At 38.4% G+C, this 144,179-nt stretch overlaps 1 protein-coding gene across 3 annotated transcripts; it reads right to left on the bottom strand.

The window, feature by feature from the left end:
- Window positions 1-56,882: 56,882 nt before the first annotated feature.
- EDA2R (ectodysplasin A2 receptor) lies at window positions 56,883-120,361 on the bottom strand. 3 transcript variants are annotated; one of them, XM_030934810.1, is made up of 6 exons: window positions 120,258-120,361; window positions 90,415-90,511; window positions 63,956-64,134; window positions 63,325-63,410; window positions 61,539-61,703; window positions 56,883-58,803 (listed from the first exon to the last, which is right to left on the bottom strand). In XM_030934810.1, the coding sequence occupies exons 2-6, from the start codon at window positions 90,499-90,501 to the stop codon at window positions 58,421-58,423; spliced, it is 900 nt and encodes a 299-aa protein (XP_030790670.1). In that variant the 5' UTR covers window positions 90,502-90,511; window positions 120,258-120,361; the 3' UTR covers window positions 56,883-58,420. The 3 variants fall into 3 exon arrangements, with proteins under 3 accessions (XP_030790670.1, XP_030790671.1, XP_030790669.1); XM_030934811.1 differs by having other exon boundaries at window positions 56,883-58,797; XM_030934809.1 differs by lacking the exon at window positions 120,258-120,361 and adding an exon at window positions 91,965-92,048 and having other exon boundaries at window positions 56,883-58,797.
- Window positions 120,362-144,179: the final 23,818 nt, after the last annotated feature.

Here is a 144,179-nt window from a genome sequence, read left to right as displayed (position 1 = left end):
TCCACCCTGTGAGGTGTGGGGTGTCAGACTGCCCCTAGTGGGGGATTTCTCCCAGCTAGGCTACTCAGGGGTCAGGGACACACCTGAGCAGGCAGTCTCTCCGTTCTCAGATCTCAACCTCCGCGTTGGGAGATCCACGGCTCTCCCCAAAGCTGTCAGACAGAGTCGTTCGCGTCTGCACCGGCTCCCGCTACTTCCCCTGTTGGTCTTCAGCTGTGCGCTGTCCCCAGAGGTGGAGACTACAGAGACAGGCAGGCTTCCTTGAGCTGCTGTGAGCTCCACCCAGTTCGAGCTTCCCAGCGGCTTTGTTTACCTACTTAAGCCTCAGCAATGGCGGGCGCCCCTCCCCCAGCCTCGCTGCTGCCTTGCGGATAGATCGCGGCAGACTGCTGTGTTAGCAGTGAGGGAGGCTTCGTGGGCGTGGGACCCTCCCGGCCAGGTGTGGGATATATTCTCCTGGAATGCCTGTATGCTTACAGCGCAGTATTGGGGTGGGAGTTACCCGATTTTCCAGGTGTTGTGTGTCTCAGTTCCCCTGGCTAGGAAAACGGATCCCCTTCCCCCTTGCGCTTCCAGGTGAGGCGATGCCTCGCCCTGCTTCAGCTCTCGCTGGTTAGGCTGCAGCAGCTGACCAGCACCGATTGTCCGGCACTCCCTAGTGAGATGACCCCAGTACCTCAGTTGAAAATGCAGAAATCACCGGTCTTCTGTGTCGCTCGCGCTGGGAGTTGGAGACTGGAGTTGTTCCTATTCGCGTATTCTTTTCTTTTCTATCTTCTGAATGAAATTGTGAAAAATTGGTGTTAATTATTATTTAAATGACAGGTAGATTTCTCTATGGAAACCATCTGGGCTTGAAGCTTTTCTCTTGAGGAATATCATAACTACAAATTCGATTTATCTAATAGATATGAGTATTCAGGTTTTCTATTTTACCTTAGTTGAGATTAAGTAGGTTGCAATTGTTGATAAATTGATCCATTTCTTCTATGTTGTCAGGCTTATTAACATAAAGTTACTTTTAGTATTTTCTTATTATTCCCTAAATGCCTGCAGAATCTGTACTGAAGATTATCCCCAGTTTTATTTCTCATAAAAGTGATTTATACTTTTTTGAGTTTTTGTTGTTGCAGTAGTTATTGTTGTTGGGGTTGTTTTTATTATTTATCATTCTAGGTACGACTTTATCAGTTTAGTGATATTTTTGAAGAATTAGGTTTTAGTTTTGCAAATTCCTACTATTGTTTTTCTGTTTACAATATTATTGACTCTGCTCTAATTAACTTTATTCTGCTTGTTTTGAGTTTATTTTATTCTTCCTTTTCAAGTTTTTTGAGGTAGAGTTCTGGATTTTTGATTTCAGATTTTTTCTAAAATAAGCATTAAGTGCTATAATTTTAATCATTTTAAAGAAAATACATTTATTTAAAGACATACAACAGTGGTCTACACACAGTATAGATTTGATACATATTAGCTATTATCATCATATAGGCACAGTCCATATTTTTGTTTGCTCATACTCTGCCTCTCTGTACACAGAGAAGAGAGTTGTACCGAATATGTTTTCCCTTCTTGTTAATTTTATAACTTCTATTGATATCCCACAACACAAAAATAAAGAATATAAGAGTAGTTAAAAAGAATTTTATGTATACACATTCAAGATTTTTTTTGCTTAAAACAATCTGCTTTAAAGCTTGGAGTTGAAGAATAAATTGTGCCTAGAAGAGTAAACCTCGGTTATTTCCTGTGTGTTCTGAATATCTTCTCTGTTATGGTTATTCGTTTTTAGATTGCATAGAAATATAGCTTGCATAGCAGCAAGCAGTAATCAGTACCTAGAGAAAGAGTGCAGGTCTCTTCTAAAGGGCTCCTTTTCTCTATTTTTTTTTTTAATTGTAACTTTTACTGTAAGTTCAAGGGTACATGTGCAGCTTTGCTATATAGGTAAATTGTGTGCCACAGGTGTTTGGAGTACAGATTATTTCATAAACCAGGTGATAAGCATAGTACTCAGTAGGTAGTTTTTTGATCGTTAACTTCCTCTCTCACTTTATCCTCAAGTAGGCCCCAGGGTCCAGGGTCTGTTGGTTTTTTTCTTGTGTCTATGTACTCAGTGTTTAGCTCCCACTTATAAGTGAGAACATGCAGTATTTGGTTTTCTATTCCTGTGTTCCTGTTCTTTGAAAACATCACTAAACTGATAAAGTCCTACCTAGATTGATAAAGCTGGAGGATAATGGCCTCCAGTTCCATCCATGTTGGTGCAAAGGATATGATCTCATTCTTTATTATGGTTGTGTATTATTCCACGGTGTAACTGTTCCACACTTTAGTCTACCATTGATGAGCATGTCTTTCCTATTGTGAATAGTGCTGCGATGAACATACTAGTGCATGTGTCTCTGTGGTAGAACAATTAATATTCCCTTTGGCATATACCTAATAATGGGATTGCTAAGTCGAATGGTCATTGTACTTGGATTTCCTAGAAAAATCACCAAATTGCTTTCCACAGTGGCTGAACTGTGTTATATTTCCATGGGCAGTGTAAAAGCATTCTCTTTTCTTGGCATCCTTACCAGCATCTGTTATTTTTCAACTTTTTAAGAGCAGTCATTCTGACTTGTGTGAGAGGGTATCTTATTGTGGTTTTGATTTGCATTCCTGTAATGATTAATGATGTTTAGCATTTTTTTCATATGCTTCTTGGCCATGTTTTTATCTTCCTTGGAAAATTGGTTGTTCGTGCCCTTTGCTCACTTTTTAATGGAGTTGTTTGTTTTTTGCTTACTGATTAGTTTAAGTTCCTTTTGAATTCTGGATATTAGGCCTTTGTTGGTTGCATAGTTCGCAAACATTTTATCTCATTCTACATATTGTCTGTTTTCTCTGTTGATAGTTCACTTTGCTGTGCAGATGCTTTTTATTTTAATTACATCTCATTTGTCAATACTTGTGGTTATTGCAAATGCTTTTGGCGGCTTCATGATGAAATCCTTACGATGTTCTGTGTCCAGAATGGTATTTCCTGGGTTCTCTTCCAGAGGTTTTCTAGTTTTAGGTTTTACATTTAAGTCTTCAATCCACCTTGAGTCGAATTCTGTATATGGTGTAAGGAAGGGGTCCAGTGTCAACCTTGTGCATATGGCTGTCCTAGCAGCATTTGTTGACTAGAGATTTTTTCCTCCATTGCTTTTGTTGTCTTTGTCAAAGATCAGATTTTTGTTGGTATGTTGCATTATTTCTGGCCTCTCTGTTCTGTTCCATTTGTCTATATGTCTGTTTTTGTACCAGTATCATGCAATTTTTGTTACTGTAACCTTGTACAGTTTGAAGTCATGTAAAGTGATTCTTCCAGTGTAGTTATTTTTGCTTAGTATTGTCTTTGTTATTCAGGCTATTTTTTGTTTCCATGAAAGTTTTAAAATATTTTTTTCTAAAAAAATGAGATTGTACTTTTTATTTGTCCCTCAACTTAGTTTTCTTTTTGAGGTATAGGAATGCTACTGATTTTTGTATATTCATTTTGTGTTCTGAAACTTTCCTGAAGTTGTTTATCAGATCAAAGAGATTTTGGGTGGAGACTATGGGGTTTTCTAAATATAGAATTATATTATCTACAGACAGAGATAGTTTTATTTTCTCTCTTTCTATTTGGATCTCTTTATTTCTTTCTTTTTCCTGATTGCACTGATCCAAATTTCCAGTATTATATTGAATAGTTGATTGAGATAGAGGGCATCCTGGCCTTGTTCCAGTTTTCAAGGGAAATGCTTCCAGGTTTTGCCAATTCAATACATTGTAGGCTTCAGGGTTTTCATAGACGGCTCTTATTATTTTGAAATATGTTCTTTCAATAACTAGTTTGTTAATGGTTTTCAACATGAAGGTCTCCGATGGAAATGGGGAGCTTGTTGGAAACTGGAGTAAACATCACTCTTGCTATGCAAAGAGACTGACAACATTTTCACCCTGCCCCAGAGATCTGTGGAACTTTGAACTTGAAAGAGATGATTTAGGGTATCTGGTGAAATAAATTTCTAAGGGGCAAAGCATTCAAGAGGAAGCAGAGTATAAAAGTTTGGAAAATTTGTAGCCTGATGATGTAGTAGAAAATAAAACCCTATTTTCTGGTAAGAAATCAAACCTGGCTGCAGAAATTTGCATAAGTTGTGAGGAGCCTAAAGGTAATCACCAAGGTAATGGGGAAAATGTCTCCAGGGCATGACAGAGACTTTCACAGCAGCCCCTCCCATCACAGGCCCAAAGTCCAAGGAGAGAAAAATAGTTTCCTGGGCAGGGTCCAGGGACCCCTGCTGTGTGCAGCATTGGGACTTGGTGCCCTGTGTTCCAGCCCTTATAGGCATGGCTAAAACAGGCCAACATACAGCTCAAGCCATTGGTTCAGAGGGTGCAAGCCCCAAGCCTTTACAGCTTCCATGTGGTGTTTGGCCCACAGGCATGAGGTTGGGAAACTTCCCGCCTAGATTTCAGATGATGCATGGAAAGGCCTGGATGTCTAGGCAGAAATTTATTGCCAGGGCAGAGCTACCATGGAGAACCTCTGCTAAGGCAGTGCAGAAGGGAAATGTGAGGTTGGAACCCTCACACAGAGTCCCCACTGGGGCACTGCCTCGTGGAGCTGTGAGAAGAGAGCTACCATCCTCCCAACCCCAGAATTGTAGATCCACTGAAAACTTGCACCATGCACCAGGAAAAGCTGCTGACACTGAATATCAGCCCTTCAAAGCAGCCAGGAGGGGAACTGTATCCTGCAAAGTCACAGGGGCAGAGTTGCCCAAGGCCATGGGAGCCCATCTCTTGCATCAGTGTGCCCTGGATGTGAGATGGAGTCAAAGGAGATCATTTTGAAATTTTAAGGTTTAATGTCTGTGCTATTGGATTTCTGACTTGCATAAGGCCTGTAGCCTCTTTGTTCCGGCCAATGTTTTTATTTGGAATGGGTGTGTTTACCCAATGCCTGTACCTACATTGTATCTAGTAAGTAACTAACTTGTTGTATTAGTTCATTCTCATGCTGCTGTGAAAAAATACCTGAGTCTGGGCAATTTATAAAGAAAAGAGGTTTAATTAACTCAGAGTTCTACAAGTCTAGGGAGGCCTCAGGAAACTGACAATTATGGCAGAAGGCACCTCTTTACAGGGTGACAGGAGAGAGAATGAGTGCCCAGTGAAGGAGGAAGCCCTTTATAAAACCATCAGATTTCATGAGAACTCACTCACTATCATGAGAACAGCATGAAGGTAACCACTGCCAAAAATCAATTACCTCCCACCAGGATCTTCCCATGACATGTGGGGATTATGGGAACTATCATTCAAGATGAGATTTGGGTGGGGATACAGCCAAATTATATCAAATGTTTAGCTGTTAATATGAGATCTTTATAATCTTTGATATGAGTATTTAGTTCTATAAACTTACCTCTTATCATTGCTTTAGGTGTGTCCAAAAGATTCTGATAAGTTTTAACTTTGTTCCATTTCGAATAAATTTCTGACTTCTATCTTAATTTTATTGTTTACTCAAAAGTCATTGAGGGACATGTTGTTTAATTTCCATGTAATTGTATGGTTTTGAAATAATTTTCTTAGGATTAATTTTTATTTTTATTGCACTGTGGCCTGAGATGATACTTGGTGTGATTTTGTTTTTTAAAAAAATTGCTGAGGATTGTTTTATGCTGATTGTGTGGTTGATTTTAGAGTATGTGCCATAAGCAGATGAGATAAAAAAAAATGTTTTGTTGTTTTTGGGTGGAAAATTCTGTAGATGTGGGATTTTTATTTTTTTATCTTTAATTTTTGTGGGTACATAGGGGGTTTATACATTTATGGGGCACATGAGATGTTTTAATAAAAGCATGCTATGTGAAATAAGAGCATCAAGAAGAATGAAATATCTGTCCTTTCAAGAATTTACTTGCTGAGTTGGAAAAAATCCAATTAAACTTTTTAAGTTATTTAAAAATGTACAGTTAAGTTATATTTGACCATGGTCACTCTGCTGTAGTATCAAATAATAGGTCTTATTTATTCTTTCTATTTTTGTTATATCCACTAACCACCCTACCTCTCTTCGAGCTCTCCACTATACTTCCAAGCCTATAGTGAGCATTCGTCTACTCTCTATGTCCATGAGTTCAATTGTTTTGATTGTTAGAGTCCACAAATAAGTGGAAACGTGATTTTTTTTTTTTTTTTTTTTTTTTTTTTTTTTTTTTTTTTTTTGGTGCCTGGCTTATTTTACTTAACACAATGATTTCCACTTTCATCCATGTTGTTGCAAATGACAAGATTTCATTGTTTTAATGGCTGAATAGTACTCCATTGTGTATCTCTCTCCCAGCTCTCCACTATACTTCCCAGCTTATAGTAAACATTCTTCCACTCTCTATGTCCATGAGTTTAATTGTTTTAATTGCTAGATTTCACAAACAAGTGGAAACGTGATATTTCTTTTTCTGTGCCTGGCTTATTTTACTTAACATTATGATCCCCAGTTTCATCCATGTTGTTGCAAATGACAGATCTCATTCTTTTAATGGCTGAATAGTACTCTATTGAGTATATGCACCACATTTTCTTTATTCATTCATCTGTTGATGGACACTTAGGTTACTTCGAAATCCTAGCTATTGTAAACAATGCTGCAACAAACATAGGAGTGCAGACATTTTTTGAAAATAGTGATTTTTTTTATGTTGAATATATTATTTGCAGTGGAATTGCTGGATCATGTGATAGCACAGTTTTTAGTTTTGTGAGGAACCTCCAAACTGTTCTACAAAGTGGTGAAATAATTTACATTCCCAACAACAGGGTACAAGGATTCCTTTCTCTCCATATTCTTATCAGAATTTGTTATTGCCTATCTTTTGGATATCAGTCATTTTCACTAAGGGGAGATGATATTTCATTGTAGTTTTGGTTTGCTTTATCTGATGATCAGTGATTTTGAACACATTTTCTTTTGCCTGTTTGCCATTTGTATGTCTTCTTTTGAGAAATGTCTATTCAAACCTTTTGCCCATTTTTTATTAGATTATTATACTTTTTCTATAGAGGTGTTTGAGTTCTTTACATAGTGTGGTTATGAATCCCTTGTCAGATGGGTAGTTTCCATATATTTTCTCCCACTTTGTGGGTTGTCTCTTCGCTTTGTTGGAATTCTTCTTTTCTGTGCGGAAGCTCTTCAATGTGATGTGATCACATTAGTCTACCTTTGCTTTGGTTGCCTGGGCTTGCAGGGTATTGCTTAAGAAATCTTTGCTTATACCAATGTTCTAGAGATTTTTCCTAATGTTATCATGTAGCAATTTCATAGTTTGAAGTCTTAGATTTAAGTTTTTAATCCATTTTGATTCAATTTTTTGTACATGGTGATAATGGAGGTCTAGTTTCATTCTTCTGCGTATGGATATCCAGTTTTCCCAGCACCATTTGTTGAAGAGACTGTCTTTTTCCCAGTGTATGTTCTTGGCACCTTTGTCAAAAACAAATTCACTGTAGGTGTGTGAATTTGATTATCGGTTCTGTATTATGTTCCATTGTCTTATATGTCTATTTTTATGCCAGTGGCATAATGCTTGGCTACTATAGCTCTATACTGCAATGTAAAATCTGGTAATGTGATTCCACCTGTTTTGTTCTTTTTGTTCAGGATAGCTTTGACCATTCAGGGTCTTTTGTGTTCCATACGAATTTTAGAATTGTATTTTCTATTTCTGGTGAAGAATGTCATTGGCATTTTGGTAGAGATTACATTGAATCTGTAGACTCCTTTGGGTAGTATGAACATTTTAACAATATTGATTTTTTCAGTCTCTGAACATAAAATATTTTTCTTTTTCTTTTTTTTTTTTTTATTATACTTTAAGTTCTAGGGTACATGTGCATAACGTGCAGGTTTGTTACATATGTATACTTATGCCATGTTGGTGTGCTGCACCCATCAACTCGTCAGCACCCATCAATTCATCATTTATATCATGTATAACTCCCCAATGCAATCCCTCCCTCCTCCCCCCTCCCCCCTCCCCATGATAGGCCCCAGTGCGTGATGTTCCCCTTCCCGAGTCCAAGTGATCTCATTGTTCAGTTCCCACCTATGAGTGAGAACATGCGGTGTTTGGTTTTCTCTTCTTGTGATAGTTTGCTAAGAATGATGGTTTCCAGCTGCATCCATGTCCCTACAAAGGACGCAAACTCATCCATTTTTATGGCTGCATAGTATTCCATGGTGTATATGTGCCACATTTTCTTAATCCAGTCTGTCACAGATGGACATTTGGGTTGATTCCAAGTCTTTGCTATTGTGAATAGTGCCACAATAAACATACGTGTACATGTGTCTTTGTAGTAGAATAATTTATAATCCTTTGGGTATATACCCAGTAGTGGGATGGCTGGGTCATATGGTACATCTAGTTCTAGATCCTTGAGGAATTGCCATACTGTTTTCCATAATGATTGAACTAGTTTGCAATCCCACCAACAGTGTAAAAGTGTTCCTATTTCTCCACATCCTCTCCAACACCTGTTGTTTCCTGACTTCTTAATGATTGCCATTCTAACTGGTGTGAGATGGTATCTCATTGTGGTTTTGATTTGCATTTCTCTGATGGCGAGTGATGATGAGCATTTTTTCATGTGTCTGTTGGCTGTATGAATACCTTCTTTTGAGAAATGTCTGTTCATATCCTTTCCCCACTTTTTGATGGGGTTGTTTGTTTTTTTCTTGTATATTTGTTTGAGTTTTTTGTAGATTCTGGATATTAGCCCTTTGTCAGATGAGTAGGTTGCAAAAATTTTCTCCCATTCTGTAGGTTGCCTGTTCACTCTGATGGTAGTTTCTTTTGCTATGCAAAAACTCTTTAGTTTAATTAGATCCCATTTGTCAATTTTGGCTTTTGCTGCCGTTGCTTTTGGTGTTTAAGACATGAAGTCCTTGCCCATGCCTATGTCCTGAATGGTACTACCTAGATTTTCTTCTAGGGTTTTTATGGTATTAGGTCTAACATTTAAGTCTCTAATCCATCTTGAATTAATCTTCGTATAAGGGGTAAGGAAAGGATCCAGTTTCAGCTTTCTACTTATGGCTAGCCAATTTTCCCAGCACCATTTATTAAATAGGGAATCCTTTCCCCATGTCTTGTTTCTCTCAGGTTTGTCAAAGATCAGATGGCTGTAGATGTGCGGTATTATTTCTGAGGACTCTGTTCTGTTCCATTGGTCTATATCTCTGTTTTGGTACCAGTACCATGCTGTTTTGGTTACTGTAGAATTGTAGTACAGTTTGAAGTCAGGTAGCGTGATGCCTCCAGCTTTGTCCTTTTGACTTAGGATTGTCTTGGCAATGCGGGCTCTTTTTTGGTTCCATATGAACTTTAAAGCAGTTTTTTCCAACTCTGTGAAGAAACTCATTGGTAGCTTGATGGGGATGGCATTGAATCTATAAATAACCTTGGGGAGTATGGCCATTTTCACGATATTGATTCTTCCTATCCATGAGCATGGTATGTTCTTCCATTTGTTTGTGTCCTCTTTGATTTCACTGAGCAGTGGTTTGTAGTTCTCCTTGAAGAGGTCCTTTACATCCCTTGTAAGCTGGATTCCTAGGTATTTTATTCTCTTTGAAGCAATTGTGAATGGAAGTTCATTCCTCATTTGGCTCTCTGCTTGTCTGTTACTGGTGTATAAGAATGCTTGTGATTTTTGCACATTAATTTTGTATCCTGAGACTTTGCTGAAGTTGCTTATCAGCTTAAGGAGATTTTGGGCTGAGACGATGGGGTTTTGTAAATATACAATCATGTCATCTGCAAACAGGGACAATTTGACTTCTTCTTTTCCTAACTGGATACCCTTCATTTCTTTCTCTTGCCTGATTGCCCTAGCCAGAACTTCCAACACTATGTTGAATACGAGTGGTGAGAGAGGGCATCCCTGTCTTGTGCCAGTTTTCAAAGGGAATTTTTCCAGTTTTTGCCCATTCACTATGATATTAGCTGTGGTTTTGTCATAAATAGCTCTTATTATTTTGAGGTACGTTCCATCAATACCGAATTTATTGAGCGTTTTTAGCATGAAGGGCTGTTGAATTTTGTCAAAAGCCTTTTCTGCATCTACTGAGACAATCATGTGGTTCTTGTCTTTGGTTCTGTTTATATGCTGGATTACGTTTATTGATTTGCTAATGTTGAACCAGCTTTGCATCCCAGGGATGAAGCCCACTTGATCATGGTGGATAAGCTTTTTGATGTGCTGCTGAATCCGGTTTGCCAGTATTTTATTGAGGATTTTTGCATCAATGTTCATCAGGGATATTGGTCTAAAATTCTCTTTTTTTGTTGTGTCTCTGCCAGGCTTTGGTATCAGGATGATGTTGGCCTCATAAAATGAGTTAGGGAGGATTCCCTCTTTTTCTATTGATTGGAATAGTTTCAGAAGGAATGGTACCAGCTCCTCCTTGTACCTCTGGTAGAATTCAGCTGTGAATCCATCTGGTCCTGGACTTTTTTTGGTGAATAGGCTATTAATTGTTGCCTCAATTTCAGAGCCCGCTATTGGTCTATTAAGGGATTCAACTTCTTCCTGGTTTAGCCTTGGGATAGTGTAAGTGTCCAGGAAATTATCCATTTCTTCTAGATTTTCTAGTTGATTTGTGTAGAGGCGTTTATAGTATTCTCTGATGGTAGTTTGTATTTCTGTGGGGTCGGTGGTGATATCCCCTTTATCATTTTTTATTGCATCTATTTGATTCCTCTCTCTTTTCTTCTTTATTAGCCTTGCTAGCGGTCTGTCAATTTTGTTGATCTTTTCAAAAAACCAACTCCTGGATTCATTGATTTTTTGGAGGGTTTTTTGTGTCTCTATCTCCTTCAGTTCTGCTCTGATCTTAGTTATTTCTTGCCTTCTGCTAGCTTTTGAATGTGTTTGCTCTTGCCTCTCTAGTTCTTTTAATTGTGATGTTAGAGTGTGAATTTTAGATCTTTCCAGCTTTCTCTTGTGGGCATTTAGTGCTATAAATTTCCCTCTACACACTGCTTTAAATGTGTCCCAGAGATTCTGGTATGTTGTATCTTTGTTCTTGTTGGTTTCAAAGAACATCTTTATTTCTGCCTTCATTTCGTTATGTACCCAGTAGTCATTCAGGAGCAGGTTGTTCAGTTTCCATGTAGTTGAGCGGTTTTGATTGAGTTTCTTAGTCCTGAGTTCTAGTTTGATTGCAGTGTGGTCTGAGAGACAGTTTGTTATAATTTCTGTTCCTTTACATTTGCTGAGGAGTGCTTTACTTCCAATTATGTGTTCAATTTTGGAATAAGTGCGATGTGGTGCTGAGAAGAATGTATATTCTGTTGATTTGGGGTGGAGAGTTCTATAGATGTCTATTAGGTCCGCTTGGTGCTGAGCTGAGTTCAATTCCTGGATGTCCTTGTTAACTTTCTGTCTCGTTGATCTGTCTAATGTTGACAGTGGAGTGTTGAAGTCTCCCATTATTATTGTATGGGAGTCTAAGTCTCTTTCTAAGTCTCTAAAGACTTGCTTTATGAATCTGGGTGCTCCTGTATTGGGTGCATATATATTTAGGAGAGTTAGCTCTTCCTGTTGAATTGATCCCTTTACCATTATGTAATGGCCTTCTTTGTCTCTTTTGATCTTTGATGGTTTAAAGTCTGTTTTATCAGAGACAAGGATTGCAACCCCTGCTTTTTTTTTGTTCTCCATTTGCTTGGTAGATCTTCCTCCATCCCTTTATTTTGAGCCTATGTATGTCTCTGCATGTGAGATGGGTCTCCTGAATACAGCAGACTGATGGGTCTTGACTCTTTATCCAGTTTGCCAGTCTGTGTCTTTAATTGGAGCATTTAGTCCATTAACATTTAAGGTTAATATTGTTACGTGTGAACTTGATCCTGCCATTATGATATTAACTGGTTATTTTGCTCGTTAGTTGATGCAGTTTCCTCCTAGCCTCGATGGTCTTTACATTTTGGCATGTTTTTGCGATGGCTGGTACCGGTTGTTCCTTTCCATGTTTAGGGCTTCCTTCAGGGTCTCTTGTGAGGCAGGCCTGGTGGTGACAAAATCTCTCAGCATTTGCTTATCTGTAAAGGATTTTATTTCTCCTTCAATTATGAAACTTAGTTTGACTGGATATGAAATTCTGGGTTTAAAATTCTTTTCTTTAAGAACGTTGAATATTGGCCCCCACTCTCTTCTGGCTTGTAGAGTTTCTGCCGAGAGATCTGCTGTTAGTCTGATGGGCTTCCCTTTGTGGGTAACCCGACCTTTCTCTCTGGCTGCCATTAAGATTTTTTCCTTAATTTCATCTTTGGTTAATCTGGCAATTATGTGTCTTGAAGTTGCTCTTCTGGAGGAGTATCTTTGTGGCGTTCTCTGTATTTCCTGAATTTGAATGTTGGCCTGCCCTACTAGGTTGGGGAAGTTCTCCTGGATGATATCCTGAAGAGTGTTTTCCAACTTGGTTCCATTTTCCCCCTCACTTTCAGGCACCCCAATCAGACGTAGATTTGGTCTTTTTACGTAATCCCATACTTCTTGCAGGCTTTGCTCATTTCTTTTTCTTCTTTTATCTTTTGGTTTCTCTTCTCGCTTCATTTCATTCATTTGATCTTCAATCGCTGATACTCTTTCTTCTAGTTGATCGAGTCGGTTACTGAAGCTTGTGCATTTGTCACGTATTTCTCGTGTCATGGTTTTCATCTCTGTCATTTCGTTTATGATCTTCTCTGCATTAATTAGTCTAGCTCTCAATTCTTCCACTCTTTTTTCAAGATTTTTAGTTTCTTTGCGCTGGGTACGTAATTCCTCCTTTAGCTCTGATAAGTTTGATGGACTGATGCCTTCTTCTCTCCTCTCGTCCAAGTCATTCTCTGACCAGCTTCGATCCGTTGCTGGCGATGGGCTGCGCTCCTTTGCATGGGGAGATGCGCTCTTATTTTTTGAATTTCCAGCTTTTCTGCCCTGCTTCTTCCCCATCTTTGTGATTTTATCTGTCTCTGGTCTTTGATTGTGGTGACGTACTGATGGGGTTTTGGTATAGGTGTCCTTCCTGTTTGATAGTTTTCCTTCTGACAGTCAGAAGGACTGTCTGTTGGTCTGTTGGAGATTGCTTGAGGTCCACTCCAGACCCTGTTTGCCTGGGTATCAGCAGCAGAGGTTGCCGAAGATAGAATATTGCTGAACAGCGAGTGTACCTGTCTGATTCTTCCTTTGGAAGTTTCCTCTCAGGGGTGTACTCCACCCTGTGAGGTGTGGGGTGTCAGACTGCCCCTAGTGGGGGATTTCTCCCAGCTAGGCTACTCAGGAGTCAGGGACACACCTGAGCAGGTAGTCTGTCCGTTCTCAGATCTCAACCTCCGCGTTGGGAGATCCACGGCTCTCCCCAAAGCTGTCAGACAGAGTCGTTCGCATCTGCACCGGCTCCCGCTACTTCCCCTGTTGGTCTTCAGCTGTGCGCTGTCCCCTGAGGTGGAGACTACAGAGACAGGCAGGCTTCCTTGAGCTGCTGTGAGCTCCACCCAGTTCGAGCTTCCCAGCGCCTTTGTTTACCTACTTAAGCCTCAGCAATGGCGGGCACCCCTCCCCCAGCCTCGCTGCTGCCTTGCGGATAGATCGCGCCAGTCTGTTGTGTTAGCAGTGAGGGAGGCTTCGTGGGCGTGGGACCCTCCCGGCCAGGTGTGGTATATATTCTCCTGGTGTGCCTGTATGCTTACAGCGCAGTATTGGGGTGGGAGTTACCCGATTTTCCAGGTGTTGTGTGTCTCAGTTCCCCTGGCTAGGAAAACGGATCCTCTTCCCCCTTGCGCTTCCAGGTGAGGCGATGCCTCGCCCTGCTTCAACTCTCGCTGGTCAGTCTGCAGCAGCTGACCAGCACCGATTGTCTGGCACTCCCTAGTGAGATGACCCCAGTACCTCAGTTGAAAATGCAGAAATCACCGGTCTTCTGTGTCGCTCGCGCTGGGAGTTGGAGACTGGAGCTGTTCCTATTTGGCCATGTTGCTCCGCCCCCTTTTTTTTTTTTTTTTTTTTTGTGATGGAGTCTCGCTCTGATGCCCAGGCTGGAGTGCAGTGGCGCGATCTCGGCTCACTGCAGGCTCCGCCTCCCAGGTTTACGCCATTCTCCTGCCTTAGCCTCCCGAGTAGCTGGGACTACAGGTGCCCGCCATCTCGCCCGGCTAGTTTTTTGTATTTTTTAGTAGAGACGGGGTTTCACCGTGTAGACCAGGATGGTCTCTATCTCCTGACCTCGTGATCCACCCCTTTCGGGCTCCCAAAGTGCTGGGATTACAGGCTTGAGCCCCGCACCCTGCCTTTTTTTTTCTATAAACTTTTCATTTTCTTATATCTGTGTTTAATAGTTTTTATTAAAAGATCTTTTACATTTTTGGTTAATTCTTTTGTATTTAATTTTATCTGTGTCTATTGTAAATGGAATTATATTTCTTATGTCTACTGCAGATTGTTCACTGTTGATGTATAGAAATGCTACTGATTTTTTGTATGTTGGTTTTGTATCCTGCAACTTTTCTGAATTTGTTAATCAGTTCTAACAGTGTTCTTGTGAAGTCCAGAAAACTTTTGAATTTTATATTTTTCAAATATAAAATTAAATCATCTTCCAACAAGGATAATTTTAATTATTCTATTTCAGTTTGGAAGCCTTTTATCTTTTATCTTGTCTAATTGCTCTAGCTTAGACTTGCAGTACTATACTGAGTAATAATAAACTAATAGTAAAAGTGGGCATCTTTGTTGTGTTTCAGATATTAGAGGAAAGAATTTCCGTTTTCCCCATTTAGTATGATACTAGCTGTGGGTTGGTCTTACACGGATTTTGCTATGTTGAGGTATGTTCTTTCTATACCTATGTTTTTAGGGTTTTTATCATGACTGGATGCAGAATTTTATCAAATGCTTTTGCAGCATCAATTGAAATGTTCACACAGTTTTAATCCTGCATTCTGTTCATATAGTATGTCACATTGATTGATTTGTGTATGTTGAACCACACTTGTCTCTTAGGGATAGATCCCACTTGGTAGTAATGAATGATTTTCTTTTTTTGTTGTTGTCATTATTTTTTTATTATTATACTTTAAGTTCTAGGGTACGAGTGCACAACGTGTAGGTTTGTTACATATGTATACACGTGCCAAGAGGGATAGCATTAGGAGATATACCTAATGAATGATTTTGTAATGTATTGTTGAACTTGGTTTTCTAGCATTTTGTTGAGAAAGTTTGCATCAATATTTGCCAGATATATTGGCCGGTAGTTTTCTTTTTTTGATGTATCTTTGTCTTCTTTTGGTATCAGCTTAATGCTGAAGCCTCTTAGAATGAGTTTGGAAGTATTCCATCCTCCTCTATTTTTCAGAATAGTTTGATTAGGATTGGTCCTGGTTCTTAAAATGTTTGATAGAATTCAGCAGTAAATACATCAGTTTTCACACTCTTTTTTACTGGTAGATATTTTATTATGACTTCAATCTTGTTACTTGTTATTGGGCTGTTCAGGTTGTGTATTTATTTCTTGTACAATCTTGATAGGTTTTATGTATCCAATAATTTGTCCATTTTTTCTAGGTTTTCAAATTTACTGACATAGAGTTGCTTATAGTCGGGGTAAAGTTTGTCAATTTTGTTTAACTTTTCAAACAACCAACTTTTGTTCAATTGATCTTTTATATGTTTTTAAATTTCAATTTTATTTATTTCTGCTCTGATTCTTATTATTTTATTATGTTTACCTATTTTGGGTTTGGTTTGCCCCACTTTTCTAGTTCTTTAATATTCAATGTTAATTTTTTTATTTGAAGTTGTTTCTTTTTTGATGTATTTTCTTATATTTGTAAACTCCCTCTTTGTACCGATTTTGCTATTTTTTTTAAAGGTTTTGGTATGTTGTGTTTTTACTATCATTTTTTTCAAGGAATTTTTAAATTTATTTCTAAATTTCTTTATTGACCTGCTGGTCATTCCGGATCACATTGTTTAATTTCCATTAATTTGTAGAGTTTCCACAATTCTACTTGTTATTACTTTCTACTTTTATTCCATTGTGGTCAGAGAAGATGCTTGATATAATTTCAATTTTTTAATGTTTTATGAAGTATTTTGTGACCTAATATATGGTCTATTCTTGAGAATAGCCTATCTGCTGAAGAAACAACAATGTGTATTCTTCAGCTGTTGGATAAAATGCTTTAAATATTTATTAGATCAATTTTATCTATAGTGCAGATTAATTCTGACATTTTTTGTTGATTTTCTGCCTGGAATATTTGTCCAAGGTAAAAAGTGGAGTGTTAAAGTCTCCAGGTATTATTGTATTGGGGCCTATCTCTCGTTTTAGGTGTAATAATATTTTCTTCATATGTCTGGGTGCTCCAGTATTGGATGCATATATATTTAAAATTGTTATATCATCTTGCTGAATACACCCCTTCATCATTACATAGTGGCCTTCATTGTCTCTTCTTATACTTTGTGTCTTGAAATCTGTTTTTTTCTGATATAAGTATTGTGACTTTTGTGATATTTTGGTTTCTACTGGCATGGAATATCTTTTTTATTCTTTTATTTTCAGTCTCTTTATGTCTTTATAGATGAAGTGGGTTTCTTGGTAGCTACAGATTAAGGGGTCTTTTTCTTTTTATCCATTGAGCTAGTCTGTGTCTTTTAATTTAAGAGTTTAGTCCATTGACATTCAATATTATTATTAATAAGTAAAGACTTACTCCTGTCACCTTATTGTTGTCTTGTTGCTTTGTGGTCTACTCTGCGTTCTTTTCTTTCAGTTTTCCTCTAGTCAAGGTCATTTTTTTCCTAGTGATATGATTTAGTTTCTTGCTTTTTATTTTTTGTGTGTCCATTGTATGTTTTTTGGTTTGAGGCTACCATGAAACTTGAAAATACTCTCTTATAACCCAGTGTTTTAACCTTATAACAACTTAAAACTATTTGCATGAACAAACAAAGAAAAATATATCTAATAAAATAATCAGCCTTAATTTTATTCCATCACTTTTTGACATTTTGTTGTTTCTATTTGCCGAGACCAGTTCGGTCAGGGAGACCCTAAACCAGTGGAGCTAGAGGAGTTAAAGACACACACAGAGAAATATAGAAGTGTGGAGTGGGAAATCAGAGGTCTCACAACCTTCAGAGCTGAGAGCTTCAAACAAAGATTTATCCACTTATTTATTAATAGCAAGCCAGTGATAAGCATTGTTTCTATATAGATTAACTAAAAGTATTCTTTATGGGAAACAAAGAGATGGGTGGAAATAAAGGGATGGGTTTGACTAGTTATCTGCAGCAGGAGCATGTCCTTAAGGCACAGATCACTCATGCTATTTGTTTGTGGTTTAAGAATGCCCTTAAGCGGTTTTCTGCCCTGGGTGGGCCAGGTGTTCCTCGCCCTCATTCAGGTAAACCCACAACCTTCCAGCACGGGCATCATGGCCATCATGAACATGTCACAGTGCTACAGACATTCTGTTTATGGCCAGTTTTGGAGCCAGTTTATGACCAGATTTGGGAGTGACTGTTCCCAACAGTATTTATGTCTTATTATACTGACTACAACTTGAAACATTGTTGTAGTTATTATTTTTGATTTTTTTAATCAGTCTTTTTAGAGTAAGAGTAGTTTACACACTACAGTAACAGTGTTATCATAGTCTGTGTTTTTCTGTGAACGTACTATTACCAGTAAGTTTTCAACTTTTGGGTGATTATTTTTTGCTCATTAATGTCCTTTTCTTTTTGATTGAAGTGCCCCCTTTAGCATTTTTTGTAGGACGGATCTGGTATTGATAAAATCCTTAGCTTTTGTTTGTCTGTGAAGGTCTTTATTTTCCCCTTCATGTTTGAGAAATATTTTCTCCAGATATAATAATATTCTAGGGGAGTTTTTTTTCTTTTCTTCAGTGCTTTATTATTTATTTATTTATTTACTTAATGAAATGGAGTCTTGCTCTGTCACCCAGGCTGGGGTGTAGTGGTGTGATCTCAGTTCACTGCAAACTATGCTTCCTGGGTTTAAGTGATTCTCAATTCTCATGTCTCAGCCTCCATAGTAGCTGGGATTACAGGTGCCTGCGACCACGTCTAGCTAATTTTTTTCTTTTTTTTTCTTTTCTTTTTTTTTTTTTTTTTTTTAGTGGAGACGGGGTTTTGCCATGTTGACCAGGTTGGTCTTGAACTCCTGACCTCAGGTGGTCCACCTGTGTCAGCCTCCCAAAGTACTGGAATTACAGGCCTGAGTCACCACACCCAGCCTCCTTCAGCACTTTAAATACATCATTATACTCTCCTAGTCTGTAAGGTTTCCACTAAAAAGGCTGTTGTCAACCTTACTGGAGCTCCATTATATGTTATTTGTTTCTTTTCTCTTGTTTCTTTTAGGATCTTTTCTTTATAATCGACATTTGGGAGTTCAATTATTTAATGCCTTGAGGTAGTGTTGCTTGGGTTAAATCTCCTTGGTGTTCTAAAACTTCCTTGGACTTGGACACTGATATTTCTCTCTAGGTTTAGGTATTGCTCTGTTATTATATATTTGAATTAATTTTCTACCCCTATATCTTTCTCTATCTCATTTTTAAGGCAAATAAGTTTTAAATTTGCCTTTTTGAGGTGATTTTCTATATCTTGTTTGTGCTTTGTTGTTTTTCTATTCTTTTTTTCTTTTGTCTTTGACTGTGTATTTGAAAATAACCTATTTTTTAGCTCACTAATTCTTTCTTCTGCCTGATCCAATTTGCTATTAAATAACTCTGATGTATTCTTCAGTATGTTAGTTGCACTGTTCAGCTCCAGAACTTCTGCTTGACTCTTTTTGATTATTTCAATCTTTTTCAATGAATCAGATATAATTCTGAATTCCTTCTCTCTGTTACCTTGAATTTATTTGAGTTTCCTCAAAACAACTATTTTGAATTATCTTTCTGAATGGTCACATATCTCTATCTCCCCAGGATTGGATTTTTTTGTTCCTTATTTAGTTTATTCGGTGAGGTCATGTTTTCCTGGATGGTGTTGATGTTCGTAGATGTTTTTCAGTGCCTGAGTATTGAAGATTTAGATACTTTTTGTAGGCTTTATTGTCTGGGTTTATTTGTGGCTGTCTTCCTTGGGAAGGCTTTTTTGATATTTAAAATGATTTCTGTTTTGTGATCTAAACCGTGTCTGCTTTAGGGGGCACCATAAGACTAGTAACACTGTGTTTCTTGCAGACCCATGGAGATACTCCTTTGATTGTCTTGGACAAAATCGGTGAGAATTCTCTGGATTATTAGGGAGAGACTCTTGTTCTCTTACTTTTTCCTAAACAAATGAAGTTTTTTTTTTTTTTTTTTTTTTTTTTTCTGTGCTGAGTCACCTAAAGGTGAGGGTAGAGTGACACAAGCATTTCTTTGGCGACCACTACTGTGAGTGTGCTGGGTCAGACCTGAAGCCAGTATGGTTCTGGGTCTTTACTTAGGACTACTCTAAGCACTCCCTGACTACTGCCTATGTTCACTTAAGTTGCTAGGGCTCTACAATCAACAAAAGACGATGCCAGCCAGGATTATGTTTTTCCTTTCAGGGTGACAAGGTCCACCAGGCCCTGGGTGGTTCCAGAAGTGCAATCAGGGAGTCAGTGACTACAGTGAAAAACCTTAGAATTCTGTCTGGTATCCTGTTGTACTGTGGCTAAGCTGGCACTCGAACCACAAAAGGCAGTTCTTCCAACTCTTTCATCTACTTTGCAAAATCAGAAGAGCCTCACCAAGTAGCCGCCACCACCACCCCCAGTCAATGAGGACTACTTCCAGACTACCACTGATGTTCCCTGAAGGCCAAATGTTTCTTAAGTCAGCTTGGGTGACTACTGCCTTGCCTGGGACTCATTCAGGGCAATGAGCAGCCCTCTAGCCCAGGGTACGTCCAGAAATGCCATCAAAAAGTCAAGTTCTGGAATGGGGGAATGCAAGTTTCCACTTTGTGTTCTACCCCTCTGTGACTGTGTTGCTACCTGAGGCCAGCAAGCCACAGAGGCTTACCAAGGCTGACGTTTTAGTACCTGGTTATTGCTGATGGTTATTCAGGGTCCAAAGGCTCTTCAGTTAGCAGGTGATGAATGATTCTAGGATAGGGGCATTCCCTTCAAGGCAGCAGGTTTATTTCTTGCCCAGAGTGTGACTAGCAATGTTGTCTGGGAACTAGGGCCTAGAATGGGGGCCTCATTATTCTCACCAGTGCCCTATACTGCTGTGACTGAACTGGTATCCTAGATGCAAGACAAAGTTCTCCCCACTCTTCCCTCTTCTCTCCTCAAGCATAAGGAAGGGGTCAATTTTGAAGTAGAAAAAGGGGTCTCTTTTGGAGCCCTGAGCTGTAAAGCTGGAGTTAGAGGAGGGGTAATGACAGTACTCTCTTGGCTGCCCCAGCTGGTGTCTCAGTATGTCAAGTGTTGTCCCCATTCCACTGTGTCTGGGCCAATTTCTGTCCTAGAACTTGCCTAATACATGCAGTAGTCCTTATAGCCTAGAATACCTTTCAAGTTTACTTAGTGACCAAGAGCACTTTGGCCCTCAGTGGTCAGTATGGCAGTCATTTATGTTCAGATAGCTTGGATTGGTGATTCCCCTCTTACTGGGGCTGATTTAAATGTTCTCTCTGTGGGCAGGCATTGGCTGAGTTTGGTCTGGCTTTTCTTTCTGCTCTAACAGAGCACCAGTGAGTTCAGTGCCTTACAGTTTCCAGGTTCTGCTTACCCCACTGCCCAGAGATGCTTCCCCAACAGGTCACCACTTCTGGGGGTGGGGAAGTTGTGGCATCCACAATTGAGCAGTTTTTTTTTTTTTTTTTTCCTATCTCTTCAGTGCCTCTTTCAGCAATATAAAGTTAAAACCAGGTACTATGAGTGTTCACCTGATTTTCTGTTCTTATGAAGTCTTGGGGCACGTGCCGGGGGTGGTGAATGAACAGACACAAGAGACAAAGACAGAGAACATGGCGGCCGCACCTAGAGCCTCCGCCTCACTTTATTTATACTCTATAAATCCCACGTCAGCAAAAATAACACAATGCAAAACAAACTTTCTGCACCCAGATATAACCTTCTGCTTAGTTCTTTGTCTCTAAGTTCTTTCTTATTTTGTCTGCCTTCTTGGCGCTTACTAGAGTTCATTAAAAGTTCAACTAGAGATAGTATCCTTGACTACTGGAGTTCATTAAAAGTGCAACTAGCTAGAGATACTGTCCTTGAGCCTTATCCGTTCTTAGCATATTGTTTTCAATGGCCCCTGCATTTACCCCTTTTTTGTTTTGCCTCAATCTAAGAAAGGTAGCCCATACTTGTTCCTGTTTTTTCCTTTGTTTTTGGATGCGATGGAGGGAGCATCAGATTACCAGGAGAAGTAGACTCAATCCAAGCGCCAAAAGCAATGTACTTCTAGAGATTGTAGAAATCCATGTTTTCATCTGGGTCCATGTATTAAGAGCAGCAACGCGTTGACCCAGCTCCTGCATAGTAGCTGCTCCGTACAATACATGTAATTGTTGTTGAAATGCTTCAGAAATGTTTCGAATGAGTTCTTGGATGTCCAAACTAATATTTTTATGGTCTATTAATAATCTTCGGATTTCAGTCCAATTCTGAGAAACATTAAAAGACACAGGTGTTACGCAAAATTGAGTGGAGTTCCAATCACATTGCAATGTTATTCGAGTACTGAGGACAGTGAGCTGATCTCCAAGCCACGTTAAGGCTTGCTCCACGTTGTCCAATCTTTCAGCGAGTTGAGAGTCAATGTTTCATTGTTGAAGCCACAACTGATGAGATTGCTCATGCCATTGCTGCACAAATTCAGCATTTTGTATGCTTTGATGTAGCGCGAGCCCTGCCACAGCTGCAGTGGAGGCAATGGCAACAAGGCTCATCACCAAGGCAATTATAAGTCCAAGGGCACGACGGGTCCGCTGAAGGGAAGTCCAAATATAAGTCTCAAGAGGTGATGCCCCCTATGGTCGCATAAGGTTGACAGGTAGCCAAATTTCCTTATGAGCCCTGAGGATATAAATATCCCCCGTAAAACTGCGCCACCAGGAATGATTGAGGCAAGACAAAAATGTACATGTATCTTTACAATTAACAATCCCCGTATCATTATCCCATGTTAAATTCCCCGCTAACAATAAATAAGGCTTTCGGACACAAGCAATAATATATCGGGAGATATTCCGATGTAATTGAATATGAAAGGGGTTATTCGGGTTAGAAAGATTAAGGGACATATTCCCCACAAAAGTACTAATGGCATCACCTGCAGCTAATAACTTCCAAAGATGACTTTGTACTTGTAAAGAGTATCTAAGATGAGGCATAGGTGGCGACAAGCCTCCTTCATGCCATACTAAAGTTTCATTACTGTCAGCAGCAATACTTTTATTTACCCGGTGCCATTTCAAAGGTATGTGACTAAATTTTGTTTGAAAATCACCGTGCACACTCCAATCAATTACTTGCAGCCCATTATATTCTAATAAAATCTGGGGCTTTGTTCCCCGACAATGTTGCCACTCTAATACCTCAATATTAGGGGAAACCTCTGGAATAGGACAAAAAGGTAAGGAACTAGGAATAGTCTCATTAATATATACAGTATGATTATAATGAAAACTTCTAGTTACAATAATAACAGTATTGGCAGCCACATGGCTATGATTATAGCGAACAGCCCAAGCTTCATGCGATTTCCGGAGACAATGAGGGACTATTTCCCATGCAAATTGGAAGTCCTTCCACTCCAAATTGGTATGTGCTGTTTATTATTCCCATTTCCCGTTCTATGTTGTCCTTGTCCATATAGGGGGATGGCATCCAAGTAGTGTCATTGGTGAAAACCTTAATTTCTGCCTACCCCCAGGCGACTCCCTGATACAAGGGTGGAAAGGGAATATAAATCCAATATTCATACAAAGCCTCACTAAGGGAAATAAGTCCCCCGCTGAGGCACATCCAACAAAGGAAGAGATGCATGCTGAGTCCAGTTTTCTTTTCAACAGGGTTTCAATCGCCTTGTAGGAAACCACTTAGGTCCGCTCCCTGTAAGGACAAGAGCATAGCCCCGTCCCTGTTTTAGAACTTGCCCCTGTGCATACTTACCTTCTTCATTAGGATACCAAACCTTTAAATTGTTGGCGGGGACTATCGTCGAGGGAGGTGAGGAAAGATGAGTTACGGCAGCGGAGTCCTGCAATTGTCTCCATTGATTCAAAAAATTTAAGGTAAACAAAACCTTTAAAATCTGATTTCTGGGGGACTCATTTCCCCCTTTTTGTTTTAGCAGTTGAGTTTTTAAGGTTAAATTTGAGCGCTCAATGATGGCTTGACCTTGACTGTTGCCCGGGATACCGCTGAGATGTTGAATATTGTATTGTTGTAAGAAAACTTGTAACTTACAAGAAACATAGGCAGGGGCATTATCAGTTTTAAGTATTAGAGGAATGCCCATGATGGCGAAACAAGCTAAGAGATGAGTAATAACAGAATCAGCTTTTTTAGATGGCAAAGGAGTTGTCCATTGAAAATGAGAGAAAGTATCAATGGTATGATGAACATACTTTAATCGTCTAAAAGAAGGGACGTGTGTGACGTCCATTTGCCAAATCTGATTAACTTGAGTATCTCGTGGATTAAATCTAGGATGGAAAGATGGAATGTTTAAAGGAGCACAAGAAGGACAAGCTCGAATAAGAGAACAAGCTTGTTTACGAGTTAAATGAAATCGTCGTTGAAGGCCAGAACTATTAGTGTGATGTAGAGCATGTTTTTGTTCTGCAGCCTGTAGGTGGCCGATTAAAAGCGAATCAATCTGAGCATTATCATGAACTAACGGTCTAGGAAGTTGAGAATGAGAACGAAGATGAGTGATGAATAAAGAAGCTCGACGTTGGCTCAAAGTAGAAGACAACAAAAGAGTTTTTGAAGAGAAGAAGTAGCACAAAGAGGTAGAGTGGCTTGAGAAATATAAGAAGTAACATACACGGCGTATTGAGAATCACTAACAATGTTACAACTGGTGGAAGGGAAATCAAGTAAGACCATGAGAATAGCAAACAATGTTCTCTGTTGCACCGAGGGATAAGAATAAATTGTAACTCAAGATTGATGAACACTCCAATATTTAGCTTTATTATTATTATTAGTATCAGTGAAAAAAGTAGGACCTTGAACAGGAAATATAGATATTGGTGAGAAGGGCAATATAGAATGTTGCCTAAAGAATGAAAAAATCGGAGACTTAGGATATTGGGTAGAAAATTGTCTGACAAATGAAGCGCAAGCAACTTGCCAAGAATTAGAAGTGGCAAGAAGATAAGTAATCTGACTATGAGTAAATTGAGAAATAATGAAGGAAGGATTTCTTCTCCAGAGTTGTCGACAGCGATGTCGTCTTTTAATGGTTAATTTAGCTAAATGATCAATATAAGTAGTTAAGCGTTTAGATGTTTTGTTGGACAAAAAGATCTATTCTAACGGCCGATTTTTTGATGAATCATTCTTGTGGGATAATGTAAATTATGAAATAAACAAAAGGAAAGGGGAACGTCGGGAAGGATATAATGTAAATGGGCTTTTTGAAGCTGCTCTTTTACTAGCTGGAGTTCTTGTAAAGCCAAAGGAGTTAAATGACGTGGGCTGTCTAAGTGACTGTTTCCTTTTAGAATAGAAAAAAGATGTTGTAATTGATATGTTGGTATTCCTAAAACAGGACGCATCTAATTAATGTCTCTTAAAAGCTTTTGAAAGTCATTTAATATTTTTAAATGATCACATTGAATTTGAATCTTTTGGGTCGAATATTTTGTGGTTCTAAGGCATAACTTAAATATTGAATAGGAAAATCTACTTGAATTTTTTGGGGGGTTATATTAAGTGAGTATAAAGAAAGCTGAGTTTGTAATGATGTGAAAGCATCTTGCTGCTTTTTTTTAGTAGGTGCAGCAAGAAGAATGTCATCCATATAATGATATAAAAGAACAGAAGGGTGACACTTTCAAACAGGATCCAGAGTCTGATGGACAAATTTTTGACACAAGGTAGGGCTGTTTAACATTCCTTGAGGTAAAACTTTTCACTGATATCGAGAAAGTGGCTGAGAATTATTATTATTATTATTATTATTATTATTATTATTATTATTATTGAGACGGAGTCTCGCTCTGTCGCCCAAGCTGGAGTGCAGTGGCCGGATCTCAGATCACTGCAAGCTCCGCCTCCTGGGTTCACGCCATTCTCCTGCCTCAGCCTCCCGAGTAGCTGGGACTACAGGCGCCCGCCACCTCGCCTGGCTAGTTTTTTGTACTTTTTAGTAGAGACGGGGTTTCACCGTGTTAGCCAGGATGGTCTTGATCTCCTGACCTCGTGATCCGCCCGCCTCGGCCTCCCAAAGTGCTGGGATTACAGGCTTGAGCCACCGCGCCCGGCTGAGAATTATTAAAAACAGGGACAGAGAAGGCAAAACGCTTACAATCTTTTTGATTCAAAGGAATAGAGAAAAAACAATTCTTTAATAACCATGAGCAACCAATCTTGAGGAATTATAAAAGGGTTAGGAAGGCCAGATTGTAAGGATTTCATGGGTTGAATACATGTATTAATAGCATGAAGATCTGTTAATACTGTTAATAGTTTCTATTTACTTTTTGTTTTGTTTTGTTTTGTTTTGTTTACTTACACGAAGACAGGGGAATTCCATGGAGAAGTACTAGGCTCTATATGGCCTAAGGATAATTGTTTCTGAACCAAGTTTTCCAAGGCCTTAAGCTTTTTACGTGTTAAAGACCACTGTTTAATCCATATAGGAACATTAGTTTTCCAAGTCAAAGGAAGGGCTTGAGGCTGCTGAACAGTGGCTACATGTTTAAAGATTTTTCAAGGGGATTGTGGCCCATGCAGAACATTATATTTTTGGCAGAATTAGAGACATGAGGAATAGAAACAAAAGCTCCAAATTGTTGCAATAAATCTCGGCCCCATAAATTTAGGGCAATAGGAACAATATAAAACTGAACTTGGGCTATTTGACCATTCGGCCCTCAACAATTTAAGGATTGAGAACTTTGATACACCTCAGAGACGGAACCTAATCCTGTAAGAGAAACAGCAACAGGCTGTTTAGGCCACTGCAAAGGCCATTGATCAGAGGCAATAATGGAAACGTCAGCTCCAGTGTCAACCAAGCCCTGAAAAATTTGTCCCTCTACTTCGAGGGGAAATAAGGGTTTTTGTTGAGTTACTAAGGTTTCCCAAAAAATATGTTTACCTGTGTTTCCAAAACCTCCGGTTCTTTCTTGCCTCCGTGAAGGAAACTGAAAATAGGGTAGTACAAGGAGTTGTGCAATTCGCTGCCCCTCTTTCAGGGATATAGGTTTATGAGCCTGAGCCATAATTTGAATTTCTCCTTTATAATCAGAATCTATAACACCCAAATGAACTTGTAAACCCTGTAAAATGCTACTACTGCGTCCTATAAGCAATCTAACAGTATGTGGAGGTAATGGCCCAAAAACACCTGTAGCCAATTTAACAATCCCCATTTTTGGGGTGAGTTCGATGGCCTGCAAAGTCACAACATCAGCAGCAGCGCTACCAGAAGTAGCAGAAAAAAAGCTGAGCTACTAAAAATTGGGAGTTAACATTGATTGAATGGCTTGCTGATGCTGGACCCCCGAGCTGACTGGAAATTGCAAATGAAGAGAGCTTGTATTGGTGTTGCCCCAAGCTGAAGGACCCCTTTGCAAGTTTCCTGATTCGGAGGTTAAAAGATTACCATCTTTGTCCACCTTAGTGTGACATTCATTAGTCCAGTGTCGCCCTTTGCCGCAACGATGACAGGGCTCAGTAGGAAGCTTTTTAAATTCTACTTTGGAGGAGTCACTCCTATTAGATGACTTACGGCACTCTTTTTTAAAATGACCGGTCTTTCCACATTGGAAGCAAACTCCCTTTTTTCCCATGAATGCCTTAGATAAAGCTCCAGCAAACAACTGAGCATTGTAGGCAGCCCCTGCCATTCCTGCACAGGCTCTAATAAAATCTTCTATTTGTAAGTTTCCAGCAGCTTTTAGAGGACACAACAACCTCTGACATTCCTGATTAGCATTCTCAAAAGCTAGTGTGGTTATCAGGATTTTGCCTGCTGTCCCGTTACCCACAGTCTTTATTACAGCATCTTGGAGTCGAGCAACAAAATTAAGATGAAGTTTATTGGCACTCTGCAAAACCTTAACAAAAGACAAGGCAGCTTTTCCTGATGATTCTACTTTACACCAACCCTTTAAAAAGTCCTTTAACTTGTGATAATGCCATATCATCGAGTCCAGATTGAGCCGCTATGGTAGCAAACTGACCAGTATCTGTTAATTGCTCCTCTGTTGGCCCTGGAGGATTTTTAGCAGCAATACAGCGGGCCTGTTTTTTAGCATCTTCCAGCCACCAACTGCGTAGCTGAAGCCACTGAGAGCTGTCTAAAACAGCCTTCCCCAAAGTCTCCCAATCAAGAGGCAAAAACAAATTCTCAGAGGAGAAAGAATCTAGAAGCCACATGGCAAAAGGAGATTGAGGGCCATAATTAGCAACAGCTGCCTTCATTTCTTTAAGAAATTTAAATTGAAGAACATTATATTGCACATTTATATCCCTTGAGGAAATTGGTCATTAGGACCAAAAGGTTGCCTAATAATGGGGAACAATTGTAGAGGATCCTCATCCTCCTGAGAATCCAATACCTTAATTACAGCTTTAGCAGTAGAAGTGGGAACAGCAAAAACCGTGCATGAACGAGGCAGCATTTCCACCGGTGGTGGTGAGGGGGGGGGAACTGTCTTCCTCCTCTGCCTTAGGTACTGATGGGGGTGGATGAACCACGGGAAAAGTAAAAACAGGAGTGGGTGGAGGAGAAGGTTGAGGGGGAGATAACTGCAATTGTAAAATTTGTTGTAACAATTGAACAACCGGCTGAAGCTCCTTTTGAATTTCTGATTCCTTTTCATGAGACACATTATCACACAAAGGACCTTCTCCTTCAGTTACAGAATTATCTAAAGGAGGGGAAACGGCTATCGGAGACTTCAAAGACTCCTCATCCCCGCCTTCCCCCTTTTCAGAGTCTGTCTCTAAGAGCTCCAAAGCCTGAGTAATAGAGGCACAAAGGGCCCACAAAGGTGCTGACATTACATCGCCACACTGATGCACTTGACGAAGGGTCTTAACAACCTTTTGCCACTCTCGCTTATTTAATTGTACTTCAGTTTGATATTGAAACCAAGAGCAATGTTGTTCCACATGAGCAAACAATTTCCGCAAAGTTCTCTCTTTTGCATCAACCCCAATCGAAAGTAAAAGCCCTTGTAATAATCTTAAATATTCTGAGGCCAAGGAACTGGAATTCCCCATAATGAAAGCTTAAGAAGGTTCCCCTTAACAATTCCCGGGTTTTACCCGCTCCTAGGGGGTTCCCCTTCTTGTTCCCCACTACTCACCCTGTGCACCCTGCTCGCTGCGCCACTTCTTGGGGCCCATGCCGGGGGTGGTGGAGAATGAACAGACACAAGAGACAAAGACAAACAGAGAACATGGCGGCCGCACCTAGAGCCTCCGCCTCACTTTATTTATACTCTATAAATCTCCTGTCAGCAAAAATAACACAATGCAAAACAAACTTTCTGCACCCAGATATAACCTTCTGCTTAGTTCTTTGTCTCTAAGTTCTTTCTTATTTTGTCTGCCTTCTTGGCGCTTACTAGAGTTCATTAAAAGTTCAACTAGAGATAGTATCCTTGACTACTGGAGTTCATTAAAAGTGCAACTAGCTGGAGATACTGTCCTTGAGCCTTATCCATTCTTAGCATATTGTTTTCAATGGCCCCTGCATGAAGTTTCTTTTCTTTCTTTTTTTTTTTTTTTTTTCTGCATAGATAGTTGTTAACTTGGTGTCTTTGCAGGGGACCAGTTGGTGGAGTTTTCTATTTTGCCATCCTGCTCTTCCTCCTGTAGATGTCTATTGGTTGCATTTGGTCACGTGTCACATTCAAGTCCCAAATATATTTGTTTGTTTCCTGCTTCAATGATCTAATAGTGTCAGTAGGGTGTTGAAGTTTCCCACTATAATTTTTGGACATTTCAGTTTATTCCCAGGTATCTAAGAACTTCCATTCTGAATCTGAGTGCTCCTATGTTGGATGCGTGCATATTTAAGAGAAGTCTTATTGTTGAATTAACCCTTATAACATTATGTAATGCTCTTCTCTTTATTGCTTTTGTTGGTTTATCATCTGCTTTGTCTGAAATTAGAATAACAACCTCTGTCTTTTCCTGTTTTCCACTTGTTTGGTAAATTGATCTCCATTTCTTCACTTTAAGCCTATGTGTGTTGTTGCATATGAGATGAGTCTTACGAAGAAAGCGTAACTTTGGATTTTGCTTCTCTATACAATTTACCACTCTGTGCATTTTAATTCGTGCATTTAACCCATTGACATTCAATGTTACTATCGATATGTGCAGGTGTGATCCCGTCATTGTATCTTTAGCCAGTTTCGTTTTACATACATAATTGTGTTTTTGTAGTGTCAGGTAATGATATTTTCATATATGGAACTCCTTTAGGGGCCTTTTAGAGGGCAGTTTTGCTGGTAACAAATTCCCTGAGCCCTTCCTGATCTGAAAAGACTGATCTCTTCTTCACTTATGAAGCTTAGTTTAGCTGGATATAAAATTCTTGGTTGTAATTTTTGTTGTTATTAATGCTGAATATAGACCCCCGATCTTTTCTGGCTTGTAAGATTTCTACTGAAAAGTCCACTGTTAGTCTGATGGGTTTTCTTTTGTAGGTAACCTGACCCTTCTCTCTAGCTGCCTTTAACATTTTTTCTTTCATTTCCACCTTGGGGAATCTGATGACTATTTGTCTTGGGGATATTCTTCTTATGTAGTATTTCACTAGGGAGATCTGCTTTTTTCTAAATTTAAATGTTGGCCTGTCTAGTGAGGGTAGTAAAATTCCCATGGTTGATATTCTCAAGTTGCTTGATTTCTCTCCCTGTTTTTTAGGAATGCCAATTTTCATAGATTTGGTCTCTTTACATAATTCCATATTTCTCAGAGGTTTTGTTCATTTTTGTTTGTTGTTTTTCTTCACTTTTGCCTAAGTTTTTTCAGAAAACCTGTCTTGGAAATCTGAGATTCTTTCTTCAGATTTGTTGATTCTGCTATTAGGACTTGGGTTATGTTCTAAAATTCTTGAGGTGAGTTTTTCAAATCTATCAGTTCAATTTTTATCTTCTTTTACTTTTTAAAAAATTTTGTTATTTAAAAATGGACACATAACAATTGTAAGTATTTATGTCATACAGTGTGACTTTATTTTATTTTATTTTACTGTAAGTTCTGGGATTCATGTGCAGAATGTGTAGGTTTGTTACATAGGTATACATATGCCATGGTGGTTTGCCACACGTATCAACCTGTCATCTAGGTTTTAAGCCCTACATGCATTAGACATTTGTCCTAATGCTCTCCCTCCCCTTTCCCCCCACACCCCCGACAGGTCTCTGTGTGTGATGTTCCCCTCCCTGTGTCCATGTGTTCTCATTGTTCAGCTCCTACTTATGAGTGAGAATATGTGGTGTTTGGTTTTCTGTCCCTGTGTTAGTTTGCTGAGAATGATGGCTTTTAGCTTCATCCATGTCCCTGCAAAAGACATGAACTCATTTTTTATGGCTGCATAGTATTCCATGGTGTTTATATACCACATTTTCTTTATCCAGTCTATCATTGGTGGGCATTTGGGTTGTTTACAAGTCTTCCCTATTGTAAACAGTGCTGCAATGAAAATACCTGTACATGTGTCTTTATACTAGAATGATTTATAATCCTTTGGGTATATAAGCAGTAGTGAGATTGCTGGGTCAAATGGTATTTCCAGTTCTAGATCCTTGAGGAATTTCCACACTGGCTTCCACAATGGTTGAACTAATTTACATTCCCACCAACAGTGTAAAAGCATTCCTAATTCTCCACATACTTGCCAGCATCTGTCGTTTCCTGACTTTTTAATGATCACCATTCTTATTGGCATGGGATGATATCTCATTGTGGTTTTCATTTGCATTTCTGTAGTGACCAATGATGATGAGCCTTTTTCATGACAGATTGCAAAATTTTTCTCCCATTCTGTAGGTTATCTGTTCACTCTGATGCTAGTTTCTTTTGTTGAGCAGAAGGCCTTTAAGTTTAATTAGATTCCATTTGTTAATTTTGGCTTTAGTTGCAATTGCTTTTGGTGTTTTAGTCATGAAGTCTTTGCCTATCCCTCTGTCTTGAATGGTATTGCTCAGGTTTTCTTCTTGGGTTTTTATGGTTTGGGGTTTTATGTGTAAGTCTTTAATTCATCTTGAGTTAATTTTTGTTTAAGGTGTAAGGAAGGGATTCAGTTTGTGTTTTCTACATACGGCTAGCTTGTTTTCCCAACACCATTTATTAAATAGGGAATCCTTTCTCCGTTGCTTGCTTTTGGCCTGCCCTACAAGGAGGGGAAGAACTCCTGAAGGAAGCACTAAAAATGAAAAGGAAAAACTGGTACCAGGCACTGCAAAAACACACCAAAACATAAACACTAATGACACTAGGAAGAAACTGCTTCAACTAATGTGCAAAATAACCATCTAGCATCACAATGACAGGATCAAATACACACATCACTATATTAATCTTAAATGTAAATGGGCTAAATGTCCCAATTAAAAGACACAGCCTGGCAAATTGAATACAGTCAGGACCAATTGGTATGTTGTATTCAGGAGACCCATCTCTCATGCAAAGACCAACATAGGCTCAAATTAAAGGAATGGAAGAATATTTACCAAACAAATGGAAAGCAAACAACAACAACAAAAGGCAGAGGTTGCAATCCTAGTCTCTGATAAAACAGACTTTAAACCAACAAATATCCAAAAAGACAAAGAAGGGCATTACATAATGGTAAAGGGATCAACACAGCAAGAAGGGTTAACAATCCTAAAAATATATGCAGCCAATACAGGAGTATCCAGGTTCATAAAGCAAATTCTTTGAGACCCACAAAGAGACTTAGACTCCCACAAAATAATCATGGGAGACTTTAACATCCCAATGTCAGAATGAGACGGAAATTTAACAAGGATATTTAGGTCTTGAACTCAGCTCTGGACCAAGCAGACCTAATAGACATCTATAGAACTCTCCACCCCAAATCAGTAGAATATACATCTTCGCATTTATTCTAAAATTGACCACATAATTGGAAGTAAAACACTCCTCAGCAAATGCAAAAGAACAGAAATCATAATAAACAGTCTCTCAGATGACAGTGCAATCAAATTAGAACTCAGGAGTAAGAAACTCACTCAAAACAGCACAACTACATGGAAATTGAACCTGGTTCTCAATGACTAGTGGGTAAATAACAAAATTAAGGAAGAAATAAAAAAGTTCTTTAAAACCAGTGAGAACAAAGGGACAATGTACCTGAATTTTTTGGACACTGCTGAAGCAGAGTTAAGAGGGAAATTTATAGCACTAAAATGCCTGCAACAGAAAGCTGGGAAGATCTACAATTGACACCCTAACATCACAATTAAAAGCACTAGAAAAGCAAGAGCAAACAAATTCAAATGCTAGCAGAAGACAAGGAATAACTAGCATCAGAGAAGAACTAAAGGAGACACAGACATGAAAAATCCTTCAAATAAATCAATGATTCCAGGATGTGAATTTTTGAAAAGATTAACAAATTAGATGGACCACTAGGTAGACTAACAAGAAAAGAGAGAAGAATAAAAAAGACTCAATAAAAAACAATAAAGGGAATATCACCACTAATCCCATAGAAATACAAACTACCATCAGAGAATACTATAAACACCTCTATGCAAATAAACTAGACAATCTAGAAGAAATGGATACATTCCTGGACACATATACTCTCCCAACACTAAACCAGGAAGAAGCCGAATCCCTGAATAGATTAATAACAAGTTCTGAAATTGAGGCAGTAATTAATAGCCTATCAACCAAAAAGAGCCCTGGGCCAGACGGATTCACAGCCGAATTCTACCAGAGGTACAAACAGGAGCTGGTGCCATTGATAGTTTCATATGGATTGCATTGAATCTGTAGATGACTTTGGGTAGTGTGAGCATTTTAACATTGTTTATTTTTCCAACCCATGAACATGAACTATTTTTCTATGTCTCGTGTGTTCAATTTCTTTCATTAGTGTTTCATCAGTGTTTCATAGTTCTCATTTTAGAGAACTCACTTTAGTTAATTTGTAGGTATTTAGTTTTATTTGTGGCTATTTCAAATGGGATTACTACTTTTTTTTTTTCAGAGTGCTCATTGTTCACATATAGAAATGCTACTGATTTTTTGCATGCTGATTTTGCATCCTGCAACTTTACTGAATTTGTTTATCAGTTCTAACAGTGTTTTGGTGAAGTCTTTAAGTTTGTCCAAACGTACGACCACATCATATGCAAACAAGGATTATTTGAGTTCTTTCTTTCTAATTTGGATGTCCTTTATTTCTTTCTCTTGTCCCAGTGATCTAGCTAAGACTTCCAATAATATGTTGAATAATAGGGTGAAAGTTTGCATCCTTGATGTGTTTCAGCTCTTGTAGGAAAGGCTTTCAATTTTTTTTTCTATTTGGTATAATACCAGAGATTGGCCTGTCATATACAGCTTTTATGTGTTGAGGTATATTCTTTTTAAACCCAGTTTTTTTTTTTTTTTTTTTTTTTTTTTTTTTTTTTTTTTTTTTTTTTTTTCTTTTTTTAGGGTTTTTATCATGAAGGTATGCCAAATTTTATCAAATGTTTTTCAGCATCAGTGGGAATGGTCATATGGTTTTGTCCTTAAATCTGCTGATATGATTTATCACATTGATAGATTTACATATATTGAGCCATCCTTGAGTCCCAGAGATAAATCACACTTGGTCATGATGAATGATCTTTCTAATGTATCGTAGACACTAGTTTGCTATTATTTTGTTGAGAATTTTGGCATCAATATTCATCAGAAATATTGGCATATAGCTTTCCTTTTTGATGTGTCTTTTTTTTTGGTTTTGATATCACAGTAATACTAGGCTTGCTGAATAAGTTTGGAAATATATCCTTCTCATCTATTTTTCAGAATAGTTTCATTCCTCTTTAAATATTTGTGGAATTCAGCAGTGAAGTCATTGGGTCCTGGGCTTTTCTTTACTGGGAGACTTTATTATGTCTTCAATCTTGTTTTTATTATTGGTCTGCTCAGGTTTTGAATTTCTTCATGGTTCAGTCCATTGTATGTGTCTAGGAATTTATTCATTTTTCTCTAGATTTTCCAATTTATTGGCATATAGTTTCTCATAGTAGTCTCTAATCATCCTTTAAATGTTTGTGGTATCAGTTGTAATGTCTCTGTTTTCACCTCTGGCTTTATTTACTTGAGTCTACCCCTTTTTAAGTAGTTAATCTGACTAGAGGTTTGTCTATTTTCAAAAGTCTTTTCAAAAAACCAACTTTTCATTTTCTTGATATTTCTATTTTTTTATTGAATTTTATTTGCTTATGCCTGATCTTTTAAATTTATTTTTCTTGTATTAATTATAGGTTTGGTTTTCTATTGATTTTCTACTTCCTTAAGGCACATTAATAGGTTGTTTGTTTGAAGTTTTACTTTTTTTGATATACGTTTTTATAGTTAAAAATTTCGCTCTTAGTACTGGTTTCACTGTATCCCATAGGGTTTGGTATGTTGAGTTTTTATTATTTATTTAAATAATTTAAAAAATTTCTTTCTTAATTTATTCATCGATCCATTGTACATTCAGGAGCATACTGTTTAATTTTCTTGTGTTTATAGAGCTTCCAAAATGTCTCCTGTTATTGATATGTAGTGTTATTCCATTGTGATCAGAGGAGGAACTTTATATTAAAAAAAAAAAATTCAGTGTTTTAAGACTTGTTTTTTCATATGGTCTACCATTGAGATAGATCCATGTACTGAGGTGTAGAATGTGTATTCTGCAGTTGCTGGATAAAATGTTCTGTACATATCTAGTAAGTGTATTTGTTCTGAAGTATAGATTAAGTCCAATATTTATTTATATATTTTCTGTCTAGAAGATCTGTCAAATGCTGAAAGTGGCATGCTTAAGTCTCTAGTTATTATTGTATTGAGATTTATCTTTCTCTATATGTCTAATAATATTTCCTTCAAATATCTGAGTGTTCCAGCATTGGATAATATATATTTACAATTGTTATATCCTTTTGCTGAATTGACACTTTTATCACTATATAATGACCTGTCTCTTATTACGGTATTTGTTTTGAAATGTATTTTCTCTGATACAGTACAGCTACTTCTGCTCTTTTTTGGTTTTCAATAGTATGGAATATATTTTTCCATCTCTTTATTTTCAGTTTAGATGTATCTTTATAGGCGAAGTGTGTTTACTGTTTACTAGAAATTATTTGGTCTTTTTTCTAAATTCATTCAGACATTTTATCTCTTGATTGATTATTTTAGTCCTTTTACATTAAATGTTATTATTAATAACTAAGAATTTTCTCCTGCCAATTTGTTTTTTGTTTTCTGGTTGTTTTGTACTTTTTTTCTTCCTTCCTGTCTTCCTTTTATTAAAAATGATTTCCTTTGATGATGTGACTTGATTTCTTGTTTTTATTTTTTGTGTATATGTTGTATATTTTGATTTGAGGTTGCCATGAGGCTTGCAGATACTATCTTATAACTCATTGTTATGAACTGATGAAAACTTAACACTGCATAAGCAAAAAAGCAAAAAGAAACCTAATAAATACTCTATATTTTAGCCCCATTTCCAAGCTTTTTAACTTTTTGCTATTTCTCTTTATGTTTTATTATACTGTGTATATGTGTTGAAAAGTTGTTGTTATACACTACAATTACAGTGTTACAGCATTCTGTGTTTTTCTCTGTGCTCTTACAAGTGAGATTTGTACTGTCTGATGATTTCGTCTTGTTCATTAACATTCTTTACTTTCAGATTCAAGAACTCCTTTTAGCATGTCTTAATAGGACCGGTCTGGTGTTGATAAAATCCCTTAGCTTTTGCTTGCATGGCAAAGTCTTTATTTTTCCTTCACGCTTGAAGGATATTTTCACCATATACATAAACTTCTTATATTTGCATGTTGATATATTTTTGTAGGTTTGGGAAATTCTCTGATATTATTTCTTTGAATTAAATTTCTACCCCTATCTTTTTCTCTACTTCCTCTTTAAGACCAAAAACTTAGATTTGCCCTTTTGATACTATTTTCTAGATCTTGTAGCCTTGCTTTTTTTTTTTTTTTTTTTCTTAATGCCTTTTTCTTTTGTCTCCACTGACTGCGTATTTTCAAATAGCCTGTGTTTAAGCTCACTAATTCTTTGTTCTGCTTGATCAGTTCTGCTACAAACAGACTCTGGAAAACGGGGCCAACATGGTTGATTAGTAGCAGCTGTGGTTCGTGGCACTCATGGTGGGGAATGAAAGGGAAGAGTCAATACAGCACCTCCAACTGAAATACCTAGGTTCTCAGATTGGGAATAATTAAGGAAACAATTTGACACACGGCAAAGGAATAAGAACAGAGTGGGACGATGGCCCACCTGGGAGAAACACGGAGCCAAGGGAACCCACACCTCCAGCCAAAGGAAGTGGTATGGGAGAAATTGAGGCAACTAGGGTCTGGAGTGGATCTCCAGCAAACCGAAGCAGTCCTACAGAAGAGTGGCCAGACTGTTAAAAAGAAAAACAAGTCAACAGAAAACAACAAAAACAATCACAAAAAAACCCCATCAAAAATCAGCAACCTTGAAGATCAAAGGTATATAAGCCCATAAATATGAGAAAGAACCAATGCAAAAACACTGAAAACTAAAAAAGCCAGAGTGCCTCTTTTCCTCCAAATCACCACAATACCTCTCTGGCAAGGGCTCAGAACCAGGCTGAGGCTGAGATGGCTGAAATGACAGAAGTAGGTTTCAGAAAGTGGGTAATACTGAACTTTCCCAAGCTAAAGGAACATGTAGTAACCCAATGCAAAGAAGCTAAGGATTATGATAAAACAATACAGGAGCTGAAAGCCAAAATAACCAGTTTAGAAAGGGCAATAACTGACCTGTTAGAGCTGAAAAACACACTACAAGAATTCCACAATACAATCACAAGTATTAATGACAGAATAGACCAATTAGAGGAAAGATTTTCTGAGATTGAAGCCTATCTATCTTTCTGCAATAAGACAAGCAGACAAGAGTAAAGAAAAAAGAATGAAAAATAATAAAGAAAATGTCCAAGAAATATGAGATTATGTAAAGAGACTTAATGTAAGACTGAGTGGGGTGCCTGAAATAGATGGGGAGAATGGAACCAAGTTGGAAACATACTTCAAGATATCATGCAGGAGAATTTCCCCCATTTATCAAGACAGGACAGTGGTCACATTCAGAAAATGCAGAGAACCCCAGGAAGATACTCCATGAGAAAATAATTCCCAAAACTCATAATCATCAGATTCACAAAGGTCTAAATGAAATAAAAATATATTAAGGACAACCAAAGAGAAAGGCCAGAACTCCTACAAAGTGAAGCCCATCAGACTAACAGTGGACATCTGAGTGAAAACTCTTCAAGCTAGAAGAGATTAATATTTAATATTCTTAAAGAAAAGAATTTTCAACACATAATTTTACACCCAGGGAAACTAACCTTCATAAGTGAAGGAGAAACAAGGTCCTTTTCAGACAAGGAAATGCTGAGGGAATTCGTGACCACCAGACCTGCCTTCCAAATCTCCTGAAGGAAGCAGTAAATATGGAAAGAAAAACCTATTACCAGCCACTTCAAAAACACACTGAAGTACACAGATCAGTGGCACTATGAAGCAACCACATAAACAAGTTTGAAAAATAACCTGCTAGCATCATGATGACAGGATCACCTCTACACATAACAATACTAATCTTAAATATAAATTAACTAAATGCCCCAATTGAAAGACACAGAGTGGCAAGAAGGACATTACATAATGGGAAAGGGTTCAATTCAATAAGAAGAATTAGCTATCCTAAGTGCATATGCACCCAACGCAGGAGCACCCAGATAGTAAAGCAAGTTCTTAGAGACCTTTAAAGAGACTTAGACTTCCACACAATAAAAGTGAGACTTTAATACCCCATAGACAATATTAGACTGATTACCAAGACAGAAAATCAACAAAGACATACGAGGCTTCAACTCAGCTTGGAATGAAGTGGACCTAAAAAATATATACAAAACTCTCTACCACAAAACAGCAGAATATATGTTCTTCTCATCACCACACAACACTTACTCTGAAATTGATCACATAATTGGAAGCAAAAGATTCCTCAGCAAATGCAACAGAACTAAAATTATGAAAAACAGTCCCTCAGACCACAGCACAAATTAGAAATCAAGATTTAAAAATGTACTAAAAACCACACAATTACATGGAAACTGAACAACCTACTCCTGAATGACTCCTGGGCAAATAATAAAATTAAGGCGGAAATCAAGAAGTTCTTTGAAAGTAATGAGAACAAGCAGACAATGCACCAAAATCTCTGGGATGCAGTTAAAGCAGTGTTAAGAAGGACATTTGTAGCACTAAATGCCCATAACAAAAAACTAGAAAGATCTCAAGTTAACAAGCTAACATTACAACTAAAAGAACTAGAGAAACAAGAGCAAACAAACCCCAAAGCTAGGAAAAAAAAGACTTAACCAAGATTAGAGCTGAACTGAAAATGATAGAGACACAAAAAACACTTCAGAAAATTAATGAATCCAAGAGCTGTTTTTCTGAAAAAAAAAAAAAAAAACTAATAAAACAGATTGGCCACTAGCTAGACTAATAAAGAAGAAAAGGAGGGTGAAGCCATTGCCCCACCCTGCTTTTGTTTCTTATCCATGTGTCAAGTTGTTTCCCTAATCATTTCCAATGTAATATTCTACATATTTCAGTTGAAAGTGCTGTATTCACTCTCCCCTTTCATTCCTGTCCATGAGAAGATTCAAATAAACACAATTAGGAATGATAAAGGTGATATCACCACTGAACCCACAGAAATACAAACAGCCATCAGAGAATACTGTCAACACTTGTATTTACATAAACTGGAAAGTCTAGAAGAAATGAGTAAGTTCCTGGACACATACACCCTCTCAAGTTTGAACAAGAATGAAACTGAATTTCTGAATACACCAGTAACTAGTTCTGAAATTGAGGCAGTAACAAATAACCTACCAGCCAAAAAAAAAAAAAAAACAACCCAGGGCCAGATGGATTCACAGATGAATTCCACCAGAGGTACAAAGAGGAGCTGGTACCATGTCTACTGAAACTATTTCAAAATAATGAAAAGGAGGGACTCCTCCCTAACTCATTCATTGAGGCCAGTATCACTCTGATACCAAAACCTGGCAGAGATATGACAAACACAAAAACTTCAGGGCAATATCATTGATGAACACTGATGCAATAGTCCTCAACAAAATACTGGCAAACCAGATCCAGCAGGACATCAGAAAGCTTATCTACTACAATGAAGTAGGCTTCATCCCGGGGATGCCAGGTGTGTTAAATATATGCAAATCAATAAAGGTGATTCATCACATAAATAGAGGTAAAGACAAAAACCACATGATTATTTCAAAAGATGCAGAAAAGGCCTTTATTTATTTATTTATTTCCCATTTCCATAGTTACTGGGTCACTGGCAGTGTTTAGTTACATAAGTAAGTTCTTTAGTTTTGATTTATGAGATTTTGGTACACGCATCACCCGGGCAGTATATACTGCACTTAATTTGTAGTCTTTTATCCCTCACCCCATTCCCACTCTTTCCACCAGAGTCCCTAAAGTCCATTTTGACATTTTTATGCCATTGCATTATCATAGCTTATCTCCGACATACCAGTGAGAACATATGATGTTTGGTTTTCCATTCCAGATTTACTTCACTAAGAATAATAGTCTCCAATCTCATCCAGGTCACTGTGAATGGCAGTAATTTATTCCTTTTCAAGGTTGAGTAGTATTCCATAGTATAAATATATACCACAGTTTCTTTATCCAATAATTGATTGATATCCATTTGGGTTGGTTCCATGGTTTTGCAATTCCAAATTGTGCTGCTTTAACATGTGTGTGCAAGTATCTTTTTTTCTTAAGGGGGATACCATTGCTTAATTTTAATTATCATTGAATATAAGGCACTACTCTAAGAAGTGAAAAGAAATTCAATAGTTCCTCATGTCACTATGAAATAGGTATTATTGGCCTCATCTTCATTTTACAGAGCAGAAAATGGGAAAAGGAGATAAATTGATTTTTTGTAAGGTCAAAAGATAATTATATGAGCTTGAATTTGAAGCCAGGTAGTCTACCTGAGTACATTTCCTTAGCCCATGCTATAATCCCTCTGCTATAGTGTGCTGCTTAACTGGCCCACTCATCTCTAAAAAATTTTCAGATCAATCTTGGAATAAAATTCAGTTTTAGATAACAGATCAAGTAAAACCCATCAAACATTATTTTACCCTGTACTGTAAAGTTGAAGCACTTATTCTCCAATTTCTCTTTCTGCTTATCAAAAAAATCACTGGATAAACATTGAACAAAATCAAAACTGGTGAATAAAATTATTATTATTTTAAACAAATAACTTTTTTATTATTATACTTTAAGTTCTGGGACACATACAGAGAACGTGCAGGTTTGTTACATAGGTATACCTGTGCCAAGGTGATTTGCTGCACCCATCAACCTGTCATCTATAGTAGGTATTTCTCCTAATACTATCTCTCCTCTAGCCTCCCCACCCCCTGACAGGCCCTGGTGTGTGATGCCCCCACCCCTGTATCCATGTGCTCTCATTGTTCAACTTCCACTTATGAGTGAGAACATGGGGTTATTGGATTTCTGTTCCTGTGTTAGTTTGCTGGGAATAATGATTCCCAGCTTCATCCATGTCCCTGCAAAGAACATGAACTCATGTTTTTTATGGCTGCATAGCATGCCATGGTGTATATGTTGCCATAGTTTCTTTATCCAGTCTATCCTTGATAGGCATTTGGATTGGCTTCAAGTCTTTGCTAATGTGAACAGTGCTGAAATAAACATATGTGTGCATGTATCTTTATAGTAGAATAGTTTATAATCCTTTGGGTATATACCCAGTAATGGGATTGCTGGGTCAAATAGTATTTCTGGTTCTAGATCCTTGAGGAATTGCCACACTGTCTTCTACAATGGTTGAACTAATTTACACTCCCACCAACAGTGTAAGAGTTCCTATTTTTCCACATCCTCACCAGCATCTGTTGTTTCCTGACTTTTTAATGATCGCTATTCTAACCGATGTGAGATGGTATCTCACTGTGGTTTTGCATTTCTCTGATGACCAGTGATGATGAGCTTTTTTGTGTGTGTTTGTTGACTGCATAAATATCTTCTTTTGAGAAGTGTCTGTTCATATCCTTTGTCCAGTTTTTGATTTTTTTTTCTTGTAAATGTGTTGAAGTTCTTTGTAAATTCTGGATATTAGCCATTGTCAGATGGATAGATTGTAAAATTTTTTTCCCATTCTATAGGTTGCCTGTTCACTGTGATGATAGTTTCTTTTGCTGTGCAGAAGCTCTTTAGTTAAATTAGATCCCAGTTATCAATTTTGGCTTTCGTTGCCATTGCTTTTGGCGTTTTAGTCATGAAGTCTTTGCCCATGCCTATGTCCTGAAAGGTATTACCTAGATTTTCTTCTAGGGTTTTTATGGTTTTAGGTCTTGCATTTAAGTCCTTAATCCATCTTTTTGTATAAGGTATATACAGTTAATTTTTTGTGTAATGTGTAAGGGAGGGGTTCAGTTTCAGTTTTTGCCTTTGGCCAGTCAGTTATTTCAACACCATTTATTAAATAGGGATTCCTTTCCCCGTTGCTTGTTTTTGTCAGGTTTGTCATAGATCAGATGGCTGTAGATGTGTGGCATTATTTCTGAGGCTTCTATTATGTTCCATTGGTCTATATATATGTTTTGGTACCAGTACCATGCTGTTTTGGTTACTGTAGCCTCATAGTGTAGTATGAAGTCAGGTAGTGTGATGCCTCCAGCTTTGTTATTTGTGCTTAGGATTGTCTTGGCTATACATGCCCTTTTTTGGTTCCATATGAAATTTAAAGTATTTTTTTTCTATTTCTGTGAAGAGAGTCAGTGGTAGCTTGATGGAGATAGACTTGAATCTATAAATTACTTTGGGTAGTATGGCTATTTTCATGATATTGATTCTTCCTATCCATGAGCATGGGATATTTTTCCACTATTTTTTGTCCTCTCTTATTTCCTTGAGCAGTGGCTCATAGTTCTCCTTAAAGAGGTCATTCACATACATTTTATGTTGTATTCATAGGTATTTTATTCTCTTTGTGGTAATTGTGAATGGGAGTTCACTCATGATTTGACTTTCTGTTTGTCTATTATTAGTGTATAGAAATGCTGGTGATTTTTACACGTTGATTTTGTATCCTGAGGCTTTGCTGAGGTTGCTTATCAGCTTAAGATTTTGGACTCAGACTATGGGGTTTTTAAAATACACATTCATGTCATCTGCAAACAGAGACAATTTGACTTCCTTTCTTCCTATTTGAATGCCTTTTATTTCTTTCTGTTGCCTGATTTCCCTGGCCAGAACTTCCAAAACTGTGTTGAATAGGAATGGTGAGAGAGGACATCCTTCTCTTGTGCCAGTTTTCAAAGGGAATGCTTCCAGCTTTTGCCCATTCAGTATGATATTGGTTGTGGTTTTTTTATAAATACTTTTATTATTTGAAATATGTTCCATCAATACTTAGTTTATTGAGAGTCTTTAGCATGAAAGGGTGTTGAATTGTATCAAAGGCCTTTTATGCCTCTATTGAGATAGTCGTGTGGTTTTTGTCATTGGTTCTGTAATGTGATGAATTATGTTTATTGATTTGCATATGTTGGACCAGCCTTGCATCCCAGGGATGAAGCTGATTTGATCGTGGTGCATAAGCTTCTTCATGTGCTGCTGGATTTGGTTAGCCAGTATTTTATTGATGATTTTTTCATTGATGTTCATCAGGGATATTGGCCTGAAATTTTCTTAGTTGTGTCTCTGCCAGGTTTTGGTATCAGTATGATGCTGGCCTCATAAAATGAGTTAGGAAGGATTCTTTTTTTTTTTTTTTTTTTCCTGTGGTTTGGAATACTTTCAGAAGGATTGTTACCAGCTCCTATTTGTACCTCTGGTAGAATTTGACTGTGAATCGTCTGGTCCTGGGCTTTATTTTGGTTGGTAGGCTACTAATTATTGCCTCAATTTCAGAACTTGTTACTGGTCTATTCAGGGATTCAACTTCTTCCTGGTTTAGACTTCAGAGAGTGTATGTTTCTATATATTTATCCATTTCTTCTAGATTTTCTAGTTTATTTGCAGAGAGGTGTTTACAGTATTCTCTGATGGTAGTTTGTATTTCTGTGGGATAAGTGGTGATATCACCTTTATCATTTTTTATTGTATCTGTTTGATTCTTCTCTCTTTTCTTATTTATTAAACTGGCTAGAGGTCTATCTATTTTGTAATCTTTTTTTTTTTTTTAAAAAAAAAACAACTCCTGGATTCACTGATTTTTTGAAGGGTTTTTTCATGTTTCTGTCTCCTTCAGTTCTGCTCTTAGTTGTTTCTTGTCTTTTTCTAGCTTTTGAATTTGTTTGCTCTTCCTTCTATAGTTCTTTCAATTTTGATATTAGTGTGTCAATTTTAGATCTTTCCCGCTTTCTCTTGTGAGTATTTAGTGCTATAAATTTCCCTCTTAACACTGCTTTAGGTGTTCCAGGGTTTCTGGTATGTGTATCTTTGTTCTCATTGGTTTCAAAGAACTTTTTTATTTCTGCCTTAATTTTATTATTTACCCAGTAGTCATTCAGGAGAAGGTTCTTCAGTTTCCATGTAGTTGTACAATTTTCAGCGAGTTTCTTCATCCTGAGTTCTAATTTGATTGCTTTGTGGTTCGTTATGACTTCCATTCTTTTGCATTTGCTGAGGAGTGTTTTTCTTCCAACTATGTGGTCAATTTTAAAATAAGTGCAGTGTGGTGGTGAGAAGAATGTATATTCTATTGATTTGGGGTGGAGAGTTCTGGGGAACTCTATTAGGTCCACTAGGTCCAGAGCTGAGTTCAAGTCCTGAATATACTTGTTAATTTTCTGTCTTATTGATTTGTCTGGTATTGACATGTGTTGTTAAAATCTCCCACTGTTACTGTGTGGGTGCCTAAGTCTCTTTCAAGGTCTCTAAGGACTTGCTTTGTAAATCTGGGTGCTCCTGCATTGGGTACATATATGTTTAGGATAGTTAGCTCTTCTTGTTGCATTAATCCTTTTACCATTATGCAATGCCTTTTTGTGTGTGTTTTCTGACCTTTGTCGGTTTAATGCCTGTTTTATCAGAGACCAGGATTACAACCACCACTTTGTTTTGGTTTCCATTTGCCTGGTAAATATTCCTCCATTTCTTTATTTTGAGCCTATGTGTGTCTTTGCTTGTGAGATGGATCTCCTGAATACAGCCCATCAGTGGGTCTCGACTCTTTATCCAATTTGCCAGTGTGTGTCTTTTACTTGTGGCATTTAGCCCATTTACATTTAAGGTTAATATTGTGTGAATTTGTTCCTGTACTTATGATGGTAGCTGGTTATTTTACCTGTTAGTTTATGCAGTGTCTTCATGGTGTCGATGGTCTTTAACATTTTGAATGCATTTGCAGTGGCCCATACTGGTTTTCCCTTTCCATATTTAGTGCTCCTTTCAGGAGCTCTTGTAAGGCAGGCCTGTTGGTGACAGGATCTCTCAGCATTTGCTTGTCTGTAAAATACTTTATTTCTCCTTTTCTTGTGAAGCTTAGCTTGGCTGGATATTAAATTCTGGGTTGAAAATTCTTTTCTTTAAGAATATTTAGTATTGGTCCCCACTCTCTTCTGGCTTGTTAGGCTTCTGCAGAGAGATCCGCTGTTAATCTGATGGGCTTCCCTTTGTGGATAACCCGACCTTTCTCTTTGGCTGCCTTTAACATTTTTTCCTTCATTTCAACCTTGGTGAATTTGATGATTATGTGCCTCAGGGTTGCTCTTCTCGAAGAGTATCTCTGTGGTGTTCTCTGTATTTCCTGAATTTGAATGTTGGCCTGCCTTGCTCTGTTGGGGAAGTTCTCCTGAATAATATCCTGAAGAGTGTTTTCCAACTTGGTTCCATTCTCCCTGTCACTTTCAGGTATACCAGTCAAACATAGGTTTGGTCTATTCACATAGTCCCATATTCCTTGGAGGCTTTGTTTGTACCTTTTTATTCTTTTTTTCCTAATCTTGTCTTAATGCTTGATTTCATTAAGTTGATCTTCAATCTCTGATATCCTTTCTTCTGCTTGATAAATTTGGCTTTTCATTCTTGTATATGTTTCACGAAGTTCTTGTGCTGTGTTTTCCAGCTCCATCAGGTCATTTATGTTCTCCTCTGAACTTGTTATTCTAGTTAGCAATTTGTCTAACCTTTTTTCAAGGTTCTTAGATTCCTTGCATTGGGTTAGAACATGCTCCTTTAGCTAGAAGGAGTTTGTTATTACCCGCCATTTGAAGCCTACTTCTGTCAATTCATCAAACTTGTTCTCTGTCCAGTTTTGTTCCCTTGCTTGTGAGGAGTTGTGATCCATTGGAGGAGAAGAGGTGTTCTGGTTTTTTTTTTTTTTTTTTTTTTTTTTTTTTTTTTTTTTTTTTTGGAATTTTCAGCCATTTTGTGCTGTTTATTCCTCATCTTTGAGGATTTATCTACCTTTGGTCTTTGACGTTGGTGATCTACAAATATGTTTTTTATGTGGATGTCTTTTTTTGTTGATATTGATGCTATTCCTTTCTGTTTGTTAGTTTTTCTTCTGACATTCAGGCACCTCTGATGCAGGTCTGCTGGTATTTGCTGGAGATCCTCTCGAAATCTTGTTTTCTTGTGTGTCACCAGCAGAGACTGCAGAACAGCAAAGATTGCTGCCTGTTTTTTTTTTCTTTTTTTTTACGCTTTCTTTATTTTTTATTTTTTATTTTTTATTTTTTATTTTTTTATTATACTTTAAGTTCTAGGGTACATGTGCATAACGTGCAGGTTTGTTACATATATATACTTATGCCATGTTGGTGTGCTGCACCCATCAACTCGTCAGCACCCATCAATTCATCATTTATATCATGTATAACTCCCCAATGCAATCCCTCCCCCCTCCCCCCTCCCCATGATAGGCCCCAGTGTGTGATGTTCCCCTTCCCGAGTCCAAGTGATCTTATTGTTCAGTTCCCACCTATGAGTGAGAACATGCGGTGTTTGGTTTTCTCTTCTTGTGATAGTTTGCTAAGAATGATGGTTTCCAGCTGCATCCATGTCCCTAGAAAGGACACAAACTCATCCTTTTTTATGGCTGCATAGTATTCCATGGTGTATATGTGCCGTACCGGCCAGACGCTAGCTGGAGCTCTCCTTTATGAGGTGTCTGTCGACCTCTGCTGGGAAGTGTCTCCCAGTCAGGAGGCATGGGGATCAGGGACCCACATGAGGAGGCAGTCTGTCCCTTAGAAGAGCTGAAGCACTGTGCTGTGAGATCCACTGCTCTCTTCAGCGCTGGTAGGTAGTAAAGTTTAAGTCTGCTGAAGTCGCACCTGCAGCCGCCCCTTCATCCAAGTGCTCTGTCCCACGGAGATGAGGGTTTTATCTTTAAGCCCCTGACTGGGGCTGCTGCCTTTCTTTCAGAGACGCCTTGCCCAGAGAAGAAGAATTTAGAGGGGCAGAATGGCTATAGCAACTTTGCCGTACTGTGGTGGGCTTTACAAGTATCTTTTTTTATAATGACTTATTTTCCTCTGGGTCGATACTGAGTAGTGGAATTGCTGGATTAAATGATAGTTCTACTTTTGTTCTTTAAGGAATCTCCACACTGTTTTTCATAGTGATTGTACTAGCTTAGATTTTCACCAGAAGTGTAGAAGTGTTCCCTACTCACTGCATCCACGCCAACATCTCATTTTTGAATTTTTGGTTGTGGACTTGTATGAGTAAGTTGGTATCACATTGTGGTTTTGATTTGCATTTTCCTGATCATCAGTCATGTTTAGCTTTTTTATGTTTTTTTTTTGGACAATAGTATATCTTCTTTTAAGAATTGTCTGTTCATGTTCTTAACACACTTTCTGATGGGATTGTTTCTTTCTGGATGATTTGTTTGAATTCCTTGTAGATTCTGGATATCGGTCCTTTGTTAGATGTATAGATTGTGAAGATTTTCTGCCACTCTGCTCACTGTTTCTTTTGCCATGCACAACTTTTTAGTTTAATTAAATTCCAACTATTTATCTTTGCTTTTTATTTTTTGTTTTGTTTCTTTGTTTTTGCTTTTGGGTGTTTGGTCATAAAATCCTTGCCTAAGCCAATGTTTAGAGGGGTTTTTCCAGGGTTATCTTCTAAATGTTTTACAGTTTCAAGTGTTAAATTTAAGTCCTTAATTCATCTTGAGTTGATTTTTATATAACGTGAGAAGTGGTGATCCAGTTTCACTCTCTTACATGGGGCTTGCCTGTTATCCCAGCACATTTGTTGAAAAGGGTGTCCTTTCCCCAGATTGAGTTTTTGTTTGCTTTGTCAAAGTTCAGTTGGCTGTAAGTACTTGGGCTTATTTCTGATTTCTCTATTCTATTCTATTGGTCTGTGTGCCTATTTTTATACCAGTACCATGGTGTTTTGTTGACTATAGCCTTATTGTATAGTTTAAAATCAGGGAATGTAATGCCTCCAGATTTGTTATTTTTGCTTAGTCTTGCTTTGGCTATGTCATCTCTTTTTTGGTTCCATATGAGTTTTGGAAATTTTTTCGAATTCTGTGAAGAATGATGGTTGTATTTTGATGAGAATTGCATTGAATTTGAAGGTTACTTTTGGCAGTATGGTCATTTTCACAATATCGTGTCTACCCATCCATGAGAAAGGGATGTTTCTATTTGTTTGTGTCCTCTCTAATTTATTTCAGCAGTGTTGTGTAGTTTTTCTTGTAGAGGTATTTTGTCTTCATGGTTATGTATACTCCTAAGTATTTAAAATTTTTTTTGCAGCTATTGTAAAAAGGGTTGAGTTCTTGATTTGATTCTCAGCCTGGTTGCTGTTGGTGTATAGAAGAGCTACTGATTTGTGTACCTTCGTTTCATATTGGGAAACTTTGATGTATTATTTTATCTGTTCTAGGAGCATTCTGGAGGAATCTTTAGAATTTTAAAAGTAAAGAATCATATTATCAGCAAACATTGACAGTGTTACTTTCCTTTTACTGGTTTGCATGCCCTTTATTTCTTTTGGTTTTCTGATTTTTCTGGCCGGGAGTTCCAGTGCTATGTTGAAGAGGAGTGGTGAGAGTAAGCATCCTTGTTTTGTTCCGGTTCTCAGAGGGAAGGCTTTCAACTTTTCCCCATTCAGTATTATGTTGACTGTGGGTTTGTCATAGATGGCTTTTATTACCTTGAGGTATGCTCCTTGTAAGCCAATTTTGATGAGAGTTTTAATCATAAAGGGAAGCTGGACTTTGTCAAATCCTTTTTCTGCATCTGTTGAGATGTTCATGTGATTTTTGTTTTTAATTCTGTTTATGTGATATATCACATTTATTGACTTGTGTATGTTAAACCATCCCTACATCCTTGGTATGAAACCCACTTGATCAAGGTTGATTATCTTTTTGATTTGTTGTTGGATTTAGTTAGCTAGTATTTTGTTAAGGATTTTAGCATCTGTGTTTTTCAGGGATATTGGTCTGCAGTTTTCTTTTTTGATTGTGTCCTTTCCTTGGTTTGATATTAGGGAGATGCTAGTTTCATAGAATGATTTCAAGAGGGTTCCCTCTTTCTCTATATTGTGGAATACTGTCAGTAGGATTGGTACCAATTATTCTTCAAATGTCTGGTAAAATTCTACTGTGAGTCTGTCTGGTCCTGGGCTTTTTTTGTTGATAATTTTTAAATTGCCATTTCAATCTTGCATCTAGTTAGTGGTCTGTTAAGGGTATCCAATTCTTCCTGATTTAAGCTAGGAGAGTTTTATCTTTCCAGGAATTTATCTATCCCTTCTAGGTTTTCTATTTACATGTGCATAAGGTGTTCATAGTAGCCTTGAATGATAGTTTGTATTTCTGAGATGTCAGTTGTATTGTCTCCCATTTTATTTCTTATTGAACTTATTTGGATTTTCTTTCATTTCTTGGATAATCTTACTAAAGATCTATCAATTTTATCTTTTCCAAATACCAGCTTTTTGTTTCATTTTTCTTGTGTATTTTTTGTTTGTTTATTTGTTTTAATTTTATTTAGTTCTGATCTTATCTTGGATATATTTTTTCTTCTGCTGGATTTGGATTTGGTTTGTTCTTGTTTCTGTACTTTCTTGAGGTCTGACCTTAGATTTTCTGTTTGTGCTGTCTCAGACTTTTTGATGTAAGTCTGTAGGGCTATAAATTTTCCTCTTAGCACCACCTTTGCCATATCTCAGAGGTTTTGATAGGTTGTGTCACTATTGTAGTTAATTTAGAAAATTTTCTAGTTTCCATCTTAATTTTATTCTTGACCCAATGCTCACTCAGGAACAGGTTATTTAATTTCCATGTATTTGCATGTTTTTGAAGGTTCCTTTTGGAGTTGATTTCCAGGATTATTTTACTGTGGTCTTAGAGAGTGCTTGACATGATTTCAATTTTCTTTAATTTATTGAGGCTTATTTTATGGCCTATCACATGGTCTATCTTGGAGAAAGTTCCTTGCATTGTTTAATAGAATATGTGTTCTGTGGTTGTTGGATGAAATATTCTGTATATATTTGTTAATTCCATTTGTTGCATGATGTAGTTTAAATTCATTGTTTCTTTGTTGACTTACTGTCTTGATGACCTGTCTAGTGCTGTCAGTGGAGTATTAAAGTCGCCCACTATTATTGTGTTGTTGTCTGTCTCATTTCTTATGTCTACTAGCAATTGTTTTATAAATTTGGGATCTCCAGTGTTATTTGCATATATGTTTAGAATTGTGATATTTTCCTGTTTAATGAGGAATTTTATCATTTTATAATGTTCCTCGGTGTCGTTTTAAACTGCTTTTGCTCTAAAGTTTGTTTTGTATGATATAAGAATAGCTACTCCTGCTTGCTTTTGCAGTAGATAGTTGGTTAGTTAATTCTTATCCATTCTGCAATTCTGTATCTTTTTAGTGGAGCATTTAGGCTATTTACATTCAATGTTAGTATTGAGATATGAGGTACCATTCTATTCATCAGGCTATTTGTTGCCTCTATATGTTGGTTTTTTGTTTGTTTGCTTTGGTTCTTTAAATTGTATTTTTGTTTTATATGTCCTGTTAAATTTATGCTTTAAAAAAGTTATGTTTTGATGTGTTTCCAGGATTTGCTTCAATATTTACAGCTGTTTTTTTAGCAGTTCTTGTAGTGCTAGCTTGGTAGTGGCAAATTCTCTCAGCATTTATTTGTTTGAAACAGTCTGTATCTGTCCTTCATTTATGAATTTTATTTTCACAGGATACAAAATTATTAGCTGATAATTGTTTTGTTTTAGGAGGGCCATAATCCTTTCTAGCCAGTAGGGTTTCTGCTGAGAAATATACTGTTAATCTGGTAACTTTTCCTTTATAGGTTACCTGGTGCTTTTGTCTCACACCTCTTAAGATTCTTACCTCCTTCTTAACTTTAGATAACCTGATGACAATGTGCCTAGTTGATGATCTATTGGTGATGAATTTTCCAGGTGTTCTTTGTGCTTCTTGTATTTGGATGTCTAGGTCTCTAGCAAAGCTGAGGAAGTTTTCCTCAATTATTCCTCCAAATAAGCTTTTCAAACTTTTAGATTTCTCTTCTTCCTCAGAAATGCCAATTGTTCTTAGGCTTAGTCATTTCACATAATCCCAGACTTCTTAGAGGCTTTGCTCATATTTTCTTATATATATATATATATATATATATATATATTTGTCTTTGTTGGATTGGGTTAATTCAAAGACCTTGTCTTGGAGCTATGAATTTCTTTCTTCTACTTGTTTGATTCTATTGCTCATACTTTCCAGAGCATTTTGCATTTTTATAAGTTCAATAACTGATTTTATATAACTGATTTTTAATAACTGATGATATTTTGACACTAGTATGTGGTTCTTGGAAACTCTTAGGGAGACTGTCTGATGTAGTTTTCCAAGTTGAACACTATGAGGGACTCAATGGGATAAACATCCTCTTTTTTGAGGCCTGTCTTAAGGAGGCAGCTATGGTATAGTGGACAGTGCTGGGCCTCAGAGTCAAACAGTCTTGGGCTGAAATTCAGCATATCACTTACGACTGTATATTCACAGAAAAATTATTAAACCTTTGTGAACTTTAGTTTCTTCTTTTGTTAAATAAAGATTATAAAGGATGCCTACCACCTAGGAATATCATGAGTATTAAATAAGACAAGGTATGGAAGTAAAAAAGCACATGAGCAATAATCACTAAATATTGGTTTTTCATCCACCTCCTCTTTCACTGCACTACTCCTTAGAAAGGCGCTCTTAAGGAAGGTAATTCGCTCCCACTAGAAACCACAAGGAAGCTTTTCCTTTATAGGTTACCTAGTGCTTTTGTCTCACACCTCTTAAGATTCTTACCTTCTTCTTAACTTTAGATAACCTGATCACAATGTGCCTAGTTGATGATCTATTGGTGATGAATTTTCCAGGTGTTCTTTGTGCTTCTTGTATTTGGAAGGAAGAAAGCCTTTGTAGAAGATAACTTTTTATGGACATTTGATATAGATGGAATCATACAATATATGGTCTCTTGTATCTGACTTATTTTACTTGACATGATTTGAGGTTCATCTACAATGTATCGTGTGTCAAAAGTTCAATATTTTTTTACTGCTGAATAGTATTCTATTATATGTATATACCACAACTTTTTATCTATTCATCAGTTGATGGACACTTGGGTTGTTTCTACTTTTGGAATCCATTTTGTGGAGATCCATTTTGTCCATACAGGCAGGATGTGAACTCCTAACACTCATGTGTACACAATTTCTGAGGACTTAGAAGACTAACTGCTGGGTATACAGAAACTTGCCAATCACACTGAGAACATAAAATGCAGTAGCATCATACCAGCCCAGAAATATGAAAGTGTTTTTAGTCCCCAGTGAAAAGGTTATTAACAATCACCTAAGAATCTTGTTTGACAGTTTGATGACTTGTCTGCTGCTTTGGTCTATTTATTCACAGAGATCTGGTTCCCCATGTCCTTCTGGGATATAGAGTGGGGACTCACTACTTTTTGACAGGCACAGGTACACACTGAAATGAACTCCAAAACAGACAAGGGTTGCCTAAATGCTAACCCTTCCTATGCCTTTATTGTCATTTATAAATCAGAGGATTCAGTTTCTCCTACTGTACCACCATTCATAATTTTATCAAGTGAGAATGCAAGGCCCAGTTAGGATTTTAAAAACGCCTTTCCTCAGAGGCATGATAAATACACAAGCCCTGACTTCTTACCTCCTGGTAATTCCAGTCACTTCTCCCCCATTCTGTAGTGGTTCCCTCAACAAACCCTTCTACGACCTGTGATAGTATTTCCCAATATATTTTTTCCTATACACACCCCTAAGCCTTAGTGGTTTCCTCTGTCCTTTCTCCTTTGGTTTGAGTGATACCTCCTAAGTCTTCCTCCTCCAAGTACTGCCTAGATGCTTTCTCTCCCTCTTTTCTCTAGGCTATGTAAGGTGTAGAGAGACTAAAAAGAAGAGAACTGAATAGGACTCAAGTTGTGTCTCTTTCTTTTGCACTGAATTGAGCAATTAAGTGGTGTGTGTGTGTGCACGTGTGTGTGTGAGAGAGAGAGAAAGAGAGAGACAAAGAGAGAGCAAGAGATTGATTATGGAATCAATCCTGGTAATGAACGTTTTTTAGAAAGTAAATTAGTAAAGCAACAGCAGTCTACTCAGAGATCAGTAGTCATAGAATATTTTTTTAAAACAGCTTTATTGAGGAATATTCTACATATTATAAAATTCATTCATAATTTCATGTATACAAGTCAATGATTTTTATTCACTTTATTGAGTGGGGCAGACATCACCATAACTAAATTACAGAACATTTTTATCCTTTAAGTAAGATCCATCATGCCTACTAACATTTAAATTTTTCTCTCATAGCCATTCCAAGGCAACCATTAATCTACATTCTGTCTTGATTAGCATGTTTTTTATGGACATTTGATATAGATGAAATCATACAATATATGGTCTCTTGTATCTGACTTATTTTACTTGACATGATTTGAGGTTCATCTACAATGTATCGTGTGTCAAAAGTTCAATATTTTTTACTGCTGAATAGTATTCTATTATATGTATATACCACAACTTTTTATGTATTCATCAGTTGATGGACACTTGGGTTGTTTCCACTTTTTGGATATTATAAATAATGTTTCTATATTTGTATACAAGTATAGTGTGTACATATGTTTTTAATTATATTGAGTATATATCTAGGAGTGATATTACTGGATCATACTCTAGCTTTAGCTTTTAGAGAAACTGCCAGACTGTTTTCAAAAGTGGCTATGTCATTTTATAATTCTACCAGCAATATATGAGGTTTCACATTTCTCCATATCCTTGCCAGCATGTGTTGTTGTCAAGATTATAGAATATTAAAAATGGAAGGAAACTTGATTTTCCTACCTCTTAAATTATAGTAAAGTATAGCATTCAAAATTAAATAGTGTCTCTTTAGGTGGTCTCTTTCATTTGGTAAGATTATCAACACAAATACAGACCCTGAAAGGGTAAGGCAGTACTCTTAACAAGTCTAGCTAGAATATGCTTGTATTTTAAGAAACTACAATCAGAATGAAAACACACACACACACGCACACACAATCAAATTCCTAAAGATTTTGCAGACCTCAGAAGACGTGCACTGTTCCCTTAGGACCATGGAACCCTATTTGATAAGTATTAGTTTAGAACAGATCCTTATCTCAGAGAAGAATATAAATGGCATAAACAATTTCAGAAAAAGAAAGAGAGCTTGTACTATAACCCAGATCTCCTGTGTGACAAGTTAGTGAATTCCATCACTACTAATGTCACGTCCAATGATCAGAAACACATTTTTTGCTGTGCTCACTGAGAAAAGACACATGAGCAAAATGATTCACCAGGTTCTCTGAAAGTAGAGGAATAAACAAGGTGTTTGGATATATTTATGTTTATTGGCCAATATGAAATGTTTGCAGAGCATCATAAAGAAACATAGCCCTGTCACTATCTACACATGCGTATAGCTCAAGATTTAACAAAATCTCTATAAATAACCCATTTATGAGAAAAAAAAAATTAAAATGTACCAATATTCAATGTAAAACACCGAAGACCTAGCTAGTAAGGCGGGGTTGGTAGGCAGGGGGGAGACAGGAGGGATTATGATCTCAATGTGACAGGGCTGTATGTTGTGGAGGGGTATGTTGTAGTGCTGAATCCTTTCCTAGCCTGGATCTGAGAATCTTGGAGGAAAAAATTGTTTTCCTGGACTCCCTCCTGTCAAAGTCCAAGTCAAAGTATATGGAGAGAAAAACAGTAATCCAAAAACAACAACAACAACAACAACAGCAAAAAAATCATTCTCAGCAAATACCTCCCCTTCCTTACAAACAAAAACTACATTTTTTTTTTTTTTTTTTTTTTTTTGCTAGTTCATTTAGAGACAACTTAACTACTGTTTAGGCTCAAGGGTATGTTGAATATGTTTTTATCAAGTCTACTTTGTGTCCACTAATAACCCCTTTGTAGAAAGACACATAAAAGCACAGTGCTCAAAGAAATAAGTCTCAGCATTGAAAACGAAATCTGTAAAAAGAACTCTCCTGAAGCAAATACTCAACCATGACGTTTGCCCTGGCCAAACAGAAATTATAAAGAAAAACATCCTTCAACTCACCTTTACCCAAAATACCTTAAAATGCAAAGCCAATTGCCGCCTCCAATTGCTGAACCTCAAAAAGTTGGCATTAAGGTGATGCTGGGTATGGCTTGGGCTGTTCACATAACATTCATGCCATGAGCAAGCACACTGAAGAAGGTTTACTTTGTCACTTTATCACATTTTTGTTATTATTATTATCATTACTGTGTTACAATCATTATCTTTCCTCCAGAGTGGCAGTGTTAAATATGAGCTTGAACCACTGCCAGCCACATGGCAACCTTTGAACACCTGCAGTCTGCTCAAACCCAATAATCCTCTGGATACTACTTCTTCTACCAGAAGGTATAAACACGATCAGTGTAAGTCAGTGAGATAAGAATAACCTGTTGCTGTTGCAGGGAAAAAAAAAAAAAAAAAAAAAAAAAAAAAAAAAAAAAAACAGCAAACCTAAAGGCCAAGGCCTAAAACCTTGGTTACCACATATTTGCTAATACCTGTGTGGGGCCAGACTGCTTGCTTGGTACCGTCTTGTATTTCAATTGCTTCTAATCCTCAGTCCAGTACAATGGGACCTTTTTGTTTTTTCCCAAATGCTTTTAGTAATCTGATCAATTGGTTGCACCAGGGGCCCTTAATCAGTGTTTGTAGATGGACTAACCCAAAAGATGTATTTAATAAAATTCTGAAAGCAAAAATCTTGCTGCAGAGAACACTCTTTGGCCAGAGCTAGAACCTGGTGATGAAGTGCACATTCTGTCTGATGTACTTAATAAACCACCTAATACTTGTGGGACAGGAACTAGCTGTACAAGTTTCAGACAGATTCTCAGGTAATAAAGAATACCACCTCCAAGGAACTTGTTTTTCTCTGAGCATGAGATGTATAGGTGGGAGCTAAAGGCAAAAAGACAATTGAGAAAGAATCAAAGGGGAACAGTGGTGAGAGAGCTGGGATTGAATTGACATTTCAATAGAAAGATGAATACTCAGATGTCCTTAAATGGATTGAGGGCTGTCTCTGAGGGACTGCTTGGGTGTAGTTTGGGGAACCCAGGCCCCAGAAGGAAGATTATTTTGACTCAGAAATGTTCTGTAAGGTTCCAAAATGGCAAACTTCAACCCTTCTCCCTGCTGAGGGTGGTGAGCACCTCAAATACAGGGTGAGGCCCCGGGAATCTAAAGGGAAAATGTTTGCCCTGCCTCATGCTGCAACGCAGCAGTCTGAGATGTGAGCTTGGGCATTATGGCACCAGGCCTCCCCCAAGATAGATATTAATACGTGTGTGTGTGTATGTATATGTGTGTGTGAGTGTGTGTGTGTGTGTGTGTGTGTATGTTGAGGAAGGAGGCTGTGTGGAGGAGCTAAAAGGGGAGAAGGGCTTGATCTTGTCCCTAAAGTGCTAGGTAGATGTGCTGACACAATTTTGAGAGGTTTACCTGACCAAAAATGCAGGCATGGAAACCCTACCTCATTCACTGTCCTCTCTCCTCTTCTCTATATTCAAGTTGAGCTAGGAACATGTTTGGTAGTCCCATGAATGTAGAATCTGGCTCCCCAGACTACAACAGGGAAGCAAGAAATGCTCCAGATCAGTCCCGGTGAAATGGAGAATCAATTCTCTGGTGGGATGGGACAGGATATGCCACATCTGTAGAGTATTAGCTCTTGCAGACACCACATTTCAGGCCCCTGCTGCTGTTGTGGTATAGCAACAAGGAAGCAGAGTCCAGAGAGAACAACTGGCTGCCAGGAGCCCAAGAGACTTAGGGAGGGAGCAGATCAAGTTAGAAACATGTAGGTAAATGTCACTAGTACCCTTCTCTCTCTACCCCTCCAAATATCACAGGTTAAGCTGATGGTTGAGGATGTAATAGCAGAAACACATTACTTAGATAGGGATATGACAATTCTACCCTATTCTACATTGGTGAAACCATTTATCCTGAAGATGGGTTTAGTTCTAAGCTCCACATACTTTAGAAGAACCTAAAGTGGTATTCTCCAGAGAGGCGATGTTGTCTTCAAGCCTCTGCAGGGCTATCTTAAAGCACAGGAAACTGATGAGGTCTGCCTGGCACAAGGAACAGAGCCAGGATGGATAGGCGGGTACTATAGGAAAAGCTCTTTCTTACATTGAGCTAAAATTCACCAGTCACAATTGTATATATTATAATACACATTGAGTAGTAGTCAGCCCTCTGCCACCTCAAGTATGTGAGCAAGGACTACACAAACTCTTAGTGGGGATATTATAAAATGAACCCAAGCCTTGGAAGAAGAACTGGACTAGATAACCTTGAAGGTACCTAAGTTGACTGATTTGATATCAGTTATAACTTTCAAATTTGATATTAGTTATGACTTTCAAATGTGCATTTGTTCACATTTTCTTAGGTTGGATGCAGGGAGCAGGGAAGACATTGGGAGAAGTGAAAATGTATTAACTGAAGAAATACAGAATTGGACAGTGCAAGATATTTGGTTAGTTGAAAACTGGGAATCTACCTACTCTTCTACCTCATGCTACGTAAGCCTTTGAGAAACCAACATTGGCTATCAAATGGTTGCAATGGTGGAGTTGGACCAACTCTAAAATGTAGTTCTTGCCCAGTTCTAGCCCACTAATTTGCTCTGTGACTTTGAGAAACTAACTTTCCCTCTCTGTGTCTCAGTTCCTGCCTCTGTAAAACGTAAAATGAAGGGATATATGCACAAAGTTTGTATAGTTATTAGGGAATGGAGGTTGATTTGAAATGTAGGGTTTCCAGATGACAAGGCTTGTATATTTTTTTTTCTACTGTGCTATGCTGCTTGTACACACAAAGGGAGATACCTGAATATGACCATTAGATAGTGGCGCCCTGAGACAGCTTGAAAAAGGCCAGAATGGAGAGACTGGTGTCATGACAACCTTGCCAGTTCCCTGACAATTGCAGACCCAGAAGTGTGATATCTATCTGGCTTAAAAGTATAGCAACACCACTGTTGCCCCTCCACCCACAAGTGTTCCTATCTTGCTGTTGTTCCTCCACTCCTAGTGAACAATAATATTCCAGAGGGGAATTCCTTGAGGGTAGTCCTTAATTTCTGTTTTATTTTCTGTTGTTGTTTTTGTTTTTTTTCTGATCCACCTTTCCAGCTCACCTCATTAGAGTTAAGGGCTGGGAACTTCAAAGGGCACATTGAGCTCCAGTCCGTCTCCAGTGCTTTCGGTTGTGTTTCCCCTCAAGGTCTCAGCTCCGGTATAGGAGGAAGAGCTGGAAAACTTTTGCAGGTCCAGCTCTGTGCATTCGATGGGGTTGTGGACCCAGTGGGAGTGGCTCTCTGAGGCGCAGGAGGCCGTGGTAAAGGACTCCTGTGTGGGGAAGCCACTAGTCGAGCTGCAGTCATCCTCAAGGATAGGGTTAAGTGGCTGGGTCTGAAAGATGCTCTCACTCATTTGGGGCTCAGGACTGGTCTCCTTGCTGGGTGGCATGGAGAAGAGAGATTCCTCCTCTGCTGTGTTATCAGCCTCAAACTTCAGCGAACCTCCTGCAACTCGAAGCAGAAAGCCACTGGGTTACCCCAAAGCAGGGGCTCTTCTCAACTAGGCACTCGGTACTGAGCACAAGATAGGGAAAGGTCTGGGAGCTGATTCTTCCCTTCCTCTCCCTGGGGACTAGAGCACGTAGCACCAGGCTGAGGTGACACAGTTGAGAGACATACTTACATTCGGGTATCAGATTGAGGCTACCTGGTACTGGATCAGGGAAAATAATCAATTTCTCTAGAGAAAAGGACACCTTTGGGGGAAACAGGATTTTGATACCGTCTCCCTTGCCATTTGGTCTGGTCTTATGTCTATGTACATTAAGTTATATGGCAAACTAGACTCTGCAGATGGAATTAAGGTTATGGATCTCAAAATAGGGAGAGAATCCTGGATTATTCTATGGATCCAATGTAATCCTGTGTCCCTAAAAGCAGAAGAGGAAGGCAGAGGAGATAGAGAGTATCAGAGAGATGTGGCATGAGAAGAACTCACCATTGCTAGTTTTGAAAATAGAAGGGGGCCATGAGTCAAAGAATGTACGTGGCCCTAGAGGCTTACAGCCGGCAAGGAAATGGGACCTAAGTCCTTTAACTGCATAGACCTGAATTCTGCCACCCTTGTGCATGATCAAGCAAATAGATTCTCTCCCAGAGACTCCAGAAAGAAACACAGCCCTGCCAATATCTTAATTTTGGCATTGTTTGAGACTGTAAGCAGAGACCAAATTGAGCTTACTGAACGTCTGAGCTATGGAAACTGTGAGATAATAAGCTACTAATTGTGTGGTAATTTGTTATGGCCATGATAGAAAAGTAATACCCCCTTTATGCATGGGTCCAATTCAACATCAGGTCACAAACTGAGAAACTATGGGATGTGTGTTTGGCCTCTTTGCTTTGGTTGTGATTTTGTTCTTTATTCAAATTCATTGACTATGCTTAACACAATTTCAGTAAAAAATTCCAGATTTCTGAATTCTCTTGAAAATGTAGAAGATCTTGCAACACTAAATTTTTCCACGTGGTTACAAAGAGCTGGAGCCAAGTAGTGGGATTCTCCTTTTGATAAGGGATGTGCTCTCTAGTTTGCCACAGTTGCTACTTTTCTCTCTTGCAATCTTACATTGGATCTAATTCACACATACCTCTCACTCCTGTATGTGTGTAAGTCAGTGACTCCTGAAAAACAGTTTTCCAAAGTGAGGAAGTGTCTAGCCTTCCTACCCCTTATAAAAACAGCGAGGAAACTGCCTGCCTTCATATTCCAAGCAGGTTACCATATTATTATCTTCAGGATAGAAGGAGAGCAGAAAAGGGTTATCCATCTCTCCTCTCCGGAGGCAGCTCTCTGATATTCTCTCCTTTTCATTTTCTGGACCCTGGAGTCCAAACGCTTCATTGTTCATATTTCATGTCCACGCATCCAGGGCCTAAGCAACAACTCTTATCTGGGACGCTGGCCTCCAAAGTCAGAAACAGGAATGTCTACCCTGAGTCACAATGTCCCAGGAACTAGCAAGAAGTAGACTTTGAGAAAAATCATAAAGGGACAACAGTGTTTCCCGTGTATCCTGCAGCCCACGAAATGCTATATTCATCTCCAATTAAACCAGGGCACAGCCAAATATACCTCTTGGGCTTTTCAAGATCAACTGCTAGGCCCCAGAGCCAAACTGACTAAGGCAAATTTACGTTAGCAGGATCTTCCCACACAAATACTGCTGCTTTGGACACAAAGATGAAAAGGAGTCCTTAGCACTCTTTTATCTAGTGAACTTTATCCTCCCTCTTATAAATCAACTTCATTCTCTGATCTGAGTTCCTGTTTCAGTGTACTGCCTAACTCTCAGTTCCCTTAATGGCACTGAAGCTGCACTGAACCTTGGTACTCTTGGCTGGAGTTCTAACTCTTTGTCTGGTCCTGACCAGCCACCTTCCCAACTCCTCCATCTTTTCCCTCAGTGAGCTGGATTTTCTGTCCCCCATTCTTGTCTAGTAGCTGAAGTTGTGCTTAATAGAGATCACAATGTTATTGTAACTTTAAATATGATTTTCCATCTGGAATTTTGCATGGCCATCTGATACGGACTGGGCCAGACCTCTTGGACATCAGTATTATCTGAGGGAAAAAGTCTAGGTTTGCCGACTCCTCTGGACATAGGGCTTTCAGTTATCCCCATTTGTGAAGTTATTATACTGATAGCAGTTGCCTTAGACCTCAACCACTTTTATTACAGTCATATCTCAGATATAGCCAAGCCTTCCTCAATTCATGACATGCTTTATAATTTATACCTACTAGTATAGATATAAAGAATTGGAAAAAATCTTAGAAATCAACAAATCCAATCCTGTCTCTTATCTTAAAGATTAAGAAGAAAGAGGTCTGAAGAGGCTAGATGACTTGTCTAAGGTTTCATGGTGATTTAGAGGTAGATGTAGAACCTAGGTCTCCAAATTCCTTTCCTGAGGGGTTTCCCACCATACCACGTTCCTTAAAAAAACCCTGAAATGTGATGAACCAGGTTTTCTAAACTCTCAGGGTTGGCTTCAGTAATCTCTGAAGTCCCATGCTTTCTATTGCAGCCCCAGATAGTTCCCCAGGCCAACAGAAGACTATTCATGGGGTTTTCAAGCAGAGTAGAAAAGGCCCATTATCTCTCAACCCCAGAACATTCCTCTATTCTGCCAATAAGAGCCTTGTTTCTGATTCATGTGAAACATGAAACAGCCACCCTTACCACGCTGGCAATGTCTGTTGAAGAACTGCTTGCAGTAGAGGAAGAAGAGCCCCAGGAAGGCCAGGGTAAACACCACTAGCAGGCTGCTCACCAGTGCAACAAGTGCGGCCTCCTGAGGGGGCACTGTGGGTGCATCTGCCTCCACTAAGCTCAACTGGAAGGCACCTGTGAGACAGAAAAATGGGGGAGGTCAGTTAGTGTGGGCAGTAAACAATCACACTGACCCTGGGCCTGGACTTCCTCAGACTGTCACCCTTCTCCCTAGGGCCTTCCCCAATTAGGGTGGCTATGCTCATTTTGCTTCTTTCTAGAGCAGGCAAAATCATGAAGGACAAGGCAAAAGAATTTGTATATACTGCTGGCATGTACAAATTAGTTCAATTAATCGAAGATGCACGTATCCTATGATCTTTCTATGTCACATCTAATTATACAATCCAGATCAATGGAAACAAGCTAAAACATTCCTCAGTAGAGCACAAGATAAACAAATCATGATATAATCCTAAAATCTTACATTATTATACAGCGCTTAAAGACCTTTATGGATCAGTATAAATAATATAGAGGGGAAAAAGAAATTTGGAGAAACAGAACATATAGCTTGATATCACTTCTACAAAACATTATAAAATACATAATAATAGCATATATTGGTTATGAATATGCACATATATCACAAAAGAACCCAAGTATTAAAACATTAGTGGACAGTATGGCAGAGGCATGGTGCTCACCAATTATCCACATACTCCCATGTGTTCCCCTTATGTCCTTGCAGTAAGGCCATAAGAGTACTTCTAGCCAATGAACTGTGAGTTGAAATGACATGTGTCACTTCCACACTGAGGCAGTTAAGAACCAATATGTCTCCTCCATCTCTTCCCCTGTATCATCAACCTGGAAGACATATGGTCTAGAGTGCACAGTCAAATGATGTAGGAAGGCCTTTGCATAGTAAAAAGAATAAACTTTTATTGTATAAATTCACTGAAATTTTTCAGTTTGTTTGTTACTGTAGCATAGCCTACCAACAGAATACATACAATTTCAGGATAGTGGTTGTATCTGAGGAAGTAGGGAGGTAACAGGACTCTGAGAGAATCTAAAAGAGAATTCCATTATCTCTGTGGAATCTTCATTCTTTTAAAAAATCTGAAGCAAATATGCAAAATGCTATGATTTATTAACTTTGGATAGATGCTGGGTAATTGCATTTTAATTTTACATTTTTCTGCACTTAAAAAAATATTTCTACGTTTGAAATTTTTCATGATTTAAAAAATATATCAATAATTTAAAAATAGTAAGTAAGCAAATAGATGGTAGACAAAAAAGATAGACAGCCAGATAAATGGATAGTGATATAGGCATAGGTTAGACCCTGATTCTTCATTCAGCCTCTTACAAGTCCTCAGCTCTAAGGGTTCCTATGTACTTTGTATAATAGTAATACCTCATAAGTGTACAAATACTATAATTTGTAAAGTGCTTCCTAATATCCATTTTATCATTAGACCTAGACACCCACCACACAAAGTATGCAGAAAAATGATTATCATGACTCACCCTTTTTTCAGAGGTGGGAAATGAGGTTCAATGAGATTGAATGATTTGCACAGAGTTGCAAAAATAATACGTTGTAAAACGAGAATTCTAATCTGATTGCCTTGCTACTCTACTCTGCATGAAAAGGTATGAGGGGATAGGGAAAGTATTTACTACCCTATCTTGTTGCCACCCCATGGAATGTGAAGAAAAGGGAAGAAGAGAACTGGGTACACACATTGAACTTCAGAGGTGGGAGTCTGCTTCGTGCACGGGATGCACTCTTGCTCCTGCAGGCCTCCAATGCGTGTCTTTCGGTAGAACCTGTGTTCAGAGCAATTAAGAATGGCAGGGTGATCAAACAAGCAATGCACGTGGACCAGTTCATCCTGGGAAAGCAGCTCCTAAGAATCTTGCCAACCTGAAAGTAAGTGCCCACCCCTCATTCTGAGTTATCTGCCTCTGTGTCTTATTCTGACTCAGAGACCCGGACAGACGCTCTACTTCTTCCCCCATTCATCACACCTTGTAGCCAAAAGGAGACCTAATTCCACAAGAGAGTGGTGCACTGCTTTGCTACCAAGTACATCATAACTTCTTTTAAGTCTACAATGAGATTTACCTTGAACTTTGGTCTTCGGCTGAGAGTGATGATGAAAAAGCTGTCAAGTACTCATCTGTGACTGACAATGTGCTAAGCAATTTATAGAGGGCTCTTGGGAAGACACCACTTCTCTCTTCTTGGAGCTTAAACTGAATATTATGTTGACAGGTAGAATACTTCAACTAGGTTCTGAGAGTTGAGGATGGGAGATACCTCCAACAGCTAGAAAAGTCCAGACAAGCTTGGTCTCACAAAGTAGGCTCACCTGGGCAGACAGTCCCCACAAACAGCATTAGAGGTAGCTGTGCAGTTGACCTTCTGAACACGATTGATGACAGCACAGGTGATGCAACTCTGACATCTGTGGTGGCCCCAACTGCTTTTGTACCTGCGAGGAGGGCAGGCTGTGCAGTAGGCATCTCCACCCTCTCCATAACCACAATCCTGTAAAGAGATGGGAGGTGTTAATATTGCTTTATAGGAGCTTGGAGATGGGATCACCTGTGGGACAAGTGGACATGCACAGAGTAGTATTTTTCAACTTGCAACCCCATTACTAAATCATAAAACCAATTCACTAGATTCCAGCCAGCACTGAAAGACAAAATAGAACAAAATAGAATAATAATATCAACTATAAGAGTATACAGAATGAAGTAAAGCTAAGTATTTGTATCAGTCAGCACAGGCTATGCTGTAGTAAGGCAAAAATCAAACCCTAAATCTCAGTGTCTTAAAAGAATAAAAGCTGGGGCAGAGCAAGATGGCGGAATAGGAACAGCTCCAGTCTCCAACTCCTAGTGTGAGCGACACAGAAGACCGGTGATTTCTGCATCTTCAACTGAGGTACTGGGGTCATCTCACTAGGGAGTGCCGGACAATCGGTGCTGGTCAGCTGCTGCAGTCCGACCAGCGAGAGCTGAAGCAGGGCGAGGCATCGCCTCACCTGGGAAGCGCAAGGTGGAAGGGAATCCCTTTTCCTAGCCAGGGGAACTGAGACACACAACACCTGGAAAATCGGGTGACTCCCACCCCAATACTGCGCTTTAAGCAAACGGGCACACCAGGAGAATATATCCCACACCTGGCCGGGAGCGCCCCACGCACACGGAGCCTCCCTCATTCCTAACACAGCAGTCTGCCATCTAACCACAAGGCAGCAGCGAGGCTGGGCGAGGAGCGCCCGCCATTGCTGAGGCTTAAGTAGGTAAACAAAGCCGCTGGGAAGCTCGAACTGGGTGGAGCTCACAGCAGCTGAAGGAAACCTGCCTGTCTCTGTAGACTCCACCTCTGGGGACAGGGCACAGTTAACAACAACAACAACAAAAGCAGCAGGAACCTCTGCAGACGCAAATGACTCTGTCTGACAGCGTTGAAGAGAGCACTGGATCTCCCAAAACGGAGGGTGAGATCTGAGAAGGGACAGACTGCCTGCTCAAGTGGGTCCCTGACCAGTGAGTAGCCTAACTGGGAGACATCCCCTACTAGGGGCAGTCTGAAACCCCACACCTCACAGGGTGGAGTACACCCCGAGAGGAAGCTTCCAAAGAAAGAATCAGACAGGTACACTCGCTGTTCAGCAATATTCTATCTTCTGCAACCTCTGCTGCTGAAACCCAGGCAAAAAGGGTCTGGAGTGGACCTCAAGCAATCTCCAACAGACCTATAGCTGAGGGTCCTGACTGTCAGAAGGAAAACTATCAACCAGGAAGGACACCTATACCAAATCCCCATCAGTACGTCACCATCATTAAAGACCAGAGACAGATAAAACCACAAAGATGGGGAAAAAGCAGGGCAGAAAAGCTGGAAATTCAAAAAATAAGAGCGCATCTCCCCCTGCAAAGGAGCGCAGCCCATCGCCAGCAACGGATCAAAGCTGTTCAGAGAATGACTTTGACGAGATGAGAGAAGAAGGCTTCAGTCCATCAAACTTCTCAGAGCTAAAGGAGGAATTACATACCCAGTGCAAAGAAACTAAAAATCTTGAAAAAAGAGTGGAAGAATTGATAGCTAGACTAATTAATGCAGAGAAGGTCATAAACGACATGACAGAGATGAAAACCATGACACGAGAAATACGTGACAAATGCACAAGCTTCAGTAGCCGACTCGATCAACTGGAAGAAAGAGTATCAGCGATTGAGGATCAAATGAATGAAATGAAGCGAGAAGACAAACCAAAAGAAAAAAGAAGAAAAAGAAATGAACAAAGCCTGCAAGAAGTATGGGATTATGTAAAAAGACCAAATCTACGTCTGATTGGGGTGCCTGAAAGTGAGGGGGATAATGGAACCAAGTTGGAAAACACTCTTCAGGATATCATCCAGGAGAACTTCCCCAATCTAGTAGGGCAGGCCAACATTCAAATTCAGGAAATACAGAGAATGCCACAAAGATACTCCTCGAGAAGAGCATCTCCAAGACACATAATTGCCAGATTCACCAAAGTTGAAATGAAGGAAACAATCTTAAGGGCAGCCAGAGAGAAAGGTCGGGTTACCCACAAAGGGAAGCCCATCAGACTAACAGCAGACCTCTCAGCAGAAACTCCACAAGCCAGAAGGGAGTGGGGGCCAATATTCAACGTTCTTAAAGAAAAGAATTTTAAACCCAGAATTTCATATCCAGCCAAACGAAGTTTCATAAGTGAAGGAGAAATACAATCCTTTACAGATAGGCAAATGCTTAGAGACTTTGTCACCACAAGGCCTGCCTTACAAGAGACCCTGAAGGAAGCCCTAAACATGGAAAGGAACAACCGGTAGCAGCCATTGCAAAAACATGCCAAAATGTAAAGACCATCGAGGCTAGGAAGAAACTACATCAACTAACGAGCAAAATAACCAGTTAATATCATAATGGCAGGATTAAGTTCACACAGAACAATATTAACCTTAAATGTAAATGGACTAAATGCTCCAATTAAAAGACACAGACTGGCAAACTGGATAAAGAGTCAAGACCCATCAGTCTGCTGTATTCAGGAGACCCATCTCACATGCAGAGACACACATAGGCTCAAAATAAAGGGATGGAGGAAGATCTACCAAGCAAATGGAGAACAAAAAAAAGCAGGGGTTGCAATCCTAGTCTCTGATGAAACAGACTTTAAACCATCAAAAATCAAAAGAGACAAAGAAGGCCATTACATAATGGTAAAGGGATCAATTCAACAGGAAGAGCTAACTATCCTAAATATATATGCACCCAATACAGGAGCACCCAGATTCATAAAGCAAGTCCTTAGAGACTTACAAAGAGACTTAGACTCCCATACAATAATAATGGGAGACTTCAAAACTCCACTGTGAACATTAGACAGATCAACGAGACAGAAAGTTAACAAGGATATCCAGGAATTGAACTCATCTCTGCACCAAGCGGACCTAATAGACATCTATACAACTCTCCACCCCAAATCAACAGAATATACATTCTTCTCAGCACCACATCGCACTTATTCCAAAATTGACCACATAATTGGAAGTAAAGCACTCCTCAGCAAATGTACAAGAACAGAAATTATGAGAAACTATCTCTCAGTCCACAGTGCAATGAAACTAGAACTCAGGACTAAGAAACTCAATCAAAACCGCTCAACTACATGGAAACTGAACAACCTGCTTCTGAATAACTACTGGGTACATAATGAAATGAAGGCAGAAATAAAGATGTTCTTTGAAACCAAAGAGAACAAAGATACAACATACCAGAATCTCTGGGACACATTTAAAGCAGTGTGTAGAGGGAAATTTATAGCACTAAATGCCCACAAGAGAAAGCAGGAAAGATCTAAAATTGACACTCTAACATCACAATTAAAAGAACTAGAGAGGCAAGAACAAACACATTCAAAAGCTAGCAGAAGGCAAGAAATAACTAAGATCAGAGCCGAACTGAAGGAGATAGAGACACAAAAAACCCTCCAAAAAATCAATGAATCCAGGAGTTGGTTTTTTGAAAAGATCAACAAAATTGATGGACCGCTAACAAGACTAATAAAGAAGAAAAGAGAGAGGAATCAAATAGATGTAATAAAAAATGATAAAGGGGATATCACCACCGACCCCACAGAAATACAAACTACCATCAGAGAATACTATAAACACCTCTACGCAAATCAACTGGAAAATCTAGAAGAAATGGATAATTTCCTGGACACTTACACTCTCCCAAGACTAAACCAGGAAGAAGTTGAATCTCTGAATAGACCAATAGCAGGCTCTGAAATTGAGGCAACAATTAATAGCCTACCCACCAAAAAAAAGTCCAGGACCAGATGGATTCACAGCTGAATTCTACCAGAGGTACAAGGAGGAGCTGGTACCATTCCTTCTGAAACTATTCCAATCAGTAGAAAAAGAGGGAACCCTCCCTAACTCATTTTATGAGGCCAACATCATCCTGATACCAAAGCCTGGCAGAGACACAACAGAAAAAGAGAATTTTAGACCAATATCCCTGATGAACATCGATGCAAAAATCTTCAATAAAATACTGGCAAACCGGATTCAGCAGCACATCAAAAAGCTTATCCACCATGATCAAGTGGGCTTCATCCCTGGGATGAAAGGCTGGTTTAACATTCGCAAATCAATAAACATAATCCAGCATATAAACAGAACGAAAGTCAAGAACCACATGATTATCGCAATAGATGCAGAAAAGCCTTTTGACAAAATTCAACAGCCCTTCATGCTAAAAACGCTCAATAAATTCGGTATTGATGGAACGTACCTGAAAATAATAAGAGCTATTTATGACAAACCCACAGCTAATATCATACTGAATGGGCAAAAAATGGAAAAATTCCCTTTGAAAACTGGCACAAGACAGGGATGCCCTCTCTCACCACTCCTATTCCACATAGTGTTGGAAGTTCTGGCTAGGGCAATCAGGCAAGAGAAAGAAATAAAGGGTATTCAGTTAGGAAAAGAAGTCAAATTGTCCCTGTTTGCAGATGACATGATTGTATATTTAGAAAACCCCATCGTCTCAGCCCAAAATCTCCTTAAGCTGATAAGCAACTTCAGCAAAGTCCAAGGATACAAAATTAATGTGCAAAAATCATAAGCATTTTTATACACCAGTAACAGACAAGCAGAGAGCCAAGTCAGGAATGAACATCCATTCACAATTGCTTCAAAGAGAATAAAATACCTAGGATTCCAACTTACAAGGGATGTAAAGGACCTCTTCAAGGAGAACTACAAACCACTGCTCAGTGAAATCAAAGAGGACACAAACAAATGGAAGAACATACCATGCTCATGGATAGGAAGAATCAATATTGTGAAAATGGCCATACTGCCCAAGGTTATTTATAGATTCAATGCCATCCCCATCAAGCTACGAGTGAGGTTCTTCACAGAATTGGAAAAAACTGCTTTAAAGTTCATATGGAACCAAAAAAGAGCCCGCAGTGCCAAGACAATCCTAAGTCAAACTGACAAAGCCGGAGGCGTCACGCGACCTGACTTCAAACTATACTACAAGGCTACAGTAACCAAAACAGCATGGTACTGGTACCAAAACAGAGCTGTAGACCAATGGATCAGAACAGAGTCCTCAGAAATAATACCACACATCTACAGCCATCTGATCTTTGACAAACCTGAGAGAAACAAGAAATGGGGAAAGGATTCCCTATTTAAGAAATGGTGCTGGGAAAACTGGCTAGCCATGAGTAGAAAGCTGAAAATGGATCCTTTCCTTACTCCTTATAGGAAGATTAATTCAAGATGGATTAGAGACTTAAATGTTAGACCTAATACCATAAAAACCCTAGAAGAAAATCTAGGTAGTACCATTTAGGACATAGGCACGGGTAAGGACTTCATGTCTAAAACACCAAAAGCAACGGCAGCAAAAGCCAAAATTGACAAATGGGATCTAATTAAACTAAAAAGCTTCTGCACAGCAAAAGAAACTACCATCAGAGTGAACAGGCAACCTACAGAATAGGAGAAAATTTTTGCAATCTACTCATCTGACAAAGGGCTAATATCCAGAATCTACAAAGAACTCAAACAAATATACAAGAAAAAAAAAAACAACCCCATCAAAAAGTGGGCAAAGGATATGAACAGACATTTCTCAAAAGAAGATATTCATACAGCCAACAGACACATGAAAAACTGCTCATCATCACTTGCCATCAGAGAAATGCAAATCAAAACCACAATGAGATACCATCTCACACCAGCTGGAATGGCAATCATTAAAAAGTCAGGAAACAACAGTTGTTGGAGAGGATGTGGAGAAATAGGAACACTTTTACACTGTTGGTGGGATTGTAAACTAGTTCAACCATTACGGAAAACAGTATGGCAATTCCTCAAGGATCTAGAACTAGATGTACCATATGACCCAGCCATCCCACTACTGGGTATATACCCAAAGGATTATAAATTATTCTACTACAAAGACACATGCACACGTATGTTTATTGCAGCACTATTCACAATAGCAAAGACTTGGAATCAACCCAAATGTCCATCTGTGACAGACTGGACTAAGAAAATGGGGCACATATACACCATGGAATACTATGTAGCCATTAAAAAGGATGATTTTGCATCCTTTGTAGTGACATGGATGCAGCTGGAAACCATCATTCTTAGCAAACTATCACAAGAAGAGAAAACCAAACACCGCATGTTCTCACTCATAGGTGGGAACTGAACAATGAGATCACTTGGACTCAGGAAGGGGAACATCACACACCGGGGCCTATCATGGGGAGGGGGGAGGGTTGAGGGATTGCATTGGGGAGTTATACATGATATAAATGATGAATTGATGGGTGCTGACGATTTGATGGGTGCAGCACACCAAAATGGCACAAATATACATATGTAACAAACCTGCACTTTATGCACAGGTACCCTAGAACTTAAAGTAAAAAAAAAAAAAAAAAAAAAAAAAAAAAGAATAAAAGTTTATTTCTCATTCATCATATTTGCCTACCAGGGGCTTCCTGAGGACTCTGCTGTACATCATCCTCAATGGGGTACCCAGGGTTACAGAACCTTTATTTTTGTGCTTTTATGATTGAAACATTCTGAACTGTGTACAAGCTGTTAAAGTTTTCCCCAAAAAATGACCCATATTGCTTTACTCACATGTCCTTGGCCGTACATATCACATCATCATTAATAACTAAAAAGGGTACAAGAAAATGCAATTCTACAGTGTGATAGAATGTGGGGAGCTGAAATATTTGACAAATAGTCATAAGCACTACCCACATCAGTACTGTTTTATAAGAGTTTTCTAGATAAAATGCCTGAAAGCGTACATTGAGTTGTGACAAAAAGTTATTTCTTAGTCTAGATCATGGTAAAGAAATGTTTGAATGCCAATGGTATAGATGAGAGGTAAACACTCTAGTTGGCTCTTATCTCAGCTCTGGTACTACGTTTGGCCATACTCCTTCCTCCCTGACCCCCAATTTCTGGGCATCAGAAGTCCCAACACTGAGTAAATTGGAATAAATCTTCTCTAAAGATTACTAAAGCTGACAGCCTAACCCCAACAGGAACAAGATTCCTGCCTGATACCAGTCACAGCTCTTTCTCAAAGAAACAACTCTAGTTGTAGAAGGATATTAACTGTATGCTAGTTGTAGCAGAAGCTGGCTGGTTGTTCACTCAACCTATTCTTTATTTCTCCTGGGAATACCACTAGCCTATATTCCTTAACCCCACTGCAATGAAGTGGGGGCATGTGCATCATTTTTAGCCAATGAAATACAGATACTAATATTGTTTGCCATTCCCAGGCCTGACTCAAAAACATGTCCTGTGTGATACTTAAATTTTCTTCATACATTCATTTTCCAGTGCCTGCTGACACCCCTGGAAACCTTGGAATAAATATGTGGTGGGATTGTAAACTAGTTCAACCATTATGGAAAACAGTATGGCAATTCCTCAAGGATCTAGGACTAGATGTACCATATGACCCAGCCATCCCACTACTGGGTATATACCCAAAGGATTATACATTATTCTACTATGAAGACACATGCACACATATGTTTATTGCAGCACTATTCACAATAGCAAAGACTTGGAATCAACCCAAATGTCCATCTGTGACAGACTGGATTAAGAAAATGTGGCACATATACACCATGGAATACTATGCAGCCATAAAAAAGGATGATTTTGCGTCCTTTGTAGTCACATGGATGCAGCTGGAAACCATCATTCTTAGCAAACTATCACAAGAAGAGAAAACCAAACACTGCATGTTCTCACTCATAGGTGGGAACTGAACAATGAGATCACTTGGACTCGGGAAGGGGAACATCACACACTGGGGCCTAGCATGGGGAGGGGGGAGGGGGTAGGGATTGCATTGGGGAGTTATACATGATATAAATGATGAATTAATGGGTGCTGATGAGTTGATGGGTGCAGCACACCAACATGGCATAAGTATATATATGTAACAAACCTGCACGTTATGCACATGTACCCTAGAACTTAAAGTCTAATAAAAAAAAAAAAGATTTTATGCAAAAAAAAAAAAAAAAAAAAAGAATGATAGAGGAAACCAGATAAAATGGAGGAGTGGGCAGCTTCAAGCTCTTATGCCCCCACAGAAACACAGAAAAACAAGCAGGAACTGTCATAATAAATGTTGTCAGAACTCTGGAAAACATTCAAAGGCTTACATGAATCATGTAAATGTTAAATTCAAGAAAAAGCCATTTGAAAATAATAGGAAAGTAGTTTTCCGCTATTTTTACTTGTATTTGTTACATCCCTCACCGCAGAGCAGTGGCAATCCTAAAGTAGTGTAAGTCTTAAAGTAGCCTCAGCCTGTATTCCTAGTGTGAGACCTCAGTACCTGATTCCAGAATGAGCTAAGCAAAACTTATTGACAAATTACTGTGTATATCTGTCCTAACCTCTTTGAGGGCTATTTGAAGGTCTGATATAAGGTATTTATGTATGTTCCACTCGATTCAGAATGCAGATTGGAAAAGTGATGGGCACTGTTTCAAAATCCTGCAAGACAAACTAACAAACCACAATGCCTAAGGCAATGATTATGGATTAAGAAATAAAACAGACTGTCTGAATCTGGAAGCAAAAGCTGGACGGGGGTTCCTTTAGAAATAAGGACATTCAAAAGTATCCACGTGGAAGAATTTAGAAAGGTGTGTGCATACAAGACACATGCTCATAAAATACTAGTGGAGACCTAAAGCTTACATGTCAGGCTGATCCTTAAGTTAAGTGCACATCTGGCTAACTGTTTAAGGAGTGCCTCAGCACAGAGCCAATCTAAAAATGTGATAGAAGTGTGTGACTATTTTTTCTTTTGGTTGTTGTTTTCATTTTTTAACTTTTAACATTCAATGAAATTGCTGTCCAAACATTAGCTGAACATGAGCTAAATTAACATAGGTTTCAATGACGATGCATGACAAAAAATAGTCTCTACAAAAATAGTTTGGAAAAACACCTAAACAAATGGAGTGCTAGCATAGGCAACATGGCAAAGCCCTGTCTCTACCAAAAATACAAAAATTAGTTGGGCATGGTGGCATGCACCTGTGGTCCCAGCTACTCAGGTGGCTAAGTTGGGAGAATCGCTAAAGCCCAGGAAGTGGAGGCTGCAGTCAGCAATAACCATGACACCACACTCCAGTCGGGGTGACAGAGCAACACCCAGTCTCAAACAAAATAATAATAATAATAATAATAATAATAATAATAATAATAATAATATAACAACAACAGAAGGCCACTATCACCTTCAACAACACAAATCTAGAAAAAAAAATAAATAAAATAAACAAAAATAAAACAGATAAATGTGAGGAAAAGGGGGAATCTAACTTCCAGAGTTACTTCATTACAATGCAAAACTGCCCAGTTTTTAACAACAAAAAGTAAATCACACAGTGTAAAAAGAAACAGGCAACTGTGGCCCATTCAAAGGAACAAGAAAAAGAAAGAACTGAGACTATTCTTGAGGAAGCCCAGACATTGCACTTAGTAGACGAAGACTAAAAGAACCATCTTAAATTTGCTCAAAGACAAACATGGACAAAGAATTAAAAGAAATCAGGAAACAAATGTATAAACAAAGTGACAATATTGGTAAAGAAAAATTGTAGAAAGGAACCAAACATAAATGCTGGAGCGAAAAAGTAAGATAAATGACATGAAAACTTCACTAGAGAATTTGAGTAGGTAAAAGAAAAAAATGAGCAAACCTGAATGTAGGACAATTTCAATTATCAAGTCTGAGGAGAAGAAAGTAAACAGAACATAAGGAACTTGTGGAACATCATGCAGGTGACCCATATATGCGTTACAGGATTCTCACAAAAAATAGGGAGATGAGGAACGAGAATGACTATTTGAAGATATAATGGCTTAAAACTTCTCAATTTTGATGAAAGACATAAATTTACCCATCCAAGAGGCTCAAGAAACTCCAAGCAGAGTAAACATAAAGAGACCCGTGCTGAGATACACTATCAACAAAATGTTTATAGCTGAAAACAAAAAGAAAATATTGAAAATGAAGAGTGAAATTATTTGTCAAGTAAAGGTATTCTCAGTAAGATTCAAAGTATATTTCTCATCACAAAGTGCAGAGACTTAAAGTCACTGAGATGACATATATAAGTGCCTAAACAAATAAACTGTTAACCAAGAACTCTATATACAGCAAAAAAGTTCTTCAAAAATAAAGGAATAATTAAAACATCCCTAGATAAACAACAGCTGATTGATATCACTAGACCTGACTAAAAGAAGGGAATCCTTCAGGCTGAAATGAACAGAAAATGGACAGTAACCCAAAGCCATAAAAAGAGTAAATATCTCTGGTAAAGGTAATTGCAGGAAAAAATATGATTCCACTTATATGAAATATCTAGAATAGGAAAATTTGTGGAGATAGAGAGTAGAGGCTATCAGGTACTTTGGGAAGGGAGAAATTGGGAGTTATTGCTTAATGCATACAGAGATTGTATTGGGGTAATAAAAAGTCTTAGAAATAAAGGGGTGATGGTTGCATAACATTGTGAATATGATTAATGCTACTGAATTATACACTTACAATGGCTAATACAGCAAATTTGAGATTATATATTTTACCACAACCTTAAAAATCATAATGCAGTATACCAAAAACCATGAATTGTAAACTTACATGGGTGAATTGCCTGGTAGGTGAACTGTAGTTTAATAAGGCTGTTTAAAAAATACAGAGCTCCCATAAGCCTGCCTTCCTCAATGGCTGAGGAGAGACTTCCTACTCCCCAACATGGATTGGAGTTACATTCAGGAATAAACCCCTTAACCTGTTATGTCACCAGACTTTAGTATTTGTTACAGCAGTTAGTATTACCTGAACTAATATTTAAGTTATACTTTCCCAGGAGTTGGAAAAAGTGAGCATCAGGCAGGCTCTAAATACTCCTGCCATTCTGTCCCTGTGTTTACCCACTCAGGCTTTACTCAATGCCTTGCAGCCTCACTCACAATGATCCCATCTGCCAATGGGATCTGATATGAGCACTAGCCATTTTACTCTAAGTTTCTTGAAAAGGCAAAGGGTTTCTTATACTCTCTACTACCTTATGTGCACCACCGGAATGGTGATAGCTTCCATATCTGCTTAAAACAGTGAGCTGAGGGTCAAACTATTAGGAAATATAATGTAGTGATGAAAATCCCTGATCCATGGTAATGAAGACCTATCTGTAACTCCCACTTCTATCACTGACCAGCGATGTGACCTTGGGCAAGTCATTGGACCTGAATTTTCTCGTCAATCCAATTGTAAATAATGCTATCTAACTTATAGGTTTGTTAAGATTACATGAGGTGACCAAATGAACAAAGGGTATATCTCAAAGCAATGGAGAATAGCTGGCTTTTTAAATAGGTTATGTTGTATAACTGAATGACAATATGAAAAATGATAAAATTAGATACATTACTCACACTATACACCAGAGTAAATTCAAAATAGATCAGAAATTTATAGATAAAAATTAAAACCAAAAAGTACCAAAACAAAATATAAATAAATTTCTCTTTAATCTGGGAGTGGAGAAATTTTCTCTAACTGCAATTCAAAGTCCAGAAGCAATAAAGGAAAGATAGATAGATCTAATTACATAAAAATTTTAAAAAGTTTCAGGGTAAAAGATTCATAAGCAAAATTAGAAGATAAATAATGAACTAGTAAACAGATGTACACCATATCACAGACTAAAGATTTATATTCCTAAAATACAGAGCTACTATAAATTAACAACAACCTTATAAGAAACTAAACGTATATTCACAGAAAAAGAAACACAAACAGCTCTTATTTAGATAAAGGATGTCTCTTAATCAGATACACACACACACACACATACACAGAGATACATATATAGCTCTGTGTGTGGGTTGTGTGTAGTGCTTGTCACCATGTCTAGAACATAATAATCCTTCAATGAACAGATGAACTTTAGGTATTGTTCTTCTGGAAAGCAAGTTTTTATTCTGTCTATAGCAATGGAATCAGAAGACCTATGCCTGACTCCTGACTTACTCACTTGCTAGAGAAGGGAATGACAAAAGCAAGCAAGCATTTATTGAAAGTTAACCAATAAGTTGAGTGGCTGATTGATTGATTAATTGCTTAGCACTCCCTTTTATTTTATTGGTTAACTCAGAAAACATTTTTGAAGCCACTACAATGTGTGAGAATGCTATTCTGAATATTGTGACTAAATAATTGAATCAATCAGACAAAACTCCACACACTCATGAATTTATATACTTGTTTATTCATAAAGTCTTATAAGGGTGCATTATAATCCATGTTTCACAAATAAGCAAAATTGAGGCACAAATTGTTTGCCTGAGAAGCCTCTTCCCCATGGGCCTGAGATTCCCCACCCACAACTAGAGACAATAGGCTGCAGCGGGCACCAGAGATTCCATCATAAGTACCCAGCTCAAATACTTCTTTGTCCTGTGGGTCTGAGATTCTTTTCCCCCATATAGGAATAGGTGGCGGGGGTACACTGGCAAGTGGTATCCTACTAATAACAAGTAGTACATTATGGGAAATGTTCTTTGACTCCACAATTCAGACACTTCTTTATGCTGACCTAGATGGACCAGTGACCTGGCCCAGGAAATTTTCTATACGTGAGGCAGCAAAGATAAACCCCACAGATCACAAATAACACTACAAAGGTCCTGTAAATTAAATAGTCTTTAGAACTGCAGCTCACAAACATAGGCCAGAACTTGTATGCTAAACCTAAACAAATGGCTGCCTGATAAAGTAAAAGATTTAAATAGGACCCTGAGTCTCCTGATATAATTGACAAAATGTCCAGAACTCAATGAAAAAACACCCATGAAAATAAGAATAAGGAAAAACACAACATGAATGAGAAAAATCAATTAACTGGCAGCAACTCTTAGATAAAGCAGATGTTGGAATGATTGAACAAGGATTCTAAAGCACCTATAATAACAATGTTTTTTTTTTATTTTTTTATTTTTATTTTTTTATTTTCTATTTTTTATTATACTTTAAGTTCTAGGGTACATGTGCATAACGTGCAGGTTTGTTACATATGTATACTTGTGCCATGTTGGTGTGCTGCACCCATTAACTCGTCAGCACCCATCAATTCATCATTTATATCAGGTATAACTCCCAATGCAATCCCTCCCCCCTGCCCCCTTCCCCCTCCCCATGATAGGCCCCGATGTGTGATGTTCCCCTTCCCGTGTCCAAGTGGTGTCATTGTTCAGTTCCCACCTATGAGTGAGAACATGCGGTGTTTGGTTTTCTGTTCTTGTGATCGTTTGCTAAGAATGATGGTTTCCAGCTGCATCCATGTCCCTACAAAGGACGCAAACTCATCCTTTTTTATGGCTGCATAATATTCCATGGTGTATATGTGCCACATTTTCTTAATCCAATCTGTCACAGATAGACATTTGGGTTGATTCCAAGTCTTTGCTATTGTGAATAGTGCCGCGATAAACATACGTGTGCAAGTGTCTTTATAGCAGCATGATTTATAATCCTTTGGGTATATACCGAGTAGTGGGATGGCTCTTATTCAACATAGTGTGGAAGTTCTGGCTAGGGCAATCAGGCAAGAGAAAGAAATAAAGGGTATCCAGTTAGGAAAAGAAGAAGTCAAATTGTCCCTGTTTGCAGATGACATGATTGTGTATTTAGAAAACCCCACAAGGTGGTACACAAGGAGGTCAGAGAGAAAAGTATGGACCAGACCAGATAGCGACTTGAGGTCTATGAGAAATTTTCATTTTTCTCTAAGTGCACTAGGAGCTCTTTGGAGGGTTTTGGGTTGGGCAGTTACAGGAACCTGTGGCTGGAAAACAACATAGTAATTATCTAGCACACTTTATTCCTACCTTTGTATTTTTAAAAATGAAGAGAATAAGGCACAGGGATATCAAGGGATACAAGCACTAATTTTAAGTTTTTACACATGGCATTATGTCCCACAGTGGGGTACCCACATGATTGATAAAGTACAAAGGAAAGATCGCCAGAGGTTAGGTCATGTTGGACATTAAAAGAGATATTAAAGCTTATATATATGTAATATATATACACATGGGCATGAGTCTCATCTTTGCTCTGGGCAAATTATTTCACCTCAGAGTCAATTAAGATGTAGTAACTTGAAAGTAACATACAATTTAACCGTGACATGAACCATAAGTATATTTATTTACGTAATGAAGTCTGGAGACAGGCAGCCTTTTTGCTTGTTGGGTAGATCAGCAATGTTATCAAGGACTCAGCCTCTTTTCATCCTTCATTTTGGACCTCTTGCTGTTTTGTTCTCATTATTGTGGCCTCATGATTGCAAAACTCAAAGCATCACATCTTCATACAATAGTCAAAGTCAGGAATCAGGGGCAAAGTCAAAATAGCTTGCCTTTTTTTTGGGAAAAAGTCCTTTCACAGAAGCTGTCCAACAGATTTTTCCTTGTATCTTATGGTCCAGAACTGGGTGATGTAGCTATCTCTAACTGGAATAGAGTTTGGGAAATAATTATCTAGCCAATGAGAATGGGATTGTATGATTAAGACCAATCAAGAATCCGTTGTGGAGGCTGGTCATCATGCTACCTAGAATGAAATCAGTGTTTTTATAGTAAGAAGGAAGAGGGGCAATTGTTCGAATAAGCAGCTAGAAGCATCTAACAGCCCTTTTTAAAGTTACTTTTATTTACTTTTAAATTTTATTCATGAATTATAAACATCACCATAAATAAATCATTGCAGAAAATTAACACCATTTCCTCAGGACATTTTCTTGACATGTAATTGCCGAGCTAAACAATGCATGCAATTTTAAGACTCTTGAAATATATCAGCAGATAACACTTCTGAATTTTGTTTATGATAATTTCCACTACCATTACATTTATTTTCAACAGTGCATAGAATTTCTGTTGCAACCCTCCGTTCGGGGTCCCTGGCTTCCCGCAACAAATCCCCATGTCCCAGAAGACTAACTGCAAATGAATAATACATATTTCAATCATCTATTAATTTTATGTCTTCCTTTTAATATTAATTACTAATTTATGAGGACTTTATGAGAATTTTGGTTTTACTTTTTTTCTATTTGATAGGGGAAATGTACCAACTTTATTGTGTTTATTTGCCCATTTGCCTTTCCAATTTTGTGATCTGCTTCTGATTGTTTCTCTTTCTATTCTTTCTATTTATTATTTATTGTTCTTTGTCTACTCACACAAGGAACGTAAGTAGACAGACATATAGTAGACAACAGAGTATTTTAAAAATCATTTGTATAAGAGACTTAGACTCCCATACGATAATAATGGGAGACTTCAATACCCCACTGTCAACATTAGACAGATCAACGAGACAGAAAGTTAACAAGGATATCCAGGAATTGAACTCATCTCTGCACCAAGCGGACCTAATAGACATCTACAGAACTCTCCACCCGAAAGCAACAGAATATACATTCTTCTCAGCACCACATCACACTTATTCCAAAATTGAACACATAATTGGAAGTAAGGCACTCCTCAGCAAATGTAAAAGAACAGAAATTATAACAAACTGTCTCTCAGACCACAGTGCAATCAAACTAGAACTCAGGACTAAGAAACTCAATCAAAACCACTCAACCACTTGGAAACTGAACAACTTGCTCGTGAATGACTACTGGGTACATAACGAAATGAAGGCAGAAATAAAGATGTTCTTTGAAACCATTGAGAACAAAGATACAACATACCAGAATCTCTGGAACACATTTAAAGCAGTGTGGAGAGGGAAATTTGTAGCACTAAATGCCCACAAGAGAAAGCTGGAAAGATCTAAAATTGACACCCTAACATCACAATTAAAAGAACTAGAGAAGCAAGAACAAACACATTCAAAAGCTAGCAGAAGGCAAGAAATAACTAAGATCAGAGCAGAACTGAAGGAGATAGAGACACAAAAAACCCTCCAAAAAATCAATGAATCCAGGAGCTGGTTTTTTGAAAACATCAACAACATTGACAGACCACAAGCAAGACTAATAAAGAAGAAAAGGAGAAGAATCAAATAGACGCAATAAAAAATGAGAAAGGGGATATCACCACTGACCCCACAGAAATACAAACTACCATCAGAGAATGCTATCAACACCTCTACACAAATAACTAGAAAATCTAGAAGAAATGGAAAATTTCCTGGAACTTACACTCTGCCAAGACAAAACCAGGAAGAAGTTGAATCCCTGAATGGATCAATAGCAGGCTCTGAAATTGAGGCAAGAATTAATAGCCTACCAACCAAAAAAAGTCCAGGACAAGATGGATTCACAGCTGAATTCTACCAGAGGTACAAGGAGGAGCTGGTACCATTCCTCCTGAAACTATGCCAATCAATAGAAAAAGACGGAATCCTCCCTAACTCATTTTATGAGGCCAACATCATCCTGATACGAAAGCCTGGCAGAGACACACAAAAAAAGAGAATTTTAGACCAATATCCCTGATGAACATCAATGCAAAAATCCTCAATAAAATACTGGCAAACCGGATTCAGCAGCACATCCAAAAGCTTATCCACCATGATCAAGTGGGCTTCATCCCTGGGATGCAAGGCTGGTTCAACATTCGCAAATCAATAAACGTAATCCAGCATATAAACAGAACCAAAGACAAAAACCACATGATTATCTCAATAGATGCAGAAAAGGCCTTTGACAAAATTTAATAGCCCTTCATGCTAAAAACTCTCAATAAACTCGGTATTGATTGAACGTATCTCAAAATAATAAGAGCTATCTATGACAAACCCACAGCCAATATCATACTGAATGGGCAAAAACTGGAAGCATTTCCTTTGAAAACTATGACAAGACCGGGATGCCCTCTCTCACCACTCCTATTCAACGTAGTGTTGGAAGTTCTGGCTAGGGCAATCAGGCAAGAGAAAGAAATAAAGGGTATTCAGTTAGGAAAAGAAGAAGTCAAATTGTCCCTATTTGCAAATGACATGATTGCATATTTAGAAAACCCCATCGTCCCAGCCCAAAATCTCCTTAAGCTGATAAGCAACTTCAGCAAAGTCTCAGGATACTAAATTAATGTGCAAAAATCACAAGCATCCTTATACACGAGTAACAGACAAACAGAGAGCCAAATCAGGAATGAACTTCCATTCACAATTGCTTCAAAGAGAATCAAATACCTAGGAATCCAACTTACAAGGGATGTAAAGGACCTCTTCAAGGAGAACTACAAACCACTGCTCAGTGAAATCAAAGAGGACACAAACAAATGGAAGAACATACCATGCTCATGGATAGGAAGAATCAATATCGTGAAAATGGCCATACTGCCCAAGGTAATTTATAGATTCAATGCCATCCCCATCAAGCTACCAATGAGTTTCTTCACAGAATTGGAAACAACGGCTTTAAAGTTCATATGGAACCAAAAAAGAGCCCGCATAGCCAAGACAATCCTATGTCATAAGAACAAAGCTGGAGGCATTACGCTACCTGACTTCAAACTATACTACAAGGCTACAGTAATCAAAACAGAGATATAAAACAATGGAACAGAACAGAGTCCTCAGAAGTAATCCCACACATCTGCAGTCATCTGATCTTTGACAAACCTGAGAAAAACAAGAAATGGGAAAAAGATTCGCTATTTAATAAATGGTGCTGGGAAAATTGGCTAGCCATAAGTAGAAAGCTGAAACTGGATCCTTTCCTTACTCCTTATATGAAAATTAATTGAAGATGGATTAGAGACTTAAATGTTAGACCTAATACCATAAAAACCATAGAAGAAAACCTAGGTAATACCATTCAGGACATAGGCATGGGCAAGGACTTCATGTCTAACACACCAAAAGTAACGGCAACAAAAGCCAAAACTGACAAATGGGATCTAATTAAACTAAGGAGCTTTTGCACAGCAAAAGAAACTACCATCAGAGTGAACAGGCAACCTACACAATGGGAGAAAATTTTTGCAATCTACTCATCTGACAAAGGGCTCATATCTAGAACCTACAAAGAACTCAAACAAATTTACAAGTAAAAAACAACAACTCCATCAAGAAGTGGGCAAAGGATATGAATAGACATTTCTCAAAAGAAGACATGCATACAGCCAACAGACACATGAAAAAATGCTTTCTCTGTTTCTGTGTTTGTTTTCTCTGTTTTGTGTCCCTCTATTTGTCTTTTCTTGCCTTCCTTGTGGGTTACATGAACATTTTATTGAGGATTTCTTCATGATTTATTTGTAGTTTTTTTGAGTGTATCTCTTTGTATCATCTTATTAGAGGTGGTTCTGAGTATTACAGGAAAAACTAACACGTTACTTTTTCAGTGTCAGCTGGTATCAACACTTTGCCATTTCAAGTGAAGTTTTGAAATATCTGTTCCATTTAGATTCCTTTACTTTCCCCACTTTTAAATATCATTGTCACAAATATCAGATATATTTTTTGTTAAATTTGCTTTAATCACCAACTATGATTTATAAAATGCATGAAGAGACAGTGCATTTTATAGACCCATATTTTTCTCTCCCAGTGTTCCTTCCTTCTTAATGCTCCAAGATTTCTTCTTTTATCACTTCCACTCTTTTTTAAATCATTTCATTTCTGTTCATGAACTCCCTTTAGCATTATTTAAGGGTAGGCCTACTAGGAACTCATTATGTTAGTTTTCCTTTGCCTGAGAATGTTTTTATGTACCTTCATTTCTGAGGATACTTTCACTGGATATAAATTTGCAGTTGGTAGTTTTTTTATTTCAGTACTTGAAAAATGTAGTTCTTCTTCCTGGCCTCCATGGCTTCTGATAGAAACACACTGTCATATCATTTGAATGGATGTTTTTCTATAGATGATGTCATTTCTTCTTGGCTATTTTCAATGTTTTTTTTATTTTCTTTAGTTTTCAGAAGTTTTATTATGATGTGTGTCAGTGTGCGTTTCTTTGGATTTATTCTATTTGGGGTCTGTTAATCCTCTTTAACTTGTAGATCTTTTACCAAATTTGTGAAGTTTTCTACCAATTTGTTTGAAAATATTTTTAGATAAACATTTTTAAAATTGTTATTTTCATGAGATTCTGAGAATATGATTGTTTTATATTTTGTTATAGTCTCATAGGTTCTTGAGGCTTTGTTCATTTTGTTTTATTTTGCCGTTTTCTCCCTGTTGTTCATATTGCATAAATTCTATCGTTCTATTCTGAAGTTAACTGTTTCTATCATCTGTCTCTTCTCTACTACTGAGCCCATCCAGTGAGTTTTAAAAATTCTGTCATTTTATTTTTAATAATTATCATCTGCTTATTTAAAAAATACTTCTGCTTCTTTGATGAGGTTTTCTAGTTTTAAGAGAATTTTAAAATGTTTTTTAAAACATTGTTATTCTAGTTCTAGATCCTTGAGGAATTGCCATACTGTTTTCCATAATGGTTGAACTAGTTTACAATCCCACAAACAGTGTAAAAGTGTTCCTATTTCTCCACATCCTCTCCAGCACCTGTTGTTTCCTGACTTTTTAATGATTGCCATTCTAACTGGTGTGAGATGGTATCTCATTATGGTTTTGATTTGCATTTCTCTGATGGCGAGTGATGATGAGCATTTTTCCATGTGTCTGTTGGCTGCATGAATGTCTTCTTTTGAGAAAAGTCTGTTCATATCCTTTGTCCACTTTTTGATGGGGTTGTTTGTTTTTCTCTTGTAAATTTGTTTGAGTTCTTTGTAGATTCTGGATATTAGCCCTTTGTCAGATGAGTAGATTGCAAAAATTTTCTCCCATTCTGTAGGTTGCCTGTTCACTCTGATGGTAGCTTCTTTTGCTGTGCAGAAGCTCTTTAGTTTAATTAGATCCCATTTGTCAATTTTGGCTTTTGCTGCCATTGCTTTTGGTGTTTTAGACATGAAGTCCTTGCCCATGCCTATGTCCTGAATGGTAATACCTAGGTTTTCTTCTAGGGTTTTTATGGTATTAGGTCTAATATTTAAGTCTCTAATCCATCTTCAATTAATTTTCGTATAAGGAGTAAGGAAAATATCCAGTTTCAGCTTTCTACTTATGGCTAGCCAATTTTCCCAGCACAATTTCTTAAATAGGGAATCCTTTCCCCATTTCTTGTTTCTCTCAGGTTTGTCAAAGATCAGACGGCTGTAGATGTGTGGGATTATTTCTGAGGACTCTGTTCTGTTCCACTGGTCTATATCTCTGTTTTGGTACCAGTACCATGCTGTTTTGGCTACTGTAGCCTTGTAGTATAGTTTGAAGTCAGGTAGCGTGATGCCTCCAGCTTTGTTCTTTTGAATTAGGATTGTCTTGGCAATGCGGGCTCTTTTTTGGTTCCATATGAACTTTAAAGCCGTTGTTTCCAATTCTGTGAAGAAACTCATTGGTAGCTTGATGGGGATGGCATTGAATCTATAAATTACCTTGGGCAGTATGGCCATTTTCACGATATTGATTCTTCCTATCCATGAGCATGGTATGTTCTTCCATTTGTTTGTGTCCTCTTTGATTTCACTGAGCAGTGGTTTGTAGTTCTCCTTGAAGAGGTCCTTTACATCCCTTGTAAGTTGGATTCCTAGGTATTTGATTCTCTTTGAAGCAATTGTGAATGGAAGTTCATTCCTGATTTGGCTCTCTGTTTGTCTGTTACTCGTGTATAAGGATGCTTGTGATTTTTGCACATTAATTTAGTATCCTGAGACTTTGCTGAAGTTGCTTATCAGCTTAAGGAGATTTTGGGCTGGGACGATGGGGTTTTCTAAATATGCAATCATGTCATTTGCAAACAGGGACAATTTGACTTCTTCTTTTCCTAACTGAATACCCTTTATTTCTTTCTCTTGCCTGATTGCCCTAGCCAGAACTTCCAACACTACGTTGAATAGGAGTGGTGAGAGAGGGCATCCCGGTCTTGTCATAGTTTTCAAAGGAAATGCTTCCAGTTTTTGCCCATTCAGTATGATATTGGCTGTGGGTTTGTCATAGATAGCTCTTATTATTTTGAGATACGTTCAATCAATACCGAGTTTATTGAGAGTTTTTAGCATGAAGGGCTATTAAATTTTGTCAAAGGCCTTTTCTGCATCTATTGAGATAATCATGTGGTTTTTGTCTTTGGTTCTGTTTATATGCTGGATTACGTTTATTGATTTGCGAATGTTGAACCAGCCTTGCATCCCAGGGATGAAGCCCACTTGATCATGGTGGATAAGCTTTTGGATGTGCTGCTGAATCCGGTTTGCCAGTATTTTATTGAGGATTTTTGCATTGATGTTCATCAGGGATATTGGTCTAAAATTCTCTTTTTTTGTGTGTCTCTGCCAGGCTTTCGTATCAGGATGATGTTGGCCTCATAAAATGAGTTAGGGAGGATTCCGTCTTTTTCTATTGATTGGCATAGTTTCAGGAGGAATGGTACCAGCTCCTCCTTGTACCTCTGGTAGAATTCAGCTGTGAATCCATCTTGTCCTGGACTTTTTTTGGTTGGTAGGCTATTAATTCTTGCCTCAATTTCAGAGCCTGCTATTGATCCATTCAGGGATTCAACTTCTTCCTGGTTTTGTCTTGGCAGAGTGTAAGTTCCAGGAAATTTTCCATTTCTTCTAGATTTTCTAGTTATTTGTGTAGAGGTGTTGATAGCATTCTCTGATGGTAGTTTGTATTTCTGTGGGGTCAGTGGTGATATCCCCTTTCTCATTTTTTATTGCGTCTATTTGATTCTTCTCCTTTTCTTCTTTATTAGTCTTGCTTGTGGTCTGTCAATGTTGTTGATGTTTTCAAAAAACCAGCTCCTGGATTCATTGATTTTTTGGAGGGTTTTTTGTGTCTCTATCTCCTTCAGTTCTGCTCTGATCTTAGTTATTTCTTGCCTTCTGCTAGCTTTTGAATGTGTTTGTTCTTGCTTCTCTAGTTCTTTTAATTGTGATGTTAGGGTGTCAATTTTAGATCTTTCCAGCTTTCTCTTGTGGGCATTTAGTGCTACAAATTTCCCTCTCCACACTGCTTTAAATGTGTTCCAGAGATTCTGGTATGTTGTATCTTTGTTCTCAATGGTTTCAAAGAACATCTTTATTTCTGCCTTCATTTCGTTATGTACCCAGTAGTCATTCACGAGCAAGTTGTTCAGTTTCCAAGTGGTTGAGTGGTTTTGATTGAGTTTCTTAGTCCTGAGTTCTAGTTTGATTGCACTGTGGTCTGAGAGACAGTTTGTTATAATTTCTGTTCTTTTACATTTGCTGAGGAGTGCCTTACTTCCAATTATGTGTTCAATTTTGGAATAAGTGTGATGTGGTGCTGAGAAGAATGTATATTCTGTTGCTTTCGGGTGGAGAGTTCTGTAGATGTCTATTAGGTCCGCTTGGTGCAGAGATGAGTTCAATTCCTGGATATCCTTGTTAACTTTCTGTCTCGTTGATCTGTCTAATGTTGACAGTGGGGTATTGAAGTCTCCCATTATTATCGTATGGGAGTCTAAGTCTCTTATACAAATGATTTTTAAAATACTCTGTTGTCTACTATATGTCTGTCTACTTACGTTCCTTGTGTGAGTAGACAAAGAACAATAAATAATAAATAGAAAGAATAGAAAGAGAAACAATCAGAAGCAGATCACAAAATTGGAAAGGCAAATGGGCAAATAAACACAATAAAGTTGGTACATTTCCCCTATCAAATAGAAAAAAAGTAAAACCAAAATTCTCATAAAGTCCTCATAAATTAGTAATTAATATTAAAAGGAAGACATAAAATTAATAGATGATTGAAATATGTATTATTCATTTGCAGTTAGTCTTCTGGGACATGGGGATTTGTTGCGGGAAGCCAGGGACCCCGAACGGAGGGTTGCAACAGAAATTCTATGCACTGTTGAAAATAAATGTAATGGTAGTGGAAATTATCATAAACAAAATTCAGAAGTGTTATCTGCTGATATATTTCAAGAGTCTTAAAATTGCATGCATTGTTTAGCTCGGCAATTACATGTCAAGAAAATGTCCTGAGGAAATGGTGTTAATTTTCTGCAATGATTTATTTATGGTGATGTTTATAATTCATGAATAAAATTTAAAAGTAAATAAAAGTAACTTTAAAAAGGGCTGTTAGATGCTTCTAGCTGCTTATTCGAACAATTGCCCCTCTTCCTTCTTACTATAAAAACACTGATTTCATTCTAGGTAGCATGATGACCAGCCTCCACAACGGATTCTTGATTGGTCTTAATCATACAATCCCATTCTCATTGGCTAGATAATTATTTCCCAAACTCTATTCCAGTTAGAGATAGCTACATCACCCAGTTCTGGACCATAAGATACAAGGAAAAATCTGTTGGACAGCTTCTGTGAAAGGACTTTTTCCCAAAAAAAAGGCAAGCTATTTTGACTTTGCCCCTGATTCCTGACTTTGACTATTGTATGAAGATGTGATGCTTTGAGTTTTGCAATCATGAGGCCACAATAATGAGAACAAAACAGCAAGAGGTCCAAAATGAAGGATGAAAAGAGGCTGAGTCCTTGATAACATTGCTGATCTACCCAACAAGCAAAAAGGCTGCCTGTCTCCAGACTTCATTACGTAAATAAATATACTTATGGTTCATGTCACGGTTAAATTGTATGTTACTTTCAAGTTACTACATCTTAATTGACTCTGAGGTGAAATAATTTGCCCAGAGCAAAGATGAGACTCATGCCCATGTGTATATATATTACATATATATAAGCTTTAATATCTCTTTTAATGTCCAACATGACCTAACCTCTGGCGATCTTTCCTTTGTACTTTATCAATCATGTGGGTACCCCACTGTGGGACATAATGCCATGTGTAAAAACTTAAAATTAGTGCTTGTATCCCTTGATATCCCTGTGCCTTATTCTCTTCATTTTTAAAAATACAAAGGTAGGAATAAAGTGTGCTAGATAATTACTATGTTGTTTTCCAGCCACAGGTTCCTGTAACTGCCCAACCCAAAACCCTCCAAAGAGCTCCTAGTGCACTTAGAGAAAAATGAAAATTTCTCATAGACCTCAAGTCGCTATCTGGTCTGGTCCATACTTTTCTCTCTGACCTCCTTGTGTACCACCTTCCCTCTCATTCACCATACACTCATTGCACTAACCTTCCTCCTTTTCCTTCAAAATGCCTAGTTCATTTTCACCTTGGGACTCTGCACTAGTATCCTCTCCCCAGAGGGTGTCTCCTTAGGGAGACCTTTCCTTGTTTCATAATCTGAAGTAGCCACCCAGTCACCCTAATTTTATTCTTCTCATATCTTCACATCTAGATTCTTCATTTATCTTTGTATGTGTCTCAATTATTATTTTTTCACTAATAGTAGAAGGTAAGGTCCATGAGGGCAATTAATTTTGTCCGTTTTGCCATATCCATGGTGTCTACAACCATGCCTGCCACTTTGTGTTTAGTAAGCAACTGCTGAAACAACAAAAATTACATAAAATAGGGTGTGAGTATGCAGAAACCATCTGCTAGCTGCTTGCTTCTGGCCTCTGTAGCCCCAGCTGCAGCCAAAATTTAATACCACCCCCAGGTTCAGGGACCAACAAGGGACCTGAGGAAAGAACAATTAAGCAGATCCAGACTTGAAACCAAGTAAGTTACATAAAGTCTCTGCCTTGCTGGTCATTTTGTTCTGATCTTTACCTTTAATTGGGATTTTTTTTAAAAACATTTTATTTGGCTAATATAGGCATAGCATCTGAAAATTATTTGAAAAGTCAGTGCGATGCCACTCTTTTTTTTTTTTTTTTTTTTTTTTTTTTTGTATTGAGCTTACAGATTATTCTTTTCATAGAACAGGACTTCTGAAGACAAGGGAAAAAAATTCCCTTCACAGTGAAAGTGAATATGTGAAGCTGAATATGTATTGTGTACTTTAGTGCAAATAAATATAAATTCCATTTGGATTACCTATGCTTTCTATAATTAAAAAATATTTTGTTACTCTATTATAAACTATGTTGCCTACTATTGATATATACTTACCTACATTGACATGTGACAATCATTGACCATAAAATCCATTGGCAAACTATTTTGTTTGAATCCATTTAAGTTCTAAAGAGGCATACTTTGTAAGAAAAATATGATGAGAATGTGCATGATAATAAATGTTTTATTTATATTTTACTAGATATTTATCTCTCAGAGTTTAGTAACCCAAAATAATATTATTAGTAATATACTGATTATTGTTAGAATAATAAAATTATTTTGGATCACAAATACATAGGATAAATCTATTTGAGTGTGAATAATATATTTATTAAAATGCTACTTGATAATTATATTTTGGAAACTCTTTTGGATTTCTAAACTTAGGAGGTAGACATATTCTCTAAGTAGTAGAGAACAGTATCACCAGTGTTTCTATCCTCTAAATCTTTCTTTACTGCTTAGAATTTGTAACAATAAGTGTAATGACGTCTAATCTTTAACAATTTTCATGACTTTTTTCATCCATGAAGGTCATACTTCTCTAAGCAGGCATATGAGAGAGGGGTCACTTGAAACTCTAGAAGTCCAAGGAGAAACTGGTGGTGACTTACCAGAAAAACTGCCTTCATTGTAATGGCTTATATTGTGGATAAAAATACCAGCTTGCCCTGCTCATTTATGGACTGTTTCTCAGTTCTAAATTTTATAAATAATTAGAAAAGTTTATCTGGATATTTGGACCCTCCCTGGTTCCCTATCCCTAAATTCTCCATTGCACAGCTTCCTCAGTAGCGCAGACCCTCTAGAACAGAGGCCTTCTTGATTCTTCTCTTTCTCCTTTCTAAGACCTGATGTCTGGCTCTTGAACACCATGTGGTTGGGCCTTGCTTTAGTTGACAGATTTCCCTAATGCTGAACAGTCCTCATGGGTCTCTGCATTACACATCTCTTCTTGAAATACTCTGTTATCTCATGGAAACTTCCCTTGATCCTGATCCTGCTAGGCTGACTTCATGCTGGAATCATGACTGCTCTTGCATACCCTGTGGATCCCAGGTTTTACCTGCTGTACTGGATTAGTTATAAGTAGGGCTGACTCCCCTAATCTTGGCCTCTTTCAGTTGCCGGGTTGGTTCCTAAGATGCAACAAAAATAAGTGTACTGAATAGGAGAACTTACCTTGGATAGCTCCTGTCCAGGACCACACCGTTGGCAGGTGACACACTGTCCCCATTGGTCCCAGTACTCATTTTCTTGGCAATCCATGGTGGGAAGGCTGTGGGTACAGAACACAAGAACTAGCAAGCTAGTGGGAAGGGACTATAAGTAGTGATTTCCATGTCACTTGCTTCTGGGTCCGCTTAATCTAGTATCTATATCTCAGATAGTAGGACCGAGGAAGCCAACACAAAAGAGTTAATGCTTATATAGCTCTGACCATGTGACATGAGCTCTTGTAAATGCTTTGCATGTAGTAACTCATTCAATTCTCAAGACAATCATATTAAGAATTATTGTTAGCTACATTTTACAGATGAAGAAACTGAGGCAAAGAGACCAAGCAATTTGCTCAAATTCACAGTCAGTGGCTATACCAGGAGCTGAATTTGTAAAGAGAATAATAAGACAAGGAGTTGGCTTCTGCCCAGGGGGTAAAGAATAATCACAATCCGTCATGTGCAAACAGATCATAACAATTTAGAAAGTACTTTCACATTCATTATTATTTGGTCTACACAACATCAGTGTGAGGTAAGCAGTATAGGGATTATCATCTTTATTTTATAATTGAGAAAGCTGAAACACGGTTTCTCTTTGCCAACAGTGGCCTCAGTCCCTCTGAGAACCAATAGCTGCTGTAGCTTCTGTCTTAGGCAGAATGGGAGGGGAGAATGACCCAGCATGTAGACATATTTTGGTGCACAAAGGTGCACAGAAAGGGAAACATTACTCAGATAATAGTTCTTGGAATACAGATGCATATAGCAGTAGAGCTAGCCTTGGACTGAGAATTAGGATGTATAGATTCTAATCCTGGCTATAGGATAGCAAATAATCCTGTTGCTCAGGAGGAAGGGGTTTCCTAGTACATGGAACTTTCAGTGCTAAAATTGGAATAGTTCTGGGCAAAGTGGGATGGTTGTTCACCACACCTGGCTCTTACCCTTTCAACCTACAATCTGGGATGGATCACTTTATCTTTTCTGGCCTCAGTTACTTAATCTAAGCAAAAAGGATAGTATGTTCTTCACCTACCATGCATAGCTCTTGGGAGGGTTAAAGGAGCTAAGGTCCATCAAGCCATTCTAAAGAGCTATACAAAATAAGACAGAGTTAAGTATGCAGAAAGGTTATCTTTTACAAAGAGGAATTTTAATGAAGGGGCTCAAGTAATTCATACAATGGGCTTATCCTACTCAAAGAGAAATGTAGCATGAGGTTCTTTTACTTACTCATGACTTCATACTAGAGTGAATTTCAAGTGGTTTCCAAAGGTGCCAAAATCCTAAATGTGTACTCTTAGTCAGAAGAGAGGAGAGTGTATATGTGTACCTTGAGAGACCACCACTCCTCCACTCAAAGGTCCCCCAAAGGCTATAGGTTAAGTAATTCCAGCTGGCATTCCATAAGTGCACATTTTTTCCATCATCAACTGGGCCATTCTTTCCCATTCCTTCATTCCAAAGAAAGTGGGCTACAAGATCCATATTTGCATAAGATAAACATACTGTCTTCTGTGCTGATTTGATCGCTGGCCCATGGTGTTGGCCTCAGTAGGCATGCTTCCCTCCCCTTGCTATGCACTCTTCTCACTGAGAACAAAAAACATCAGTATTCTCATAGCTTTCATGACCAGGAAGTTAAATACCACAGTAACAGGGCCAGTATACTGTTCTGGACAACTTTCTCATGTCCCTTTTTGCCCACAAAACAGAAAAACATTGGTAGGAACCAAGAAGTAGCCCTCGTCTTGAGCTAGGTTCCCAACACAGGCATTTAAAATCTCCAGCTGCTGCTAGCATTTGAGGGTCTGAGACATCCTATTTCATTTGGTTTCTAGAGCTCCACCCACCTAGTAAACATCATGTGTCCTAAACTCTGACATGTCTCTCTAACCAAGGCTTTGAAACCTCTGTGTAGGCAAGGCAGACTTGGTGCCAAAACCCCATATCAAGACTTAGGAAATGAACAGAGGGCCTTTCCCTCTGTCTTTCTCTCTTTCTTTCTTTCCTTCCTTCCTTCCTTCCTTCCTTCCTTCCTTCCTTCCTTCCTTCCTTCCTTCCTTTCTTTCCTTCTTTCTTTCTTTCTTTCTCTTTCCTTCCGTCTTTCTTTCTTTATTCTTTCATTCTTTCTTTTCCTTCCTTCCTTCCTTCCTTCCTTCCTTCCTTCCTTCCTTCCTTCCTTCCTTCCTTCCTTCTTTTCTTCTTTCTTTCTTTCTTTTTTTGATGGAGTTTCGCTCTTGTCACAGTGCAATGGTACAGTCTTGGCTCACTGCAACCTCTGCCTCCTGGGTTCAAGTGATTTTCCTATCTCAGCCTCCCCAGTAGCTGGGATTACATGTGCATGCCACCATGCCCAGCAAATTTTTGTATTTTTAGAGACAGGGTTTCATCATATTGGTCAGGCTGCTCTTGCACTCCTGACCTCAGGTGATCTGCCCACCTTGGCCTCCCAAAGTGCTGGGATTAAAGGCGTGAGCCACTGTGCCTAGCCTTCCCTCTTTTATTCTCATACTGTTTATTCAAAGCGTACAAATTAAATTATCTTTCATTAGAAATTTAACAAATTGACTTTGTTAAAGAGAACAAAATCATAGATTCTGGACTCTTTTGAAGAGGTCGGGGAGTATGTGTAAAACTACCTAATAAGGGTTAAATGTCATTACCTAGGGACAAAGTCAGACCTTATATGAATTTTTCCCTGTAATCAGCAATTTCCTGTAGTATATGTAACTGCTTTTAAAGTGAAAAAGTTAAGAGAGAGTAATTATGTTTTCAGAAAATTAGAGTTACTCTGCGGTATTCCATACTGCAGCTAGACACTCTTCCAAAGTATCACAAAGGATGTGGCTGAATCCTCTAAACTTCTGGCTAAGTTGGCAATATATACAGACCTATACAATTCCCAAAAGTAGAGACCGCTGCATGTCCAGTGCCTAGCCCTGCACCTGGCACAGAGTGTGTACCTCAACAGTGCTTACTAATTGTTAGCTTGTCAACATGCCACATTCCCTGGACTATGGTTAACTATGCATATGAATCTAGCAACATAGATCATTTCTCTTTCAGATAATGACTTTCCAAACAATAGTAGTAATCTCATATCAAAAAAAGAGCAAAGCTCTTAGTTAGGGACATGTCAACTTGGGTTTGAATCCTAATTCTGCATCCTCAAACAAATTGTTTTACCTTTTTTAGCATCAGTTTCTTCATCTGCAAAATGGAGGTTTAAATAATATACTGCACAGTAATTTATAAAATTAAATGCAATAATACATGTTAAAGGACCAAGTATAGGGCTTGATACATATGAGACATTTGGTAATTAGCAGGTTCCCTTTCTTCTTTCCTCTTCAGAAGAGTGAGATTTATAGTAAAAGGAGTGCACATTTGTCATTCTTGGGATGTGTGGGGAAGAAAAGGGACAGGCACCCAGGTTTCTTCATTGACCTCTTCAGCTGGAGCATGAAGGCGATGTTTAAGATGGGTGCCACTATAGCAGTTTCCTCCTTATTAATCGCAACCACCAGTTACTTGATGCTTATGGAAAAGATTCCTCATGATACCCTCAGTACCTAAGCCACCTTGGCTAAAATAAACATTGTTCTAAGTGTTTGCTGGATTTTTTTCATCAACACATTTCTGTATAGATTAACTCGGTCGACAAACGTTTGGAAACTTTTCTGAGATGACTGCCTTTGAAATGGAAGTGCAAAAGAAATAAAATCAGATTTGCAAATAAGTGAGGATGTTATTATGGACTTTATGAAATAGCACATCATGTTCCACAGAACAGTCCCTCACCTCCACAACCTAAGGTTGTGGCTGCTCAAGAAAAATTTTTTCACCCCAACTCTGACATGGGGTTGTATTCTCTTTACATTACTGAGGGGTGGGGAGAGGAAGGGAAGTGGCAGATGCCTCTTGTCTCAATCCCATGGAGTACACATGATGAGGTTCTGATTCTGCTAAAATCCATCACCCACTCAGTTGTACTGTTTGTCAGCTACACCCTGAAAAATTTTCTCCAACTTCCCAACTTTCCCAGAGAATATCTGATCTGTGTAACTCAGAAGTTACACAGATGAGGTAATGTGGAAGTGCTCTAAAAATTCATGTGAGTAACATGCCGGGATTTTTTGTCTGTCTGTTTCAGATTGCAGTACAACATATACATAGTAAGGAGCACAAAGATTAAGTAAACTAATAAATTTTTACATATGTACATGCCCATGTAAACACCACCCAGATAAATACACAGAACCTTTCTATTACCCCAGCAGGCTCCCTCATGCCCCTTCCTAGTCAATATCGCCTCCTCCTCAGGTAATTACAACACTGGCTTCTATCATTACAATTAGTTATACCTGTCCTTGAAATTCACATAAATTTGAATCATAAAAGATGTGCTCTTCTGTTTCTGATTTCTGTTGCTAAATATAATGTCTGTGAGAGTTATCCATTATGTTTTGTGTAGAACATTTGTTAATTGCTATAGTTGTGTAGTATCCTATTGTATGGATGGATATACCACAATTTATATATATATATTTTGCAAACATTGGGCTACTTTTAATTTGACCATTATATATTGAGTTGCTATACTATGGCTGATGGATTTTTAAAGAGTGCCAAGAAAATTCAATGAGAAAAAAAGTCTTTTCACAAAAGGGTGTTGGGGAAACTGGATATCCACATGAAAAAGAATCAAATTGCTGCAAGATGGCCAAATAAAAACAGCTCCAGTCTCCAACTCCCAGCGCGAGCGACACAGAAGACCGGTGATTTCTGCATTTTCAACTGAGGTACTGGGGTCATCTCACTGGGGAGTGCTGGACAATTGGTGCTGGTCAGCTGCTGCAGCCCGACCAGCAAGAACTGAAGCAGGGCGAGGCATTGCCTCACCTGGGAAGCACAAGGGGGAAGGGAATCCCTTTTCCTAGCCAGGGGAACTGAGACACACAACACCTGAAAAATCAGGTAATTCCCACCCCAATACTGCACTTTAAGCAAACGGGCACACCAGGAGATTATACCCACACCTGGCAGGGAGGGTCCCACGCCCACGGAGCCTCCCTCATTGCTAGCACAGCAGTCTGCGATCTAACCGCAAGGCGGCAGCGAGGCTGGGGGAGGGGCGCCCGCCATTGCTGAGGCTTAAGTAGGTAAACAAAGCCACTGGGAAGCTTGAACTGGGTGGAGCTCACAGCAGCTCAAGGAAACCTGCCTGTCTCTGTAGACTCCACCTCTGGGGACAGGGCACAGCTAAACAACAAAAGGGGAAGCAGCAGAGGCCTGTGCAGATCCGAACGACTCTGTCTGACAGCTTTGAAGAGAGCAGTGGATCTCCCAACACGGAGGTTGAGATCTGAGAACGGACAGACTGCCTGCTCAAGTGGGTCCCTGATCCCTGAGTAGCCTAACTGGGAGACATCCCCCACTAGGGGCAGTCTGACACCCCACACCTCACAGGGTGGAGTACACCCCTGAGAGGAAGCTTCCAAAGTAAGAATGATACAGGTACACTCACTGTTCAGCAATATTCTATTTTCTGCAACCTCTGCTGCTGATACCCAGGTAAATAGGGTCTGGAGTGGACCTCAAGCAATCTCCAACAGACGTACAGCTGAGGGTCCTGTCTGTTAGAAGGAAAACTATCAAACAGGACGAACAACTATACCAAAACCCCATCAGTACGTCACCATCATCAAAGACCAGAGGAAGATAAAACCACGTAGATGGGGAAGAAGCAGGGCAGAAAAGCTGGAAATTCAAGAAATAAGAGGGCATCTCCCCCTGCAAAGGAGTGCAGCTCATCGCCAGCAACGGATCAAAGCTGGTCAGAGAATGACTTTGACGAAATGAAAGAAGAAGGCTTCAGTCCAACAAACTTCTTAGAGCTAAAGGAGGAATTAAGTACCCAGGGCAAAGAAACTAAAAATCTTGAAAAAAGAGTGGTAGAATTGATAGCTAGACTAATTATTGCAGAGAAGGTCATAAATGAAATGACAGAGATGAAAACCATGACACGAGAAATACGTGACAAATGCACAAGCTTCAGTAACCGACTCGATCAACTGGAAGAAAGAGTATCAAAAAAAGCCTGCAAGAAGTATGGGATTATGGAAAAAGACCGAATCTACGTCTGATTGGGGTGCCTGAAAGTGAGGGGGAAAATGGAACCAAGTTGGAAAACACTCTTCAGGATATCATCCAGGAGAACCTCCCCAATCTAGTAGGGCAGGCCAACATTCAAATTCAGGAAATACAGAGAACGCCACAAAGATACTCCTCCAGAAGAGCAACTCCAAGACACATAATTGCCAGATTCACCAAAGTTGAAATGAAGGAAAAAATCTTAAGGGCAGCCAGAGAGAAAGGTCGGGTTACCCACAAAGGGAAGCCCATCAGACTAACAGCAGATCTCTCGGCAGAAACTCTACAAGCCAGAAGAGAGTGGGGGCCAATATTCAACGTTCTTAAAGAAAAGAATTTTAAACCCAGAATTTCATATCCAGCCAAACTAAGTTTCATAAGTGAAGGAGAAATAAAATCCTTTACAGATAAGCAAATGCTTAGAGATTTTGTCACCACCAGGCCTGCCTTACAAGAGACCCTGAAGGAAGCCCTAAACATGGAAAGGAACAACCGGTACCAGCCATTGCAAAAACATGCCAAAATGTAACGGCCATCGAGGCTATGAAGAAACTGCATCAACTAACGAGCAAAATAACCAGTTAATATCATAATGTCAGGATCAAGTTCACACAGAACAATATTAACCTTAAATGTAAATGGACTAAATGCTCCAATTAAAAGACACAGACTGGCAAACTGGATAAAGAGTCAAGACCCATCAGTCTGCTGTATTCAGGAGATGCATCTCACATGCAGAGACATACATGGGCTCAAAATAAAGGGATGGAGGAAGATCTACCAAGCAAATGGAGAACAAAAAAAAGCAGGGATTGCAATCATAGTCTCTGATAAAACAGACTTTAAAACATCAAAGATCAAAAGAGACAAAGAAGGCCATTACATAATGGTAAAGGGATCAATTCAACAGGAAGAGCTAACTATCCTAAATATATATGTACCCAATACAGGAGCACCCAGATTCATAAATCAAGTCCTTGGAGACTTACAAAGAGACTTAGACTCCCATACAATAATAATGGGAGACTTCAGCACTCCACTGTCAACATTAGACAGATCAACGAGACAGAAAGTTAACAAGAATATCCAGGAATTGAACTCATCTCTGCACCAAGCGGACCTAATAGACATCTATAGAACTCTCCACCCCAAATCAACAGAATATACATTTTTCTCAGCACCACGTCGCACTTATTCCAAAACTGACCACATAATTGGAAGTAAAGCACTCCTCAGCAAATGTAAAAGAACAGAAATTATAACAAACTGTCTCTCAGACCACAGTGCAATCAAACTAGAACTCAGGACTAAGAAACTCAATCAAAACCGCTCAACTACATGGAAACTGAACAACCTGCTCCTGAATGACTACTGGGTACATAACAAAATGAAGGCAGAAATAAAGATGTTCTTTGAAACCAAACAGAACAAAGATACAACATACCAGAATCTCTGGGACACTTTTAAAGCAGTGTGTAGAGGGAAATTTATAGTACTAAATGCCCACAAGAGAAAGCTGGAAAGATCTAAAATTGACACTCTAACATCACAATTAAAAGAACTGGAGAAGCAAGGGCAAACACATTCAAAAGCTAGCGGAAGGCAAGAAATAACTAAGATCAGAGCAGAACTGAAGGAGATAGAGACACACAAAAACCCTCCAAAAAATCAATGAATCCAGGAGTTGGTTTTTTCAAAAGATCAACAAAATTGACAGACCGCTAGCAAGACTAATAAAGAAGAAAAGAGAGAAGAATCAAATATCACCACTGACCCCACAGAAGTACAAACTACCATCAGAGAATAGTATAAACACCTCTACGCAAATCAACTAGAAAATCTAGAAGAAATGGATAATTTCCTGGACACTTACACTCTCCCAAGACTAAACCAGGAAGAAGTTGAATCCCTAAATAGAACCATAGCAGGCTCTGAAATTGAGGCAAGAATTAATAGCCTACCAACCAAAAAAAGTCCAGGACCAGATGGATTCACAGCTGAATTCTACCAGATGTACAAGGAGGAGCTGGTACCATTCCTTCTGAAACTATTCCAATCAATAGAAAAAGAGGGAATCCTCCCTAACTCATTTTATGAGGCCAACATCATCCTGATACCAAAGCCTGGCAGAGACGCAACAAAAAAAGAGAATTTTAGAACAATATCCCTGATGAACATCGATGCAAAAATCCTCAATAAAATACTGGCAAACCGGATTCAGCAGCCCATCAAAAAGCTTATCCACCATGATCAAGTGGGCTTCATCCCTGGGATGCAAGGCTGGTTCAACATTCACAAATCAATAAACGTAATCCAGCATATAAACAGAACCAAAGAAAGAAACACATGATTATCTCAATAGATGCAGAAAAGGCTTTTGACAAAATTCAACAGCCCTTCATGCTAAAAACGCTCAATACATTCGGTATTGATGGAACGTACCTCAAAATAATAAAAGCAATTTATGACAAACCCACAGCCAATATCATACTGAATGGGCAAAAACTGGAAAAATTCCCTTTGAAAACTGGCACAAGACAGGGATGCCCTCTCTCACCACTCCTATTCAACATAATGTTGGAAGTTCTGGCTAGGGCAATCAGGCAAGAAAAAGAAATCAAGGGTATCCAGTTAGGAAAAGAAGAAGTCAAATTGTCCCTGTTTGCAGATGACATGATTGTATATTTAGAAAACCCCATTGTCTCAGCCCAAAATCTCCGAAAGCTGATAAGCAACTTCAGCAAAGTCTCAGGATACTAAATTAATGTGCAAAAATCACAAGCATTCTTATACACCAGTAACAGTCAAACAGAGAGCCAAGTCAGGAATGAACTTCCATTCACAATTGCTTCAAAGAGAATAAAATACCTAGGAATCCAACTTACAAGGGATGTAAAGGACCTCTTCAAGGAGAACTACAAACCACTGCTCAGTGAAATCAAAGAGGACACAAACAAATGGAAGAACATACCATGCTCATGGATAGGAAGAATCAATATCGTGAAAATGGCCATACTGCCCAAGGTTATTTATAGATTCAATGCCATCCCCATCAAGCTACCAATGAGTTTCTTCACAGAATTGGAAAAAACGGCTTTAAAGTTCATATGGAACCAAAAAAGAGCCCGCATTGCCAAGACAATCCTAATTCAAAAGAACAAAGCTGGAGGCATCACGCTACCTGACTTCAAACTATACTACAAGGCTACAGTAACCAAAACAGCATGGTACTTGTACCAAAACAGAGATATAGACCAATGGAACAGAACAGAGTCCTCAGAAATAATACTACACATCTACAGCCATCTGATCTTTGACAAACCTGAGAGAAACAAGAAATGGGGGAAGGATTCCCTATTTAAGAAATTGTGCTGAGAAAACTGGCTAGCCATAAGTAGAAAGCTGAAACTGGATCCCGTCCTTACTCCTTATACGAAAATTAATTGAAGATGGATTAGAGACTTAAATGTTAGACCTAATACCATAAAAACCCTAGAAGAAAACCTAGGTAGTACCATTCAGGACATAGGCATGGGCAAGGACTTCATGTCTAAAACACCAAAAGCAACGGCAGCGAAAGCCAAAATTGACAAATGGGATCTAGTTAAACTAAAGAGTTTCTGCACAGCAAAAGAAGCTACCATCAGAATGAACAGGCAACCTACAGAATGGGAGAAAATTTTTGCAATCTACTCATCTGGCAAAGGTCTAATATCCAGAATCTACAAAGCACTCAAACAAATATACAAGAAAAAAACAACCCCATCAAAAAGTGGGCAAAGGATATGAACAGACATTTCTCAAAAGAAGACATTCATACAGCCAACAGACACATGAAAAAATGCTCATCGTCACTGGCCATCAGAGAGATGCAAATCAAAACCACAATGAGATACCATCTCACACCAGTTAGAATGGCAATCATTAAAAAGTCAGGAAACAACAGGTGTTGGAGAGGATGTGGAGAAATAGGAACACTTTTACACTGTTGGTGGGATTGTAAACTAGTTCAACCATTATGGAAAACAGTATGGCAATTCCTCAAGGATCTAGAACTAGATGTACCATATGACCCAGCCATCCCACTACTGGGTATATACCCAAAGGATTATAAATCATGCTGCTATAAAGACACATGCACACTTATGTTTATTGCGGCACTATTCACAATAGCAAAGACTTGGAATCAACCCAAATGTCCATCTGTGACAGACTGGATTAAGAAAATGTGGCACATATACACCATGGAATATTATGCAGCCATAAAAAAGGATGAGTTTGCGTCCTTTGTAGGGACATGGATGCAGCTGGAAACCATCATTCTTAGCAAACTATCACAAGAAGAGAAAACCAAACAGCGCATGTTCTCACTCATAGGTGGGAACTGAACAATGAGATCACTTGGACTCGGAAAGGGGAACATCACACATCGGGGCCTATCTTGGGGAGGGGAGAAGGGGGGAGGAATTGCATTGGGAGTTATTCCTGATATAAATGACGAATTGATGGGTGCTGACGAGTTGATGGGTGCAGCACACCAACATGGTACAAGTATACATATGTAACAAACCTGCAGGTTATTCACTTGTACCCTAGAACTTAAAGTATAATAATAAAAAGAAAAAGAATCTAATTGGACCCCAACCTCATATCATATACAAAACTCAGTCACAATAGACTAAATCCCCAAATGTAAGAGTTAAAACTATAAAACTCTTATAAAAGTTTTCTTATAAGAAAGCATAATAATTCTATAATTAATGTTTTTCTTATAAGAAAATATAGGTATAAATTTTTGTGACACTGGCAGTGGTTTCTTAGATATAACAACAAAAGCACAAACAACAGAAGAGAAAAACAGAACAATGACATGTCAACAAAATTTAAAAGTTAAAAATGTTTGTGCTTCAAAGGACACCATCAAGAAAGTGAAAAGACAATCCACATAATGGGAGAAAAACATTTTCATATCACATATCTGATAAGAGACTTGTATCTAGAGTATACAAAAAACTCTTGCAAGTGAAATATAAAAGACAGATAATTTAAAAACGAGTAGAGAATTTGAATAGATATCACTCTAAGACTTACAAATGGCCCATAAATACATGAAACGATGGTCAGTGTTATTAGCAAAATAGGGAATGCAAATGAAATCCACAATAAGATAGCACTTTATATCCACTACCAAAAACAAAAACAAAAACAAAATAGCCTGCCGGGCATGGTGGCTCACTCCTGTAATCCCAGCACTTTGGGAGGCCAAGGCAGGTGGATCACCGGAGGTCAGGAGTTCAAGACCAGCCTGGCCAACATGGTGAAACCCCATCTCTATTAAAAATACAAAAATTAGCCAGGCATGGTGGCAGGTACCTGTAATCCCAGCTACTTGGGAGGCTGAGGCAGGAGAATCACTTGAACCCGCGAGGCAGAGGTTGCAGTGAGCCGAGATCGTGCCATTGCACTCCAGCCTGGGGGACAAGGATGTGGAGAAGCTGGAACCCTTGTGTATTGCTGGCAAGAATACAAAATGATGCAGCCCCTTTGGAAAATAATTTTGCAGTTCCTCAAAATGTTAAACATCATGTTAGAACATGACCCAGCAATTTCACTCCTAGGTGCAGATACCCAAAAGAATTGAAAACATATGTCCATACAAAAACCTGTAAACAAATGTTCCTAGCGCATTATTTATAACAGCCAAAAAGTGGGGAAAATCCACATGTTCATCAGCTGATGAATGGTAAACAAAATGTGATCTATCCTACAATGAAAATTATTCAGTCAGAGAAAAGAATGATGTGCTTAACATACACAGTAATATGAATGAATCTATGAAATGTCCAGAATAGGCAATCAATCATAAACTAGCTTTAGTGGTTATCAGGGCCAGGGGAGAAAGGGAAATGGGAAGTGACTACTTAACAGGTGACTACTTAGATAGTGGTGATGGTCATGTGACTTTGTGAAATGCTAAAACCAGTGAATTATACACTTTAAAAGGGTAAATCTTATAGTATGTGAATTATATCTCAGTTTAAAAGAGGGTTCTTTAGCTTCATTTAATACTTTGAATTTATTATTCCAATAGGATACTGCTTAAGTTAGCCCCCACAAAAAATGTTAAAGCTGCTATGAACATTTTTATATAGGCCCCCAAATATAATTTGATTCACCCAACTTCTCACCCAAACTTATCCAAGTATGTATTGTATATACATTGATTGTGTTTACAAGGGACAACAAGTGGCAATATGACTAGAGTTATCTCCTTATTTTGCCTGTCTGTCATGTGGCTGCTCTTCCCACCCATCCCCCTGTCCTGATTCCTCAAAAAATAATGTAGAAGATTAAGAATGCAAGCAGACAGGGAAAAGGAGAAACAATACAGCTGACATCAATACTAATCCCCAAATTAGTTAATCATGCCCTGAATAATTGATGTTAGCCAAGTTTCTGCTGGATGTGAGGTACCCAGGCTGCTGGGGGTGCAGCTGCTTCTTACTGCATCTTGTGGCTGCTGCTCTTCTCAACTTGCACACACGCCTGTAGGGTGAAACATGCCCTCTCTATGTAGTATGGTAGGCAGTACAGAAAGATAAGTCTAAATTAAAGACTCAGCACTTCAGGATAATTGCTTTGCCTGGACAGTGCAGGAGGTGTGAGATTAAAAAGGGTGAAGAAGACAGCAGATGGTCTCCATGCCTTGCCCATTCCTCTCCTATGAGCCCATCCATCCACCCACATGCAGAAGACAAAATCAATGCAGTTGCTCAACCTAGCCTTGAGAACACTGCTTGCTTGAAAATCAAGCTTCTAAAATGTACAGTGTCATAATTTCCAGATGTCTGGTCTGTAATTCAAATGTTGCTTTACCTTTTGGTGTTGGCACTCAGCCTTTCCCTTTGCTGATCTGACCCAAGGTCACTTCTATCCAAGGTTTATATTGTCTATAACCTCCTTGCAAACTATCAAACATCATATCTTCCTTCTGCCCCACTATTTGTAAACTTTGCATTTCCTGTATTAGCTCGGCATAGTGGATGGTCCTAGTCCCAGCTCTGCCATCAGGAGAATATTCCTTCCAAATGCTGGAGTCAAGTTCCCCATTCATACCACGAGGGAGTTGGTTTGGCTAATCTCTTAGACCAGTGCTTCTCAGTCTTGGTTGCACCTTGGGAGTACCAAAAAATAGTGACACCTGGGTCCCTCCCCTAAGATTATGTTGCAGTTAGTCAAAAATGCAGCATGAGCACGTGACATTTTACAGTTCACCAAGTGATTCTCACGGGCAGTCAATGTTGAAAATCACAGTTTTAAGGGCTCTTTTAGCTCTGACATTGTCTGCTTCACCTGAAAATAAAATGCAGTCAGAAAAAAAGGTTTTTCTGTGTCTCTCTCCCATATTGAGAGAGAATCTGTGGAGTGAGAAACCTGGGGCCTACCCATTTTTTTCTAGGGAGAATAGAAAATAAAGATAAAGGGGATAAAACATGTTAGATCATGTCATTTCCAGCCTCAAAAGCCATTGATGGCTCCTCTTTCATTCATAATAACACACACGTCCTACATAGTTTTGGATGTAACTTCCAAAATGAATGGGTATGTAAAAACATAAAATATACACAGTGATGTATGGCATATAAAATTAAGTTCTTATAATGGCCAATGGAGACCTTAGATGATATGCCTACCTCAGCTTCCCCCATTATTTCTTGACCTTATGTTCTACTACTCTTTTCCTTACTATCTTCACTTGAGCCATGCTGGCCTCCTTGTTGATCTTCAAACTAACAAGAAATGCCTTCATCTTAAGGCCTTCACATCTGCTGTTCACTCAAGTGGGAATCTTCTTCCCCAGATATCTGCATGGCTACCTCCCTCATCTTCTTCAGTTATTTTTTCATATAGTCTTCTCAGTCAGACTTCTCTGAGCACTCTTCCAAATTTTCACCTTCTTTCCAGAATTCCTATCCCCATTTCCCATTTTATTCTTTTCCATAGCACATATGACTTTCTGACATATCATACATCTTATGTACTTTATTGCTTGTTTCTTCCCCAGTTAGAATGTAAATGCTGTGAGACTATGGTACGTATTTTGTTGGCTACTTCATCATCAGTGCTTACAATAGTGCCTGGCACACAGTAGACATTAAACAAATATTAGTTGAATGAGAAAATGTTGACCATCTACAGAATACTGGGAGGATCACATGAGGTCAGGAGTTCAAGACCAGCCTGGCCAACATGGTGAAACCACGACTCTACTAAAAGTACAAAAATGAGCCAGGTGTGGTTGCACACACCTGTAATTCCAGCTACTTGGGAGGCCGAGGCACAAGAATTGCTTGAACCCGGGAGGTTGAGGTTGCCGTAAACCAAGATTGTGCCACTGCACTCCAGCCTGGGTAACAAAGCGAGACTCCGTCTCAAATAAATAAATGAATAAATACATTAAAGAAGAAGATCACATGTTGAGGAAGGAACAGACAGATCTGAGATCTTGCTCAAGATTTCGGTAAAGAAGTAGAGCTGGGGCATCATCATGGCAGATGGGAGGCAGGACTAAATTGAAGTTCCAACTCAGATGGACAGAGCCATGTCAGGAGGTTTTCATCATGCATTTTAGCTCCGGGATGACTGCAAGAACAAACCAGGGATCTCGAGAGGACCCACAGACACTCTTAAAGAAGTGGACTGCTCCTGCAGGACCCAGGAGACACTCCAAATACTGTGAGTACTCCAACAGCAGAAGTGGGAAAGGGAGATCATCCATTCCTTAACACACACCCACACTGAGGAAACTGAAGGTCTAATTTGCAGAAGTTTCTGACTTTACCTGGAGCTGAGTCAATTTAGAGAGCCGAGCAAAATACAGGGGTAGAGGAAGCAGCGAGAAAAGCCCTGGGAGTTTGCTGGGTTCCCAAGCAGGACTGTAACCACAGGGAACCTTCGCAAGGGTGGCCAGAGGCACAGGGGAAAATGCCACAGGGGAAAATGCCACAGGGAAAAGGAAGCCTCCAGCTGAACTTTGTAACAATTTGAATCAGGAGAGAAGCACCCTGGCCAGAACTTTGGGTAGGGCATGAATCTGGTGTGAAGACTCTACAGGAGGGGGAAGAACCAAAGCCTTTTCTTTCACAGCTGAGAGGTGGGTAACCTGGGGTAGGTTCTCAAGCCCTACTCACCCATTGCCTGGAAACAAACTTGGGACTGTTAAGCCGGCACAGTGGGAGTGAGACTGGCCCTTTGAGTTGCATGGGAGCTGGGTGTGTCCTGTGACTGCTGGCTTTGATCCACTTTCCTAACCACCTGCATGACTTGGCAGAAGCAGCCATAATCCTCCTAGGTACACAACTCCATGGATCTGGGAACTTCACCCCCACCCCCACAGCAGCCGCAGCAAGACCCTCCAAGGAGAGTCTGAGCTCAGACATCCTTAGCCCTTTCCCCACCTCATGGGCCTTCCCTACCCAGCATGGTAGCTGAAGACAAAGGGCATATACTCTTGAGAGTTCTAGGGGCCAGTGTATCACTGGTTCCTCTCCATACTACCAAAGCTGATGCTCTCTGAAAAGCACCACCTCCTGGCAGGAGGCCAACCACCATAAAAATGGAATATTAAACCACCAAATCTAAGAACTGTCACAGAGACCATTTCATCTCCTGACACCTCCACCAGAACAGGTGGTGGTATCTACAGCTGATAGACCCATAGATTGTTCACATCACAGGGCTCTGTGCAGACAACCCCCAGTACCAGCCCACAGCCAGATAGACTTGCTGGGTGACTAGATTCAGAAGAGATACAGCAATCACTGCTGCTTGGCTCACAGGAAGCCACGTACATAGGTAAAGGGGGAGAGTATTACATCAAGGGAACACCCCATGGGACAAAAGAATCTGAACAACAGCCTTCAGCCCTAGACCTTCCCACTGACAGAGTCTATGCAAATGAGAAGGAACCAAAAAACCAACGCTGGTAATATGAAAAAACAAGGCTCTTTAACACCCCCCAAAAAATCACACTAGCTCACCAGCAATGGACCCAAACCAAGATGAAATCTCTGACTTACCTGAAAAAGAATTCAGGAGGTTAGTTATTAAGCAAATCAGGGAGGCAGCAGAGAAAGGTGAAGCCCAATGCAAGGAAATCTAAAAAATGATACAAGAAGTGAAGGGAGAAATATTCAAGGAAATAGATAGCATAAAGAAAAAACAATAAAAACTTCAGGAAACAATGGACAAACTTTTAGAAATGCAAAATGCTCTGGAAAATCTCAGCAATAGAATTGAACAAGTAGAAGAAAGAAATTCACGGCTCAAAGACAAGGTCTTCGAATTAACCCAATCCAACAAAGACAAAGGAAAAGCAGAATAAGAAAATATGAACAAAGACTCCAAAAGTCTGGGATTATGTTAAATGACCATACTTAAGAATAATCAGTGTTCCTGAGGAAGAAGAGAAATCTAAAAGTTTGGAAAACATATTTGTGGCAATAACAGAGAAAAACTTACCCAGCCTTGGTAGAGATGTAAACATCCAAATACAAGAAGCACAAAGAACACCTGGGAAATTCATCTCAAAAAGATCATTGCCTAGGCACATTGTCATCAGGTTATCTAAAGTTAAGACAAAGGAAAGAATCTTAAGACCTGTGAGATGGGAAGGGAAAGGAAGAGGAGGGAAGGGAAGGGAAGGGGAGGGGAGAACAGGGGAGAGGAGGAGAGAAAAGGAGAGGGGAGGGGAGGGGAGGGAAAGGGTAAAAGCACCAGGTAACCCACAAAGCAAAACCTATCAGATTAACAGCAAATTTCTCAGCAGAAACCCTACAAGCTAGAATGAATTTGGGTCCTATATTCAGCCTCCTAAAAATATACAGCTATCAGCCAGGAATGTTGTATCCACTGAAAGTAAGCATCATATATGAAGGAAAGATACAGTCTTCTTCAGACAAACAAATGCTGAGAGAATTCACCACTACCAAACCACCACTACAAGAACTGCTAAAAGGAGCTTTAAATCTTGAAACAAATCCTGGAAACACATAAAAACAGAAACTCTTTAAAGCATAAATCATACAGGTCCTATAAAACAAAAATAAAATTCAAAAATAACAAAAAAGCAAGATACACAGGCAACAAATAGCACAATGGATGCAATGGTATCTCACATCTCAATATTAACATTGAATGCAAATGGCCTAAATGCTCCACTTAAGAAATACAGGACTGCAGAAAGGATAAAAACTCACCAACCAATTATCTGCTGCCTTCAGGAGACTCACCTAACACATAAGGACTCACATAACCTTAAAGAAAAGGGATGGAAAAAGGCGTTTCATGCAAATGGACACCAAAAGTGAGCAGAGGTAGCTATTCTTATATCAGACAAAACAAACTTTAAAGCAGCAGCACTTAAAAGAGATAAAGAGAGACATTATATAATCATACAAGTCCTTGTCCAACAGAAAAATATCACAATCCTAAACATATATGCAAATAATACCAGAGCTTCCAAATTTATAAAACAATTACTAACAGACCTAAGAAGTGAGATACACAGCAACACAATGATAGTGGTGGACTTCAATACTCTACTGACAGCACTAGACAGGTCATCAACAGAGAAAGTCAACAAAGAAACAATAGATTTAAACTATACCTTGGAATAAATGGAATTAACAGATATATATAGAACATTTCATTCAACAACCACAGAATACACATTCTATTCAACAGCACGTGGAACTTTCTTCAAGATAGGCCATATGATAGGCCTTAAAACGAGTCTCCATAAATTTAAGAAAACTGAAATTATATCAAGCACTCTGTCAGAACAAAGTGGAATAAAACTGGAAATCAACTCCAAAAGGAACCTTCAAAGCCATGCAAATACATGGAAATTATATAACCTGCTCCTGAGTGATCATTGGGTCAAATACAAAATCAAGATGGAAATTAAAAATATTCTTAGAACTGAATGACATTAACAACACAACTTATCAAAAGGATACAGCGAAGGTGGTGCTAAGAGGAAAGTTCATAGCCCTAAACACCTACAAGGAAATGAATGAAAGAACACAAACTGATATTCTAAGCTCATGCCTCAAGGAACTAGAGAAAAAAGAACAAACCAAACCCAAACCCATGTGGCACATATACACCATGGAATACTATGCAGCCATAAAAAAGGATGAGTTTGCGTCCTTTGTAGGGACATGGATGCAGCTGGAAACCATCATTCTTAGCAAACTATCACAAGAAGAGAAAACCAAACACCGCATGTTCTCACTCATAGGTGGGAACTGAACAATGAGATCACTTGGACTCGGGAAGGGGAACATCACACACTGGGGTCTATCATGGGGAGGGGGGAGGGGGGAGGAGGGAGGGATTGCATTGGGGAGTTATACATGATATCAATGATGAATTGATGGGTGCTGACGAGTTGATGGGTGCAGCACACCAACATGGCATAAGTATACATATGTAACAAACCTGCACGTTATGCACATGTACCCTAGAACTTAAAGTATAATAAAAAAAAAAAAAAAAAAAAAAAAAAAGAAAGGAAACAACCAAGATCAGAGTGGAACTAAATGAAATTGAAACAACAACAACAACAAAAAAAAAACACATGAAAGATAAATACAACAAAAAGCTGGTTTTTTGAAAGACAAATAAAATTGATAGACCATTAGCAAGACTAACCAAGAAAAGAAGGGAGAAAATCCAAACAACCTTATTAAGAAACAAAAGGGGAGATATTAGGACTGACACCACTGAAATACAAAAGGTCATTCCAGGCTACTGTGAACATCATTACACACATAAATTAGAAAACCTAGAAGAGATGGATAAATTCCCGGAAAAATACAACCCCCCCTAGCTTAAATCAGGAAGAATTATATATCCTGAACAGACCAATAACAGGCAAAGATATTGAAATGGTAATTAAAACATTACCAACAACAACAACAAAAAGTACAGGATCAGATGGATTCACAAGATTTCTAGAAGACATTCAAAGAACAATTGGTACCAATCCTTTTGACACTATTCCACAAGATAGAGAAAGAGGGAAGCCATCCTAATTCATTGTATGAATCACCCTATTACCTAAACCAGGAAAGGACATAACCAAAACAGAAAACTACAGACTGATATCCCTTGATGAACATAGATGCTAAAATCCTAACACAATACTAGCTAATTGAATTCAACGACATATCAAAAAGATAATCCACCATGATCAAGTGAGTTTCATACCAGGGATGCAGGGATGGTATAGCATACACAAGGCAATAAATGTGATATACCCCATAAACAGAATTTGAAACAAAAGAAATCACATGATCATCTCATTACATGAAGAAAAAGCATTCAACAAAGTCCAGCATCCCTTTATGATTAAAACTCTCAACAAAATCGGCATACAAGGGACATACCTCAATGTAATAAAAGCCATCTATGACAAACCCACAGCCAACATAATATTGAATGGGGAAAAGTTGAAAACATTCCCTCTGAGGACTGGAATAAGACAAGCATGCCCACTCTCACCACTCCTCTTCAACATAGTACTGGATGTCCTCTCCAGAGCAACCAGACAAGAGAAAGAAATGAAGTGCATCCAAACTGTTAAAGAGGAAGTCAAACTGTCACTATTTGCTGATGATATGATCATTTACCTTGAAAATCCTAAACACTCCTTCAGAAAGCTCCTAGAGCTGATAAAATAATTCAACAAAGTTTCCAGATACAAGATTAAAGTACAGAATTCAGTAGCTCTCCTATACACCAACAGAGACCAAGTGGAGAATCAAATCAAGAACTCAACCCCTTTTACAAGAGCTGCAAAAAAAAATAAATAAATCCTTAGGAATATATCTAACCAAGGGGGCAAAAAACCTCTACAAGAAAAAATACACAACACTGTTGAAAGAAATCAAAGACGATACAGACAAATGGAAACATCCCATGCTCGTAGATGGGTAGAATCAATATTGTGAAAATGACCACACTACCAAAAGCAGTCTGTAAATTCAACTCAATTCTCATCGAAATACCACCATCATTCTTCACAGAATTAGAAAAAAAACAATTCTAAAATTCACGTGGAACCAAAAAAGAGCCCACATAACCAAAACAAGACTGAGCAAAAAGAACAAATCTGGAGGCATCATCACACTACCTGATTTCATACTCTACTATAAGTCCATAGTCACCAAAACAGCATGGTACTGGTATATAAATAGGCAAATAGACCAATGGAATGAAATAGAAAACCCAGAAATAACCTCAAATACTTGCAGCCAACTGATCTTTGACAAAGCAAACAAAAACATAAAGTGGGAAAAGGACACCCTTTCAACAAATGGTGCTGGGGTAATTAGCAAGCCACATATAGGAGAATTAAACTGGAATGTCATCTCTCACATTATACAAAAATCAACTCAAGACAGATTAAGGACTTAAACCTAAAACCCGAATCTATAAAAATTCTAGAAGATAACATTGAAAAAACCCTTTGAGACATTGTCTTAGGCAATGATTTCATGATTAAGAACCCAAAAGCAAATGCAATAAAAGCAAAGATAAATAGCTGGGACTTAATTAAAGTAAAGAGCTTTTGCATGGCAAAAGAAACAGTCAGCAGAGTAAACAGACAACCGACAGGGTGGGAGAAAATCTGCACAATATATACATCTGACAAAGGACTAATATCCAGAATCTACAATGAACTCAAAAAAATCAGGAAGAAAAAACAAACAATCCCATCAAAACGTGGGCTAAGGACATAAATAGACAATTGATGGGTGCTGACGAGTTGATGGGTGCAGCATGCCAACATGGCACAAGTATACATATGTAACAAACCTGCACGTTATGCACATGTACCCTAGAACTTAAAGTATAAAAAAAAAAAAAAATACGCAAATGGCCAACAAACATGAAAAAGTGCTCAACATCACTAATGATTGGGGAAATGCAAATCAAAACCACAATGTAATACTGCCTCACTTTTGCAAAAATGGCCATAATCCAAAAATAAAAAAACAGTAGATGCTGGTGTGGATGTGGTGAACAGGCAACACTTCTACACTGCTGGTAGAAATGTAAACCAGTACAGCCACTTTGGAAAACAGTGTAAATATTCCTTAAAGAACTAAAAAGAATCATATGTGTATATATATACACACACACATATATATACACACAGACATATATGTGTATGTATATATACACACATATATGTATATGTAGACATATATGTGCATATATGTAGACATATATGTGCATGTACATATACACATATATGTCTGCACATATATGCACACATATATGTATGTGCATGCACACACATATGTACATATATGTGCATTATAATGCACATACATATGTGTATGCATGTGTACACATATATGTCTATACATGTATGTGCATATATGTACATATGTGTGTATATACACATATGTGTCTGTATACATATATGTGTATATATATATGGATGAGATTCGAGACTATTATTCTTAGTGAAGTAACTCATGAATGGAAAACAAAACACTATGCTTCCACTGATATGTGGGAGGTAAGCTATGAGGATGCAAAGGCATAAGAATGACACAGTGGACTTTGGGGACTTGGAGGGAAGGGAATGAGGGGGGGCGAGGGATAAAATACTACAAATAGGGTTCAGTGTATACTGCTTCTGTGATGGATGCACCAAAATCTCACAAATCACCACTAAAGAACGTATCCATGTAACTAAATACCACCTGTAACCCAATAACTTATGGAATTTTTTTAATTAATAGGTTAAAAAATACTGAGGCTCAGAGGGAACGTATACACCTATCTTTATTTGGCTAGTAAGAAGCAAGACAGAACTCAAAGGTAATTTAGAACCTATGAGTCTGGCACACTTTTCAAGGCAGTATTGAACTCTAAAATAGAGAATGGAGGTCCCCCCAGTCTTCACTGAAATTTTTTCCTCAGTGATATTTTAGGATGGGCAGAAAAGCATTTTGTGAATGTTAACCTAAGTGCATTTTAAATAATGATTTTAGAGTGTTACTGCCCAAGCCTTAGGAGATAAGGGCCAGGTCAAAGGTGGTTACAATAGGAACAGAGAGGAATGATGGTGGGAGATACAAACCTTACAAAAGTGAGGACAAACAGAATGACCAGAGTCAGAGAAGATTCTGAGAGTTCCTCCCTGGGAAACCAGAAGAATCCAAGTGCCATGAGAAGCGTGAAAGGAGAGCTGCTTGGTAAAAGAAAAGACAATGCACTGTTTTTCAATTATTTTCAGTATGGAGAAGTTGAAGCAGACAGAGGAACATTTCAATGGTCATGCCCAACAAGCATATACAACAATATGTGAAACATAAGGTGAAGTTGGAGACGTGTCAAATGCATAAAAACACCAGAATAACAGTTCTTGCTTATAGCAGCACATCAGAATCATATGGAGCACTGAAAAAAATCCTATGCTACAGATCAATTAAATAAAAACCTCTGGGGTTTGATAACCACTGGCCTAAGTAAATCATGGCAGAAGTTAAATCATGGGTAAAGAAGAATGGCTGGGCACTGTGGCTCCTGACAGCAATCCCAGCACTTTGGGAGGTCGAGGCAGGTGGATGACTTGAGTTCAAGGAGTTCAAGACCAGTCTGACCAACAACGCGAAACACTGGGTCTACTAAAAATACAAAAATGAGCCAGGCATGGTGGTGCACGCCTGTAGTCCCAGCAACTTCCGAGGCTGAGGCAGGAGAATCGCTTGAACCCAGGACGCAGAGGTTGCAGTGAGCCAAGATCGTGCCACTGTACTCCAGCCTGGGTGACAGAGCCAGATTCAGTCTCAAAAAAAAAAAAAAAAAAAAAAAAGAAGAAGAAGAAGGAGGAGGAGGAGCAGGAGGAGGAGGAGGAGGAGGACAAGAACCAAACATTGAGGTCACTCATACTTGAAGCTGGAAGTGCAGAAATACATGAGAGCAACCAAGAAGGGGAAGCCAGAGAAGAAAAAAAAAAAAAAAAAAAAAAGAACCCTGATAGGGTAGTATAGGACAAAGCTTTAAGAAGTAAGGGATGAGCAATGTGTCAGCTATTGATACTGGGAGGTGGAGGAGGCCAGGACTGAGGATGTGTCATTTGATTTTATTTCATGGGCATGTGATAAAAGTAAATTACCTTTTTATGTTTAAGTATACTAAATCTGTGCCTGGAATAGACATAATTTAGATACCACAGGTGGGTACTACAGTTTTTAATGAGCTACTTTCAACATTTCCAAAGTGGCTGAAGAATTTTAACTGTTAGTGATAGCAACATCTGGCCCAGCAATGTCAATAATGGTATATCAACAGAGGAGAATGAACCTTTGCAAAATTAAAGAAGTCTCATCTATTGTTTGTCTTTTATTCTAGCACACAGAGCAAGAGGTAATGCCCCAGCTGGGGAAGAAAAAGAAAAAAAAACAAAATCCTTACTAAAAGCTGTTGTCACTGTACAGACAGAATTAATGACCAACTGAACTAGGCTGCTTCTACTTGGCCAAAAGTAAATGCAAACCATATGAGTCAATTATTTTGTCTTCAAAACATGTTTGTATATGCACACACATGACAAACAAAGCACAAACCTCAAAAGACAAATACAACTTAGAAGACTGTAAATTAAAAATACAAATATTTGGTTAGTGTTTGGCAACTGCTGAAATATAATTGTTAAAGGAATGGGGAAAAGAAATTGTGTAGCCAAGAATACAAAGATACCATTATAAAAGAAATAGGATGAAATTAAGAACAGCAAACTCTGGACTGATTTTGAGGGAAAACGTTCTTCTACTGACTGCTAAAATACTCTTTCCAAGTGGGAGCAAAAGCACAGAAACTACCCTGGATTATGTTGAAGGGAAAAATGAGATAATGTATGTGAGAGTGCTGTGAAAACTCCAGATTGTGCTACGCATGTGAGGAGTTGCTATGATTGTTGTTACTATCCCACCCAGAGCTGGGGAACAAAGGGTATTGGAGACAAGCCACAAGCCAGAGCAGCACTCAACTAACACCCGAAACCTCTTGCTTTGCTCTGCTGTTACCCTAGCCAAAGTGAGTCACTGGTCATGTACCAATCACCACAAGATTCTATAAAATTATGGTATCATAAAAATATTAGTTACTCAACCAGCAGTACTGGAAGGGGAGATAAGTTGACTTCCCAAGAAGGCTTTTGGCTGAGTTGTCCCAGTTGGGAATTGAATTCATGGTATGATTTATTTGCAGGGCTGGGACTGGATAAAACTCAGTCAAGTACTCCAATTTCTGATTTCTGTTAAGTTTGATGGTCTTGCCCCACACTACCTCCACCCTGTCCCAATTACCAAGCAATCTGGAATAGCTGTATCTGAAGATGTCAATAAGAAGAGTTTCTTTTTTTTTTCCCATGGCAATCAAGTACTCCATCCCATCCTCATAGGCCAGGGAATAAAATATCCTAAAAGAGCAGAGATACAAACCAGTGGGCATTTATAAGCACAACCCAGGTCCACATCCTTACCAAAGGACTGGAAGAATAGAATGAGAACTATAGAATGAGGCTTGTCTGTACAAAATGAAATGCTGCTGCCAAAATATTTCTTTACTTTTTTCTTAAATGCCCAAGAAAAAAGAGAAAGTTATAGGACTTTGTGAGGTTGTGTAGGGAAGGTGAGACTGATAACAAGAAGCCTATGACCTCATATGTAAATGCACATTCTTTGAGACCATTTTTAGACTCTGACAATCTTAGAGTCAAAGGAAGGTTTAAAATTAATCTTCGTCCCAGTGGTCTTTTGCCCAGTAAAGAAATACCATCCAGCTCTATTTGAAGTCCTTTAGTAACAGGTACCTTAGTACTCATAAGACAGCACATTCCATCGTTTTTTTTTTTTTTTTTTTTTTTTTCTCCTCTTTGGCAACTAGTTAAAACTTCAAACTATCAGATAATTGAAAACATATAGTCATGGGATCCTAAAAGTATTATTCAGGACAACTTAACCCCATTCCCTGATGATCCAAGATGATGAAACTAATGCTCAGAAAAGGGATAGAATTTTCCCAAAGTCACACAGTGTTCAATGGTAGAGCTAAAAGTAGAATTCAAGTCTACATATTCAGGGCCCAGTGGCTTCTCTACTTCCCATATATGAAGAAAGGAGTTGGCCCAGCTTTAGGACCAATTACTCAGTGACTATACACTACCAAGGCTCCAGCTTCTTTTTCCTAACTCCCATAGCCCAATAATGGCTCATTTTATCCTCAACAGAAACAATTCCACAGGGTGGGCTGGGTCATGGAGAGGTGAATCATAGAAGGGAAGAAGTGCTGCCCACTCTTTTTGGCTTATCCACAATGGTGACTAGCAATCTCCTGGAAGTAAGATATCTCACTGTTTGATTCCACCATATATTACATGGAAATTCCTTAATTTTTGAGAATAGCATGATGTCTTTTGGTGGTGTTTGGAGGATATAATAACTGTTGTCATCCCAAGATAGGGATAATTAATTTATGGTCACTCAGCAACCACTTGATGAGTACCTTCTATGCTAGGCATTCTATTAGAACTTAGTGGTAAGAGAGAAAAACAGAGGTGAATAAACTATATTCTCCAAATTTAAGAGATTGCAGTCTGGTGGGGAACACAGAAAATATAGACAGTAAACTCTAATCCAAGACAGAGTATAGCCATCCTCCTATCTATGTGCACAAAATAATAGTAGTCGTATTTTACATACTGATGGTGAAACTGACCCATATCTTTCCTATTAAGCTCCCAAGAAAATAATACATGGGTGGAGCTAGTTTCTAGAAAGAAAGAGGTGAAAAGCAGCTTCTGCTTCAGTATGAAGCTTCAGCACTGAGGAATGGCTCCAAAAGATGACTCACTCTCTGCAGGAGGCATTTGAGGGGAGCAAGTCAAGAAGACATCTAAAGAAAGGAATTCTCTCAAAAAGGGAATAACTGGTATAAGTTAATTGGAGGATCCATCTTTCTTTTGACTGATTATTTAGTGCCAGAGTTTGCATAATTGCCCAGCTATCTATCACCTTAAACCCTAACAGCTGTGGAAAATGAAAAGCCCTACTGAACGTGGAGTAAGAAAAATGTGTCTTGCAGTTCTGGCACAGATGCTTACTAACTAAATGATCTCTAGCAAGTTTCATTTTCTCTAGACCTGTTTGGCCACCTGTATAATATATATATATATATATAAACAAATCTGCAATTTCCTCAGTTGGGGACAAGGAAGCAGTGGGATGATGGATTTGAAAGTATTTAGCACATAGTGGAAAAAATGATTTATATTCTTTAAGGTTTTTTTTTTATTTTTTTTTTATTTTATTTTATTTTTTTTTTTGAGATAGAGTCTCGCTTTGTTGCCCAGGCTAGAGTGTAGTGGCATGATCATAGCTCACTGCAGCCTCAAACTCCTGGGCTCAGGAGATTCTCCTGCCTCAGCCTCCCAAGTAGCTGGGACTACAGGTGCCCAGTGTCCAGTGCCCAGCTAATTAAAAAAAATTTATATAGACAAGGTCTTGCATGTTGCCCAGGCTGGTCTTGAACTCCTGGCCTCAAGCCTTCCTCTCTCTTATGCCTCCTAAAGTGCTGGAATTACAGGAATGAGCCACCCTGCCTGACCAGAAAAAATAATTTACAAAATAATAAATTACAAAGAAATTTGTCACATTTACCCATCCTGTTCCTTTTGCAGTATTTCTCATCACCATGAAGACATACTCATACCTCAATTTATATACTTCAAAACCACAGAGTCATATTTGACTTGATACCATGCCAGATAAGAAATGATACAATAATGTGAGCTGTTTGATCTGGGAGCAGAAGATGCAGGGGGATCTGATTTCTGGTCTTCAGATCTCTGAAAAACTGTCATGGAAGAAAAAGAACAGACTGCTCTAGGTGGCCTCAGGGAGAATGACTAGGATATCCAGGTACAAGCTTTAGGAAAACTAAGTTCAGCTTAGCAAAAGGAAGAACTTTTAACAGTCCAAGGCTTTCCCTGAAGAGAGTGGGCGCTCTCAGAAAGCAGTAAGGAACCTCCCTCTAGAAGTGTTCAAGCAGAGACTGGCAAGGATATTTTAATGTGGAGCCCATTAGGATAAAGGAAAATTACAATTCATGAAATTCTACTTGTCAGGCACTGTGCTAGATCCTTGACAGGAAATATCTCTTTTAATCCTCCCAATAACACCATGATGTGAGTACTATTATCCCTCTTTTTCAGGTTAGAAAGCTGAGGCTTAAAGAATTTGACTACTTCTCATTGGGCTTACTACTGGCATGGTGGGTGGGAGGAACAATTATTTGTTGCATCTGTTTGGCAACACGCACACACACACCACATACTTCTAAATGTTTTGTGGAAATGCTGTTCCTAGTTGGGAATGTCAGGTACATAATATGCTTAGGATCACAAACAACAGATAAATAGCCGACCCAGGATTTGAAAATAGATGTGTCTAGCTCAGAAGGTCCATACCCTTTCTATTGCATTATCCACAGAAGTGAGATGGGAATGCACAACATTGTAAGGTCTAAGCCAACCCAAAAAGATTCTGATTTTCTCATTTGTCCTTTTTCAATCCCATATAATTTATCAACTACAAAGTTCTGTAGATTCAACTTTTGTGATGGCTTGTTAAATTCATCACCTCCTTTCTGTTCCCACAGCCACCTCCTCAGTTCCAGGACTTTGTTCCCTCTCTGCCCCTAGTTTATCCACCTCTTGTGTTTTCCTGTTCCAATCTAGCTGACTAACCTTTTACCAGATTACTCTTCCTAAAGCAGAGGATCTTTTTTTTTTTTAAGCTCAGAAACTTTCAATGGCTTCCCATTGTCTGCCAAATCAAATCAAAACTCTAGCCTCCACTGTCTTTTGCAGTTTACCACCAATCTGCCTTGGCAAGTTTAACTTCCATTTTACCACTAATTGTACTCTAAAATCCAGCTCAGCTGGTGTTCTTTTCATATGCCCTGAGCTTCCCTGCCTTAAAGCAGTTGTTCCTGTTATTTTCTCTGCTTAAACTGTCTTCTCTATCTTCACCTGTTGAAATCTTATCTGTGTGCCACACTCTATCTTAAATAATAATAGTTAATATTTATTGAGTGTTTATTTTGGGCCAGCCACTGTGCTAAGTGTGTGCAAGTATTTTACATGGATTATCTCATCTAATCTTCACAACAGCCCAATGAGGTGGGTGCTATTATTATCCTCTTTAGCCTGAAGTTAACAGAAACTGAGAAAGTGAGAAGTAAGTTTATTTGTCCATCGTAACACAAATTAATAAATGGTGAATATTGGATCTGAACTCAAATAGTCTAGCTCTGGAGCCCTGAAAGGCATTACAATTTCAAAAAAAAAAAAAAAAACAAAAACAAACAAACAAACAAAAAACCTTTTTCTGATTTCGTATGGTTCAACTTGATATGATCCTTACTTGGCAGCCTCTAAACATTTTGATTTAACTTTTAAAATCTCTCGTGTTATATTAATATTTATCTGTGTTTTTATATCCAGGATGAGACTGTCAGGCCCCAGTGGGCACAGCCTAGGTCTCAGACAGACATCTCACTGTCTCACACATGGTGGCACAGACTAGGTGCTCAGTGAGTCTGCTGAGTTGAAGTTAAATTGGGGTGAAGGAAAGAACAGAGGGGTTATCTAGGGAAGATGTTCCAAACTTTCCTGCCCCAGCCACCCAGCATGATACTGGCCAACGCTGCCAACACCTGTCTAAGTCAGACCCTGAAGTCTGTTTTCCTAGCCTGGTCTCTGCAGGGTTCCTTCTTGTCCCCGAGTTCTTGCAGCTTGCTGGGTCTTGGCCAGCGTTTGGGGTGAGGCAGGATCAAAATAACACTGCCTGGGGCTCAGCTTCCAGGAATGAGATATCAAGTGAAACCAAGCTCGGCGGGTGAGGGGGTGGATTGAAAGCCCCCAAACAGAGCCAACATGCTCTTTACACAAGCCCTGACTTGCCCTCAAGCCACGCGGGCTAGCAGTTCTGCTTTCCTCAGGATGCTCCACAAGTCTGATTCACTGTCCCCGCCTTCACTAACACCCAGCCTCCTTCTCTTCTTTATCTCCCAACCCTAGATGCTCAAGGTTGCTGGACACGTCCAGGCATGTTCCCAGTGGCAATGCAGGTCCAGTAACAGCCTGCAGGAACTGGCTCGCCAAGATCCTAAAGATGTCAGCCCAGATCCCTGGCACCTCAGAAAGCGCTCTCCGGACACAAATGGATGGACTTACAGCCAGCCACGGGGCGCCTTCCCAATTGTTCTGATTTTGCGGTACCCTAGCAGAATCATCCTGACCTGATTCTGTACTTCTGCACCTAGATGCCGCAGGTCCCAGCCGCCTTGCCACACCAGGGGGTGTTCCCACACTCACCCGGTAACGGAGGAGTAGATAGCTCTTGCTCCCAAATAGAATTCCCGTGCAAACCCCACCTCAGCGCAGAGCAAACATCTCATCCAGCCCCCGCCCGTCACCCACCGCCCGCAGCCCCCGTCCCTCGGCCCCGCCCCTCAGTCTCCGCCCCTCAGCCCCCAGCCGGCATACACACTCACAGTATATGAAATTCCTTGTAATCAAAGTTCCGCTTGACTCATTTCACATCCATGTGTAGCAACAACATCCCAAACCCTCCTTTCATGGTAAGCTTACCTCTTCCGCCCCCCGTGAAGTTCCTAGAGCAGCTATTGGACTGTTTGAGTGCCTAGGCGTGGCTACGAAAAAGAAACTGCCTTTGAGAAGCATATGTGAGGCTGAAGAACAGTGACTGAGTCACTGGTATGGCAGGAGCTGCAAAGCTCCCGGGACTGAAACGGGGGCCAAAGAGTAGAGGGCCAGGGAGTTGGGTCCAGAGAAAGCATCAAGTTGTCTCTTTCACAGCTGAATGCAGCTCAGCTCATCAAAGTTTGTTCGTGACTTAGCAGGCTTGGAGTTTGACAGAGAAAATTATTGTTGGAAAAGCCAAGATTTTCAGACACATGGAGAAGCCACTTTCCAGGTCTGGGTCTGCCTCAAAAAAATACTCCTCCATTCAGAAGGGTAGGTAGGATTGTGACCGGAGGAAGAGAGCAGACATAAAGCAGAGAAAAGACCACTACAAATAAAGGAAAACTGGATTCGGCACTCAGCTTTGATCATCCACCTTCTCTGGGCCCCTGAGTGTCTGTACAGGGAGGGGGTTGAGCTACATAGTCTCTGAGGGCACTTCAAACAATAACAGTTTGGGAGTATATTAATCTATGATCTCAGAGCCAGCAGTGGATAAATCCTGAAACGTTACTAGTCTCTGACCTTGAAGAGCTTGCAGAGTTGGGAAGATAAAATAGACTGGACAGAGACAGAGAATAGCACACAGTATAGAATTGAGGGCCAAACTATGAGGTGCAGACTGGAAGAGTTTCGGGGCGGGTAGGAAGAGAGAGTAAAAAAAGAGTTTGACAGGGAAAGCAAATGCTTTTCAATAGATTAGGAGGTTTTAAAATAGGTCAAAGAGGAAATAGCATAATGGGTAGAGGAAAAGGAAAGCTTGAGCCAAGGTATGGGGGAGAGGACCAAGAAATGTGCCATTATCAGTCTCTGAGGGCCCCCTCCTGTACTGGGCAGAGGCTATATGCCAGCTCAGTGTGGGGTCTCAGTAAAGCAGCTGAAAAGTCTTTGGTGGGAAAGGGCTGAATAGGCCCTAAGCTGAAGTAGAAAAAGTCCTAAATGAACTTCATATCTGTCCCCTCACTAGAATTGAGACCAGAATAGGCTACTGTGGGCTCAGGCCTAGTAGGAGGGAAAACTGCCAGAATTGGAATCTTAGGTCTGCCTCTTACTGGCTTTGTGACCTAAGGCAAGTTACTTAAACACTCTGTGGCTCAGGATTCTCTTCTGTAAAATAGGGAAAGTAACAGTCCCTAACTCATAGAATTGTTTTAGGAATTATATGAGTTAATATACAAAATAGTGCTCATATGCGTAAGGAGCTTAGAACGATTTCTCGGACATAGTGGTATAGAAGTGTTTATTAAATATAAATAAATAAATAAATACATGAATGTACTTTAATGCCCTCTGAAATCATCTGTGAGATTAAAATGAAAATAGATACCCTGGGTACCTCCTAATTCTGTTCTGTCCTTTCCTAGAAAATAGGACCTCTTTTTTTTCTCCATCCTTTCCTACCCAGAGAGGCTGAGTTATAGATAGTTCTGAAACTTTAGTGTAAAGAACCCTAGCTTGGAATGTAGATGTCTTGACAAAACTAAGTGTAACATCATGTAAATCTCTTCCTCTCTCTTTGTCTTCCTTTCTGCATCTGTACCTTGAAGAGACTGTTGGACTGGATGACCTTGAAACTCTAGAGCAGTGCTTCTCTCACATTAATGTGCACACAAACCACCTAAGGATCTTGTTAAAACACAGATTCTGAGTTAGCAGCTCTGGTGTGGAGCTAAGACTGATTTTCTAACTGCTTCCAGGTGATATTGATGGTGCTGGACCACAGACCATAGTTTCAGTAGCAAAGGTCTAGATGGTGGACAAGAATAACATTTACTGAGCATCTATAAATCATCCATGTGTGTCCCTTTATACCTTACAACCATCCTATGAGGTTGAGGTTACTATCCTCATTTTGTAGATGAAGAGGTTCCTTGTACTCTGTGATTCTGCCTGGAAATACAGGAGGAAACTTGAGATAGAGGTACCAGGGATATGTCAGAGTTCACAAGCTATTGTGGAAAGTGATTGTAAGCAGCAAATATGAAACTACTGTCCTCCACCATAACTTATCCAATAATACTATAACAGTTAGCTGGCCCTCACTAAGCACTTCCAGGGACTGTTCAAATTTTTTTCATGAATTAATTCATTTTATCTTCACAATCTATGAAGCCACAATCATTAGAATCATCCTCCCCTCTCCTTTTGCTCACACCTCACATTCAACCCATCAGCACATCCTATCAGCTCTGCATCCTGCCTCAGAGATAAACTCTGAATTTCACCAACTTCTTAGCACTTTCACTGCAACCACTCTGGTGCAAGCCACGATTGCTTTTCACCTGAATTATTGCCATATCCTCCAATAGCTCTCCTTGCTCTTGTCCTTACCCCACTCCAGTCAATTCTCAGCAGAGCAGTCAGAGTGATCCTTTTAAAAGTACATCAGTCAAAGTCTGTCCATGCAATTCTACTGGTTGACTTCTTATTCAGAGGAAAATCCAAAATTCTTAACTATGGTCTATAATAGTCTACAACCTATCCCATGCCATCCCACCCTCACTAACCTGCCCCTCTGTCTCTGATCTCATCTCTTACCATTCCTCTTGACCACCATACCCAAGCCAAACTGGCCACCTTGATATTTCTTCCAACACTCAAAGCATGCTCAAGACTCTGGTCTTTGCACTTGCTGCTCCTTCAGCCTAGCCAGTTCTTCCCCCAGTTATCAGCATGGCTCCTTTTCTCAATTCCTCCATATCCCTGCTTAAATGTCACCTTATCAGAGGACTTTCTTAAATACCCTATCTAATACAAGCCAATGGAACTGCCTAGGCCTTTTGAAATCCACTGCGTAGGTGAGCTTTTTCTCAGCATAGCCCCAGGACCTGAGATGCAGTGTGGTGGTGAGTAGGGTTAAGGCTCTCAACTCTGCTCTCTATGGGGGAGTCACTCTAGCTCCATGTGCTTGTGCAGCAGAACTAAACTTGGATCAGCTCATTTTATGGGGACTTTCCACAGCCCCTCTTTTTATGATAAACAGGAGTCACTTCATGAACCCAAACTGAGTACTATCAGTACTGAGTTTCTCTGCCTACACTCCACTGCTAGAACCAGCCTAACCAGATAGCAGGATAAGCAGGACCAGCCTCCACTCTGCTTATCTCTGGGGCCAGACAGATTCCAGGGCTCAGTGAGATTCAGGATTCTCTGATGCCACCCCTCAACTCTCTCTCAGAGGTTATTTAGGATCACTCAGGGGAATACTGGCCTTGGCTGTGTCTCAGAGAATCCTGAGTAGCCTCTAATTCTAGTGTCCAAGAAAGGCAGGCCAACCTTTCATGAAGGAGCTTCATGTTTATCCAGGCAGAGTGGGGCCCTTATAGCTCCTCTCAAGACTGGGACCAGGGGACATAAAAAGAGGCTGAAAGACTAAGGGGATGCTGAGGCCTGTGGGGCAACCCCTATAAACTCAAACATTGCTAAGGATGTCCCTGAACACAATATCAGCTTCTTGTTCTCTTTAGTCAGCCTGTGAGATGTGTGTAGATAAACTTGGCCATAAATGTCTGATGCAGTGGTGTATACAGGCTTAGGTCTTCTGAATTAGAAAGCTGGGGTACAAGAGTTACTTCTAGCCATGGGAATTTCCAAACTTCAGTTAGATTCTACCACAGTCCAATAGTGTTATCTCTCATTTTAAATAATCTTCTATTCCACTTGCTCAATATGGCTTTTAAAACTCACTCTTCTTAAGTCAAGTGCTCAACACAGCTCCCAAACTCTTAGCAGATGACTTCAGCTCCAGTTTCACTGAGAATGTAAAAGGGCACCAAACTTGAAGTCTAAACAACTTCTGACCTCTCCACATTCAAGTTCATCCTGTTTCTTACCTCAGAGTTTCCTCCTGTCCCTCCTGTCTCCATCTGTGTTTACTCCTGTCTATTCCATTTTGCTTTATTTGTATCTTAATCGTCTTTCTTCCTCTGGCTCTTTTTCCTAAATTGTCTTTGCATTCTGAACTAAGATTTATTCCTTTTATATCCTCACATCCACCTCTTCATTTCCAAACTCACTGCATTTTGCTCTTCTCAAGGTCACCCGTGAATTCCATGCTATCAAACCCAAGGATTCTTCTGTTTTCTTATTTGAATTATCTAAAACATCCAACATTGTCTGGATTGTTTGCTTTCTGACTCTCTTCCCTTGACTTTCATGGAACTAATGTTTTCTAGTTTCACTTATTTCTCTACAGCATTTTCTGGATTCCCATTCTCTACTTGCCCCTCAAGTGTCAGGATTTTACAGAGTTCCTCTCATCCTCCATTGGCCCTCTGGACTGATTCGAATTCTCTCGCTGGAGTGTGAACCTATGTGTCAGGGACCTTATATACCATTTCACAAATTTCCACATGCAAAACAGTACCTAAAGTATTTTAAGTGCTCAATATATTTTTACATATTTTATATATGAATACATCTGTTGAATAAATAAATGGGTGGGCCCAAGGAGGGAAATGTTCACAATTGAATGTATCCTTCTATAATGAGCTCCCAGGCCTCAGGTGTGCCACAATAAAAATAAGATGGCTAAAAAAGAATTGAATCCCACACCCAGAATAATAATAATAGCCAACACTTCATCATTGCTTGATGAACTCTGTATGTCAGGCCCTATGCCAAATGTTCCATATGCAATAGCTCATTTAATCATCACAATAATCCTATGAGGCAAAACCCATGACATCACTCTTATTTTATATATGACAAAATTGAGGCACAGAAATGATGGGTAACTTATCTATGCCATCTATAAGTGCCACAACCGATATGGCAACTGACCCAGGATTCTCAAGTATTGGTGATGCCTAAATTATTCACTGACACACTCAAATGTACAACCCTTTTTTTCCCCTTCCAATAAGAGGCTCCTCCCATCCTCTCTGGAGAGCTATTCTAAACCTCTACCTTTAGAGGTAAAGGTTAAATTCCTACTCTAGCACTGAATTCTTAGCCCAGAAATATTGACTCTTTTCTTCTTCATCAATATAACAGATTCCATTAAGCATTTAGTGCCTATAACTTCTTCCCTAATTTATATAAGGTTCTCTCTGTCTTCACTCATCTTGGCCTTTCCTCTTAAAGAAGAAGAGAGAATACCTCCCTTGATCTCTATGAATCTTTCTCCATCAATTACCCCTACTCTCTATGGCATCATTATTTACCTGCCTTCTTGTGCCCACCCCTTTTACCTATAAACATATTTGAATTCCTCCTACTACAAAATAAAATCAACCCTTCTACCACATTTCCTCTTACTCAAATAACAGCCTCATCTCATTCTCTTTCTTAGCTAAATTTCTGGCTAGAGTTGTCTCTGATAACTGCTTCCATGTCTTCACTTTCCATTAGCTCCCCAACCTACTATAATCTGGCTTCTAGCTCCATTTGTTCTCCCTGAAGCTACAGGGGACCACTTTATTGCCAAATTTTAGGAAACATTTTCGCTTATCTTCTTACTTGATTTATCTACAGCTTTTTCCAGTATTAGTCACTCTTTTCTTTGGAAAACACTGCTTCTAATGTTGAAAAAAAAAAAAAAAAAAAAAAAAAAAAAAAAAAAAAAAAAAAAAAAAAACCCTGCCTCCTGGTTTCCTTCTGTTTTCTTTTTCTTTTTTATTTATATTTTTTAAATTAATATTTTCCATAAGTTAATGGGGTACAGGTGATATTTGGTTACATGAGTAATTTCCTTATCATTACTTCTTGTTATTGTCTGTTCTCACCTTACTCAAACCACTTCAAATGTAATTCTGACTCAGACAAGTAGCCAGACCTCTGTGCTTACTCTATACCTTAGCAGGCCTATGCTCAAAAGCTCAGCACACACTGACCAGAAGGCTCTGCAATACTGACTATTCTACACATGTATTTATTAATAATATTACTTTAAAGTAATGTGGGGCAAAACTCTTCAAAGTCCTGTACACACATACCTCATTCAATCTTCATAATCACAGGAAAGTGGAATTACTATGATTACAGCAATTTACTAATTGGAAAGGGCAGAATTGCTATCTGTTGGATGTGCACTGTATGCAGGCACGATATTGGGTAATTTATGTAAGTTATTTCACTAATAACTAACGCCCTTCTAGAGCAGTTCCACAATTAGCTCCATTTTTAAATGTGAAACAAGTAAACATATAAAACATTAATTGGGAATGACAGCAGCAGCATAGTTGGATAGAACTTTTCAGCACTCATCCTCTTGCAGAAACATCAATTTGAAAAACAATCCATAGCCTGGACAACAAAGCAAGACCCAAATCTCTACCAAAAAAAAAAAAAAAAAAGTAATTAGCCTGTTGTGGTGATACAAGCCTGTAGTCTCAGCTACTTGAAAGGCTGAGGTAGGAGGATTGCTTGAGCCCAGAAGTTTGAAACTGCAGTGAGCTATAGATGATTCCACTGCATTCCAACCTGGGTGATCAGAGCAAGACTCTGTCTTAAAAACCAAAACAAACAAGCAAAAACAACAATGACAGTAACAAAAAATAAAACTATCCATAATCAAAAATATGTTCACAAGAGTGACGGAATCCAGGTGAGCGATTATAGCACCTGGACATAGCACAGAAATAAGAAAAGACACATCAAAGAGGGAAGGTAAGAAAGTTCTACGTTATTCATATTACTCCTCCCCCAAGTCTCGGCAAAAACCATGACATCACTGCTATTTTATAGATGAGAAAATTGAGGAACATAAATGATAGGTAACTTATCTTTGATAATATATCTGGCCTAGTTACCAGGCCCATCACAGCTATAGGCCAGTCCCTATATATTCAGATTCCAGGCCCATCCCAGACTCTGGAGAAGCCCCAGCACTAAGCTAATCCCCACAGCATTAGACTCCATGCTGGCATCCACAGACCCAGCCTCCAGGCCTCCTGGAGTGTCAGAACAGAACTCACAGACCCCAGCTCCAGTTTGGCTTACATGGCACCAGGAATGAAGCCAGCATGCACACACCAAGGTGCTATGCTAGTCCTCATGGCCCCACACTCCAGTGGACTCCGAGACCAGACATGCTTCAGTAGGCCCCAGTACCAGGTCAGCCTATGGCCTTAGGCTGAATAACTACCCCCCACAGCTCCAGGATACAGGCTTAGCCCACAGACTCATCCTTCAGACCCAGACCCATACTAGGCCTGCTCCCACAGATCCAGCATCCAGGTCAGCCCCTATAGACCTAACCTCCAGGCCACCACCTGCAGACTTAGAATCTAGTATGCCACCTGCAGACCCAGGATCCAGGCCTGCTACAATGAACCCAGGATCCAGGCCCTTTGCGGTGGATGAATGATATCAGGAAAGCAATACTTGAACAAAATGAGACATTTGACAAAGAGATAGAAAGCATAAAAAGGAACCAAATAGAAATTCTGGAGCACAATGACTGAACTAAAAATTTCTAGAGAAAGCTGGAAATAACAGGCTCAATAACACAGAAAAATAAAGCAGTGACCACAAGACAGATTATTTGAAACTGCCCACTCAAAACAACAGTAAGAAAAAGAAAAGAGAAAGGTGATGAAAGCATGTGGGACTTATGGGATACCATCAAGGAAACCAGTATACAGTTAGCCCTCCATATGTGTAAGTTCAGCATCCAGATAATCAACTAACCACAGATCAAAAATATTTTAAAAACCGAATAACAATAAAACAATACAAATTTTAAAATACAGTATAACAACTATTTACATAGAATTTACATTATATATTATGCTTACATCTAGAGATGATTTAAAGTACATGAATAGATATGTGAAGGTTATATGCAAATAGTACACCATTTTATATAAGATGTACATTCTAAGTCTCATGGTAACTACATAAAAAAACAATATTAGATACACAGATGATAAAGAGAAAAGAATCAAAACATGCTGGTAACAGTCATCAAATCACAAAGAAAGACAGCAAGAGAAGAAGAGATGAAAAAAGGAACTACAAAAGAGACAGAAAACACAATGGCAGCAGTAAGTTCTTAGTATCAAAAAATTATGTAAAATGAAAATAGATCCAATTTTCTAATAAAAAGGAATAAAGTGACTAAATAGAAAAACAAGATCCAACTTATGTTTTCTATAAGAGTCTCACTTTAGCTTGAAGGATGCAGATAGGCTGAAAGATATGGAAGAAGATACCTCAAACAATGGGTAATCAAAAAAAGGGCAGGGATATGTCTACTAATATCAAACAAAATATAGATTTTTAAGTCAAAACTGTGACAAAAGACAAAAAAAGCATTATATAATGACAAAGGGGTCAATTCATCAAGAAGGCATAGCAATTGTAAATATATATGCAACCAGCATGACAGCAACTAAATATATAAAGCAAATATTAACAGAGCTGAAGGAAGATACAGACAGAAATGCAAAAATAGTAGGGAACTTCAAAACCATATGTTCAACAATGGATAGATCATGTGGACAGAAAATCAATAAAAAAAACAGTGGATTTGAACAACTGGCTCAATACACATGTACAGAATATTTCATCCAACAGCAGCAGAATACACATTCTATTCAGCACACATAGAACACTCTCCAGAATAGACCGTATGTCTGGCCACAAACAATTCTTAATGGAACATTTAAGAAGATGAAATCACATCAAGTATTTTTTTCTGATCACAATGGAAGAAGACTAAACATCAACAAGAGGAAAATGAGAAAATTCACTAATAAGTCAAAATTAAACAACTGACTTCTGAACAAGCAGTAGGTCCAAAAAAGGAAAATTAAAGAAAAGTCTTAAGAAAAATGAAAATGGAAACAGAATATAGCAAAACATTTATGCAGCAGACAAGTAATTTTAAGAGGGGCATGTATAGCAATGTAAGCCAACAATAGCAAATAAGAAAGATCTCAAATAATCAACCTAACCTGAGATTTCAAGGAACTAGAGAAAGAAGAAAAAATGAAGCTTAACTTCAGCAGAAAAAAATAAAATAACACAGAACACAGCAGAAACAAATAAAATAGATACAAGGAAAAGCAATAGAAAATATTAATGTAACTAACAGTTGTTTTTTTGGAAAAGATAAACTAAATTGACAAACCTTTAACTAGATTGAGATAAGAGAGAACAAACAAGTAAAATTATAAATTAAAGACACAACATTAAAACTAACACCATGGAAATAAAAATGACCATAAAAGATTACCATGAACAACTATATGCCAACAAACTGGATAAACTTGAAAAAATGGTTAAATTCCTACAAACATACAGTCTATCAAGACTAAACCATTGAGAAATACAAAATCTGAACAAATCAAAATGGATAAAAATATTGAATTGGTAATCCAAAACCTCCCAAGAATGAAAAGCTCAGAACTTGATAGCTTCACTGCTTAACTCCATCAAACATTTAAAGAATTAAGGTCAATCCTTTACAAATTCTTCCAAAAAATAAAATAGGAGAGGAGACAAGCAAACTCATTTTACAAAGTTGGCATCAACCTCATTCCAAAGCCAAACAAACACTCATATATATAAACCAAATATTATTATAGCTAAAGAGAGAGATAACCATAATGCAATAAAAACTAAGACTGCAGCACTCCACTTTCAGCACTGGACAGTTCTTCCAGACAGAATATCAAAAAACAAACATGGTACTTAATCTTAACTATCGACCAAATGTACCTAAGAGATATTTACAGATCATTTCATCAAACACCTGCAGAACATCCTTTTTTCCCCTTAGCACATGTATCATTCTCAAATATAGACCATCTGTTACGTCACAAAACAAGTCTTAAAATATACAAAATCATTGAAAAAATATTAAACATCTTCTCTGAACACAATAGAAAAAAAAATAGAATTTGTAACAAGATAGATTTTGGAAATGATATGAATAAGTGAGAATTAAGTTCCTGAATGACCAATGTGTCAATGAAGAAATTAAGAAGAAAATTGAGTAATTTCTTTATTATTATTATTATTATTATTATTATTATTATTATTATTATTATACTTTAAGTTCTAGGGTACATGTACATAACGTGCAGGTTTGTTACATATGTATACTTGTGCCATGTTGGTGTGCTGCATCCATCAACTCGTCAGCACCCATCAACTCGTCATTTATATCAGGTATAACTCCCAATGCAATCCCTCCCCCCTCCCCCTCCCCATGATAGGCCCCGGTGTGTGATGTTCCCCTTCCCGAGTCCAAGTGATCTCATTGTTCAGTTCCCACCTATGAGTGAGAACATGTGGTGTTTGGTTTTCTGTTCTTGCGATAGTTTGCTGAGAATGATGGTTTCCAGCTGTATCCATGTCCCTACAAAGGACACAAACTCATCCTTTTTTATGGCTGCATAATATTCTATGGTGTATATGTGCCACATTTTCTTAATCCAGTCTGTCACAGATGGACACTTGGGTTGATTCCAAGTCTTTGCTATTGTGAATAGTGCCGCAATATACATACGTGTGCATGTGTCTTTATAGCAGAATGATTTATAATCCTTTGGGTATATACCCAATGGAAACATGGCATACCTGTGGAATACAACAAATTCAGTAATAAGATGGAAGTTTATGACTATAAATGCCTACACTAAAAAAGAAAGGAAAACTTCAAATAAATAAACTTAAAGATGCATCTTAAAAAAAAAAAATAGCAAAAGCACATCAAGCCAAAAATTAGTAGAAGAAAATAAGTACTAAAAATCAGAGAATAAACAAATGAAATTGGACTGAAGAAGACAATTTTTAAAAAAATCAATGAAATAAGAAGTTGTTTTTTTTTTAAAAAAAAATAAATAAACAAAATTGACAAACTTTAGCTAGACTAAATAAAAAGAAAGAGAGAGAGCAGTTCCAGGTAAATAAAATTAGAGATGAAAAAGGAGACATCACAACTGACACCACAGAAATTCAAAGGATTTCTAGTGGTTTTCTGAGCAACTATATGCCAATAAATTAGAAAATCTGGACAAATTGTTAGACACATGCCACCTATCAAGATTGAACCATGAAGAAATCCAAAATCTGGACAGATGAATAATAAGTAACAAGATTGAAGCTGTAATAAAAAGTCTTCTCTCAAGGAAATAATACCAAACCTAGTGAATTTATTCTGAAAACTAGAAGAGGTAAGAATGCTTCCACACTTATTCTATGAGGCCAGTATTAGCCTGATACCAAAAACAGACAAAGACATATCAAAAAAAGAAAACCACAGGCCACTATCACTGATGCATATTAATACAAAAACCCTCAACAAAATATTTACAAACTAAATTCAGTAGCACATTACAAAGTTCATTCATCACGACCAAATGGGATTTATCCCTGGAATGCAATAATAGCTCAACATATGCAAATCAATGTAATATATTTATCAACAGAATGAAAGGCAAAAAACAGTATCATTCCAATTGATGGTGAAAAACATTTGATAAAATTCAACATAACTTCCTGATAAAAATCCTCAAAAAAAAAAAAAAAACCTGGAGATAAAAGTAATACACCTATACATAATAAAACACAAATGGGAAAGACCAACAGCTAGTATCATACTGAATGGGAAAATAATGAAAGCCTTTTCTCTAAGACCTAGAACACAAAATGGATGTCCACTGTAACCACTGCTATTTAACATAGTACTGGAAGTCCAAGCTAGAGCAATCAAACAAGAGTAAGATATGAATGGCATCCAAATTGAAAAGTAATAAGTCAAATTATCCTTTTTTGGAGATGATGTGATATTATATTTGGAAAAACATACAGATGCCAAAAGAAAACTCTTAGAAGTGATAAACAAATTCAGCAAAGTTACATGATACAAAATCAACATACAGAAATCAAGAGCATGTTTATATGCCAACAGTGAACAATGTAGAAAAGCAATTAAAAAGTCATCTCATTTCCAATAGTTATGAATAAAAATTACCTAGAAAACAACTTAACCAATGTAGTAAAATATATTAGCAATGAAAATTATAAAACACTGATAAAGGAAATTGAAGAGGACCTACAAATGGAAAGATATCCATGTTCATAAATTAGAATAATCAATATTGTTAAAATGTCCATACTACCCAAGGCAATCTACAGATTTAACCCAACCCCTATCAAAATATCAAGAACATTCTTCACAGAAATAGAAAAACAACCCTAAAATTTATGTGGAACCATAAAGGATGCACTATATCCAAATATATCACAAGCATAAAGAACAAAACTGGAGAAATCAAATTACCTGACCAAGTTATACTACAGAGCAATAGTAACCAAAAAAGCATGGTACTGGAATAAAAATTGACACATAAATCAATGAAACAGAATAGAAAATCTCAGAAATAAATCTATACACCTTTAAGAGCGTACATTAGAATAAAGACAATCTCTTCAACAAATGGTCCTGGGAAAACTGGATATCCATATGCAGAAGAAGGAAACTAGACCCCCATCTCTAGCCATATCCAAATCAAAATGAATGAAAGACTTAAAGCTAAGACCCCAAACTATGAACCTATTAAAAAAATTTTGGTAAACTCTTCAGGATATTGGAGTGGACAGAGACCTCTTGAGCAATATCCCAGAGGCACAGGCAACAAAAGAAAAAATAGACAAATGAGATCATATCAACTTAAGAAGCTTCTGCACAGCAAAAGAAACAATCAACAAAGTGAAGAGACAACCCACAGAATGAGAGAAAAATATTTGCAAACTACTCATTTAACAAGGGATCAACAACCAGAATATATAAGGAGCTCAAACAGCTGTATAAGAAAAAAGTCTAATAATATTATTTTAAAATGGGCAAAAGATCTGAATAGACATTACTCAAAAAAGACATACAAATGGCAAAGAGGTATATGAAAAGGTGCTCAACATCACTGATCATCAGGGAAATGCAGATCAAAAGTACAGTGAGATATCATTTCACCCAAATGCCAGATGTGGTGGCTCATGCCAGTAATCCCAGCACTTTGGGAGGCTGAGGCAGGTGGATCATCTGAGGTCAGGAGTTCAAGATCAGCCTGGACAATATGGTGAAACTCCATCTCTACTAAAAATACAAAACTTAGCTGGGCATGATGGTGGGCGCCTATAATCCCAGCTACTTGGAGGCCGAGGGAGGAGAATTGCTTGAACCCGGGAGGCAGAGGTTGCAGTGAGCTGAGTTTATGCCATTGCACTCGGCCTGGGTGACAAGACCAAAACTCCATCCCCCCAAAAAATGCTTTTATCCAAAAGACAAACAATAACATATGCTGTCAGGAATGTGAAGAAAAGGAAGCCCTCATACACTGTTTGTGGGCATATACATTAGTAAAACTGGTATGGAGAACAGTTTGAAGGTCCCATAAAAAATTAAAATAGAGCTACCATGTGATCCATCTATCCAATACCTACATAAACACCCTAAAGAAAGGAAATCAGCATATTGAAGACTTATCTGCAGTCCCATGTTTGTTGCAGCACTATTCGCAAAGATAAATTGATAAAGTCAATGAGGTACATGCACAAAATGGAGTACTATTCGGCCACAATGAATAATGAGATACTGTCATTTGCAACAATATGGATGGAACTGTAGGGCATTATGTTAAGTGAAACAAGGCAGGCAGGCACAGAAAGACAAACATCACATTTTCTCAGTTACCTGTGGGTGCTACAAAACAAAACAATTGAATTCATGGATTTAGAGTAGAAGAATGGTTTACCAGAAGCTGGCTGAAGTATTTAGGGTTGGGGAAGAGGAGATGATTAATGGGTATCAAAAAAAGTTAAAAAGAATAAATAAGACCCAGTATTTGCTAGAATACAGGGTGGCTATAGTATGAACATGATTTAATTGTACATTTTTAAATTATATCTTATGTTCTAGGGTACTTGTGCACAACATGCAGGTTGGTTACATATATATACATGTACCATGTTGGTGTGCTGCATCCATTAACTCGTCATTTACATTAGGTATCTCTCCTAATGCTATCTCTCCCCACTCTCCCCACCCCACAACAGGCACCGGTGTGTGATGTTACCCTTTCTGTGTCCAAGTGTTCTCAATGTTCAGTTCCCACCTATGAGTGAGAACATGCGGTGTTTGGTTTTCTGTTCCTGCAATAGTTAGCTGAGAATGATGGTTTCATTTTAAAATAACTTAGAGAGAGGTGGAGCAAGATGGTGAAATTGAAAGCTCCACAGACCATGCCCAAAACAAGGACGCCATGTTAACAACTATCTACACATAAAAAAAAAAAAAAAAAAAAAAAAAAAAAAAAAAAAAAAAACACACCTTCATAAGAACCAAAAATCAGGTGAGCATACTACCTGGTTTTAACTTCATGTCACTGAAAGAGGTAATGAAGAAATAGAAAAAAATAATAGTTCTGAATTACAGATACCATGCCAGCACCAACCCAGGAAGCAGCAGAATGGTGTGGAGAGCATCACTGGGTGCTGGAAGTGGGAGAACACAGAAATTGTGAGGCATGGAATTCAGTGCTGTCCTGTTAAACAAGAAAGAAAAACCAGACAAAACTCAGATGATGCCACCTCATGGAAGGAGCAACAAATAGTTTAAAAAGCAGGGAAATGATGTTAAGTTGTTAAATTGTTATAAGTTTTCTTTTTACCTGTTTGTTTGCTTATGCAAATAGTGTAAGTTGTTATCAGGTTGAAATAATGAGATACAAGACAGTATTTGCAATCATCATGGTAACTTCAAAGCAAAAATCATGCAATGGATACACATACACAAAGCAAGAAGCTAAAAAACGTATCAGCAGAAAAAACATCTTCACAAGAGGAAGACAGGAAAGAAAGAAAGAAGAAAGAGAAGAACAAAAACCAACCAAAATCAAATAAAATGGCAGCAGTAAGTCCTTACTTATCAGTAATAATGTTGAGTGTAAAAGGACTGAGCTCTGCAATCAAAAGACAGAGACTGACTGAATGGATTAAAATAACAAGAACCATTGATCTCTTGCATACAGGAAACACACTCCACCTATAAAGATACACATAGACTGAAAATAAAAGAATGAAAAAGGATATTCCATGCCAATGGAAACCAGAAAAGAGCAGGAGTCACTCTTTTTTGCAGACAAAATAGACTTCAAGACAAAACCTATAAGAGACAAAGAAGTTCACCATAAAATTATAAAAGGGTAAAATCAGCAAGAGATTAGAAAAATTGTAAATATATATGCACCCAACACTGGAGCACCTAGATATATAAAGTAAATGTTATTAGAGCTAAAAAAAGATAGGTCCCATTACAATAACACTTTAACATCCAACTTTCACTATTGGACAGATCTTCAAGAGAGAAAATAAAGAAAAATTAGACAGGCATGGGCAAGGACTTCATATTTAAAACACCAAAAGCAATGGCAACATAAGCCAAAATTGACACATGGGATCTAATTAAGCTAAAGAACTTCTGCACATCAAAATAAACTACCATCAGAGTGAACAGGCAACCTACAGAATGGGAAAAAATGTTTGCAATCTACCCATCTGACAAAGGGCTAATATCTAGAATTTACAAAGAACTTGAACAAATTTACAAGAAAAAATCAAGCAACCCCATCAAAAAGTGGGCAAAGGTTATGAGCAGATACTTCTCAAAAGTGGACATCTATGCAGCCAACAGACACATGAAAAAATGCTCCTCATCACTCATCATCAGAGAAATGCAAATCAAAACCACAATGAGATACCATCTCACACCAGTTAGAATGGTGATCATTAAAACGTTAGGAAACAATAGGTGCTGGACAGGATGTGGAGAAATAGGAACACTTTTAAACTGTTGGTGGGACTGTAAACTAGTTCAACCATTGTGGAAGACAGTGTGGCAATTCCTCAAGGATCTAGAACTAGAAATACCATTTGACCCAGCCATCCCATTACTGGGTATATACCCAAAGGATTATAAATCATGCTGTTATAAAGACATAAAGACACAAGCACACGTAAGTTTATTGTGGCACTATTCACAATAGCAAAGACTTGGAACCAACACAAATGCCCAACGATGATAGACTGGATTAAGAAAACGTGGCACATGTACACCTTGGAATACTATGAGGCCATAAAAAAGGATGAGTTCATGTCCTGTGTAGGGACATGGATGAAGCTGGAGACCATCATTCTCAGGAAAGTATTGCAAGGACAGAAAACCAAACACCACATGTTCTCACTCATAGGTGGGAATTGAACAATGAGAACACTTGAATACAGGAAGGGAAACATCACACACTGGGGCCTGTTGTGGGGTGGGGGAGGGGAGGGATAGCATTAGAAGATATACCTAATGTAAATGATGAGTTAATGGGTGCAGCACACTAACATGGCACATGTATACATGTGTAACAAACCTGCACGTTGTGCACATGTACCCTAGAACTTAAAGTATAATAATAAAAAAATTTAAAAAAAGAAATATTAAACTTCACCTCTACTGTAGATCAAGTGAACTTAATAGATATTTACAGAACATTTCACCCAAGAGCTGCAGAACACATATTCTTTTCTGTATCACACAGATCATTCTCAAGGACAGATCATATGTTAGGCCACAAAACAAGTCTTAAAAATCACAAAATTGAAATAATATTAAGCTTCATCTCTGACCACAATGGGCTTAAACTAGAAAGTAACAAGAGGAATTTTGGAAACTATGCAAACATGAAATTAAGCAATATGCTCCTGAATGGCTAGGATGTCAATGTAGAAATGTATAAGGAAATTTAAAATTTTCTTGAAAAATTGGATAATGGAAAGATAATATACTGACACCTATGAGATACAGCAAAAGCAGTATTATGAGGGAAATTTATCGGTAAAAGTACCTACAGCAAAAATGGAAAGATTTTAAATGAACAATCTAACAATGTATCTTAAAGTACTGGAAAAGCAAGAGAAAATCAAACCAAAATCAGTAAAAGAAAAGAAATAATAAAGATCATGGCAGAAATAAATGAAATGAAAAAGAGATAATACAAAATACCAATGAAACAAAAAGTTGTGCTTTTAAAAAGTTAAAGAAAATTGACAATCCTTTAGCCAGGCAAACTAAGAAAAGAATAAGATAACAAATAAATAAAATCAGAAATAAAAATGGAGACATTACGACTGATACCAAAAAAACTGAAACAATCATTAGTGGCTACTATGAGAAACTATATGCCAATAAATTAAAAAATCTACAAAAAACGAACAAATTTCTAGATTCATGCAACCTGCCATGACTGAACCAGGAAGAAATCCAAAATGTAAACAGAGGACACAAAATCGTGGAAAAATATTTTATGTTGGTGGATTGGAACATCAATATTGTTAAAATGTCTGTAATACAGAAGGCAATCTTCAGATTCAATGCAATCCCTATCAAAATACCAAAAATATTCTTCATAGAAATTTTAAAAATCCCAAAATGTATATAAATCCCCCCACCACACACAAAAATATGGTCAAAGCTATCCTAAGCAAAAAGAACAAAACTGGAGGAATCACATTACTTGACTTCAAATTATACTACAGAGCTATAGTAACCAAAACAGCATGTTGCCATAACGACAGACATGTAGACTAATGGAACAGAGTAGAAAACTCAGAGGAAAATCCACACACCTACAGCAAACTCATTTTCAAAAAAGACAGTCTCTTCAATAAATGGTCCTGGGAAAACTGTATATCTATATGAAGAAGAATGAAACTAGACCTGTATCTCTCATCATATACAAAAATCAAATCAAAATTAATTAAAGATTTAAATCTAAGACTTCAAACTATGAAACTACTGGAATAAAACTTTTGGGAAACTCTCCAGGACACTGGTCTGGGCAGAAATTTATTGAGCAATACCCCAAAAGCACAGGCAACCAAAGCAAAAATGGACAAATAGGATCACGTCAAGTTAAAAAACTTAAGCACAGCAAAGAATACAATCAACAAAGTCAAGAGACAACCCACAGAATGGGAGAAATATTTGCAAACAGCTCATCTCACAAGGGATTAATAATTAGGATATTTAAGAAACTCCAACAACTGTATAGGAAAAAATCTAATAATTTGACCAAAACTTGGGCAAAAACAGCTGAATAGATATTTCTCAAAAAAAGACACACAAATGGCAAACAGGCATATGAAACAGTGCTCAACATTATTGATCATCAGAGGAATGCAAATCAAAACTACAATGAGATATCATAGCACCCCAGTTAAAATGGTTTCCATCCAAAAGGCAAAGACAAATGCTGGTAAAGATGTGAAGAAAAAGGAACCCTTGTACAGTGTTGTTGAGAAACTATATTAGTACAACCACTATGGAGAACTCTTTGGAGGTTCCTCACAAATCTGAAATTGTACTACCATATTGATATGTTTTGGCTCTGTGTCCCAACCATATCTCATGTAGAATTGGTAATCCCCACATGTCATGGAGTGGGGACCTGGTGGGAGGTGATTGGACCATGGGGGCAGATTTACCCCATGCTGTTCTCATGATAGTGAGCTCTCATGAGATCTAATAGCACAAAAGTGTGTCACTCCCTGCCTTGCTCTCTCTCCTTCCACCATGTAAGACATGCCTTGCTTCCCTTTCACCTTCTACCATAATTATAAGTTTCCTGAGGCCTCCCCATCCATGCAGAACTCTGAGTCAATTAACCTCTTCTCATCATAAGTTACCCAGCCTCAGGTAGTTCTTTATAGCAGTGTGAAAACAGAACTAATACACATGTGATCCATCAATCCCACTACTGTATATATATCCCAAAGAAAGGAAATTGGCATGTCAAAGAGACACCTGCACTTCTGCATTTGTTGCAGCACTGTTTACAATAGCTGATTTGGCTAACCTAAGTTTCCCTCAACAGATGAGTGGATAAAGACAATGTGGTACTTACACACAATGGAGTACTATTCAGCCATAAAAAAGAATGAAATTCAGACATTTTCAGCAACATGGATGGATCATCATGTTAAGTGAAATAAGCCAGGCACAGTAAGACAAACATTGCATGTTCTCACTTATTTGTGGGATCTAAAAATCAAAACAATTAAACTCATGGACACAGAGACTAGAACCATGGTTACCAGAGGCTGGGAAGGGTGTTGAGGGGCTAGTGAGGAGGTGGAGATGGTTAATGGGTACAAAAATATAGTTAAAAATAATGGATAAGACCTGCCATTTGGTAGTACAATAGGGTGACTATAGCCAATAATAACATAGCTGTACATTTAAAAATAAAGAGTATAACTGGATTTTCTGTAACCCAAAAGATGAAATGTTTAAGGGGACAGATGGACCCTTCTACATTAATGTGTTTATTTCACCTTGCATGCTTGTATCAAACATCTCATGTACCCCATATACACATGTACACCTGCTATGTACCCACAACATTTTTTAAAAGTAATACACAGAAAAAATAAAATAACTTAAAGAGTATATTTGTATTGTTTGAAACACAGAGGAAAAATGTTTGATGTAATTATTACACATTGCATGCCTGTATCAAAATATCTCATGTAACTCATAAATATACACACCCACTATGTACCCATGCAAAGTTTTTTAAAAATTAAAAAATGATGAAAAACAAGTGTTGGCATGAATGTTGAGAAAGAGGAATCCTTGTACTCTGCAGCTGAAATGTAAATTAGAGTATAGACATTATAAAAATACGGAAATTTCTCAAATAGTTAAAAATAAAACTACCATGACTCAATAATCCCACTAGTTAGTATACATCTAAAGGAAACTCATTCATTACTGGCATACCTGAGAGATATTGTGGGTTCAGTTCCAGACCACTGAAACAAAGAAAAAGGAGTAATAAAATATGTAACACACATTTTTTGGTTTCCTAGTGCATGTAAATGTTATATTTACGCTATAACATATTCTATTAAGAGTGCAATAGCATTACATCTTTAAAAAGTACATAGGTTAATTTAAAAATACTTTATTTCTAAAAAATTGATTATGATTATCTGAGCCTTTAGCAAATCGTTGTAATCTTTTTACAGAGGAGGATCTTGCCTTGATGTTCATGGCTGCTGACTAATCATAGTAGTGGTTGCTGAAGGGCTGAAGTTTGGGGCGGCTGTGGCAATTTCTTAAAATAAGACTACAGTGATGTTTGCCACATCAATTGACCTTTCCTTTCACAAAAGATTTACCTGTAATATGTAATGCTCTTTGACAATATTTTACCCACAGTAGAACTTCCTTCAAAATTGGAGTCATCTTCTCAAACCCTGCTGCAGATTTATCAACAAAGTTTATGTAATATTCTACATTCTTTGTTGTCATTTCCTCAATGTTCACAGCACCATCACCAATAGTAGATTCCATCTTAGGAAATCACTTTTTTGTGCTCATCCATAAGAAGCAATTCCTCATTCATTCAAGCTTTATCATGAGATTGCAACAATTAAATCACATCTTTAGGCTCCACTTACGATTTTAATTCTCTTGCTTTTTCACCACATCTGCAGTTACTTCCTCTACTGAAGCCTTGGAACCTCAAAGTCATCCATGAGAGCTGTCATCAACTTTTCCCAGAACCCCATTAATGTTGACATGACCTCTTCTAATAAACCACACATATTTTTAATGACATTTAGAGTGGTAAATCATCTCCAGAAGGTTTTCAATTCACTTCACCCAGATCCATCAAAGGAATCACTATCTATGGAAGCTATAGCCTATGAAATCTATTTTTTAAATAATAAGATTTGAAATTCAAAATTACCCCTGAATCTATGGGCTGCAGAATGGATATTGTGCTAACAGGCATGAAAACAACATTAATTTCCTATACATCTTCATCAGAGTTCTTGAGTGATAGGTGCATTGTCAATGAGCAATATTATGAACTAAATCTTTCTGAGCAGTAGGTATCCAGAGTGGGCTTAAAATATTCAGTAAATCATTTTGTAAACAGATGTGCTGTCATTCAGCTTTATTGTTCAATTTATAGAGCACAGGCAGTGTAGATTTAGCATAAATCATAAGGTCCCTAAGATTTTAAGAATGGTAAAGGAGTATTGGCTTCAACTTAAAGTCACCAGCTGCATTAGTCCCTAACAAGAGAATCAGCCTGACCTTTGAAGCTTTGAAGACAGACATTGAGATATCTCCAGCTTTGAAAGTCCTAGATAGCAACTTTTTCAATATAATACTTTTTCATTTATATTGAAAACCTTTTGTTTACTGTAGACCCTTCATCAATTATCTGGGTTTATCTGGGTAACTTCCTGCAGCTTTTACATCAGCACTTGCTGATTCATCTTGCACTTTCATGTTATGGAGATTGCTCCTTTCCTTAAACCTCATGAACCAACCTCTGCTACCTTCCTACTTTTCTTCTGCCACTTCTTCACCTCTGTCAACCTTCACAGAATTAAAGGGAGTTAACGCTTTGCTCTAGATTAAGCTCTGGCTAAAGAGAATGTTGTGGCTGTTTTGATCTTCTATCCAGACCAATAAAACTTTCTGCCTATTAGCAATAAGGCTGTTTGACTTTGTTATCATTCATGTGTTCACGGGAGTAGCAATTTTAATTTCATTCATAAATATTTTCTTTGCATTCACAACTTTACTCTTTGGCACAAGAGGCTTAGCTTTTGACCTATGTCAGCTTTTGACATGCCTTCCTCAGTAAGCTTAATCATATCTAGCTTTTGATTTAAGGTGAGAGACATGTGACTCTACCTTTCACTGTAACACTTTTGGCCATTTTAGGGTTATTAATTGGCCCAAATTTCTATTTTATTTCGTTTTGGGGGATAGAGAGGGGCAAGGAGAGGGAAAGCGACGGGGAAGTGGCCAGTTAGTAGAGCGGTCAGAACACACATTATCGATTTCATTCACTGTCATATGGGCATGGTTTGTGGTGCTCCAAAACAATTATCAGAATAATATTAAAGATATCTGATCACAGATCACAGAAGAGAAGACTTAAGAGGTAGATGGTATAGGAAACAAATTGGTTGCCACCTTCAGGTGTCAGAAGACCTGTCATGAAGAATGGGGAGGATAAGACTTGTTTAGTGTTGCCTTAGGTAAAGTAATGAGGACAATTGTTTAGCATGTATAGAGATAAGACTACTCACGTGGTCTCCACTGGTAACACAGTAGAGGTCACTGGTAACACAGTGGGTGGTGTTAAAAGTTCAGGGCCCCCACCTAGCATTCTAGAACTAAATAAGGTATACTCACGGTGGAGGAGGGGAGTTGGGGGGCACCTTGTTAGAGCCTGGAAAGGATGAAAGTCTATGCTCCGCATCTGGCCATTGCCACAGTAGTTGTTTCTCCTCTGGTGTTTGGTTGTAGTGGAGCTGTCACTTAAAAATTTTGTGTGTTGCTGGGCTGCTACTTTGGATGGCTTTTGAAGGGGCTTTTTCTATCTCCTTTGGCATTACCACATTGTTAGATTTTCCAGTATCCAGTCTGGGATATGTGAGGCAAAAAGAAAACACAAAGAACTTACTGTGCTGTCACTCCTTAGATTTCAAAGACACTAGTCATTCTTCCTTTCTTTCTCCACCTTTCAGAGTCTTCTTATGCTTGTTTTATATATAATGTCCAGAGTATTTAGCTGTACTCACTGGGAGAAATAGAGAAAAGTATGTCTACTTATCTAACCCTTTCATAAAACTGTCCATTGATCAAATGGGCAACCGAGAGATATAACAAATTCCCTTTTATTAGAGATATTCAAACAGAGTTGGGAACAGTCGATTTGGCTAGTAATGCTATAGACATAAGTTAAGCATTAAATGGTGAGTTGAACAGAAAGATCTCAGAATTTATTTCTAATCTATAGATTTTATGCTACCATCATTTTATACACATTTAATCCTTTCAATCAAGTACTTACTTAGTGGGTTCTGTATGCCAACCATTGTGCTGAGTGCTGGGGACTAGCAGTGAATAAGAACAAAAAAGTTCTCAATTCTCACATAATTTGTTCTAGAGAGGGGAGGCTGACAAGTAAACAAATATTATCAAGATAATTTCAGATAGAAGTTGGGGGAAGGGGCGGAAAAAAGCCACTTTAAGTGGGGTAGTCCACAAAGATCTCTCCCAGGAGGTGATATCTTAGCTAGTATTTTAATAATAAGGAGGCAGTCCTGTGAAATTGAGGGGAGAAGGCTGCAGACAGATGAAACAGCAATTTGCAAAGGTGGGAAAAAGTCAGTTTGGTTAAATGAACAAAAGAAAGCCAATGTGATTTTAGCATAGTAGATAAGTGGAGAGATCATGTTGGGCCTTATGTACCAAGATAAAGGATTTTTATTTTATCCTGAGTTAGATGAAAGACACTTGGAGAGTTTTGAGAAATAACATGATCTGATTCATGTGCAGCAGATTTGGTGAACAGTGCTACTTAACAGAATACAAGTATAAAACAGTTTTGCTTTTCTTCACTACCTTCTTGTTATGTCAAATCCTTTATTTGCTGAGTAACAAATCTCTTCTTAATAATATCTTGGGCAGATTCCACAACTGCCTGGTCACATTTCTTATTAAAAGTTGACCCAATCTAAAATCATAATTTCATATGAGGTGCAAATCTTTCTTTTCTGTATCACATGCCAGATCTGTAGCTTGAGGTGTCTAAATTGTAAAGATGATCTAGAATCATTTCTCGTCTGTCTCCAGTAGTTTGGAATTGTGCATGTGTGTATGTCTGTGTGTGTGC

This window comes from Rhinopithecus roxellana, chromosome 7, assembly GCF_007565055.1.
Source record: "Rhinopithecus roxellana isolate Shanxi Qingling chromosome 7, ASM756505v1, whole genome shotgun sequence".
Lineage (NCBI taxonomy): Eukaryota > Metazoa > Chordata > Mammalia > Primates > Cercopithecidae > Rhinopithecus > Rhinopithecus roxellana.
This window is presented reverse-complemented; position numbering and strand designations above follow the sequence as displayed.

Excerpts from the sequence above, each read along its gene's own strand:
- EDA2R (XM_030934809.1), bottom strand. The coding sequence starts at position 92,017 with ATGCCTACTGAGGCCAACACCATGGGCCAGCGATCAAATCAGCACAGA. Across the intron at positions 64,135-90,414 it reads CTGGACAGGAGCTATCCAAG|GATTGTGGTTATGGAGAGGG; the intron begins GTAAGTTCTCCT and ends ATCTCTTTACAG. Across the intron at positions 63,411-63,955 it reads TGTGGGGACTGTCTGCCCAG|GTTCTACCGAAAGACACGCA; the intron begins GTGAGCCTACTT and ends CTCTGAACACAG.